This window comes from Oncorhynchus clarkii, chromosome 3 (assembly GCF_045791955.1).
Source record: "Oncorhynchus clarkii lewisi isolate Uvic-CL-2024 chromosome 3, UVic_Ocla_1.0, whole genome shotgun sequence".
NCBI lineage: Eukaryota > Metazoa > Chordata > Actinopteri > Salmoniformes > Salmonidae > Oncorhynchus > Oncorhynchus clarkii.
The window spans coordinates 73,136,005-73,275,323 of NC_092149.1; the positions used below are offsets into that span (position 1 = coordinate 73,136,005).

At 42.8% G+C, this 139,319-nt stretch overlaps 3 protein-coding genes and 2 pseudogenes across 4 annotated transcripts; 2 read left to right on the forward strand and 3 right to left on the reverse strand.

Annotated features, from left to right (window-relative positions):
* Window positions 1-3,669: 3,669 nt before the first annotated feature.
* LOC139403739 (nectin-3-like) lies at window positions 3,670-18,599 on the reverse strand. Of its 2 annotated transcripts, XM_071146979.1 has the most exons (10): window positions 18,511-18,570; window positions 18,131-18,212; window positions 17,135-17,482; window positions 11,723-12,028; window positions 9,377-9,479; window positions 9,021-9,175; window positions 8,394-8,499; window positions 8,236-8,266; window positions 7,704-7,824; window positions 3,670-6,931 (listed from the first exon to the last, which is right to left on the reverse strand). In XM_071146979.1, the coding sequence occupies exons 2-9, from the start codon at window positions 18,183-18,185 to the stop codon at window positions 7,705-7,707; spliced, it is 1,224 nt and encodes a 407-aa protein (XP_071003080.1). In that variant the 5' UTR covers window positions 18,186-18,212; window positions 18,511-18,570; the 3' UTR covers window positions 3,670-6,931; window position 7,704. The 2 variants fall into 2 exon arrangements, with proteins under 2 accessions (XP_071003080.1, XP_071003079.1); XM_071146978.1 differs by having other exon boundaries at window positions 3,670-7,824; window positions 18,511-18,599.
* Window positions 18,600-18,705: 106 nt separating this feature from the next.
* On the forward strand, window positions 18,706-20,410 carry LOC139406132 (uncharacterized; annotated as a pseudogene).
* A 23,745-nt stretch (window positions 20,411-44,155) lies between these two features.
* Window positions 44,156-65,985, reverse strand: LOC139403779 (nectin-3-like). The gene is made up of 9 exons (XM_071146983.1): window positions 65,871-65,985; window positions 65,491-65,572; window positions 63,392-63,730; window positions 59,414-59,719; window positions 51,107-51,209; window positions 50,764-50,918; window positions 49,523-49,625; window positions 49,358-49,395; window positions 44,156-46,981 (listed from the first exon to the last, which is right to left on the reverse strand). Exons 2-9 carry the CDS (start codon window positions 65,543-65,545, stop codon window positions 46,947-46,949), a joined length of 1,134 nt encoding a protein of 377 aa, XP_071003084.1. The 5' UTR covers window positions 65,546-65,572; window positions 65,871-65,985; the 3' UTR covers window positions 44,156-46,946.
* Window positions 65,986-66,062: 77 nt separating this feature from the next.
* Window positions 66,063-67,680, forward strand: LOC139386019 (uncharacterized; annotated as a pseudogene).
* Window positions 67,681-89,933: 22,253 nt separating this feature from the next.
* LOC139406133 (uncharacterized) lies at window positions 89,934-106,607 on the reverse strand. Its single transcript, XM_071148617.1, has 5 exons — window positions 106,443-106,607; window positions 105,928-106,242; window positions 105,550-105,655; window positions 105,358-105,403; window positions 89,934-90,662 (listed from the first exon to the last, which is right to left on the reverse strand). The coding sequence occupies exons 1-5, from the start codon at window positions 106,519-106,521 to the stop codon at window positions 90,564-90,566; spliced, it is 645 nt and encodes a 214-aa protein (XP_071004718.1). The 5' UTR covers window positions 106,522-106,607; the 3' UTR covers window positions 89,934-90,563.
* Window positions 106,608-139,319: the final 32,712 nt, after the last annotated feature.

Genomic DNA, 139,319 nt, shown 5'->3' on the forward strand with positions numbered 1-139,319 from the left:
TATACTTTCAACATCAGTTGAAGGACCAATTGACTAAACTAATCTGTAGAAAAAGTTTCCATATACAGTAGGTTATAACCACACAAATTATCATTTCAGATGACAGCAAACCACATCAGGCTCAAGCTATTCCTCCATGCAGGGAATGAAAATGACGGGAATGATGAAGGTTAAATCAAATTTAAAAAACAATACCAAAGAAATTGTTGACTGTTCTTAACACCTATGTGGTAAGAAGAGGGGAGGGGCGTATGCTTTATGGTTAACGAGACGTGGTGTGGTCAAAACAGCTAATATGAAAACAAGACTCCCTAAATTGTATCAGCATATCGATTGCGCAACCAGGGCTGGTAAAACCTTGGATCATTGCTATTCTAACTTCCGCGATGCATATAAGGCCCTCCCCCGCCCTCCTTTCGGAAAATCTGACCACGACTCCATTTTGTTGCTCCCTGCCTACAGACAGAAGCTAAAACAAGAAACTCCCGCGCTGAGGTCTGTTCAACGCTGGTCCGACCAATCTGATGCCACGCTCCAAGACTGGGATATGGACTGGGATATGTTTCGTATTGCGCCAAACAACAACATTGACGAATACGCTGATTCGGTGAGCAAGTTCATTAGAACGTTGAAGATGTCGTTCCCATAGCAACGATTAAAACATTCCCAAACCTGAAACCATGGATTGATGGCAGCATTCGCGTGACACTGAAAGCGCGAACCACTGCTTTTAATCAGGGCAAGGTGACCGGAAACATGACCGAATACAAACAGTATAGCTATTCCCTCCGCAAGGCAATCAAACAAGCTAAGCGTCAGTATAGAGACAAAGCAGAATCGCAATTCAATGGCTCAGACACAAGAGGTATGTGGCAGGGTCTGCAGTCAATCACGGATTACAAAAAGAAAACCAGCCCAGTCACGGACCAGGATGTCTTGCTCCCAGGCAGACTAAATAACTTTTTTGCCCGCTTTGAGGACAATACAGTGCCACTGACACAGCCCGCAACCAAAACATGCGGACTCTCCTTCACTGCAGCCGAGGTGAGTAAAACATTTAAACGTGTTAACCCTCGCAAGGCTGCAGGCCCAGACGGCATCCCCAGCCACGCCCTCAGAGCATGCGCAGACCAGCTGGCTGGTGTGTTTAAGGACATATTCAATCAATCCTTATCCCAGTCTGCTGTTCCCACATGCTTCAAGAGGGCCAACATTGTTCCTGTTCCCAAGAAAGCTAAGGTAACTGAGCTAAACGACTACCGCCCCGTAGCACTCACTTCCGTCATCATGAAGTGCTTTGAGAGACTAGTCAAGGACCATATCACCTCCACCCTACCTGACACACTAGACCCACTCCAATTTGCTTACCGCCCAAATAGGTCCACAGACGATGCAATCTCAACCACACTGCACACTGCCCTAACCCATCTGGACAAGAGGAATACCTATGTGAGAATGCTGTTCATCGACTACAGCTCAGCGTTTAACACCATAGTGCCCTCCAAACTCGTCATCAAGCTCGAGACCCTGGGTCTCAACCCCGCCCTGTGGAACTGGGTACTGGACCTCCTGACGGGCCGCCCCCAGGTGGTGAGGGTAGGTAACAACATCTCCACCCCGCTGATCCTCAACACTGGGGCCCCACAAGGGTGCGTTCTGAGCCCTCTCCTGTACTCCCTGTTCACCCACGACTGCGTGGCCACGCACGCCTCCAACTCAATCATCAAGTTTGCGGACGACACAACAGTGGTAGGCTTGATTCCCAACAACAACGAGACGGCCTACAGGGAGGAGGTGAGGGCCCTCGGAGTGTGGTGTCAGGAAAATAACCTCACACTCAACGTCAACAAAACTAAGAAGATGATTGTGGACTTCAGGAAACAGCAGAGGGAACACCCCCTATCCACATCGATGGAACAGTAGTGGAGAGGGTAGTAAGTTAAGTTCCTCGGCGTACACATCACAGACAAACTGAATTGGTCCACCCACACAGAGAGCATCGTGAAGAAGGCGCAACAGTGCCTCTTCAACCTCAGGAGGCTGAAGAAATTTGGCTTGTCACCAAAAGCACTCACAAACTTCTACAGATGCACAATCGAAAGCATCCTGTCGGGCTGTATCACCGCCTGGTACGGCAACTGCTCCGCCCACAACCGTAAGGCTCTCCAGAGGTAGTGAGGTCTGCACAACGCATCACCTGCCCTCCAGGACACCTACACCACCCGATGTCACAGAAAGGCCATAAAGATCATCAAGGACAACAGCCACCTGAGCCACTGCCTGTTCACCCCGCTATCATCCAGAAGGTGAGGTCAGTACAGGTGCATCAAAGCTGGGACCGAGAGACTGAAAAACAGCTTCTATCTCAAGGCCATCAGACTGTTAAACAGCCACCACTAACATTGAGTGGCTGCTGCCAACACACTGACTCAACTCCAGCCACTTTAATAATGGGAATTGATGGGAATTGATGTAAAATATATCACTAGCCACTTTAAACAATGCTACTTAATATGTTTACATACCCTACATTATTTCTCATATGTATACGTATATACTGTACTCTATATCATCTACTGCATCTTTATGTAATACATGAATCACTAGCCACTTTAAACTATGCCACTTTGTTTACATACTCATCTCATATGTATATACTGTACTCGATACCATCTACTGCATCTTGCCTATGCCGCTCTGTACCATCACTCATTCATATATCTTTATGTACATATTCTTTATCCCTTTACACTTGTGTGTATAAGGTAGTAGTTTTGGAATTGTTAGTTAGATTACTCGTTGGTTATTACTGCATTGTGGAACTAGAAGCACAAGCATTTCACTACACTCGCATTAACATCTGCTAACCATGTGTATGTGACAAATACATTTGATTTGATTTAGAAAGTTATTTGATTCTGGCCATTTTGAGCCTGTAATCGAACCTATAAACGCTGATGCTCCAGATACTGAACTTGTCTAAAGAAGGCAATTTTTATTGTTTCTTTAATCAGCACCACAGTTTTCAGCTGTGCTAATATAATTTCAAAATGGGTTTCTAATGATCAATTAGCCTTTTAAAATGATTAACTTGGATTAGCTAACACAACATGCCAATGGAACACAGGAGTGATGGTTGCTGATAATGGGCCTCTGTATGCCTATGTAGATATTCCATTAAAAAAAATCTGCCGTTTCCAGCTGCAATAGTCATTTACAACATTAACAATGTCTACACTGTATTTCTGATCACTTTCATGTTATTTTAATGAACAAAAAAATGTGACAAGGATATTTCTAAGTGACCCCAAACTTTTGAACGGTAGTGTATGTTTAATTAGCAACCAAACAATTAACAAAGACATGTACAGACTAGTACTGTACACACACACACACCACCCACCACCCCTAAACCCACACTCCTGTCTCTCATTGTTGATTAAAAAAAGGCACTCGTTATTGTTTTCAGAAAAGGAAGGTGTGCAGACTACGTTCCTCTTTAAGCATGTTTCAACTTAATAAGAGGCCAACTCCAAGCAACAGCTTGTCCTCGTGTGTTCCTATTTCCAAGGCTGAAAAACAAGGACATTACAGTGCACTAACCAAAGCAAGGCCTTGATGTAACGATTCTCGTTGGTGGAAGGAGAGGAGGACCAAAATGCAGCGTGGTAAGTGTTCGTCATATTTTAATTGAAAAACTGAACACTACACAAAATAACAACAAAAAGAAAATGAAACAGTTCTGCCAGGTGAACAGACACTGAACAGAAATTAAACACCCACAACCAAAATGGGGAAAACAGGCTACCTAAGTATGATTCTCAATCAGAGACAACGATCGACACCTGCCTCTGATTGAGAACCATACTAGGCCAAACACATAGAAATATAACATAGAAAAAAGAATAATATAAAGGAATTAATTTTGGAGCCGCCGCAAGAAGTACCATTAGCCAAAGCTGTGTTTATATTAGCTGTAACTGACAAGGTTCTCCATTTTATACATATGCCATTTAGCTTATACCAGGGCTCCCTTTAGTTGGCTTCAACACTTACAGTACAGTTCATTCAGAAAGTATTCACACCCCTTGACATTTTCTACATTTAGTTGTGTTACAGTCTGAATGTAATATGTATTACATTTAGATGTTGTGTCACTAGAATACACATAATACCCCATAATGTCAAAGTGGATATATGATTTTTAAAAATACATGAAAAGCTGAAATCTCTTGAGTCAATAATTATTCAACTCCTTTGTTTTGGCAAGCCTAAATAAGTTCAGGAGAAGAAAAGTTACTTAACAAGTCACATAAGTTACATGGACTCACTCTGTGTCCAATAATAGTGTTTCAAATGATTGATGATATTTTTAGATTTCAGTGCAGCATTTGATTTAGTGGATCATGAAATTATTTTGACAAAATTAATGCATTATGGTTTTAAGGAGGTAGCATTGAATTGGGTACAGTCATATCTAACTGACAGGAAACAGTCCACCTATATCAATGGTTCATTTTCTTCCCCTAATGTGTTAAACTGTGGAATACCGCAGGGCAGCTGCCTTGGGCCACTCTACTTAATATACACCAACGACCTCCCTATGCCTTGGTTGAAACTCAAGCTACTATATTTGCAGATGATACTACAATTTATGCAGCAAGACAATCGGTTCAACAGGTACAGCAAGCTTTGCAAGGAGATTTGGAGATTATCTGGAAATGGGTTTGCCAACAAACTTGCTTTAAACACCAAGAAAACCAAAGTTATGTTGGTCTGTTCAACTAGGAAAAGGCCAAAACAGCATGGGATACAATTAAGTATGGGAGGAGTACAAATGGAAGAAGTGGCAGAAACCAAACTACTGGGAGTGCAGCTAGACAACTGCTTATCATGGTTGTCTCAAATAACTAATCCATGTAAAAAAAAATATTAAAACAGCATGCATAATCAGAAGGATAGCTAAATATTTACCAGGGGAAATCCTTCAGCAAATAACACAGGCATTGATTGGTTGAGAGTCAAGTGAACTATTGTTCGGTGGTCTGGGGAAATGCATCATCTAGTGAAGTTAGGAGGCTGCAGAATGCACAGAATAAAGCAGCAAGGATTGTTTTAAGGCAGATATATGGTTCTTCTGTTGCAGTCATGCGCAGTGTTCTTGGTTGGTCATCAATCGACAAGATAATTGAAAAAAACATGCTTATCTTATTTGATAATATACATCATTTAAAACGGCCAAGTTCTATTCACAATGGTATTCAGTTGGTAAGAGACCGACATTCCGTAAATACTAGGAATAGATTGTCCACCGTCTATGCGTTATCCAGACAGAAAAAAGAAATGGGCAAAAGAACATTTCGATTTAGAGCAATAAAGAAATGGAATAAATTAACTGAGCAAACTAGAAACCTTTCAATATATAAGTTTAAACATTATTTAAAAACAATTTAAATATAGTATATAGAAATGTTGTGGGACTATAAGTAGATGAAGAATCAATATTTTTTTAGATTGAGTATTTATTGGGTCATTATGCTAGTGTATTATGTATGTTTGTAATAGTGTGTTATATGTGAACGTGTGTTTGTATTATAAATTGTATTTTAATGTTAAGGACTTGGAAGATTAGTCCAAATGGGGACTAAAAGAGATCCTAATAAAATAAATAAAATCAAATGACTACCTCATCTCTGTACTCCACAAATACAGTTACTATAAGGTCCCTCAGTCTAGCAGTGCATTTCAAACACAGATTGAACCACAAAGACCAAGGAGGTTTTCCAATGCCTTGCAAAGAAGGGCACCTATTGGTGGACGGGTAAAAAAAGCAGACACATTGAATATCCCTTTGAGCATGGTGAAGTTATTCATTACACTTTGGATGGTGTACACAGTCACTACAAAGATACAGGCGTCCTTCCTAACTCAGTTGCCGTAGTCGAGGAAGGAAACCGCTCAGGGATTTCATCATTAGACCAATTGTGTTTTTGAAACAGTTACAGAGTTTAGTGGTGTGATAAGAGAAAACTGAGGATGGATCAACAACATTGCAGTTACTCCACAATTCTAACCTAAATGACAGAGTGAAAAGGAGGAAACTTTCTACAGAAAAAAATATTCCAAAACGTGCATCCTAAAGTGAAAAGAACCACTCTTCATACTGTATTTTCAAGCATGGTGGTGGCTTCATCATGTTATGGGTATGCTTGTCATCGGCAAGGAGTTTTTTTTGTATAAAAATACATGGAATAGAGCTATGCACAGGCAGTGTCCTAGAGAAAAACCTGGTTCAGTCTGATTTCCAGATACTGGGAGACAAATTCCCATTACAGCAGAACAATAACCTAAAACACAAGACCAAATATACATTGGAGTTACGTACCAAGACGACACTACATGTTCAGGAGTGGCCTACTTTTTACTTAAATTGGCTTGAAAATCTATGGTAAGACTTGAAAATGGCTGTCTATCAATGATCAACAACCAACTTGACAGAGCTTAAAAAATTGTAATAATGTCCAAATATTGTACAATCCAGGTGTGCAAAGCTTTTAGAGACTTACCCAGAAAGACTTACTGCTAAAGGTGATTCTAGCATGTATTGACTTATGTGTGTGATTACTTATGTAAATTAGATATTTAGGTATTTCATTTTCAATAAATGTGCAAACATTTCAAAAAATATGTTTTCACTTTGTCATTATGGGTTATTATGTGTAGATGAGTGTGGAAAAATATTTTTTATCCATTTGAAATTCAGGCTGCAACACATCAAAATATGGAATAAGTCCAGGGGTATGAATACTTTCTGAAAGCACTGTACATACATACTGTACATTCATACTGTACAGGAGAGTTGTTGTTCCCGCTGAAGCAGCAAAGCCCCTCAACCACGGCAAGGCGGAGTCCACGAGAGGGGATCAAAAATCTGAAACGAGGACCAGCACTGGGTGAAGAGGTGATGGAGTCGAGGTTTCCAATGTTCTAGAAGATATTGTTCATTAAATGGTTGGAGAATGTGCTTATTGTGTTTAATATGCTTATTGTGAGAATGTGCTTTATTTTTGTATAATTAAAAAAAACTTTTGACCCCTTTTTCTCCACAATTCCGTGGTATCCAATTGGTAGTTACAGTCTTGTCTCATCGCTGCAACTCCCGTACGGACTCGGGAGAGGCAAAGGCCAAGAGCCATGCATCCTCTGAAGCACGACAAAACCAAGCCACACTGCTTCTTGACACAATGCCTGCTTTACCCGGAAGCCAGCCACACCAATGTGTCAGAGGAAACACTGTACACCTGGCGACCGTGTCAGCGTGCATGCTCCCAGCCCGCCACAGGAGTCATTGAAGCACGATGGGAGAAGGACATCCCTGCCAGCCAAACCCTCCCCTAACCCGGCCAATTGTGCGCCACCCAATGGGTCTCCCGGTCGTGACAGAGCCTGTACTCGAACCAGGATCTCTAGTGCCTTAGACCACTGCGCCACTCGGGATAATGGGCCTATTCTTTGCAGATGGTTAGAACATTGGAGAATGAGATTTCTGGAATTCACTTAAAACCTGTCCGGCGATTTCTTCGAGCTAACACAATAAATATAAATAATGAACAGACAATCTATCAAACATGAAAAACATTTGGAATAATACAAATTAAAAATAAAATGTTTCCAAAAAACAAATAAGGTATATTGTTCCATACATCATGATACTTCTTCCTCTTCCTCAGGCTCCTTCCTGGTTTGGACAGTTGCAGTCAATGAGACATCTTCACCTTCCTCAACCTTGTCATGTCTCCTCGTCTTGGAAGATACTGATACAGTCTGGAATCAAACAGACATTATTACAGTATCATTACATAGAAACCAGTGGCTAATGAGAAACCTAATTCGTAAGTTTAGTCACAAAACAATGGAGGACAGTGAAATACATATGTAGCAACTTAATTTGATCACCCAGTTGAGGGAACTGGAGAACTTCCCTGCAATGTAGGACATTTAACACTTGTAGTGTATTTGAGGTTTAAAAAATCTTCAAAAGTTTGCAGTTTCCACTTTGAAATTCCAGATTAGATTTTCCTCATGAAAAATGTATCAACCCTTACAAAAATGTCTATGAATTATAGTTTTCATAATAATTCACATTTCCTGTTACTGAACGATTATTTTCCTGCTGTAGCAAACTGACTCAAATTAAGATCCTACATCTGTAACTACTCACTACTCACAGCATACCTGTTCTGGTGCCTTGGCCACGAATGAACTCCTGGAAAATATAATCCAGGAAAAGAAAATATATTAACTTGAGCAAAATCAATATATGATCATCTAATGCAAATGCATTCTTTTCACAATGCAAAATCAGTTCATAATATTACAATAGTTGATATTACCAAGGAAACTGTCCGTATTTGCACCGGTACCATATGAGTGCAGCCGCAGCAACAATCAGACAGAGAATGACTAGAATGAGTAGAACCCAACAGGCAGCAGAGGTCTCTGTGAGGAGAGAGGAGATACAGTTAATATAAGAAACAGTCTTCATTTACAATGACATGTAATCATGTTGCCCAAGCAACCATCATGGCTCCAATGCAAAAACTTTCCTGCAGAAAACAAAGAGATAATACCAGGTTATAAGACATGTACATATACAGTAAGAAATAAGTGTGTATTATGACCATCTTAGTAATGGTTATACAGTACCTTTCTGTAGAAAGGGGAATAAGGCCATACATATGATATTAACACATGAAGTGAAAGATAAGTGAACATCTGGCTCAACTTTGTTATCCATGCTACAACACATTTCTCAACCTCATATATGTGTTTTATATGTATGCCAGGAATGCCAATATTGTTGCCAGGCAAAATTCCCTATGGGACAATAAAGTATTCAATATATCAATCAATCAATCATATAACAATTATAAGCATCTTATAAAACAGCATAAGCAACTAGTTAAGCAACCAGCATGAATAGTGTGTGTGTGTGTCTCACTCTCTCAGGTGCTTCTCACCAGAGGATGTGTGTACATAGAGGGAGCCAGTGGCTCGTCCGTAGGGGTTGGAGGCCAGACAGACATAGAGACCATTCAGCTCAGAGCTGAGACTGAGGAGGTGCAGTTTGTCTCCCTCAGCTCTCACTGAAGACCCAGGCCATGGCTGGACCACTCTGGAGAGAGAGAGAGAGAGAGAGAGAGGAGGAGAAGGGCTTTGTGTGAGTGTGTGTGAGATAGGCAAAGGCATAATTTGACTACCAGCATAATATATGAACATACTGAAGCTGCAAGATAATCTGTTTCATATGTTTAAACAAGTGTACCTAACAATTACATTTAAACTGGTTTGAACTAGTTTACATAGGAGTCAGTACCTGCTCCAGGTGTAGTTGGGGTGTGGGTTGCTGTCTGCTACACATAGGAAGACTATGGCTTTAGAGGCCTCACTAAGGGTAATGTTCACTGACTGAGGTGGATCTGAGAGAGAGAGAAATGGTTACAGATACTGCAGATATAGAATGTAAATAGACCTACACACTCATACCAAGACAGACCCATAACAATGGCACTACAGGCTCTGAGGAGCAGTGGGCAGGGGTGAAACTTTAATCCACAGATGAGGCAACACTAAGAATTTTGTTTGTGAACCTGGTCTTCCTTCATTTCAGTTTGATAGATTACTTACAGTAGAGCAGTACAATGAAAGCGGGTTAAGGTCAATACCATTTGTGTGCCTCAGTGTAGGATAGTGGTAGTGTAGGACAGTGGTAGTAGAATATATTTACAGTGGATGTCTATAGTGTAGGACAGTGGTAGTAGAATATATTTACAGTGAATGTCTATAGTCTAGGCCAGTGGTAGTAGAATATACTTACAGTGGATGTCTATAGTCTAGGACAGTGGTAGTAGAATATATTTACAGTGAATGTCTATAGTCTAGGCCAGTGGTAGTAGAATATACTTACAGTGAATGTCTATAGTCTAGGACAGTGGTAGTAGAATATACTTACAATGGATGTCTATAGTGTAGGACAGTGGTAGTAGAATATATTTACAGTGGATGTCTATAGTGTAGGACAGTGGTAGTAGAATATACTTACAGTGAATGTCTATAGTCTAGGACAGTGGTAGTAGAATATATTTACAGTGGATGTCTATAGTCTAGGACAGTGGTAGTAGAATATATTTACAGTGGATGTCTATAGTCTAGGACAGTGGTAGTAGAATATATTTACAGTGGATGTCTATAGTGTAGGCCAGTGGTAGTAGAATATACTTACAGTGAATGTCTATAGTCTAGGACAGTGGTAGTAGAATATATTTACAGTGGATGTCTATAGTCTAGGACAGTGGTAGTAGAATATATTTACAGTGGATGTCTATAGTGTAGGACAGTGGTAGTAGAATATATTTACAGTGGATGTCTATAGTGTAGGACAGTGGTAGTAGAATATATTTACAGTGGATGTCTATAGTGTAGGACAGTGGTAGTATAATATATTTACAGTGGATGTCTATAGTGTAGGACAGTGGTAGTAGAATATATTTACAGTGGATGTCTATAGTGTAGGACAGTGGTAGTAGAATATATTTACAGTGGATGTCTATAGTGTAGGACAGTGGTAGTAGAATATATTTACAGTGGATGTCTATAGTCTAGGACAGTGGTAGTAGAATATACTCACAGTGGATGTTTATAGTGTAGGACAGTGGTAGTAGAATATATTTACAGTGGATGTCTATAGTGTAGGACAGTGGTAGTAGAATATATTTACAGTGGATGTCTATAGTCTAGGCCAGTGGTAGTAGAATATACTCACAGTGGATGTTTATAGTGTAGGACAGTGGTAGTAGAATATATTTACAGTGGATGTCTATAGTGTAGGACAGTGGTAGTAGAATATATTTACAGTGGATGTCTATAGTCTAGGCCAGTGGTAGTAGAATATACTCACAGTGGATGTTTATAGTGTAGGACAGTGGTAGTAGAATATATTTACAGTGGATGTCTATAGTGTAGGACAGTGGTAGTAGAATATATTTACAGTGGATGTCTATAGTCTAGGCCAGTGGTAGTAGAATATATTTACAGTGGATGTCTATAGTCTAGGCCAGTGGTAGTAGAATATATTTACAGTGGATGTCTATAGTGTAGGACAGTGGTAGTATAATATATTTACAGTGGATGTCTATAGTGTAGGACAGTGGTAGTAGAATATATTTACAGTGGATGTCTATAGTCTAGGCCAGTGGTAGTAGAATATATTTACAGTGGATGTCTATAGTCTAGGCCAGTGGTAGTAGAATATATTTACAGTGGATGTCTATAGTCTAGGCCAGTGGTAGTAGAATATATTTACAGTGGATGTCTATAGTCTAGGCCAGTGGTAGTAGAATATATTTACAGTGGATGTCTATAGTGTAGGCCAGTGGTAGTAGAATATATTTACAGTGGATGTCTATAGTGTAGGACAGTGGTAGTAGAATATATTTACAGTGGATGTCTATAGTGTAGGACAGTGGTAGTAGAATATATTTACAGTGGATGTCTATGGTCTAGGCCAGTGGTAGTAAAATATACTCACAGTGGATGTCTATGGTCTAGGCCAGTGGTAGTAAAATATACTCACAGTGGATGTCTATGGTCTAGGACAGTGGTAGTAGAATATACTGACAGTGGATGTCTATGGTCTAGGACAGTGGTAGTAGAATATATTTACAGTGGATGTTTATGCTGTAGTTGTAGGTCTTCTCTGTTGCCAGGGCAGACTGGTTGACCACACACTGGACCTGCTGCTGATTGGCTGCCTTGGTTGGTACCCCGAGCAGGTGGCTGAGTACTGTGGTGGTGCCATTGGTGTGCTGGGTGGAGTTGGTCACCGTCCTCAACAAACTGCCAAATTCACCTGTCTTCCATGTCACTTCTGCCTGTGGCTTGGCACCAGCAGCAACACAGGTTGACAAGACAACCTCATTCTCCCCAATGACAGGAGCAACATCAGCTGTCACACTCACTACTGGAGGAACTATGACCAGAACACAAACCAACAGAGAACAGAAAACATGAACAAGTCAATTATAAATGTGGAATTATACATGATAAAACTACCAAACACACACGCACAGCCCGTCATGTGAAACTTGTTCAAATGCTCATGTCACATGACCAACACACTTTAAATAAACCCTTTCATGTTCTCTATCTGGCCAAATGCAATATACATCATTAGTAGCTATACATTTACTGTATTGTAGGTTTGGTCAAATCCAGTTAATAGGTTTTTAGCTCACCCTGATGAGGTATTAAGTTTCACACATCACTAAAGCTGTTACTCATTTTCAGCAGTTCCACTGAAAAGCAATCACTGCCCAGTGATTATGCCGTTAAGGGATGCTGTATATAGTGGTGTATATATTCCAACATCTGTTCCACCATTAGGTAAACTATTAATGCCTGTGCTCTCCTGGTTACAGCTTGAGTAAGAGGATACACTCTTAGGAAAAAGGCACTAAATACAACAATATAGTGTTTTTTGGTTTGTCCCCATATGGGAACCCTTCTTGGTGCTAGGTAGAACCCTTGGAAGAGGGTTACAACCCTCTATGTAGACTGCTTCCATAGAAGGCTGCTTCCATGTACTGTCACATACACCAGATGTGCAGTGAAATGTGTTTTTTATAGGGTCAGCCATAGTAGTACAGCACCACTGGAAATTAGGGTTAAGTGTCTTGCTCAAGCACACATCAACAGATTTTTCACCTTGTTGGCTCAGGTATTCAAACCAGCTACCTTTTCGGTTACAGGCCCAATGCTCTAACCGCTAGGCTACCTGCCGCCCAAGAAACCTTATATCTTTGAAGGAATCCTTCTAGAACCCTCTATGAACGGTTCCACCAACCTTATTAGCCTTTAAAATTAAACTCTTTATGCCAATGCCTTACATACAGTATATATCATAAAGCCTTTCTTTGAGTGCCTAGTTAAACCCTAAAAAGGAAACTCATGCTTTACAGGCCACATCAGGCCTGCAAGTCACATTATGCTGGCTTGGAAAGTAATGTGTAATTGCTATTGGAGTCCAGCCACTGAGGATGTAAAACAATTGCAACTTTTAATCACCCGCAACTTGCATTCAGAATGACTGCCAGGGTAGACTGATAAATAAGACTACCTAAATCATCTGAACTGGAATAACTTTCTCAGTAATGGGTGCAATAAATCCAACTTGTAACAGATTGGATTCGTTTTGAAAAATACATGTTATTTATCTTAGTGTAGCATAATATTAATATACTAATCACTGGACTTGCAAAAACACAGATATTGAAATAAACAATAAAAAAATCCACCTCCAATAGAGCACGCTGAGAAATATGATAATGATGGGCGTGGTTGAGTGTTTTACTCTACACCAGAAATAATATATATATATATATATACAGTGCCTTCAGAAAGTGTTAACAAATATAAATATATTTCCTGAGCTTTCTTAAATCTTCCAGATATTCTTTGACTATGTATTTTTTACCATTAGTGAATGTGTTTCTATGGGCTATAGTAGTAAAGGCACAGATTGTATGTACAAATATTGCCATATACTGTACGTACAGTTTAAAACATGTTTTGAAATTCATCAGATTACTGGAACTCCATGTTAAAGTTTTTAAAAAATTATAATAATAATAATACAATGAAAGTCTTATAAAAATTCAGTAGGGTTCCATGTCCTTTCTTGCCTTCCAAAGAGTCCTTATTGACTCCCAAGGAATCATTAAAGAACCCTTTCTTCCAAAAACTGTTAAGATAAGGTTAAATGTAGAACCATATCCCTCTGGAAAGAACCCCTTTGGAACTATTATTTCTAAGTGTAGGGAAGATGGATTTTCCATGGCAAGGTAAAACCTGTAGATGAGGTCTCTGACTCTTGTTTCACTTGAATAATGAACCTACCTCTTTAGAATGAAATGGCTGCCATTTTTGTATTTATTTATGTAAAAAGTATACTTGGTAATACCAGACTTTATACAGTGCCTTGCGAAAGTATTCGGCCCCCTTGAACTTTGCGACCTTTTGCCACATTTCAGGCTTCAAACATAAAGATATAAAACTGTATTTTTTTGTGAAGAATCAACAACAAGTGGGACACAATCATGAAGTGGAACGACATTTATTGGATATTTCAAACTTTTTTAACAAATCAAAAACTGAAAAATTGGGCGTGCAAAATTATTCAGCCCCTTTACTTTCAGGGCAGCAAACTCTCTCCAGAAGTTCAGTGAGGATCTCTGAATGATCCAATGTTGACCTAAATGACTAATGATGATAAATACAATCCACCTGTGTGTAATCAAGTCTCCGTATAAATGCACCTGCACTGTGATAGTCTCAGAGGACCGTTAAAAGCGCAGAGAGCATCATGAAGAACAAGGAACACACCAGGCAGGTCCGAGATACTGTTGTGAAGAAGTTTAAAGCCGGATTTGGATACAAAAAGATTTCCCAAGCTTTAAACATCCCAAGGAGCACTGTGCAAGCGATAATATTGAAATGGAAGGAGTTTCAGACCACTGCAAATCTACCAAGACCTGGCCGTCCCTCTAAACTTTCAGCTCATACAAGGAGAAGACTGATCAGAGATGCAGCCAAGAGGTCCATGATCACTCTGGATGAACTGCAGAGATCTACAGCTGAGGTGGGAGACTCTGTCCATAGGACAACAATCAGTCGTATATTGCACAAATCTGGCCTTTATGGAAGAGTGGCATGAAGAAAGCCATTTCTTAAAGATATCCATAAAAGTGTAGTTTAAAGTTTGCCACAAGCCACCTGGGAGACACACCAAACATGTGGAAGAAGGTGCTCTGGTCAGATGAAACCAAAATTGAACTTTTTGGCAACAATGCAAAACGTTATGTTTGGCGTAAAAGCAACACAGCTGAACACACCATCCCCACTGTCAAACATGGTGGTGGCAGCATCATGGTTTGGGCCTGCTTTTCTTCAGCAGGGACAGGGAAGATGGTTAAAATTGATGGGAAGATGGATGGAGCCAAATACAGGACCATTCTGGAAGAAAACCTGATGGAGTCTGCAAAAGACCTGAGACTGGGACGGAGATTTGTCTTCCAACAAGACAATGATCCAAAACATAAAGCAAAATCTACAATGGAATGGTTCAAAAATAAACATATCCAGGTGTTAGAATGGCCAAGTCAAAGTCCAGACCTGAATCCAATCGAGAATCTGTGGAAAGAACTGAAAACTGCTGTTCACAAATGCTCTCCATCCAACCTCACTGAGCTCGAGCTGTTTTGCAATGAGGAATGGGAAAAAATGTCAGTCTCTCGATGTGAAAAACTGATAGAGACATACCCCAAGCGACTTACAGCTGTAATCGCAGCAAAAGGTGGCGCTACAAAGTATTAACTTAAGGGGGCTGAATAATTTTGCACGCCCAATTTTTCAGTGTTTGATTTGTTAAAAAAGTTTGAAATATCCAATAAATGTCGTTCCACTTCATGATTGTGTCCCACTTGTTGTTGATTCTTCACAAAAAATACAGTTTTATATCTTTATGTTTGAAGCCTGAAATGTGGCAAAAGGTCGCAAAGTTCAAGGGGGCCGAATACTTTCGCAAGGCACTGTATGGGCAAATAACATTGAAGAATAGAAAGGAAAGTTTTACATCTTCCTAAGTCTGAGGGTTGCTTTAACCTTCCAGACTTGGAATTGTATCAGCACGCTAGACAAGGCTTTTACTTGCGACATATAAATGCACTAAAGAGGAACAATGGGTTGACTACATATTGAAGATGCACATGTTCATCAACAGAATCGTTTCATGGGTCTATTTGCAAAGGCTAAAGCTAAGAACATTAACAACTTCATAGTTAAGAATATGAAAAAAATGAAACATTTTACAAGAACCAATATCACTTCCTAAAAACAAACTTATGGAACAATGCTGGATACTGTAAGGGTTTTCCTCCTCCTCTTCATCAAGAACTAGGGTCAGAACGTGACAGATACCTTTTCAGAAACACAATCTTATGGAACAATCCTTGGATAGCTTTTCAGAATTCATCGATAAATAGCCCCACATGGAAAACTAAAGGCATAGAAACCATAAATGACTTGGTAATAGGAAATACATTCATTTCCATGACCGCATTAAAAAGCAATTTTGGGTTGACCAATGTCGATATTTAAAAATAAATGCAACTTAAAAGTTCTATTTCACAACATTTCAATTGGACATCAGAGCTATTTTGAGGGAATCAATCCTATGAGTCAGAAAATGATGTTCATATGATTGGTAAGCTTTACAAAACCTTGCAGAGAGCCTTTTCAACAGACAATATAAACTTTTGGAAGATTTAAAATAACGGATATCGGCACAAGATGGAGGGAAGGTTGGAACATAACTAACGAGATTACAGTTAACAAAAATCTATGCTTAATCCAGTATAAATACATTTTTTGAATTTAAATACAGGTCACAAAATTCACAAATTCTACCGCACAACGGCAGTCATGTCTGAAGTGTAAAATTAATAATGACTCAATAATTCATGCTTTCTGGGAATGTTACAAAATTAAAAAGTAATGGGCAGAGTTGGAAAGATGCAGAGGTACTGCAATGTAAAGATACCATTAATTTGTCCATCTGTATATTTCAAGACATGACATATGAGGGTGCAATGAGATACCCGATGGGTTAGGACAATACTCTTCTCATCAATAATCTTAAAAATAAAAAAAACATACACACAAAAGCTGTAAAAAAGACAATCCTCCGTTTTTCACGAAATGGAAAGTTCAAATGCTTTATTAATTTAAAATAATTGAAAGAGCCTGGTTGACGAAAAAACAAAATGGTGCAGTTTGAAGCCATGTGGCAGAAGGTGTTACGTGTGCTGAAAATAGGGGTGGAGGCTAGTGGGTCTGGCGGGTGTGCTGTAGATGTTTGTATGTTTTGTATTGTTGATAAAAGATCAAATAAAATCTTGTAAAAAAAAATAAAAAATATACCAACCAACTTTTTAGCTGTCGAGTGTTGGTTATCACACGCAGTCTTTCTAGACTTCAAAAGTAGAAACAGTGATGCAAAGAGTGAAGGAAGAGTACTTACCTAGAACAGTCAGAGGTATCTCTGTAGTGTATGCTCCACTGGGGAAAACACTGAAGATACATGTGAAGATGCCTTCATCCAACAGTCTGACAGCAGTTATTCTAATAGATCCAAGGTTTTCTGATGGGTTCCCAATAAACTGGACTCTACCTGTCAATCCATTCTGTGAAATAAATTTAGTAACCCCATTGGGATCAATCAGCATAAAATTATGGTTCTGTGTTTCTTCCCAAGTACTTTTCTGCCATGTTATCTGTTCGAGGTCCTCAGTTGTCTCTATCAGTCTGCAGGATAAGTCCACATCCTCTCCCTGTACCACAGTCCTCCATCCTCCAATCACATGTGTACCTGAAGAGAAAACACAAGCCAAAAATACAGTCCAAAAGATACCTGTAGAATAGATGTTTATGAACTCTAATAAACAGAGATGTTACCTAAACACACAGACAAGACCAATATTAGTATTTAGCTGTGCTATGAACTATGATATCCTATTGATGCTGAAATGTGGCTATTGCAACAACAAATGTGCCAATTACTCAATCTTTGACCCTAACCCCATTTGGACAGCCATAGTCAGAGGAGATGGCTAAAGCACGCACTGATCTGGGTTCAGTCTAGGCTGAAACTACTTAGTGAATATGTTATTAGAATAATAAGCCAAAAGCCCTGACTCTATTCTTACACTTAATCAAGAGTAAGATATTCAAGACATTCCTAGATACTTGTGCATGCTCAGCATGTCTCAAAACATACTGGGTTAAAAACATCGTAAACATAATGAGGTAAAAACAGTAAACATAATGATTTAAAAACATAGTAAACATACTGAGCTAATGTGTGTGCCTTATCGTACCCTAAAAGTACCAGGACTGCAATTTAATGGTGGGGCTTTGTGGTTGTTATTGTCCTTGCATTGTGTCAACATTAAAAGAGAGAAAAAAACATGCACTCAAAAGTATGGCATTTTATGACATCAATCGGACATCAACCTACTTTCTGTATTCCTCTGGACGATGAGTAGAATCACACAGCACAGCTTCCGTAACATGCTTTGCTCTTCTCATTGCTAGGGTCACTACGTAAAATGTGATAATAGCATTACATTACATTTTGAGATTGGCGTTTTGTAATGAGGACCAATTAATTATTTTATGTACGACAGTTATGTAGGCTAAGCTACATCGAATGTTAAAGTATGTTGAATACAATGCTAATTATTTGAGCAATGGTCTGCAATCATTACTCCTTGATGGAGACTATTCACGTCTTGCAAAGTATCCTACACTTTATTACAAAAATCAACAAACAGTCCTACATTGGTCAGTAATAATGGAAGTAAACAGATGCAACAGTAAATGTAATAGGCCACAAACCTTTGTTGAATGTAAGTTCTTCTGCTGAAGCAGCCGACACCGTTTGTGCTGCCAGAAAACGCTCCAGTAGGAAAACGCTTATTCGCTTCGAATCGACTGCGTCATTGCATCACTGCTGCATCACATTTTGCGCAGCTAGGCAACTATACTGATGCAGGAGGTACCTTTTGCAAATGGTCACATGCAGTTGGGCACATGGAGGAGAGAATCATTTTTCGCAGTATCCTCAAAACCGTGTCTTTTTGACACAACTGCTGACAGCTACAGGGACATAAACACAAAAATGCTGCTTGGAGACAAGTGTCCACGATAGTAGGATTGCCAGGTCAGTTTAGTAGTGATGTTGTGCTAGATGTGGCTAGTTAGCGTTAGCTAGCTAGCTAACCTAGCCAATGAGGTGTGTGTGAAATAAATAGTCAAATAAATTATGCTAGTTACTACCCCTGATAACTTTACCAAATAATCATGTTTGAAAGAGTGAGAGTGTGTATTCTAGATAAATAGCAATAGAAATGGTAGATACTACTGTACCCCTGATAATTTGGTCAGATAACCGTGTGTGTGTGTCTATGTGTACAGTAGGTGACATGTCCATGATATATATCTAATAACTATAGTTATGCTAGGTAATGGTTTGGCTTATCATGTTCATGTCTATGTAGAAGAAGACTGTAGGAGGAAGTGGAGAGGACTCAGGGACAGGTATCAGAGAGAGAGAAGGGCAGAGAAAGAGAAGAAGAGGTCTGGGTCAGCAGCTTCAGGCCAGCAGCCTTGGCGCTTCTGCCACATTCTTTTCTGGATCCATTTATTGTGCCTAGGACAACGAGTGGCAATTTTACAGCTAGAACCTCAACTACGTCATCCACAAGTGTTGTTGCCACCGGTGCATCAAGACCCTCAACGTCACCTACAAATGCGACCATCGCCTCCACCGGTGGAGTGAGACCCTCTACAACATCTACATCATCCACGAGTATGACCACCACTGGTGCAGCCATGGAAGATGATGAAATGGAGGAATCACCTCTGGATCTAGGACCACCTGAGATTATTATGAACCTCACGGAAGTGACCACTGAGGACCTTGTTGAACAGGATGTGGCCGTGGAGAGAAACGAATAGGAACATCACACCAGGCGTCATCGGAGGTACCAGATCCACTCAACTCATTTCAGCAGAGGCTCCTCCAAGCCGTCGAGAGGGATGCAGCCCAACCTGATGCTCACAGGAAGGAGGATGAAGAGACCCTCTTTGCCATGAGCCTGGTGCCAACACTGAAGAGGCTGCCTCAGCCAAGAAAAGCAGCAGTCAAGGTTAAAATGTATCAGCTGATTTTCGAAGCCGAGTTCAATGGTACGTTTTTTTTCTCTCCACATCACAGGTAGTGTCATAAGTGTGCGACAGTGAAGTAAAGTAGGTTATTTTTACAGTATAGTCATGTAGGTTAATTGGTATTTCAGATCAAAGTATTAATATGAGGCAAATGTATAGCTGTTGTTTCTGGGTTAGAAAATCTCCTAAAACAGTTTGCTGTCGAAATATCTGCCTGTCATATTCATCTTTTGATCTGAAATACAAATTCCATGAGTAAACAGCAAGTATTACCAACTTTACCACACTGTTCCTATATTTATGCCACTAACTACACTATGCAAGCAGTATTTAATTAACATAAATCTCACCTTTTATGGTGTCATATTATGTTAAGCTTGTATGTGTTGTTTTTCTCTTCCCTTTCAGAAATGGAGTCAATTTAGCCGACCAGCTCACAGGAAGGACAGGAAGAGGACAGGAGTTGTCTGGCTGTTGTTTTGACCTCCCTCGTTGTACCTTTCTTTTCACACACACGTCAGTTCTGTTTAAATTCAGTCAATTCATAAAGTCATTTGTTTATAAAGTCTTAGGACAGCATTCATTATTAGTGTTACATACATTTCTGAATTGAAACTCATACAGAGTTTTCACAGATGCTCTTGGTCTCTTACGAGACTAAAGGTGAATATTTCTAAACCATATTTAAAACCACTTGAAAACCAGGGTGTTGAAACTGTTTGTGAAGTTATGTTCCATCGACTGGTCCATGACGTCCAGAGGCCACGTGTTTGTTTAGCTGTGTTATGGCTACATATTATTCCCTTTTTCCCAGAGAATGAGACACACACACACCTCTTCGTAGCTCAGATCTCCAGTGCCCTGCCCTCTCTCTCTTTATGGCCATGTCTGAAGTTCCCCTACTACGTCTAGGCTTTATGAGTAGTCCCTGTATCGGTCTGCAGTTGTGCCAAAAATACATGCTCTTGCTGTTCTCTTACAGATTACAGGCTACACATTCATAAAAAATAAAAATAAAAATGTACACGCACGCACACACCTCTTTCAATAGTTTTATTTTTTTAAACATTTTTACAACACACATACCTGTCATGTTCCTTCCTGTACTTGAATACTTATTAAATTATAATGTTTTCATAGTCAGTTGTTTATTAATATCTAATTTAGACTTAATCTGCTTATTTCTTCCCTACACCTTTGCTGATCTAAGACAATATGAAAGTAAAAACATCCAGCATAGGGCCTCATGAGGTTGGGTCTTAAAGGGAAGGCCTCATCGCCGACGAAGACGTGGGGAACAGGTCCCAGGTCTTCAGCCCCAGGGAGTGATGCAGGTGGTGGAATATCCAGGGTGCCATCCTGAAGTGCCTGGCCAAAGGCAGAGTCTCGGAGGGTCCCGCCATCACTTCCCTTGCCGTAAGCACCAACATCGACAACACGGAAACAGTAGATGGCATCTACCACAGCCAAGAGTACAACTGAATATGTACCCTTGTAGTTGTAGAATTGCGAACCTGAGCACGGTGGAGCCTGGATTACTACATGTTTCCCGTCAATGGAGCCAAGACAGTTGGGGAAATTCCACCTCTCCAGGAACTCGGCAGCGATGGCCCTCCAGTCTTCCTCCTTAAGGACAGGCATGTATTCACCAGCCAGACACTCCCAAATGGCTTGCGCCACAGAGGGGACAATGCCTGCCACCGTGGACCGTCCAACTCAGAAGCTGAATCCTATGGTCCTGTAGGAGTCCCCTGTTGCCAAGAATCTAAAATATAATTAAAAATAATGATCAATATTGTGTATAACTTGAATTCCACCCACATATTATATCTACTCATATAGCTACCTCATTAATGTTTAGTATGCTTTACTAATTAGATTGTAATACTCATCAACCATCATTAACAATGCCTTGAAACAGTACAATTCAGTCTATGACTATATCAATAAACTGTAGTCCAGGCCAACTCTACTCTTAGAAAGAATGGTACTATCTACTTACAGGGTTCTCTGGCTGTCCCAATAGGAGATCCCTTTTAGGTTCTAGGTACTACCCCTTTTGGTTCCGAGTAGAACCCTATTGGGTTCCATGTATTAAGTGTTATACCTGGAACCAAAAATGGTTATCATATGGGGAAAGCAGAAGGACACTTTTGGAACCTTTTTCTCTAAGAGTGTATGTGAGTCCAATAAGAATGTAATGAATGACTGTAACTGTCTTGAACAACAATGGGTCCTGGAGAAGACTAGCCTACCTTCATCAGGGCAGAAGGTGTTATGGGTGTAAGATGGCACAGTGATGCCATCTGTTGGTAAATGTTCATTACTGCAACTCTTGTGTTTTACCGGGGTGCTTGAGATACCCGGATGTGTTGTGATGTACTGAACAAGACTGGTTACTCGCATCAATGCCTCTGTCTCGTCATTTAACATTCAAACATGGTGTCAGAGTCGGATAACTAACCATGCTTTCCGCAAATTAGAGTCACCTGCTCTGGTTTACAAACAAATGCTTATTTGTGTAAAATTTCGCCCGGAATTGGCCTTAAGCTAGAGTGAGTTTGCTAGTTAGCTTCAGTGTTGTTAGCACCGGTTAGACATGGCAGCGAACATTCCCCCTCCCGCCGTTATGAAGCTCATGCTTTGTTTATGCTTATGTTTTCGGTCGTTGCAAACAGGAGGACGGGGAGTCCATTGACAGCTTTGTCACTAGGTTAAGGGAAAAGGCAGCTACATATGACTATGGTGCTTTAAGAGATGAACTGATCAGAGATACGATTGTGCTTGGCATAACGGATGAGGGCACCCGCAGACGTTTGCTGAGAGAACGTGACCTGAACTGTCTTGAACAACAATGGGTCCTGGAGAAGACTAGCCTACCTTCATCAGGGCAGAAGGCACCTTTCTTTTCATTTGGTAACATTACATAATTGAAAAAGGATTATAAACCAACTTTGGGAAAAGTTATAGTCCCAATGAACATTCTGTAAAAGTACATCTGATGTCAAATAGGGACTATTAACTAGAGCCCTTTAGCTAGCTAGGTTGCACATAAAAACAATGTGTCAAATATCAATCAATTATGGTATCAAAGGCTTTAAAAATGTACTAGAATGTAGCTTACCGAAGACAAATCGGCAGGCGTTCAACTGGGCTGATGGACTCCCGGTAGTTGGTATCCATCCAGTGATCCTGGCTCCAACCATCTGGAGCAGGTGATCGAACTGGCTTCGGTCCAGACGAAAGTAACTTCGGAATTCCTCTCAAAACAGTCGAAGCTCTTGAATTAGACAGTAGAATTCCCCTGCCTGCTTTCGGGACTTTAACCATCTCTGGATCCACACAGACCTGCGCTTTCGGCGGGGCTGGTCCCGGTCCAACAGTGCGATCAAGACCACCTTCCTCAACGTTGATCTCATTGTTGAAAGAGCCTATCTTGACTATTTATTATTGCATTTCGCTCGAAAATTGCATTTTGGAGGGAAATTATATTATAGGCTCTCACAATTAATTTATGGATGTCATCGAATAAATAATATACTTGGTAAATAAAATAATAATACATTTGAAGAAATTATGCAATCAAATTTTTTATGTAATCGCACATTTTACTGAATATGTGTGCAAAAAAATAATAATCTACATTCATAATTTGCTACGTTCTGTCAAGTCTACGCATACAATTTGACGCATACAATTTTATTCCTGTTCCCCCTTGGGTTGTGCCGTGGGTTATACTCGGCCTTGTCTCAGGATGGTAAATTGGTGGTTAAAGATATCCCTCTAGTGGTGTGGGGGCTGTGCTTGGCAAAGTGGGTGAGGTTATATCCTTCCTGTTTGGCCCTGTCTGGGGGTATCATCGGATAGGGCCACAGTGTCTCCTGACCCCTCCTGTCTCAGCCTCCAGTATTTATGCTCCAGTAGTTCATGTGTCGGGGGGCTAGGGTCAGTTTGTCATATCTGGAGAACTTCTCCTGTCTTATCCGGTGTCCTGTGTGAATTTAAGCATGCTCTCTCTAATTCTCTCTTTCTCTTGGAGGACCTGAGCCCTAGGACCATGACTCAGGACAACCTGGCATGATGACTCCTTGCCGACCCCAGTCCACCTGGCCGTGCTTCTGCTCCAGTTTCAACGGTTCTGCCTGCAGCTATGGAATCCAAGCCTGTTCACCGGACGTGCTACCTGTCCCAGACCTGCTGTTTTCAACTCTCTAGAGACAGCAGGAGTGGTAGAGATACTCTTAATGATCAGCTATGAAAATCCAACTGACATTTACTCCTGAGGTGCTGACTTGCTGCACCCTCAACAACTACTGTGATTATTATTGTTTGACCATGCTGGACATAAATGAACATTTAAAATCTTGGCCATGTCCTGTTATAATCTCCACCCGGCACAGCCAGAAGAGGACTGGCCACCCCTCATAGCCTGGTTCCTCTCTAGGTTTCTTCCTAGGTTTTGGCCTTTCTAGGGAGTTTTTCCTAGCCACCGTGCTTCTACACTTGCATTGCTTGCTGTTTGGGGTTTTAGGCTGGGTTTCTGTACAGCACTACTACAGCTGATGTACGAAGGGCTATATAAATACATTTGATTTGATTTGATTTTGATTTACTTACAGGCTCTAACCAATAGTGTAAAAAAAGGTATGTGTGTGTGTGTGTGTGTAGGTAAGTAAAGAAATAAAACAACAGTAAAAAGACATTTGAAAATAACAGTAGCAAGGCTATATACAGACACCGGTTAGATAAACAAAGAGTAGCAGCAGCGTAAAAGAGGGGTTGGGGAGCGGCGCACACAATGCAAATAGTCTGGGTAACCATTTGGTTACCTGTTCAGGAGTCTTATGGCTTGGGGGTAAAAACTGTTGAGAAGTCTTTTTGTCCTAGACTTGGCACTCCGGTACTGCTTGCCATGCGGTAGTAGAGAGAAGAATCAATGACTGGGATGGCTGGAGTCTTTGACAATTTTTAGGGACACAGCCTGGTGTAGAGGTCCTGGATGGCAGGCAGCTTTGCCCCAGTGATGTACTGGGCTGTACACACTACCCTCTGAAGTGCCTTGCGGTTGGAGGCCGAGCAATTGCCGTACCAGGCAGTGATGCAACTGGTCAGGATATGCTCAATGTTGCAGCTGTAGAACCTTTTGAGGATCTCAGGACCCATGCCAAATCTTTTTAGTTTCCTGAGGGGGAATAGGCTTTGTTGTGCCCTCTTCACGACTGTGTTGGTGTGTTTGGACCAATCTAGTTTGTTGTTGATGTGGACACCAAGGAATTTGAAGCTCTCAACCTGCTCCACTACAGCCTCGTCGATGAGAATGGGGGCTTGCTCGGTGCTCCTTTCCTGTAGTCCACAATCATCTCCTTAGTCTTGTGTGGAGTAAACAGCTGATGCTCTCATGCAAGCTTCAGTGTTGCTTGCCTCGAAGCATAGTTGTCATTTAGCTCATCTGGTAGGCTCGTGTCACTCAGCAGCTCGCGGCTGTGCTTCCCTTTGTAGTCCGTAATAGTTTGCAAGCCCTGCCACATCTGACGAGCATCAGAGCCAGTGTAGTATGATTCAATCTTAGTCCTGTTTTGACGCTTTTTTGTGTTTGACTGTTCGTCGGAGGGTATAGTGTTTTTTCTTATAAGCATCCATGTGCACGGCAGCTGTGCTAGCAAAACAGTCCTGTAGCTTAGCGTCTGCGGCATCTGACCATGTCCTTATTTAGCGAGTCACTGGTGCTTCCTGCTTTAGTTTTTGCTTGAAAGCAGGAATCAGGGGGATAGAGTTATGGTCATATTTGCAAAATGGAGGGAGATCAAGAGATTTGTACACGTCTCTGTGTGTGGAGTAAAGGTGGTCCAGAGTTTTTTTTCTCCTCTGGTTGCACATGTAACATGCTAGTAGGAATGAGGTAAAACGGATTGAAGTTTCCCTGCATTAAAGTCCCCGGCCACTAGGAACGCCGCCTCTGGACGAGCATTTTCCTGTTTGCTTACTGCTCGTTGAGTGCGGTCTTAGTGCCAGCATTGGTTTGTGTTGGTAAATAGACAGCTACGAAAAATATAGATGAAAACTCTCTTGGGAAATAGTGTGGTCTACAGCTTATCATGAGATACTCTGTCTCAGGTAAGCAAAACCTAGAGTGTTCCTTAATATTTTATATATGTAGTGCACCAGCTGTTATTTACAAATAGACACAGACCGCCACCCCATATCTTACCGGAGGCAGCTGTTCTATGTTGCCGATGGACCGAAAACCCAGCCAACTGTATGTTATCCATGTCGTCGTTTAGCCACAACTCGGTGAAACATAAGATATTACAGTTTTTAATGTCCCGTTGTTAGGATAGTCTCATCCATTTTATTATCCAGTGATTGCACATTGGCTAATAGGACTGATGGTAAAGGCGGTTTACTCAGTTGCCGTCGGATCCTTACAAGGCACCCTGAACTACGTCCCGATATCTCTGTCTCTTCTTCATGCGAATAACAAGGATTTGGGCCTTGTTGGGTGTTTGAAGGAAATCCTTCATGTTCGACTCATTAAAGAATCAATATTTTTCCAGTACGAGTTGAGTCATCGCTGTCCTGATATCTAGAATCTCTTTTCGGTCACAAGAGACGGTGGCAGAAACATTATGTACAAAATAAGTTACGAATAACGCAACAACAAAAAACACACAGTAGCACAATTGGTTAGGAGCCCATAAAACGGCAGCCATCTTCTCTGGCTTCATCACACCCTGTAGTCTTGCAATCCCAAATTCCTCTCTGCAGCTGCCACCACAACATCAATTTTATGCGACTTATGTTCCATCCTTGCAGTACAGGTAATAACTATTGCTATAAATGAAAAAAATCCAATATTACTGAAACAAATCATCTATCCCTCTGTACTAGTACTGCTATTCACACCACTCCATTCTCAGGATCCCTACCCCTTGACCCATCTTCCTCTACTTTTTCACTGCCTCAGCATATGACAACTTCTGCACTACTCTAACCCTGGAAACTTCAACCTGCCTCTCTTACACTGGACATTTCTGATCCCCAGCCCCATGGGCACCCCTACAATTAACACATACCATTACTTAATCCAATGCTACACATTCCTTTTCCTCATGCCCTTCTGCACATTTCTCATACCTGGCTCCATACACCCAGTAGCCGGTTGTGTAATGTAAAATTATAGGGCATTTTTAACAGTGCATTTACCTGTAAGGTACTGTAAAACAACATGGGTAAGACAACAGTACCAAAGATTACTGTAAAAAACGGAGTAGCTGCAGTTATGGATGTCTGGAGCCCAGAAGTTTTGGACTAAAGACTTCTGCGCATGTGCAGGATCTGCTGCGCCCTCCCCCTCCGAGTCCTACTCAGTGCGTACTCACTCTGTGACTCCGCTGTCGAATGTTTGAAACTTAATTATTTGTCTAGTGTAACGGCAATCAAAGCAAACATAAATTGCAGTCTAATGATTTTCTGTTCTTTTTTCAGGAGGGGATTTAGCCTACATGCAGCTATTTACTCTAGGTAAGCTATACGTAGCCTATACAGCATATCAACAAGCAAGAAAGACAGGCAGCAAAGAGCGGTTTAATGTGCAAATATTGGCTATTGGGAGGCAGAGTTATTTTTTCAGCAACTCAGCATCACACAGTGCAGTTAGCTGATAGTTTTGCCCCAATGCAATGGGTAGACTGCACCTTGCTTGTGTTAAGGCAATATCCATTACAACAGACAGATAGCCTTCATATACACTGAGTGTACAAAACATTAGGAACACCTTCCTAATATTGATTTGGACCCACTTTTGCCCTCAGAACAGCCTCAATTTGTCAGGGCATGGACTCTACAAAGTGTGGAAAGCGTTCCAGTGGGATGCTGGCCCACGTTGTCTCCAATGCTTCCCACAGTTGTGTCAAGTTGGTTGGATGTCCTTTGGGTGGTGAACCATTCTTGGTACACATGGGAAACTGTTGAGCATGAAAAACCCAGCAGCTTTGAAGTTCTTGACACACTCAAACCGGTGCGCCTGGTACCTACTACCATACCCTGTTCAAAGGCACTTTAACCTGTTTCCTCCCCTTCATCTACACTCATTGAAGTTTATTTAAGCCCACCTAGAAACACCTGATTTATCCCACAGCATTAATGAATAAGACGGGTAGAAAATGAATCTGTTCATGTCATAAGTAAAGGCCTTTCAAAAAGAGGCTGTCATGATTGACTGTGGCACATATTTAACACGTATTGCTTGTTACAGAAGACTACTGTTGTACATTGAATATCCACTAGCAGATTTTTGTTGCATCTCCACTATATCTGTCATGTTACTGTGGTCTTTTTAAAAGTCAATAAACATGTGTGTAGATTATACACTTTCGATCCCCCCGGTGTACATGCCGGTGTCCATGCCCCTGAACATCCATAGGCTGGAGTCACCTGACATATGTGTTAGGCAGAGAAACATTATTTAGATGGTTGTTTTATTGTTGTTGAAAGCTTGAAATGTACACAATGCAAAGGGACCTTGTTTCTAACACCCCAGGCAGAGACATGAGGTCTCCCTCCTCATCGCCCTGGGACTGTGCCATGAAACTGCTTGCAGGCACTGTGTCTCCGCGCAGCTTCATCTACCCTCTGTCGGATGCTGAAACCAAGGCTATGGAGGAGTACATCCAGGAGGCTCTCCAACAAGATTTCATCCACACATTCACCTCCGATGCGTCGGCAGCATTTTTCTTCATAGCCAAATGGACGGAGGTATCCACTACAGAGGCCTCAATTCCATCACCACCAAGTACCAAGAAAACCTACCCTCTCCTGTTGGTGCCGGCCAGTACAGTTCCATGGTGCTCATTTTTATACAACATCGGACCTGCAGAGTGCCTACAATCTCCTCCGCATCTGGGAGGGGGATGAATGGAAAACGGCATTCAGCACAATGTTCCAACACTAGTCTCAACGTCAACAGTGAAGAGGCGACTCCGGGATGCTGGCCTTGCAGAGTTGCAAAGAAAAAGACAAATCTCAGAATGGCCAATAAATATAAAAGATTAAGATGGGCAAAAGAACAGACACTGGACAGAGGAACACTGCCTAGAAGGCCAGCATCCCAGAGTTGCCTCTTCACTGTTGACGTTGAGACTGGTGTTTTGCGGGTACTATTTCATGAAGCAGCCAGTTGAGGGCTTGAGGTGTTTGTTTCTCCAACTAGGCACTCTAATGTACTTGTCCTCTTGCTCAGTTGTGCACTGGGGCCTCCCACCCCTCTTTCTATTCTGGTTATAGCCAGTTTGCGCTATTCTGTGAAGGGAGTAGTACACAGCGTTGTACGAGATCTTCCGTTTCTTGGCAATTTCTCGCAAGGAATAGCCTTCATTTCTCAGAGCAAGAATAGCCTGACGAGTTCAGAAAAAAGGTATTTGTTGCTGGCCATTTTGAGCCTGTAATCGAACCCACAAATGCTGATGCTCCAGATACCCAACTAGTCTAAAGAAGGCTAGTTTTATTGGTTCTTTATTCAGCAAAACAGTTTTCAGCTGTGTTAACATAATTAGAAAATTGGTTTTCCAATGATCAATTAGCCTTTTAAAATTATAAACTTGGATTAGCTAACAGAACATGCCATTGGAACACAGGAGTGATGGTTGCTGATAATGGGCCTGTGTACACCTATGTAGATATTCCATTAAAGAATCTGCCATTTCCAACTACAATAGTAATTCAACATTAACAATGTCTACACTATATTTCTGATTAATTTTATGCTATTTTTGTCAGGCTGTGTATGAAGGCGAAGTCAGGTGCAGGAGAGCAGAGTATGATTAAATAAAGCGCACTTTATTATAGTTCCAAACCGGGAGCACAACAAAACAAACGCGCTCAAAAAACAGGCATTTTTCAGCCTTGACATACAGGTCATGCTCCAACAGTCATCCAAGTACCTTGCTCACCAAGGACACATGCTCGGGGCGTGTAGCGGAGTATATCTGAATGTCATCGATATACACCACAACACCCTGCCCGTGCCGGTCCCAGAAAATCTAATCTACAAAGGATTGGAAAACTGATGGAGCATTCTTCAACCCGTACGGCATGACGAGGTACTCATAAAATACCCTGTGGTGGTACTGAACGCTGTCTTCCACTTGTCTGCCTCTCGGATACGCACCAGGTTGTACACACTCCTGAGATCCAGTCAATGCACCGGCGTAAACCTCCATCCTTCTTCACAATAAAGAAACTTGAGGAGGCAGGTGAAGTAGAGGGCCGAATGTACCCCTGATGCAGGGATCCAGAGACATATGTATCCATAGCCACCGTCTCTGCTTGTGACAGGGGATACAATTGACTCCTGGGAAGCGCAGCGTCTGCCAGGAGATTTATCGCACAATCCCCCCCGTCGATGAGGTGGTAATTGAGTCGCCTTCTTTTTACAGAAGGCGAGAGCCAAATCAGCATATTCTGGGGGGATGTGCACGGTGGAGACCTGATCTGGACTTTCCACCATGGTAGTGTAACAGTATAACTTTAGACCGTCCCCTCGCCCATACTCGGGCGCGAACCAGGGACCCTCTGCACACATCAACAACAGTCACCCACGAAGCATCGTTACCCATCGCTCCACAAAAGCCACGGCCCTTGCAGAGCAAGGGGAACCACTACTTCAAGGTCTCAGAGCAAGTGACGTCACCGATTGAAACGCTATTTAGCACGAACCACCGCTAACTAAGCTAGCCGTTTCACATCCGTTACAGTAGCACCAACGGAAACCCCTACACACCTCCCTGAGCACTCTCGGGACCACCCCTTGAGAGCCCTCTGTTGCCAGGAAATAGTTGGGTTATGCAGAGCCAACCAAGGAAGGCCTAGTACCACAGGAAATGCAGGTGAGTCAATGAGAAAGAGACTGATTCTCTCTTCATGATTCCCCTGCATAACCATGGCCAAGGAGATGGTGGCCTCCCTAATTAGCTCAGACCGTAATGGTCAACTATCTAGAGCGTGTACCGGGAAGGGTCTAACTAGAGGAAAAATGTGGATCCCAAACCTAATGGCTAATGCTCTGTCGATAAAATTCCCAGCTGCGCCTGAATCGATGAGCGCCTTAAGCTGGGAATGTGGGGAAAACTCAGGGAAACAAACAGGCACAAACAGTTGATCAACAGAGGACTCTGGATGAGTGTGGTGCAAACTCACCTGTGTTGATGCCAGAGTGCCCTGCCTGTTGCCTCGATTCCCAGAACCAACACGGCACCGACCGGCAGTGTGTCCTCTGCGGCCACAGATGGAGCACGTGATGGTTCCTCCTCCCGTCTCCCTATGAGCAGCCCCTCCTAACTCCATGGGCACCGGAGCGGGGGTGCTGGACGATGGAACCGACAGAGGCCCCTCTGGACATCCGCGGGTGAACAGCAGGTTATCCAACCGGATGGAAAAATCCACCAGTTGGTCAAAGGTAATGGTGGCATCCCTGCAGGCCAGCTCACGTCGTAAGTCCTCTCGTAGGCTGCATCTACAGTGGTGGATGAGGGCCATGTCTTTCCAGCCTGCTCCAGCGGCCAAGGTTCGGAATTCAAGGGCAAAGTCCTGGGCGCTCCTCATCCCCTGCCTCAAATGGAAGAGCCTCTCCCCGCCGCTCTGCCCTCACGTGGATGGTCGAAGATGGCCCCGAAGCGACGGGTGAAATCCTCGAAGTGGTCTGGAGCTGTGTCTCCTTCTCTCCACACGGCGTTTGCACACTCCAGAGCTCTTCCTGTGAGGCAGGAGACGGCCACTCTCTCCCCTCCCGAGGGAGCTGGGTGCACAGTGGCCAGGTAGAGGTCCAGTTGTAGCAAGAATCCCTGGAACTGTGCTGCAATTCCATCATACTCCCTCAGAAGGGAGAGACGCATTCCCCCCGAATCTCCTCCGTTGGCCTGGAGAGCACGATCCATCATGGCACCAAGATGACGTAGCATGGCCGAATGTTCCTGGCCGCGCTCCTCGACTCTTCTAACCGGGGTACCTGATCCTGCTGACTCCATGTCAATCGGTGTGTAATTCTGTCAGGCTGTGTATGAAGGCGAAGTCAGGTGCAGGAGAGCAGAGTATGATTAAATAAAGCACACTTTATTATAGTTCCAAACCGGGAGCACAACAAAACAAACACACTCAAAATAATGGAACAATAAAGTAAAGCGCTTAACAACCACAACATAATATGAAAATAATTACACACAAAACATTATGGGAAACAGAGGGTTAAATACAAGTAGATTGATTGGGGAAATGAAAACCAGGTAAGTATGAAAACAAGACAAGACAAATGGATCAATGAAAAATGGAGCGGCGATGGCTAGAAAGCCGGTGACGTCGATCGCCGAACAAACAAGGAGAGGAGCCGACTTCGGGGGAAGTCGTGACAATTTTAATGGACAAAAAAATGCTTTCCTTTCAAAACAAGAACATTTCTAAGTGACCCCAAACTTTTGAACGGTAGTGTATATAAAAACATTTTTGGTGCTTGCTTGTTTTGCATGTTATTTTGGCATTAATACGTGTCACATATCAGTTTGAAAACAATGTGTCATTCAGTTAATAAAGCTGCAGACTCAAATGGTCTATTTTTGGTTTTCTTTATCCATTATTTTACCAGGTAAGTTGACTGAGAACACGTTCTCATTTGCAGCAACGACCTGGGGAATAGTTACAGGGGAGAGGAGGGGATGAATGAGCCAATTGTAAACTGGGGATTATTAGGTGACCTTGATGGTTTGAGGGCCAGATTGGGAATTTAGCCAGGACACCAGGGTTAGTACCCCTACTCTTACGATAAGTGCCATGGCATCTTTAATGACCTCAGAGAGTCGGGACACCTGTTTAACGTCCCATCCGTAGTTGTCTTTCACCCATATTGTTACACATAATAGACACGTCTCTCATGATAAATTAACTTTTCCTGTTATTAAGGCTGTGATTTTAACTATACCTATCGCCTTATGTCTATTTCTGTTCTCTGCTACTGCACGGCAAGCGGTACCGATGCACCAAGTCAGGAACCAACAGGACATTGAACAGCTTCTACCCACAAGCCATAAGACTGCTAAAGAGTTAGTTAAATATTTTACCAAACAGCTACAGACTAACTTTTTCAAATCAAACTGTACTTTTCACATGCACCGAATACAACAAGTGTAGACTTACCGTGAATTGCTTACTTACATGCCCTTAACCAACAGTGCAATTCAAGAAGAGTTAAGAAAATATTTATCAAATAGACTAAAATAAAAAGTAATAATAAAAAGCAACACAATAAGAATAACAATAACGAGGCTATATAAAGGAGGCACCGGTACCGAGTCAGTGTGCGGGGGTACAGGTTAGAGGTCATTTGTACATATACTGTAGGTGGGGGTGAAGTGACTAGATAATAAACAGCGAGTAGCAGCAGTGTACAAAAGGCTGTTGAGGAGCCTTTTGGTCCTAGACTTGGCGCTTCGGTACCGCTTGCCGTGCGATAGCAGAGAAAACAGTCTATACCTTGGGTGACTGGAGTCTCTGTCAATTTTAAGGGCTTTCCTCTGACACCGCCTATTACATAGGTCCTGGCTGGCTGGAAGCTTGGCCTCAGTGATGTACTGGGCCGTTCGCACATACGCTGATGTTTACTATCTGTCACTTTATTCCTAGTTAAATGTACATATCTAACTAAATGACCTCGTACCCCTACACATCGAGACTGTACTGATACCCTCATTATCTGTCTATTATTACTTGTTTTTACTTTTCTATTATTTCTCTATTTTCTTTCTCTCTGCATTGCTGGGAAGGACCTGTCAGTAACATTTCACTGTTAACCTGTTGTTTACGAAGCATGTGACTAATAACATTTTATTTCGATTGTGTTTCATTTCAGGTCCTGGATTCACAGCTTGTTGATGAGAAAGGTCGAAGGAGAATGAAGAGAACAAGAACCGTGCCAGCTAACAGGCGGGCCGCAAACAGGCAAATAACGGTACAGTAGAACAGTGGTGTGCAGAACAGCATCACGCAACATACAACTTGCTGGTTCCATCTATCAATCAAAAACTACAAGTGGCTTCAGTGTGCATGCGATCACCAACACTGGACAACTGAGGGTGGAGAAACATTGCCTAGCGTACACTGCGCCCAGCCCGCCACAGGTGCGCGATGAGACAAGGACACCCCTACCGACCTCCCTAACCCGGGCGACGCTAGGCCAATTGTGCGTCGCCCCACGGACCTCCCGGTCGCGGCCGGTTACGACAGAGCCTGGGCGCGAACCCAGGACTCTGATGGCACAGCTGGCGCTGCAGTACAGCGCCCTTAACCACTGCGCCACCCGGGAGGCCCATCAAGTAACTTTTTAAGACCAAGATAAAGCAGCGATTTAGATTCATTGCCCTTGTATCTTGTATAAAACTGGTAGAGTTATAGAAATGTATGTCACTTTTTCCCTCCATTGACCTTCAACACATCGTGTAAGTGTTATTCTAACTGGTTGACTTCATACTGGGTCAGGGTTGAGGGTTTCACCTCACTCCCAATGGCCATTCTCTAAAATATATTTTTGACACTTCTGCTTCAAGTACTGTATATCCTTTTGCCACTCAGCAACAAAGGTGTTGTTTTCAGTGATTTATGGTGTTGGGGAACAAACTGTATTAGTTTGAGCCTTGCAAGTCGACACAAGTTCATATTTTCCAGGAATTGACATTGCACCGGAGCCAGCAGTGTTGAAGGCAGAGGTAGGTCACAGACATGGAAAGCCCCAGGAGCGCTCTCTCCTCAAGCTGCCACGGCTCAGCATGGGTCAAGTCAGAGGAACTACAGACAGTGGATAGATTTATAGAAGCCCTGGTATTAATGTGGATGCCTCTCTCTCTCCTTACCTGCCATCTTTCAATGAAGAGGTGTATTTTTCCACATGTCCCCCTCCAAACAGTGCCCTGAGGAATGCAGTGTTTTCAGAGATCTGTCTGTCTTTGCCCTCTGATTGTAAAACACACAGAGAAAAATAATGAAGGCCCACCACTGTAAGTGGATATATGTCATGAGGCTGACAGTCATTTCTTTGGATAAATCAGACCAATAGGAGTCCTCCTGGGGTAGCGTCTGGTTATCGTAAGGGCAATGAGGTGGTCTAGTCACTGAGCCTAGTGGTTATCATTAAAGGTGCATAGTCTTTAGATACTAGAACCTTTGTCCCTAATGGCACCCTGTTCCCTATCTAGTGCACTACTTCTGAACAGGACCCATATGGCTCTGGTTAAAAGTAGTGAGTGCACTAAATAGGGAATAGGGTGTCATTTGGGAAGTATGTTTGTCACAGAGAGTAGCTGTTAACATGAAATCATCTCAAAGCCTGTTAAAATGACTTAAATGTGAATCTCTTGTTTGCTCCTTTAATCAGGGAGATCTTTCTCTGCTGTCAGGCAGCTTGAATCGTTGCTAAGAACAAAGGAGTAGAGTGAGAACTAGAGTAACTGTTACAACATAACACCATAATGTTCTGTGAACTTTTGTCTATTTCTCTTGATCTTCACTGAGATGCTATCGACTATAAATCTACTCAAACGTTGTGTGAGATTTGATCTAATCATAATCAATCTAATTATAACCACAGAGTGTAAACCTCTGTTCTAGCAGTGTGTGAGCGCTGTGTTTGGATGAAACAATGATATTCACGAACAAGACATCCCACTGGAGCTGGAAGTTCAGCTGTTGTCTGCCTGGTGGACTGACTGAGAGGAGCCCATCAAGGTCCAAGGCAATATACTATGTGAGTAACACAATTAGGTACAGTGTATCATTACTTTGGCTTGATGAACATACAATTGAGCACTCTTTGTTTAGTAAAAGTAGACCTCCTTGTTATCCTTTGCAGTGAAAACATTGCTGTTTGGTCGGGGGTTGATTGAAGAACCTGCTGTTTTAGGTTGACTTGACAATGCCTGTTCAAAAGAAAACAGGCTTCAGGACAGTCACTCCAGGACTGTGTCAATTTATTTTACCTTTATTTAACTAGGCAAGTCAGTTAAGAACAAATTCTTATTTTCAATGACAGCCTAGGAACAGTGGGTTAACTGCCTGTTCAGGGGCAGAACGACAGATTTGTACCTTGTCAGCTCGGGGGTTTAGAGCTTGCAACCTTCCGGTTACTAGTCCAACGCTTTAACCATTAGGCTACCCTACCGCCCCATAAACAATAAACAATGTTGAGGACACTATGATCTTTTGACACAAGAAAGCGCTGCTGGAACAGGGTGTTTTTTTTCTTTCCCCTCTGAGCAATGCTTCAAAGCCAACACCTCGTGAAATAGCTGGATAATTGCGATGGATGACTTGCAACACCAATACACATGGGTTTTGAGCTTTTTGTTGACTGTTGTGTGGCATTCAAATCCCCCACTCAGTATAATTCTCTGTTCCAGGCCACTGGCCAGCCATAGTAATCTGTAGTTTATTTTTTTGCCTGGTCAGCTCAGTGCACGAGCCATTTGGGATGAAGACATTAGTGCACTGAGATGACCAGACCTAGTGGGCCAGGTGCTTTCTCATCCATCTCTGTCACCTGCTTCTCTTCATCTAAAATCTGGGTAAAAGATTGAGTCATGTGAGTCATATTCAGTATATTGTGTAATTGCTTGCTTTTATAAAGTCTGCCAACCTTGCCAGAAGTATTGCCAGCTAAGATAGTTAGACAGGCTAGCTAATTGTTGTTTGGCTGATACCTGATCCTCCTTGATATTTAATACTGAATAAAAAATGTAACATCACACTTGGTGTAAACCTTTTTAGTAAGCATTCACCATCACATTGAAATTATACTGTGAAATACATTTTAATTAAAGCTATTGAAATTTGGAAATTATTCTGTCTCAAGTACTCAACTTAAGTCAACTTTGAATAAGACCATCATTTAAACTATACAGCCAACAGACTATTATTGACATCAGTCTTCATTGAAGACTACCTGTTCTGGAGGACATCTGCAATTTATTATTTTCATTAGGATCCCCAGGGGCGTTGCCAGAAATGAAAGAAAAAAAAACAACCGGACATAGATTAGATTGTTTGGGATAGGGGGCAGCATTTTCACTTTTGGATGAATAGCGTGCCCAGAGTGAACTGCCTCCTACTCAGTCCCAGATGCTAATATATGCATATTATTATTTGTTTTGGATAGAAAACACTCTGAAGTTTCTAAAAAACAGTTTGAATGATGTCTGTGAGTATAACAAAATTCATATGGCAGGCGAAAACCTGAGGTAAATCCAATCCCTTTAAAGTTTAACTCAGTAATTGGCCCGCCTCCATGAGCACCGACATGATCTAGCTCATGGGACAGCCCTTTTCTACTGTTCCGACTAAAAACTAAAAACCCCACCTGAAGAAATCCTCTTCAGACCATGCGTTCCTCGATCACCGAGGGGGTGAAGGTTTGAGTAGAGACCACAAAAACCTCAGTATAAGCTAAGGTTCTAATGGTTGTTGAATTCCTAACCAAACCACGTGGAGCATTGGCTACACGGGTGGAAATGGTTAAACTCCAAGACTATCGATCCCGACAGAATAAGAGCAAATCTTAGATACTAATTTCTAGTCTGCAGCTAGAAATTATGTACCATTGGATGCGAAGGCAGACAAAACATCTATTCTATAACAACATTTCTGAATGGTACTCTGAAGTATCTATTCTAACCACAAGAGACTTCACGGAAGCAGAGAGCCGATCAGATGAACTTTCCAACGGAAAGACGGACGATTCCAACAGAGATCACGACGACACACTGATCACAGGGCAGCTGTTAGTAGAGCTTCTGTTCCCAGTGGATCACTTGGTTTCATGGTTCCTTTTACAGTATAACTGCTCCCTGTACCAAAACTGCATAAGCGCATAACATGAAGGAATTCATTTTGGAGCCGCTGCAAGAAGTACCATCAGCCAAAGGTGTGTGTACAGTACTTGTTACTGACAAGGTTCTCCATTTCATACATATGTCATTTAGCTTATACCAGGGCTCACTTTAGTTGGCTTCAACACTTACAGTACAGTTCATTCAGAAAATATTCACACCCCTTGACATTTTCTACATTTTGTTGTGTTACAGTCTGAATGTAATATGTATTACATGTGTCACTGGCCTACACATAATACCCCACAATGTCAAAGTGGAATTATGATTTTAGAAATGTGTACAAAAAAAAAAAACATGAAAAGATGAAATGTCTTGTGTCAATAATTATTCAACTCCTTTGTTATGGCAAGCCTAAATAAGTTCAGGAGAAAAATGTTAGTTAACAAGTCACATAATAAGTTACATGGTCTCACTCTGTGTGTCACAAATATTACCGAAGGTGGCTCCCCTTCTTGTTCGGGTGGCACTCGGCGGTCGTCGTCGCCGGTCTACTAGCTGCCACCGATCCTTTGTTCCGTGTTCCCAGGTTTTGTCTAATTGGTTTCACCTGTTCATTGTTTGGTTGTTAGGGTGGGGTTATTTAAGTTTGTTTAGCCCGCTTCTGTTTGTGCGGGCTTGTTCTTCTGTATTTGTGAGAGGTGTTAGTGTTTTGTTGGGTTTTCTCGCTGTCCTGGTATTTTACCTAAGGGCACTATTTGTTTTTATAGTTACGCCTGTGTTGGGTAATACTATTTTGTTCTTTTGATTTTGGACATTAAAGCGTGTTTTTTCCCACATCCTTTGCTCTCTGCGCCTGACTCCACACCCATTCACTCATTGAGCGTTACAGAATCCGGCACCTACCTTATGGAGTCAGCAGGAGCAGCGACCACCCCTCTCCCCACGATGGAGGAGAGAGTCCTTCATCACACGTCCATCCTCCATCACATCGGATCAGCGATGGATGAAATGATGGAGAGGATGGACCGTTGGGAGAGGAGTGGTCTCCCTACTACCCCACCTACCCTCCCACCAGCAACTCTACCATCTCCTCCAGCGGGATCCGGTGCCAGCGCTCTGCGCATTAGAGAGGCATGAGAGGTTGTTCCATCTCTGGCAGGGGACGAGGAGCGCGCAGGACTTTGCGCTGGATTTCCGAACCTTGGCCGGACAGGGCCCTGATAGACCATTACAGGTGTAGCTTGAGAGGACGTCCGCAGGGAGCTGGCTTGTCGGGACACTACGCTCAGCCTGGATGAACTGATAGACCTGTCGATCCGGTTAGACCATCTGCTAGCTGCTCGCGGACGTTCTGAAAGGGTCCTGTTAGTTCCACCTCCTGACCCTCCCGCTCCTATCCAGATGGAGCTAGGAGGGGCCGCATCTAGGGAGATCAGAGGAGGAGGCTCCTCCTGTACCAGTTGTGGCCGGAGAGGGCACACTTCAGGTCGGTGCTGGAGGAGTTAATCTGGGAGTCGAGAGGGCAGGCAGAACACTCCTCGGTTACCCCAGGTGAGTCAGCACCACACTCTCCCAGAGTTTCCTGTTGGTCACATGTTTTTATTAATTTGTTTCCTTAAATTTGTTCCCTCTCTCCAGCATAAGGCGCTAGTCGATTCAGGCGCAGCTGGGAACTTTATAGATTGCGGACTCGCTCAGAGGTTGAGGATTCCGTTAGTTAAGGTAGAACCCCCTTTTCCCGTGCACTCTTTAGATAGTCGACCGTTAGGGTCAGGGCTGGTCAGGGAGGCCACAATTCCTTTGGAGATGATTACGCAGGGGAATCATAAGGAGCGGATTAGTCTGTTCCTTATCGATTCACCTGCGTTTCCGGTGGTGCTGGGGATTCCCTGGCTGGCTATTCACAATCCGACGATTTCGTGGAAACAGGGAACTCTCCAGAGGTGGTCTGATGAGTGTTCAGGCAGGTGTGTAGGAGTTTCCATCGGTGCGACAACGGTGGAGAGTCCAGACCAGGTTTCCACCGTGCGCATTCCCGCTGAGTATGCCGATTTGGCTATCGCGTTCAGTAAAAAGAAAGTGACCCAATTACCACCCCATCGACAGGGGGATTGCGTGATAAACCTCCAGGTAAATGCTGCACTCCCCAGGAGTCATGTGTATCCTTTATCCCAGGAGGAGACGTTGGCTATGAAGACATATGTCACGCTCTGGGACAGGGGTACATTCGGCCCTCCATGTCACCCGTCTCCTCAAGTTTCTTTTTTGTGAAGAAAAAGGATGGTGGTTTGCGTCCGTGTATTGATTATCGAGGTCTCAATTCCATCTCGGTGGGTTTTAGTTGCCCACTACCTCTCATCGCTACGGCAGTGGAATCATTTCACGGAGCGCAGTTCTTCACGAAACTGGATCTCAGGAGCGCATATAATCTGGTGCGTATTCGGGAGGGAGATGAGTCGAAAACCGCGTTTAGTACCACATCTGGCCATTATGAGTACCTCGTCATGCCGTACGGGTTAAAGAATGCTCCAGCTATCTTTCAATCCTTCGTTGACGAGATTCTCAGAGACCTGCACGGACAGGGTGTGGTGGTGTATATTGACGATATTTTGATCTACTCCGCTACACGCACCGCGCATGTGTCTCTGGTGCGCAAGGTTCTTGGGCGACTGCTGGAGCATGACCTGTACGTGAAGGCGGAAAAATGTGAGTTTTCCAAACGAGTAGTTTCCTTCCTGGGTTATCGCATTTCCAGCTCGGGGGTGGTAATGGAGGGTGACCGTGTCAAGGCCGTGCGTAATTGGCCGACTCCAACCACGGTAAAGGAGGTGCAGCGGTTCTTAGGGTTTGCCAATTACTACCGGAGGTTTATCCGGGGTTTTGGTCAGGTAGCAGCTCCTATTACCTCACTGCTGAAGGGGGGTCCGGTGCGTTTGCAGTAGTCAGCAGAGGCGAACGGAGCTTTCCTTAGGTTGAAGGCGCTGTTCACCGAGGCGCTGGTGTTGGCGCATCCGGACCCTTCTTTGGCGTTCATAGTAGAGGTGGACGCAGCCGAGGCTGGGGTTGGAGCGGTGCTCTCACAGTGCTCGGGTGCGCCCCTGTGCCCCTGTGCTTTTCTTTCAAAGAAGCTCGGGCCAGCGGAGCGGAATTATGATGTGGGGGACAGGGAGTTGTTGGCTATGGTTAAGGCCCTGAAGGTGTGGAAACACTGGCTTGAGGGGGCTAAGCACCCTTTCGTCATCTGGACTGACCACCATAACCTGGAGTATATCCGATCAGCTAGCAGACTGAATCCTCGTCAGGCAAGGTGGGCCATGTATTTCACCAGATTTCGTTTTACGATCTCGTATCGACCAGGTTCCCTCAACACTAAGGCCGACGCGCTGTCCCGCCTCTATGACACTGAGGACTGGTCCATCGATCCTACTCCCATCATTCCGGCGGCTAAGCTGGTGGCACCAGTAGTATGGGAGGTGGACGCGGACATCGAGCGGGCGCTAAGGGAGGAACCTGCGCCTCCACAGTGTGGAGGGCATTTATGGAACGTCTGGGGGTCTCGGTCAGCCTGACCTCAGGGTATCACCCGAAGAGTAATGGGCAAGTGGAGAGTGTGAACCAGGAGGTGGGTAGGTTTCTGCGGTCGTATTGCCAGGACCGGCCAGGGGAGTGGGCGAGATACATCCCCTGGGCTGAAATGGCCCAGAATTCACTAAGCCACTCCTCTACCAACATGTCACCGTTTCAGTGCGTGTTGGGGAACCAGCTGGTCCTGGCACCATGGCATCAGAGCCAGACTGAGGCTCCTGCGGTGGAGGAGTGGGTGCAGCACTCTAAGGAGACCTGGAGGGCCGTCCAGGAGTCATTATGTCAGGCGAGTGGACGGCAGAAGAAGAGCGCTGACCGTCACCGCAGTGAGGCCCCCGTGTTTGTTTGCACTGGGGGACAGGGTCTGGCTCTCGACCTGAAACCTGCCCCTCCGCTTGCCCTGCCGGAAGCTGGGTCCGCAGTGTGTAGGGCCATTTAAAGTCCTGAGGAGAATAAACAAGGTTTGTTATCGATTATTACTTCCTTCGTATTATCGCATTAACCCCTCATTTCATGTGTCTCTCCTCAGGCCGGTGGTAGCTGGTCCCATGCAGGAAGGTGAGGTTCCGGAGGTCCCTTCGACCCCTCTGGACATCGAGGGGTCCCCGGCGTACACGATACGAGCTATTCTGGACTCAAGACGCCGGGTGAGGGGCCTGCAGTACCTCGTTGACTGGGAGGGGTACGGTCCGGAGGAGAGGTGCTGGGTCCCGGTGGGGGATATTCTGGATCCATCCATGTTGAGAGAGTTCCATCGCCTCCATCCAGATCGCCCTGCGCCTCGGCCACCGGGTCGTCCCCGAGGCCGGCGTCGGCACGCTGCGGGAGCTGCGCGTCGGGGGGGGTACTGTCACGAATAGTACCGAAGGTGGCTCCCCTTCTTGTTCGGGTGGCGCTCGGCGGTCGTCGTCGCCGGTCTACTAGCTGCCACCGATCCTTTGTTCCGTGTTCGTTTGGTTTTGTCTAATTAGTTTCACCTGTTCATTGTTTGGTTGTTAGAGTGGGGTTATTTAAGTTCGTTTAGCCCGCTTCTGTTTGTGCGGGCTTGTTCTTCTGTATTTGTGAGAGGTGTCAGTGTTTTGTTGGGTTTTCTCGCTGTCCTGGTATTTTACCTAAGGGCACTATTTGTTTTTATAGTTACGCCTGTGTTGGGTAATACTATTTTGTTCTTTTGATTTTGGACATTAAAGTGTGTTTTTTCCCCACATCCTTTGCTCTCTGCGCCTGACTCCACACCCATTCACTCATTGAGCGTTACACTGTGTCCAATAATAGTGTTCAAATGATTTTTTAAATGACTACATGATCTCTGTACTCCACACATACAGTTACTACACTGCTCAAAAAAATAAAGGGAACACTTAAACAACACAATGTAACTCCAAGTCAATCACACTTCTGTGAAATCAAACTGTCCACTTAGGAAGCAACACTGATTGACAAATTTCACATGCTGTTGTGCAAATGGAATAGACAACAGGTGGAAATTATAGGCAATTAGCAAGACACCCCCAATAAAGGAGTGGTTCTGTAGGTGGTGACCACAGACCACTTCTCAGTTCCTATGCTTCCTGGCTGATGTTTTGGTCACTTTTGAATGCTGGCGGTGCTTTCACTCTAGTGGTAGCATGAGACAGAGTCTACAACCCACACAAGTAGCTCAGGTAGTGCAGCTCATCCATGATGGCACATCAATGCGAGCTGTGGCAAGAAGGTTTGCTGTGTCTGTCAGCGTAGTGTCCAGAGCATGGAGGCGCTACCAGGAGACAGGCCAGTACACCAGGAGACGTGGAGGAGGCCGTAGGAGGGCAACAACCCAGCAGCAGGACCGCTACCTCCGCCTTTGTTCAAGGAGGAGCAGGAGGAGCACTGCCAGAGCCCTGCAAAATGACCTCCAGCAGGCCAAAAATGTGCATGTGTCTGCTCAAACGGTCAGAAACAGACTCCATGAGGGTGGTATGAGGGCCCGACGTCCACAGGTGGGGGTTGTGCTTACAGCCCAAAACCGTGCAGGACGTTTGGCATTTGCCAGAGAACACCAAGATTGGCAAATTCGCCACTGGCGCCTGTGCTCTTCACAGATGAAAGCAGGTTCACACTGAGCACATGTGACAGACGTGACAGAGTCTGGAGACGCCGTGGAGAACGTTCTGCTGGCTGCAACATCCTCCAGCATGACCGGTTTGGCGGTGGGTCAGTCATGGTGTGGGGTGGCATTTCTTTAGGGGGCCGCACAGCCCTCCATGTGCTCGCCAGAGGTAGCCTGACTGCCATTAGGTACCGAGATGAGATCCTCAGACCCCTTGTGAGACCATATGCTGGTGCGGTTGGCCCTGGGTTCCTCCTAATGCAAGACAATGCTAGACCTCTTGTGGCTGGAGTGTGTCAGCAGTTCCTGCAAGAAGAAGGCATTGATGCTATGGACTGGCCCGCCCGTTCCCCAGACCTGAATCCAATTGAGCACATCTGGGACATCATGTCTCGCTCCATCCACCAACGCCACGTTGCACCACAGACTGTCCAGGAGTTGGCGGATGCTTTAGTCCAGGTCTGGGAGGAGATCCCTCAGGAGACCATCCGCCACCTCATCAGGAGCATGCACAGGCGTTGTAGGGAGGTCATACAGGCACGTGGAGGCCACACACACTACTGAGACTCATTTTGACTTGTTTTAAGGACATTACATCAAAGTTGGATCAGCCTGTAGTGTGGTTTTCCACTTTAATTTTGAGTGTGACTTCAAATCCAGACCTCCATGGGTTGATAAATTTGATTTCCATTGATAATTTGTGTGATTTTGATGTCAGCACATTCAACTATGTAAAGAAAAAAGTATTTAATAAGAATATTTCATTCATTCAGATCAAGGATGTGTTATTTTAGTGTTTCCTTTATTTTTTTGAGCAGTGTATAAGGTCCCTCAGTCTAGCAGTGAATTTCAAACACAGATTGAACCATAAAGACCATGGAGATTTTCCAATGCCTTGCAAAGAAGGGCACCTATTGGTGGACGGGTAAAAAAAGCAGACACATTGAATATCCCTTTGAGCATGGTGAAGTTATTCATTACACTTTGGATGGTGTATCAATACACAGTCACTACAAATATACAGGCGTCCTTCCTAACTCAGTTGCCGTAGTAGAGGAAGGAAACCGCTCAGGAATTTCACCATTAGTCCAATTGTGTTTTTGAAACAGTTAGAGTTTAGTGGTGTGATAGGAGAAAACTGAAGATGGATCAACAACATTGTAGTTACTCCACAATACTAACCTAAATGACAGAGTGAAAAGGAGAAAGCTTGTACAGAAAAAAATATTCCAAAAAATATTCCAAAATATGCATCATGTGCATCCTAAAGTGAAAAGAAATGTACTTTATGTCCTGAATACAAAGTATTATGTTATGGGCAAATCCAACACAAAACATCGCTGAGAACCACTCTTCATACTGTATTTCCAAGCATGGTGGTGGCTGCATCATGTTATGGGTATGCTTGTCATCGGCAAGGACTAGGGAGTTTTTTTTAAATAAAAATAAATGGAATAGAGCTAAGCACAGGCAGTGTCCTAGAGGAAAACCTCTTTCAGTCTGATTTCCAACAGATACTGGGAGACAAATTCCCATTACAGCAAAACAATAACCTAAAACACAAGACAAAATATACATTAGAGTTACTTACCAAGACGACATTACATGTTTGGGAGTGGCCTAGTTACAGTTTTTAGTTAAATTGCCTTGAAAATTGATGGTAAGACTTGAAAATGGCTGTCTAGCAATGATCAACAACCAACTTGACAGAGCTTAAAGAATTTTAATAATGTCCAAATATTGTACAATCCAGGTGTGCAATGCTCTTAGAGACTTACCCAGAAAGACACTGCTAAAGGTGATTATAGCATGTATTGACTTATGGGTGTGAATCCTGTCGTGGAAAATTGCAAGATTATGTTTTAATGCTTGTAGGATTGTTATAATGCTTGTATTACATTATAATAGTTGTTACATTCGACAGAATAGAGTATTGTGTGTGTGTTCCACTGAAGATGGGCCCTTATGAGATTACACTGACAGAGGAGATTTACGATGTCTTTGGGTAATAAAACCTAAAGAGCATTCCAGATAGTAAAGGTAATGTTTTTGTGCTATACCGTACCAGGGTGAGACGGGTTCCAGTTTGGAGTAGGAGGGGGCCAGACACTGGTCTTTACAATAAGAAATGTTGACACAGCAGTAACTGTCTGCTATGTTTTATAGATATCTTTCATACAAATCTTAACCTTTGTGAACTGTTCCTAAGATCTGTGGTTTGTCATGTAAGTTGAGAGGGGTGTATCTTGGCTATAAAAGATCTTTGTACTTTTCTGGTGGTACTTTTCAGTGGTTCATTAGAGATAGCGCATCATTGAAAGTCAACAAGAGCTATTGCAAAGCTTAATTATTAAAAAATATGTAGTTTAAGTATAACTCTGACTGGTGTGTAGTTTAACTCTCCTCATTTGGTAAAGCAGAAAAATGCCACAACAATCCTTATGTAAATGAGATATTTCTGTATGTCATTTTCAATAAATATGCAAACATTTCAAGAAATATGTTTTCACTTTGTCATTTTGGGTTATTATGTGTAGATGAGTGAGAATTTTTTTTTTTTTTAATCCATTTGAAATTCAGGCTGTAACACAACAAAATATGGAATAAGTCAAGGGGTATGAATACTTCTGAAAGCACCGTACATACATACTGTACATACATACTGTACATACATACAGGAGAGTTGTTATTCCCACTGAAGCAACAAAGACCCTTCACCATGACAAGGTGGAGTCCACGAGAGGGGAACAAAACTCTGAAACAAGGACCAGTACTGGGTAAAGTTGTGGTGGAGTCGAGGTTTCCAATGTCCTAGAAGATATTGTTCATTAGATGGTTGGAGAATGTGCAAATTCTAATTCAAATTTTATTTTTGTATATTTTTCTCCACAATTTCGTGGTCTCCAATTGGTAGTTACAGTCTTGTCTCATCGCTGCAACTCCCGTACAGACTCAGGAGAGGCAAAGGCCAAGAGCCATGCGTCCTCTGAAACACAACAAAACCAAGCCACACTGCTTCTTGACACAATGCCTGCTTTACCCGGAAGCCAGCCACACCAATGTGTCAGAGGAAACACTGTACACCTGGCGACCGTGTCAGCGTGCATGCTCCCAGCCCGCCACAGGAGTCATTCTAGCACGATGGGAGAAGGACTTCCCTGCCAGCCAAACCCTCCCCTAACCCGGCCAATTGTGCGCCACCCCATGGGTCTCCCGGTCGTGACAGAGCCTGTACTCGAACCAGGATCTCTAGTGCCTTAGACCACTGCGCCACTCGGGATAATGGGCCTATTCTTTGCAGATGGTTAGAACATTGGAGAATGAGATTTTTCTGGAATTCACTTAAAACCTGTCCGGCGATTTCTTCGAGCTAACACAAATATACTTAATGAACAGACAATCTATCAAACATGAAAAACATTTGGAATAATACAAATTAAAAATAAAATGTTTCCAAAAAAACAAATAAGGTATATTGTTCCATACATCATGATACTTCTTCCTCTTCCTCAGGCTCCTTCCTGGTTTGGACAGTTGCAGCCAATGAGTCATCTTCACCTTCCTCAACCTTATCATGTCTCCTCATCTTGGAAGATACTGATATAGTCTGGAATCAAACAGACATTATTACAGTATGATTCCATAGAAACCAGTGGCTAATGAGAAACCTGATTCGTAAGTTTAGTCACAAAACAATGGAGGACAGTGAAATACATATGTAGCAACTTAATTTGATCACCCAGTTGCGGAACCTGGAGAACTTCCCTGCAATGTAGGACATTTAACACTTGTAGTGTATTTGAGGTTTAACCTATTTAATCCCATTAGTCACAATAGTGACCGTAAAAAAACGTTTTCAGTTATAAGTTTTGAGAACAAGAGATTAAAAAAGTATGTTAACCTAATGAGAGGACAAAGATTTTTGGTACACACCCTCTTTAAGGTGTCGAGTATTGATATATGCATTTGCAATTACTCTGTACTTTGTTCAGTGTGGTCACAGAATGAGTAAACATGTTGACGGCAACAATAGTGACCGGCAGGATAACACAGTGCATCTAGGTATAAACATACATAGTTCTTGTTCTATCTAACTTGTGTGGGAGCAAGATGTACATATAGGAAGAAACATAATAATGTACCACAAGAGAAAGATACACTTAGAGTGCATTTGCCATTCTGGTAAAATGCATTGTCTATTGTATAGGACAGGAAGCCAAAGTAAGGCCATGAGAGCATAGGACAGCTGGACATACCAAGGTCAGAGGGACATACAAAGGAGGGGGTCAGCCAAATGACCAACTGATGGACTATAGACATAGGGCATATATTTTTAGGACATGAACAGAAGAGACACAGTCTACTAGTCCTAATAAGGACAAGCCAAACATAAGGGGCCCATAGGATAAGATGGGCATGTATTATTTTTGGGACATGAAGAGGTCCTGTCACCATTATAACTTGACTGAAAGCAGATATGGGCGTTGTTGGGCGTGAACAAGCAGGATGCACAGATTGGGATATAATGGTGGCAGATGGACTGAGGGAAGTAACTTCATTTGCATGTGGGATGGACTCATATGTTGTATGTGTATAAAAACAGAGCCAGTGCTCTGGACAAGGGTGTGTTCCGCGGACCATCTAGGCTTCTGATATGTTTGTATTAAAAGCCTATATTGAATTCACAAGTTCTTGTAAGTGTTATATTTTGTAACGATCCTCCTCGACACTTGCTACTCTGTTCTTGCTTTTAGTCAAGTTCTGGATATGTTGGATCTAGGTGACTGCCCAGACAAGGCATGCAACATTGCAGTTATCCCTCAAAATGAGAAAGATGCTGTACTCAGTGATTGTGATAGCGCTGGGTCAGATATGGACTATGAGGGGGAAACAGGCCATTTGCCAGCCAGGCTGTTGAATGCATATGCTGAACCTATGCAAACAGATCATGTGACAGGGACAACATTATCATTGATGATGACCAAACCCTCGCCATCCCCCCTCTCCCACCCACCACCCGCCTCCACTGTTGATAATGAAGAGCCAACTAATCGGGCCTCTACCCGCTAGAGGGTCCAGTCAGAAGAGCCAAGGGCAAAGCTGCAGGTGGTCAAAAATAAAGATGGAGTGTTCAAACGATCGAAGAGGCCAGCCACCGCTGTGATTCCAAAACACATAGTATACAGTCCAAATGCTGCAGAATGTGTCAATCAAAGCTGCCCCAACCCAATGGATGTTTTCCTACTAATGTATCCATCCACCTTAAGAGATATCACCATTGAAATGTCCAACATCTACTCCACCCAGACCAAGAACAAGCAACTGTATGATAACAGGTCTGACTGATTGTAGTTCAAAGTAGTGATGCACAAACTAATCGTGCGCTTGGTTCTGAAGCCTACCTCTATATATGTTCAGTGTAGGCCTCCACTTGAATGCATATTCTACAGGCTACCACTATCCAAAATGTTACCTTTCTGTTCAGTGAATGAATCACACGACTGCTATTCAGTTGTTAGTGAATGTTGCACTAAAATGTCACAATGACAATGCTACAATGAATATTAGAATAAGGTAAAATGTTACAATATTAATGTTTCAATGCATGTTGCAATAAAGTAACAATGTATGTTACAATAAAGTTATTATTATTATTATCCAACCAGTTACAATTGTGACCGAACATAAAACACACGTTTTCACGTACTTTTCCATTAAAATGTAAAAAAATATATGATTTGATTTCTAATGACACATGATTTGGATATTTTCACGTTCAGGATTAAATGGGTTAAAAAGGCTTCTAAAGTTTGCAGTTTCCACAGAAATGTCAGATTAGATTTTCCTCATGAAAAATGTGTCAACCCTTACAAAAATGTCTATAATAATTTTCATAATAATTCACATTTCCTGTTGCTGCACGATTATTTTCCTGCTGTAGCAAACTGACTCAAATTAAGATCCTACATCTGTAACTACTCACAGCGTATCTGTTCTGGTGCCTTGGCCACAAATGAACTCCTGGAAAATATAGTCCAGGAAAAGAAAATATATTAACTAGAGCAAAATCAATATATGATCATCTAATGCAAATGCATTCTTTTCACAATGCAAAATCAGTTCATGATATTACAGTAGTTGGTATTACCAAGGAAACTGTCCGTATATGCACCGGTACCATATGAGTGCAGCCGCAGCAACAATCAGACAGAGAATGACAACGAGTAGAACCCAACAGGCAGCAGAGGTCTCTGTGAGGAGAGAGGAGATACAGTTAATATAAGAAACAGTCTGTATTTATAATTACATGTAATCATGTTGCCCAAGCAACCATCATGGCTCCAATGCAAAAACTTTCCTGCAGAAAACAAAGAGATAATACCAGGTTATAAGACATGTACATATACAGTAAGAGATAAGTGTGTATTATGACCATCTTAGTAATGGCTATACAGTACCTTCCCATAGAAAGGGTAATGAGGCCATACATATGATTACCTCAGCTCGCTGGTCACCATTGCATCTCCCACCTGTAGCACACGCTCCAGCAGGTATATCTCTCTAGTCACCCCCAAAACCAATTCTTTCTTTGGCCGCCTCTCCTTCCAGTTCTCTGCTGCCAATGACTGGAACGAACTACAAAAATCTCTGAAACTGGAAACACTTATCTCCCTCACTAGCTTTAAGCACCAACTGTCAGAGCAGCTCACAGATTACTGCACCTGTACATATCCCACCTATAATTTAGCCCAAACAACTACCTCTTTCCCTACTGTATTTTATTTATTTATTTATTTTGCTCCTTTGCACCCCATTATTTTTATTTCTACTTTGCACATTCTCCCATTGCAAATCTACCATTCCAGTGTTTTACTTGCTATATTGTATTTACTTTGCCACCATGGTCTTTTTGCCTTTACCTCCCTTATCTCACCTCATTTGCTCACATCGTATATAGACTTGTTTATACTGTATTATTGACTGTATGTTTGTTTTACTCCATGTGTAACTCTGTGTCGTTGTATGTGTCGAACTGCTTTGCTTTATCTTGGCCAGGTCGCAATTGTAAATGAGAACTTGTTCTCAACTTGCCTACCTGGTTAAATAAAGGTGAAATAAAAAATAAATAAATAAAAATGATATTAACACATGCAGTGAAAGATAAGTGAACATCTGGCTCAACTTTGTTATCCATGCTACATCATATATGTGTATGCCAGGAATGCCAATATTGTTGCAGACAAATTTCCCTATGGGACAATAAAGTATTCAAACAATCAATCAATCATATAACAATTATAAGCATCTTATAAACCAGCATGAGCAACGAGTTAAGCAACCAGCATGAATAGTGTGTGTGTGTGTCTCACTCTCTCAGGTGCTTCTCACCAGAGGATGTGTGTACATAGAGGGAGCCAGTTGCTCGTCCGTAGGGGTTGGAGGCCTCACAGACATAGAGACCATTCAGCTCAGAGTTGAGACTGAAGAGGTGCAGTATGTCTCCCTCTGCTCTCACTGAAGACCCAGGCCGTGGCTGGACCACCCTGGGGGAGAGAGAGAGGAGAAGGGCTTTGTGTGAGTTTGTGTGTGAGATAGGCAAAGGCATCATTTGACTACCAGCATAATATATGAACATACTGAAGCTTCAAGCTAATCTGTTTCATATGTTTAAACAAGTATACCTAACATTTACATTTAACTGAATTTAACTAGTTTACATAGGAGTCAGTACCTGCTCCAGGTGTAGTTGGGGTGTGGGTTGCTGTCTGCTACACAAAGGAAGACTATGGCTTTAGAGTCCTCACTAAGGGTAATGTTCACTGACTGAGGTGGATCTGAGAGAGAGAGAAATGGTTGCAGTTACTGCAGATATAGAATGTAAATAGACCTACACACTCATACCAAGACAGACCCATAACAATGACACTACAGGCTCTGAGCAGTGGGCAGGGGTGACACTTTAATGCACAGATGAGGCAACACTAAATCAAATCAAAATCAAATCAAAATGATTTATATAGCCCTTCTTACATCAGCTGATATATCATAGTGCTGTACAGAAATCCAGCCTAAAACCCCAAACAGCAAGCAATGCAGGTGTAGAAGCACGGTGGCTAGGAAAAACTCCCTAGAAAGGCCAAAACCTAGGAAGAAACCTAGAGAGGAACCAGGCTATGAGGGGTGGCCAGTCCTCTTCTGGCTCTGCCGGGTGGAGATTTATAACAGAACATGGCCAAGATGTTCAAACGTTCATAAATGACCAGCATGGTCAAATAATAATAATCACAGTAGTTGTTGGCTTTTCATAGCCGATCATTAAGAGTATCTCTACCACTCCTGCTGTCTCTAGAGAGTTGAAAACAGCAGGTCTGGGACAGGTAGCACGTCCGGGGGAACAGGTCAGGATTCCATAGCCACAGGCAGAACAGTTGAAACTGGAGCAGCAGCACGGTCAGGTGGGGACAGCAAGGAGTCAGTCATCATGACAGGTAGTCCTGAGGCATGGTACTAGGGCTGGTCCTAGGGCTCAGGTCCTCCGAGAGAAAGAGAGAATTAGAGAGAGCATACTTAAATTCACACAGGACACCGGATAAGACAGGATAAGTACTCCAGATATAACAGACTGACCCTAGCCCCCCGACACAAACTACTGCAGCATAAATACTGGAGGCTGAGACAGGAGGGGTCAGGAGACACTGTGGCCCCATCCGATGATACCCCTGGACAGGGCCAAACAGGAAGGATATAACCCCACCCACTTTGCCAAAGCACAGCCCCCACACCACAAGAGGAATATCTTCAACCACCAACTTACCATCCTGAGACAAGTATCCTGAGACGAGTATAGCCCACAAAGATCTCCGCCACGGCACAATCCAAGGGGGGACACCAAACCAGACAGGAAGATCACATCAGTGACTCAACCCACTCAAGTGACGCACCCCTCCTAGGGACGGCATGAAAGAGCACCAGTAAGCCAGTGACTGACATGTTGACCCGGTAATAGGGTTAGAGGCAGAGAATCCCAGTGGAGAGAGGGGAACCGGCCAGGCAGAGACAGCAAGGGCGGTTCATTGCTCCAGAGCCTTTCCGTTCACCTTCACACTACTGGGCCAAACTACACTCAATTATATGACCCACTGATGAGATGAGTCTTCAATAAAGACTTAATGAGGAAAAACGTTTGAAAGTTTCTGTCGGCTGAATGAGCGACACCGGTTGAGCATTCCTACAGCATTTTCCTCCAGAAACCGTGAGAAAGTTGTCCGGCTGCGGGGACCATGCGAGGGGATTTATACTAACGTTACCATCTGTACTTACTGGTGGCACAGACGCTGTTTCATCCTTTCCTACACTTAAATTACCCTTGCATAACAATTGTGTCTGAAGCTGGGCTTGCAGTTCAGCTATCCTCACCGTAAGGCGATTGTTCTCCTGTATATTATGAGGACAGCGACTGCAATTAGAAAGCATCATGTTAATGTTTCTACTTAACTTCGGCTGGTGGAGGTCCTGACGAACCATGTCCAGATAAAGCGTCCGGAGTGAAAAAGTTAATGAAAAAAATTTGAGTGAGGGAAAAACCGAAAATATAAACGGTAATTAAAAAGTAAAAACCGTAAAGTTGTCAGGTAGGTAGCAAAATAAGGTTAAAAACACCTCTCTCTAAGAATTGTTTGTTTGTGAACCTGGTCTTCCTTCATTTCAGTTTGATAGATTAGTTACAGTAGAGCAGTACAATGAAAGCGTGTAAAGGTCCATACCACTTGTGTGCCTCAGTGTAGGATAGTGGTAGTAGAATATATTTACAGTGAATGTCTATAGTGTAGGACAGTGGTAGTAGAATATATTTACAGTGGATGTTTATGGTCTAGGCCAGTGGTAGTAGAATATATTTACAGTGGATGTCTATGGTCTAGGCCAGTGGTAGTAGAATATATTTACAGTGGATGTAAAAAGTGTAGGACAGTGGTAGTAGAATATATTTACAGTGGATGTCTATGGTCTAGGCCAGTGGTAGTATAATATATTTACAGTGGATGTCTATGGTCTAGGCCAGTGGAGGTAGAATATACTGACAGTGGATGTCTATAGTGTAGGCCAGTGGTAGTAGAATATATTTACAGTGGATGTCTATGGTCTAGGACAGTGGTAGTAGAATATATTTACAGTGGATGTCTATGGTCTAGGCCAGTGGTAGTATAATATATTTACAGTGGATGTCTATGGTCTAGGACAGTGGTAGTAGAATATATTTACAGTGGATGTAAAAAGTGTAGGACAGTGGTAGTAGAATATATTTACAGTGGATGTAAAAAGTGTAGGACAGTGGTAGTAGAATATATTTACAGTGGATGTCTATAGTGTAGGACAGTGGTAGTAGAATATACTCACAGTGGATGTCTATAGTGTAGGCCAGTGGTAGTAGAATATATTTACAGTGGATGTCTATAGTGTAGGACAGTGGTAGTAGAATATATTTACAGTGGATGTCTATGGTCTAGGCCAGTGGTAGTAGAATATACTGACAGTGGATGTCTATAGTGTAGGCCAGTGGTAGTAGAATATATTTACAGTGGATGTCTATGGTGTAGGCCAGTGGTAGTAGAATATATTTACAGTGGATGTCTATGGTCTAGGCCAGTGGTAGTAGAATATATTTACAGTGGATGTCTATGGTCTAGGCCAGTGGTAGTAGAATATATTTACAGTGGATGTCTATAGTGTAGGACAGTGGTAGTAGAATATATTTACAGTGGATGTCTATAGTGTAGGACAGTGGTAGTAGAATATATTTACAAGGAATGTCTATAGTGTAGGCCAGTGGTAGAATATATTTACAGTGGATGTCTATAGTGTACGACAGTGGTAGTAGAACATATTTACAGTGGATGTCTATAGTGTAGAATATACTCACAGTGGATGTCTATGGTCTAGGCCAGTGGTAGTAGAATATATTTACAGTGGATGTCTATGGTCTAGGACAGTGGTAGTAGAATACATTAACAGTGGATGTCTATGGTCTAGGCCAGTGGTAGTAGAATATATTTACAGTGGATGTCTATGGTCTAGGACAGTGGTAGTAGAATATATTTACAGTGGATGTAAAAAGTGTAGGACAGTGGTAGTAGAATATATTTACAGTGGATGTCTATAGTGTAGGACAGTGGTAGTAGAATATACTCACAGTGGATGTCTATAGTGTAGGCCAGTGGTAGTAGAATATATTTACAGTGGATGTCTATAGTGTAGGACAGTGGTAGTAGAATATATTTACAGTGGATGTCTATGGTCTAGGCCAGTGGTAGTAGAATATATTTACAGTGGATGTCTATGGTCTAGGCCAGTGGTAGTAGAATATACTGACAGTGGATGTCTATGGTGTAGGCCAGTGGTAGTAGAATATACTTACAGTGGATGTCTATGGTCTAGGCCAGTGTTAGTAGAATATATTTACAGTGGATGTCTATAGTGTAGGCCAGTGGTAGTAGAATATACTTACAGTGGATGTCTATGGTCTAGGCCAGTGGTAGTAGAATATATTTACAGTGGATGTAAAAAGTGTAGGACAGTGGTAGTAGAATATATTTACAGTGGATGTCTATAGTGTAGGACAGTGGTAGTAGAATATACTCACAGTGGATGTCTATAGTGTAGGCCAGTGGTAGTAGAATATATTTACAGTGGATGTCTATAGTGTAGGCCAGTGGTAGTAGAATATATTTACAGTGGATGTCTATGGTCTAGGACAGTGGTAGTAGAATATATTTACAGTGGATGTCTATGGTCTAGGCCAGTGGTAGTAGAATATATTTACAGTGGATGTCTATAGTGTAGGACAGTGGTAGTAGAATATATTTACAGTGGATGTCTATAGTGTAGGACAGTGGTAGTAGAATATATTTACAGTGGATGTAGTGTAGAATATATTTACAGTGGATGTCTATAGTGTAGGACAGTGTAGAATATATTTACAGTATGGTCTAGGCAGTGGTAGTAGAATATATTTACAGTGGATGTCTATGGTCTAGGCCAGTGGTAGTAATATATTTACAGTGGATGTCTATAGTGTAGGAATATATTTACAGTGGATGTCTATAGTGTAGGACAGTGGTAGTATATTTACAGTGGATGTCTATAGTGTAGGACAGTGGTAGTAGAATATATTTACAGGACAGTGTGACAGTAGTAGAATATACTCACAGTGGATGTCTATAGTGTAGGACAGTGGTAGTAGGATGTCTATAGTGTAGGACAGTGGTAGTAGTCTATGGTCTAGGCCAGTGGTAGTAGAATATAATAGGCCAGTGGTAGTAGAATATATTTACAGTGGATGTCTAGGACAGTGGTAGTAGAATATATTTACAGTGGATGTCTATAGTGTAGGACAGTGGTAGTAGAATATACTCACAGTGGATGTCTATAGTGTAGGACAGTGGTAGTAGAATATATTTACAGTGGATGTCTATAGTGTAGGACAGTGGTAGTAGAATATACTCACAGTGGATGTCTATAGTGTAGGACAGTGGTAGTAGAATATATTTACAGTGGAAGTGTAGGACAGTGGTAGTATTTACAGTGGATGTCTATAGTGTAGGACAGTGGTAGTAGAATATATTTACAGTGGATGTCTATAGTGTAGGACAGTAGTAGTAGAATATATTTACAGTGGATGTCAGTGGTAGTAGAATATATTTACAGTGGATGTCTATAGTGTAGGCCAGTGGTAGTAGAATATATTTACAGTGGATGTCTATGGTCTAGGACAGTGGTAGTAGAATATATTTACAGTGGATGTCTATAGTGTAGGCCAGTGGTAGTAGAATATATTTACAGTGAATGTCTATAGTGTAGGCCAGTGGTAGTAGAATATATTTACAGTGGATGTCTATGGTCTAGGCCAGTGGTAGTAGAATATATTTACAGTGGATGTCTATGGTCTAGGCCAGTGGTAGTAGAATATATTTACAGTGGATGTCTATGGTCTAGGCCAGTGGTAGTAGAATATATTTACAGTGGATGTCTATAGTGTAGGACAGTGGTAGTAGAATATATTTACAGTGGATGTCTATAGTGTAGGCCAGTGGTAGTAGAATATATTTACAGTGGATGTCTATAGTGTACGACAGTGGTAGTAGAACATATTTACAGTGTATGTCTATAGTGTAGAATATACTCACAGTGGATGTCTATGGTCTAGGCCAGTGGTAGTAGAATATATTTACAGTGGATGTCTATGGTCTAGGACAGTGGTAGTAGAATATATTTACAGTGGATGTTTATGGTCTAGGCCAGTGGTAGTAGAATATATTTACAGTGGATGTCTATGTTCTAGGCCAGTGGTAGTAGAATATATTTACAGTGGATGTCTATGGTCTAGGACAGTGGTAGTAGAATATATTTACAGTGGATGTGAAAAGTGTAGGACAGTGGTAGTAGAATATATTTACAGTGGATGTCTATAGTGTAGGACAGTGGTAGTAGAATATACTCACAGTGGATGTCTATAGTGTAGGCCAGTGGTAGTAGAATATATTTACAGTGGATGTCTATAGTGTAGGACAGTGGTAGTAGAATATATTTACAGTGGATGTCTATGGTCTAGGCCAGTGGTAGTAGAATATATTTACAGTGGATGTCTATGGTCTAGGCCAGTGGTAGTAGAATATACTGACAGTGGATGTCTATAGTGTAGGCCAGTGGTAGTAGAATATATTTACAGTGGATGTCTATGGTCTAGGACAGTGGTAGTAGAATATATTTACAGTGGATGTCTATAGTGTAGGCCAGTGGTAGTAGAATATATTTACAGTGAATGTCTATAGTGTAGGCCAGTGGTAGTAGAATATATTTACAGTGGATGTCTATAGTGTAGGCCAGTGGTAGTAGAATATACTTACAGTGGATGTCTATGGTCTAGGCCAGTGGTAGTAGAATATATTTACAGTGGATGTCTATGGTCTAGGCCAGTGGTAGTAGAATATATTTACAGTGGATGTATATAGTGTAGGCCAGTGGTAGTAGAATATATTTACAGTGGATGTCTATAGTGTAGGACAGTGGTAGTAGAATATACTACAGTGGTAGGACAGTAGAATATATTTACAGTGGATGTCTATGGTCTAGGCCAGTGGTAGTAGAATATATTTACAGTGGATGTCTATGGTCTAGGCCAGTGGTAGTAGAATATACTGACAGTGGATGTCTATAGTGTAGGCCAGTGGTAGTAGAATATATTTACAGTGGATGTCTATAGTGTAGGCCAGTGGTAGTAGAATATACTTACAGTGGATGTCTATGGTCTAGGCCAGTGTTAGTAGAATATATTTACAGTGGATGTCTATAGTGTAGGACAGTGGTAGTAGAATATATTTACAGTGAATGTCTATAGTGTAGGACAGTGGTAGTAGAATATATTTACAGTGGATGTCTATAGTGTAGGACAGTGGTAGTAGAATATATTTACAGTGAATGTCTATAGTGTAGGCCAGTGGTAGTAGAATATATTTACAGTGGATGTCTATAGTGTAGGACAGTGGTAGTAGAATATATTTACAGTGGATTTCTATAGTGTAGGACAGTGGTAGTAGAATATATTTACAGTGGATGTCTATGGTCTAGGCCAGTGTTAGTATAATATATTTACAGTGGATGTCTATAGTGTAGGACAGTGGTAGTAGAATATACTCACAGTGGATGTCTATAGTGTAGGACAGTGGTAGTAGAATATATTTACAGTGGATGTCTATAGTGTAGGACAGTGGTAGTAGAATATACTCACAGTGGATGTCTATAGTGTAGGACAGTGGTAGTAGAATATATTTACAGTGGATGTCTATAGTGTAGGACAGTGGTAGTAGAATATACTCACAGTGGATGTCTATAGTGTAGGACAGTGGTAGTAGAATATATTTACAGTGGATGTCTATAGTGTAGGACAGTGGTAGTAGAATATATTTACAGTGGATGTCTATAGTGTAGGACAGTAGTAGTAGAATATACTCACAGTGGATGTCTATAGTGTAGGACAGTGGTAGTATAATATATTTACAGTGGATGTCTATGGTCTAGGCCAGTGGTAGTAGAATATATTTACAGTGGATGTCTATAGTGTAGGACAGTGGTAGTAGAATATATTTACAGTGGATGTCTATAGTGTAGGCCAGTGGTAGTAGAATATATTTACAGTGGATGTCTATAGTCTAGGCCAGTGGTAGTAGAATATATTTACAGTGGATGTCTATGGTCTAGGACAGTGGTAGTAGAATATATTTACAGTGGATGTCTATGGTGTAGGACAGTGGTAGTAGAATATACCCACAGTGGATGTCTATAGTGTAGGACAGTGGTAGTATAATATATTTACAGTGGATGTCTATAGTGTAGGCCAGTGGTAGTAGAATATACTTACAGTGAATGTCAGAGGACCTGAGCCCTAGGACCATGCCCCAGGAATACCTGACATGATGACTCCTTGCTGTCCACAGTCCACCTGACCGTGCTGCTGCTCCAGTTTAAACTGTTCTGCCTTATTATTATTCGACCATGCTGGTCATTTATGAACATTTGAACATCTTGGCCATGTTCTGTTATAATCTCCACCCGGCACAGCCAGAAGAGGACTGGCCACCCCACATAGCCTGGTTCCTCTCTAGGTTTTTTCCTAGGTTTTGGCCTTTCTAGGGAGTTTTTCCTAGCCACTGTGCTTCTACACCTGCATTGCTTGCTGTTTGGGGTTTTAGGCTGGGTTTCTGTACAGCACTTTGAGATATCAGCTGAAGTACGAAGGGCTATATAAATAAATTTGATTTGATTTGAATGTCTATGGTCTAGGCCAGTGGTAGTAGAATATACTCACAGTGGATGTCTATGGTCTAGGCCAGTGGTAGTAGAATATATTTACAGTGGATGTCTATGGTCTAGGCCAGTGGTAGTAGAATATACTCACAGTGGATGTCTATGGTCTAGGACAGTGGTAGTAGAATATACTGACAGTGGATGTCTATAGTGTAGGACAGTGGTAGTAGAAAATATTTACAGTGGATGTTTATGCTGAAGTTGTAGGTCTTCTCTGTTGCCAGGGCAGACTGGTTGACCACACACTGGACCCACTGATGATTGGCTGCCTTGGTTGGTACCCCGAGCAGGTGGCTGAGTACTGTGGTGGTTCCGTTGGCGTGCTGGGTGAAGTTAGTCACTGTCCTCAACAAACTGCCAAATGCACCCGTCTTCCACCTCACTTCTGCCTGTGGCTTGGCACCAGCAGCCACGCAGGTTGCCAAGACAACCTCATTCTCCCCAATGACAGGAGCAACATCAACTGTCACACTCACTACTGGAGGAACTATGACCAGAAAACAAACCAACAGAAAACATGAACAAGTCAATTATAAATGTGGAATTATACATGATAAAACTACCAAACACACACGCAGAGCCCGTCATGTGAAACTTGTTCAAATGCTCATGTCACATAACCAACACACTTTAAATGAACCCTTTCATGTCCTGTATCTGGAAAATATCAATATACATCATTAGTAGCTATACATTTACTGTATTGCAGGTTTGGTCAAATCCAGTTAATAGGTTTTAGCTCACCCTGATGAGGTATTAAGTTTCACACATCACTAAAGCGGTTACTCATTTTCAGCAGTTCCACTGAAAAGCAATCACTGCCCAGTGATTATGCCGTTAAGGGATGCTGTATATAGTGGTGTATATATTCCAACATCTGTTCCACCATTAGGTAAACTATTAATGTCTGTGCTCTCCTGGTTACAGCTTGAGTAAGAGGATACACTCTTAGGAAAAAGGCACTAAATGCAACAATATAGTGTTCTTTGGTTTGTCCCCATATGGGAACCCTTCTTGGTGCTAGGTAGAACCCTTGGAAGAGGGTTTACAAAGGCTGCTTTCATGTACTGTCATACACCAGATGCGCAGTGAAATTTGTTTTTTATAGGGTCAGCCATAGTAGTACAGCACTACTGGAAATTAGGGTTAAGTGTTTTGCTCAAGCGCACATCAGATTTTTCACCTTGTTGGCTCAGGTATTCAAACCAGCTACCTTTTCGGTTACAGGCCCAATGCTCTAACTGCTAGGCTACCTGCCGCCCAAGAAACCTTATATCTTTGAAGGAATCCTCCTAGAACCCTCTGAACGCTTCCACCCTCTGAAAATAAGAATGTGTTCTTAAATTGACTTGCCTAATTAAAAGACTAAGGAGTAAAAAAATAAAAAAATCGGCGCCCAAAAATACCGATTTCTGATTGTTATGAAAACTTTAACTCGGCCCAAATGAAAATCGGCCATTCCGATTAATCGGTCGACCTCTAAAATGTACTACTAATTTGTCCGTCTGTATATTTCCAGACATGACATACAGTTGAAGTCGGAAGTTTACATACACCATAGCCAAATACTTTTTAACTCAGTTTTTCACAATTCCTGACATTTAATTATAGTAACAATTCCCTATCTAAACTCAGCTAGGATCACCACGTTATTTTAAGGATGTGAAATGTCAGAATAATAGTAGAGAGAATCATTTATATCTGCTTTTTTTCTTTCATCACATTCCCAGTGGGTCAGAAGTTTACATAATCTCAATTAGTATTTGGTAGCATTGCCTTTAAATTGTTTCACTTGGGTCAAACGTGTTGGGGAGCCTTCCACAATAAGTTGTTTGAATTTTGGCCCATTCCTCCTGACAGAGCTGGTGTAACTGAGTCAGGTTTGTAGGCCTCCTTGCACGCACCCGCTTTTTCAGTTCCACCCACAGATTTTCTATGGAATTGAGGTCAGGGCTTTGTGTTGGTCACTCCAATACCTTTACTTTGTTGTCCTTATTAAGCCATTTTGCCACAACTTTGGAAGTATGCTTGGGGTCATTGTCCATTTAGAAGACCCATTTGTGACCAAGCTTTAACTTATGTCTTGAGATGTTGCCTCAATATATCCACATAATTTTCCTACCTCATGATGCCATCTATTCCCTCCTGCAGCAAAGCACCCCCACAACATGATGCTGCCACCCCCGTGCTTCACGGTTGGGATGGTGTTCTTCGGCTTGCAAGCCTCCCCCTTATCCTCCAAACATAACAATTGTCTTTATGGCCAAACAGTTCGTTTTTTGTTTCATCAGACCAGAGGACATTTCTCCAAAAAGTACGATCTTTGTTCCCATGTGCAGTTGCAAACCGTAGTCTGGCTTTTTTATGGCGGTTCTGGAGCAGTGGCTTCTTCCTTGCTGAGCGGCCACAGGTTATTTCGATATAGGACTCGTTTTACTGTGGATATAGATACTTTGTACCCGTTTCCTCCAGCATCTTCACAAGGTCCTTTGCTGTTGTTCTGGGATTGATTTGCACTTTTCCCACCAAAGTACGTTCATCTCTAGGAGACAGAACGTGTCTCCTTCCAGAGCGGTATGACGGCTGCGTGGTCCCATGGTGTTTATACTTGTTCATCTGTACAAACAATTGTTCACGTGGTACCTTCAGGCGTTTGGAAATTGCTCCAAAGGATGAACCAGACTTGTTGATGTCTACATTTTCTTTCTGAGGTCTTGGCTGATTTCTTTTGATTTTCCCATGATGTCAATCAAAGAGGCACTGAGTTTGAAGGTAGGCCTTGAAATACATCCAAAGGTACACCTCCAATTGACTCAAATTATGTAATTTAGCCTGAAGCTACTAAAGCCATGACATAATTTTCTGGAATTTTCCAAGCTGTTTAAATGCAGTCAACTTAGTGTATGTAAACTTCTGACCCACTGTTGTGAATTTTATGAATAATGACTAAATGATGTATACATTTAACGTAGAACTATAACTAACAGAATACTACCCTGTCACTGTATGATTGTATGCAACTTAATAGAATCATAAAACTAAATCTAATGTGTGTAGTTTTAGTCAAGAATTAGAACATTAGAATTCTGTTCCTTTTTAGTATGTAAGCAGGGTGCAAGTGTGAAATGGAGCTATCATCAGACAAGCTGGACTACTGTGTTCCTTACAGGACATTCTGTCCCCACCCAGGGAGGGGAGAGACCTTGGGCTTGTAGTAGATTGTTTAACAGGTGGCAGACAATGTATGAGTAGGAGAAGACTTGTGAACTATGTTGCCATTGTATCTGAGAGGAGGGACATTTATGATGAAATGTGAGGTATAGACCAATGTACCGGAAATTATAAGGAGAGGTCTCTAAATAAACATTCCTGACAATTGTAGCTGGGCCTCCGCCTGATTCATTCCAACCAGTTTCCTACAAATTCTGGGTATCAGGCTGAGTAATCAATTCAAATGGGTTTGTGAACACTGAGAACATAATTCTCGTGACACCCACTGGAATGGTGATACTGTGAATTATAAGCGAAATAAATCGGTCTGTAAACAATTGTTGGAAAAATTACTTGTGTCGTGCACAAAGTAGATGTCCTAACCGACTTGCCAAATCTATAGTTTGTTAACAAGAAATTTGTGGAATAGTTGAAAAACGATTTTTAATGACTCCAACCTAAGTGTATGTAAATATCTGACGTCAACTGTATGAGGGTGCAATGAGATACCCGGTGGGTTGGACAGTACTCTTCTCATCAATAATCTTTAAACAGAACTTTTACTCAAAAGCTGGAAATAAGCCAATCCTCCATCTTTCACGAAATGGAAAGTTCAAATGCTTTATACATTTTTTAAAATTGAAAGCGTGGTTGACGGAGAAACAAAATCGTGCAGTTTCAAGCCATGTGGCAGAAAGTGTGTGCTGAAAATAGGGGTTGGTCAATAGTGGGTCTGGCGGGTGTGCTGTAGATGTTTGTATGTATGATGTAGTTGTTTGTATGTGTCAGTTTTGTTATGTTGATAAAAGATTAAATCAAATCTTGTAAAAAATAAATAAAAAAATGTACCAACCATCTTTTTAGCTGTCGAGTGTTGGTTATCACACGCAGTCTTTCTAGACTTCAAAAGTAGAAACAGTGATGCAAAGAGTGAAGGAAGAGTACTTACCTAGCACAGTCAGAGGTATCTCTGTAGTGTATGCTCCACTGGGGAAAACACTGAAGATACATGTGAAGATGCCTTCATCCAACAGTCTGACAGCTGTTATTCTAATAGATCCAAGGTTTTCTGATGGGTTCCCAATAAACTGGACTCTACCACTCAATCCAGTCGGTGCAATAACCCCATTGTGATAGATCAGCAGCAAATGAATTTTCTGTGTTTCTTCCAAAGTACTTTTCTGCCATGTTATCTGTTCAAGCTCCCCGTCTGTCTCTATCAGTCTGCAGGATAAGTCCACATCCTCCCCCTGTACCACAGTCCTCCATCCTCCAATCACATGTGTACCTGAAGAGAAAACACAAGCCAAAAATACATTCCAAAAGATACCTGTAGAATAGATGTTTGTGAACTCTAATAAACATAGACAAGACCATTATCAGTATTTAGCTGTGCTTATGAACTATGAAATCCTATTGATGCTGAAATGTGGCTATTGCAAAAACATTTGTCCATTTGGACAGCCATAGTCAGAGGAGATGGCTAAAGCACGCACTGATCTGGGTCCAGTCTAGGCTGAAACTATTTAGTGAATATGTTATTAGAATAATAAGCCAAAAGCCCTGACTCTATTCTAACTGTCACGGCTTTCTTCCTGCGAAGGAGTGGCGGACCAAAACGCAGCGTGGTTGAAGTTCATGGTTCTTTAATAAGAGACACTTAACATGAACAAACTACAAAACAATAAACGTGAAAACCGAAACAGTCCTAACTGGTGCATAAAACACAAAGACAGGAAACAATCACCCACAAAATACCCAAAGAATATGGCTGCCTAAATATGGTTCCCAATCAGAGACAACAATAAACACCTGCCTCTGATTGAGAACCAATCCAGGCAACCATAGACTTACCTAGACACCTAAAAGAACACAACCCCATGTTGGATTCTGTATTTTACATTATAGCCATTAGCATATATATGATTAAATATTATCTGATGTTGGTTGTGTGAGGTGTCTGCATTTGTGCACTGGAGCATCATTATGAGATTAAACAACTGCTTGCAACTTGCTTGTTTGTATGTGACAAGAACTGAGTAACATGGTGTGACCTGCATGTTGCAAAACTGTAGATAACAGCCCAGCAGATGCTTTGTCCTTGTGTTTGTATGTAACAATATTGAGCACATGGTGTGACTTGCTGTATCTTACAAAGTTGTGATAGCGAGGGGTGGTCATCACGAGGTTTAACTGAGATGGAAAAATACTGAACAACACAATAGCAGAAACTGAGCAACTGTTATAACTAGGGGGTGATACCAGAACAGTAAGGATCTATCTATACATCGACGGAGGGAGGACCCCAAGAAGCGCCAAGAGGCGGGAACCCGCCTGAGCGCCTGCAATAAGGGGAACAAGTTTAAACCACAACCAGCCTCTACTGTGATAGGCCAACAGACGGGTTGGAACTATGTGTATCACAGTATAAAGAATACTGTTTACATACATCCTATCAGTTCTCTGTTCTGCCCTGCGTGGTATTACAGTGAGCCCGTATATACGAAAGTTGCATTTGCCATTTATTACTTAGCTAATTAAAAATACATAGTATAAAATCGGTGACTCATTGTTATATTTATCTTGATACCAGATTCGAATTTACGCAACTCTAACACCCATAAATCTACAAAAAACCCTAGACAAGAAAAAACACATAAATCACCGATGTCACACCCTGGCCTAACAAAAATAATAAAGAAAACAAAGATAACTAAGGCCAGGGCGTGACACTAACACTTAATCAAGAGTAAGATATTCAAGACATTCCTAGATACTTGTGCATGCTCAGCATGTCTCAAAACATACTGAGTTAAAAACATCGTAAACATAATGAGGTAAAAACAGTAAACATAATGATTTAAAAACATAGTAAACATACTGAGCTAATGTGTGTGCCTTATCGTACCCTAAAAGTACCAGGACTGCAATTTAATGGTGGGGCTTTGTGGTTGTTATTGTCCTTGCATTGTGTCAACATTAAAAGAGAGAAAAAAACATGCACTCAAAAGTATGGCATTTTATGACATCAATCGGACATCAACCTACTTTCTGTATTCCTCTGGACGATGAGTAGAATCACACAGCACAGCTTCCGTAACATGCTTTGCTCTTCTCATTGCTAGGGTCACTACGTAAAATGTGATAATAGCATTACATTACATTTTGAGATTGGCGTTTTGTAATGAGGACCTATTAATTGTTTTATGTACGACAGTTATGTAGGCTAAGCTACATCGAATGTTAAAGTATGTTGAATACAATGCTAATTATTCGAGCAATGGTCTGCAATCATTACTCCTTGATGGAGACTATTCACATCTTGCAAAGTAGCCTACACCGTATTACAAAAATCAACAAACAGTCCTACATTGGTCAGTAATAATGGAAGTAAACAGATGCAACAGTAAATGTAATAGGCCACAAACCTTTGTTGAATGTAAGTTCTTCTGCTGAAGCAGCCGACACCGTTTGTGCTGCCAGAAAACGCTCCAGTAGGAAAACGCTTTTTCGCTTCGAATCGACTGCGTCATTGCATCTCTGCTGCATAACATTTTGCGCAGCTAGGCAACTATACTGATGCCGGTACCTTTTGCAAATGGTCGCATGCAGTTGGGCACATGGAGGAGAGAATCATTTTTCGCAGTATCCTCAAAACCGTGTATTTTTGACAGAGCTGCTGACAGCTACAAAAAAACCAAAATGCTGCTTGGAGACAATTGTCCACGATAGTAGGATTGCCGGGTCAGTTTAGTAGTGATGTTGTGCTAGATGTGGCTAGTTAGCGTTAGCTAGCTAGCTAACCTAGCCAATGAGGTGTGTGTGAAATAAATAGTCAAATACATTATGCTAGTTACTACCCATGATACCTTTACCAAATAATCATGTTTGAAAGAGTGTGAGTGTGTATGCTAGATTAATAGAAATGGTAGATACTACTGTACCCCTGATAATTTGGTCAGATAACCGTGTGTGTCTGTGTATAGTAGGTGACATGTCCATGATAGCTATCTAATAACTATAGTTATGCTAGGTAATGGTTTGGCTTATCATGTTCATGTCTATGTAGAAGAAGACTGTAGGAGGAAGTGGAGAGGACTCAGGGACAGGTATCAGAGAGAGAGAAGGGCAGAGAAAGAGAAGAAGAGGTCTGGGTCAGCAGCTTCAGGTCAGCAGCCTTGGCGCTTCTGCCACATTCTTTTCTGGATCCATTTATTGTGCCTATGGCAACGAGTGGCAATTTTACAGCTAGACCCTCTACTACGTCATCCACAAGTGTTGTTGCCACCGGTGCATCAAGACCCTCAACGTCACCTACAAATGCGACCATCGCCTCCACCGGTGCAGTGAGACCCTCTACAACATCATCCACGAGTATGACCACCACCGGTGCAGCCATGGAAGATGATGAAATGGAGGAAGCACCTCTGGATCTAGGACCACCTGAGATTATTATGAACCTCACGGAAGTGACCACTGAGGACCTCGTTGAACAGGATGTGGCCGTGGAGAGAAACGAATAGGAACATCACACCAGGCGTCATCGGAGGTACCAGCCCCCAGATCCACTCAACTCATTTCAGCAGAGGCTCCTCCAAGCCGTCGAGAGGGATGCAGCCCAACCTGATGCTCACTGGAAGGAGGATGAAGAGACCCTCTTTGCCATGAGCCTGGTGCCAACACTGAAGAGGCTGCCTCAGCCAAGAAAAGCAGCAGTCAAGGTTAAAATGTATCAGCTGATTTTCGAAGCTGAGTTCAATGGTACGTTTTCTTTCTCTCCACATCACAGGTAGTGTCATAAGTGTGCGACAGTGAAGTAAAGTAGGTCATTTTTACAGTATAGTCATGTAGGTTAATTGGTATTTCAGATCAAAGTATTAATATGAGGCAAATGTATATCAAATCTCAAAGTGCTGTACAGAAACCCAGCCTAAAACCCCAAACAGCAAGCAATGCAGGTGTAGAAGTATAGCTGTTGTTTCTGGGTTAGAAAATATCCTAAAACAGTTTGCTGTCGAAATATCTGCCTGTCATATTCATCTTTTGATCTGAAATACAAATTCCATGAGTAAACAGCAAGTATTACCAACTTTACCACACTGTTCCTATATTTATGCGACTAACTACACTATGCAAGCAGTATTTAGTTAACATAAATCTCACCTTTTATGGTGTAATATTATGTTAAGCTTGTATGTGTTGTTTTTCTCTTCCCTTTCAGAAATGGAGTCAATTTAGCCGACCAGCTCACAGGAAGGACAGGAAGAGGACAGGAGTTGTCAGGCTGTTGTTTTGACCTCCCTCGTTGTACCTTTCTTTTCACACACGTCAGTTCTGTTTAAATTCAGTCAATTCATAAAGTCATTTGTTTATAAAGTCTTAGGATAGCATTCATTATTAGTGTTACATACATTTCTGAATTGAAACTCATACGGAGTTTTCACAGGTGCTCGTGTTGGTCTCTTACGAGACTAAAGGTGAATATTTCTTTCATTTAAAACCACTTGAAAACCAGGGTGTTGAAACTGTTTGTGAAGTTATGTTCCATCGACTGGTCCATGACGTCCAGAGGCCATTTGTTTGTTTAGCTGTGTTATGGCTACATATTATTCCCTTTTTCCCAGAGAATGAGACACACACACACTCTCCTCTCTGTACCTCGGATCTCCAGTGCCCTGCCCTCTCTCTCTTTATGGCCATGTCTGAAGTTCCCCTACTACGTCTAGGCTTTATGAGTAGTCCCTGTATCGGTCTGCAGTTGTGCCAAAATACATGCTCTTGCTGTTCTCTTACAGATTACAGGCTACACATTCATAAAAAATAAAAAATAAAATGTACACGCACGCACACACCTCTTTCAATAGTTTTATTTTTTTAAACATTTTTACAACACACATACCTGTCATGTTCTTTCCTGTACTTGAATACTTATTAAATTATAATGTTTTCATAGTCAGTTGTTTATTAATATCTAATTTAGACTTAATCTGCTTATTTCTTCCCTACACCTTTGCTGATCTAAGACAAGATGAAAGTAAAAACATCCAGCGTAGGGCCTCATGAGGTTGGGTCTTAAAGGGAAGGCCTCATCGCCGACGAAGACGTGGGGAACAGGTCAAGGGTCTTCAGCCCCAGGGAGTGATGCAGGTAATGGAATATCCAGGGTGCCATCCTGAAGTGCCTGGCCAAAGGCAGAGTCTCGGAGGGTCCCGCCATCACTTCCCTTGCCGTAAGCACCAACATCGACAACACGGAAACAGTAGATGGCATCTACTACAGCCAAGAGTACAACTGAATATGTACCCTTGTAGTTGTAGAATTGTGAACCTGAGCACGGTGGAGCCTGGATTACTACATGTTTCCCGTCAATGGAGCCAAGACAGTTGGGGAAATTCCTCCTCTCCAGGAACTCGGCAGCGATGGCCCTCCAGTCTTCCTCCTTGGGGACAGGCATGTATTCACCAGCCAGACAGTCCCAAATGGCTTGCGCCACAGAGGGGACAATGCCTGCCACCGTGGACCGTCCAACTCGGAAGCTGAATCCTATGGTCCTGTAGGAGTCCCCTGTCGCCAAGAATCTAAAATATAATTAAAAATAATGATCAATAATGTGTATAACCTGAATTCCACCCACATATTATATCTACTCATATAGCTACCTCATTACTGTTTATTATGCTTTACTAATTAGATTGTAATACTCATCAACCATCATTAACAATGCCTTGAAACAGTACAATTCAGTCTATGACTATATCAATAAACTGTAGTCCAGGCCAACTCTACTCTTAGAAAGAATGGTACTATCTACTTAAAAGGGTTCTCTGGCTGTCCCCATAGGAGATCCCTTTTAGGTTCCAGGTAGTACCCCTTTTGGTTCCAAGTAGAACCCTATTGGGGTCCATGTATTAAGTATTATACCTGGAACCAAAAATGGTTATCATATGGGGAAAGCAGAAGGACACTTTTGGAACCTTTTTCTCTAAGAGTGTATGTGAGTCCAATAAGAATGTAATGAATGACTGTAACTGTCTTGAACAACAATGGGTCCTGGAGAAGACTAGCCTACCTTCATCAGGGCAGAAGGCACCTTTCTTTTCATTTGGGAACATTGCATAATTAAAAAAAGGATTATAAACCAACTTTGGGAAAAGTTATAGTCCCAATGAACATTCTGTAAAAGTGCATCTGATGTCAAATAGGGACTATTAACTAGAGCCCTTTAGCTAGCTAGGTTGCACATAAAAACAATGTGTCAAATATCAATCAATTATGGTATCAAAGGCTTTAAAAATGTACTAGAATGTAGCTTACCGAAGACAAATCGGCAGGCGTTCAACTGGGCTGATGGACTCCCGGTAGTTGGTATCCATCCGGGCGATCCTGGCTCCAACCATCTGGAGCAGGTGATCGAACTGGCTTCGGTCCAGACGAAAGTAACTTCGGAATTCCTCTCAAAACAGTCGAAGCTCTTGAATTAGACAGTGGAATTCCCCTGCCTGCTTTCGGGACTTTAACCATCTCTGGATCCACACAGACCTGCGCTTTCGGCGGGGCTGGTCCCGGTCCAACAGTGCGATCAAGACCACCTTCCTCAACGTTGATCTCATTGTTGAAAGAGCCTACTCTGCTATCTTGACTATTTATTATTGCATTTCGCTCGAAAACTGCATTTTGGAAGGAAATTATATTATAGGCTCTCACAATTAATGGTAAATAAATTAATCATAAATGTGAAGAAATTATGCAATCAAACTTTTTATGTAATCGCACATTTTACTGAATATGTGTGCAAAATAATAATAATCTACATTCAGAATTTGCTACTTTCTGTCAAGTCTACGCATACAATTTGACGCATAGAATTTGATTCCTGTCCCCCCTTGGGTTGTGCCGTGGCGGAGATCTTTGTGGGTTATACTCGTCCATGTCTCAGGATGGTACATTGGTGGCTAAAGATATCCCTCTAGTGGTGTGGGGGCTGTGCTTGGCAAAGTGGGTGGGATTATATCCTTCCTGTTTGGCCCTGTCCGGGGGTATCATCAGATAGGGCCACAGTGTCTCCTGACCCCTCCTGTCTCAGCCTCCAGTATTTATGCTGCAGTAGTTAATGTGTCGGGGGGCTAGGGTCAGTTTGTCATATCTGGAGAACTTCTCATGTCTTATCCGGTGTCCTGTGTGAATTTAAGCATGCTCTCTCTAATTCCCTCTTTCTCTCGGAGGACCTGAGCCCTAGGACCATGACTCAGGACAACCTGGCATGATGACTCCTTGCCGACCCCAGTCCACCTGGCCGTGCTTCTGCTCCAGTTTCAAAGGTTCTGCCTGCAGCTATGGAATCCAAGCCTGTTCACCGGACGTGCTACCTGTTTTCAACTCTCTAGAGACAGCAGGAGTGCTAGAGATACTCTTAATGATCAGCTATGAAAATCCAACTGACATTTACTCCTGAGGTGCTGACTTGCTGCACCCTCAACAACTGAAAATGAACATTTGAACATCTTGGCCATGTCCTGTTATAATCTCCACCCGGCACAGCCAGAAGAGGACTGGCCACCCCTCATAGCCTGGTTCCTCTCTAGGTTTCTTCCTAGGTTTTGGCCTTTCTAGGGAGTTTTTCCTAGCAACCGTGCTTCTACACTTGCATTGCTTGCTGTTTGGGGTTTTAGGCTGGGTTTCTGTACAGCACTTTGATATATCAGCTGATGTAAGAAGGGCTATATAAATACATTTGATTTGATTTTGATTTACTTACAGGCTCTAACCAATAGTGTAAAACAAGGTATGTGTGTGTGTGTAGGTAGGTAAGTAAAGAAATAAAACAACAGTAAAAAGACATTTGAAAATAACAGTAGCAAGGCTATATACAGACACCGGTTAGATAAACAAAGAGTAGCAGCAGCGTAAAAGAGGGGTTGGGGAGCGGCGCACACAATGCAAATAGTCTGGGTAACCATTTGGTTACCTGTTCAGGAGTCTTATGGCTTGGGGGTAAAAACTGTTGAGAAGTCTTTTTGTCCTAGACTTGGCACTCCGGTACTGCTTGCCATGCGGTAGTAGAGAGAAGAATCAATGACTGGGATGGCTGGAGTCTTTGACAATTTTTAGGGACACAGCCTGGTGTAGAGGTCCTGGATGGCAGGCAGCTTTGCCCCAGTGATGTACTGGACACACTACCCTCTGAAGTGCCTTGCGGTTGCGGTTGGAGGCCGAGCAATTGCCGTACCAGGCAGTGATGGCTTGGGGGTAAAAACTGTTTTTTTGTCCTAGACTGATGGTAAAGGCGGTTTACTCAGTTGCCGTCGGATCCTTACAAGGCACACCGAACTACGTCCAGATATCTCTGTCTCTTCTTCATGCAAATAACAAGGATTTGGGCACTGTTGGGTGTTTGAAGGAAATCCTTCATGTTCGACTCATGAAAGGAATAATATTTTTCCAGTACGAGTTTAGTCATCGCTGTCCTGATATCTAGAATCTCTTTTCGGTCACAAGAGACGGTGGCAGAAACATTATGTACAAAATAAGTTACGAATAACGCAACAACAGAAAACACACAGTAGCACAATTGGTTAGGAGCCCATAAAACGGCAGCCATCTCCTCTGGCGTCATCACACCCTGTAGTCTCGCAATCCCAAATTCCTCTCTGCAGCTGCCACCACAACATCAATTTTATGCGACTTATGTTCCATCCTTGCAGTACAGATAATAACTATTGCTATAAATGAAACAAATCCAATATTACTGAAACAAATCATCTATCCCTCTGTACTAGTACTGCTATTCACACCACTCTTCTCAGGATCCATACCCCTTGACCCATCTTCCTCTACTTTTTCACTGCCTCAGCATATGACAACTTCTGCACTACTCTAACCCTGGAAACTTCAACCTGCCTCTCTTACACTGGACATTTCTGATCCCCAGCCCCATGGGCACCCCTACAATTAACACATACCATTACTTAATCCAATGCTACACATTCCTTTTCCTCGTGCCCTCTGCACATTTCTCATACCTTGGAACCTCCCTCTTACAAACTGCAGCCACATGCGCATAAGCTTAACACCTGTATCAACATAATGTATTTGGCACAAAATCTTCTACTGGATAACTTATACTGTATATCCTACCATCACTTTGTTGGGCAAAGACTCAACATCAAAACTCAAAAGAACAGACAATGACTCTTCTGTTTCACTACTCACTCCACCCTGTCTACGTCGCACCAAGCGACGAGCATCACAAACACCTGGAATCTTCCCCTTCAGTCACATTTACCGCTTCCCCAGAAATCAATCCTTTCAATGGTGCCCTTTTCTTGAGAGCAAAACAATTTATATCTCTTGTCCACCTTTGTGTAACACAGAGCACCTGCCTCCTCTGACCAGCAGAAACACAAACAATAATTTAGAGACCACTTTTGGTTACTACCTTCACTGATTTCACAGCACCCAACTCTGTTTTCACCCACCCTGAAACCGCAAATGGATCAATCAAAAGGCAAGGGTCCCCTTTTTCAAAAAATGCACTCCTACCATCAGACTCATCTATATCCTGACCCACGGCGCAAGCCTCAAGCTCTGAGAACTTCAGCACACCTACCAACTCCGACACCTAACCCTCATTCACTTCCATTTCTCCTCCTGTCTTTGATCCAGCTTACCGCTCACTCTGCTTACACAATGGCAATATTATCTTCATGAATGCAGCTGCCACTGTATTGAAGCCATTGGATGCAGTTTATCATAGCACCTGGCACTATATCACGGGTGATAGGCTCAGTACATATCATTGCCTTTTGTATTAGAAAATACAATGTATTGTCCATCTTTAAAGTTTCGTAGATCGTTGCATTGTGCTCTTTTTGTCTACAAATTCCCTTTGCAAAAACTTCCCACATACCTTACCTCATTGATAAATGAAAATTCCACCCAAAAACGATATGTTGGTATTTGTTTCATTAGTTAATTGTTGATATAGTCCAAAAATGTTTGCATGTCAGCAGTCAAGGGTTCAAGATATGTAACTTCAAAATAGAGAAATACAGCTGGTATGATGCTAAATGGATTTCTTTATTTTGAAAGTTATATATCTTTAAAACTTGATTGCTGACATGCAAAACATTTTGGGAGAAAGTGCAGAAATGTATTCTTGTCAATAAATCTTTTGGCAATCTCTCTCACGTCCACAAATGTATTAGAAGGGAGTCATAACTAGACCTTTTGCAGATGAGTCCTGAATGAAATCATTGATAAACAACAATTACACTATACATTTCTACAGCACACATTAATCACACAGTACATAAAAAGCAAAACACAGTCATATGAAACAAACACATTCTTCAGTAAAAAGGACCTCTAACATCCGTCTGAATTGCCCTAGAGGCACCAAATCCACTAACTTTAAGGATTTTTGGAGATCATTCCATGAGAGGCACAGACAAATTAAAAGCAAATGTACCAAACTCAGTGGAGTTTGAAGGGATCTCCAGGATTAGCCTTTCCTAAGTCTGGGTCTTGTAACTTAAAGTATTTACAGAGAAAAGAGTCGGCCCGACAATTGAACCCTGTGGTACCCCATAGAGACTGCCAGAGGTCCAGACAACAAGCCCTCCGATTTGACACACTGAACTCTATCTGAGTAGTTGGTAGTTGGTGAACCAGGCGAGACATTCATTTGAGACACCAAGGCTGTTGAGTCTGCCGATACGAATACGGAGACTGACAGAGTCGAAAGCCTTGGCCAGGTCGATGAAGACGGCTGCACAGTACTGTCTTTTATTGATGGCGGTTATGATATCACTTAGTACCTTGAGCGTGGCTGAGGTGCACCTGTGACCAGCTCGGAAACCGGATTGCACAGCGGAGAAGGTATGGTGGGATTCTTAATGGTCAGTGATATGTTTGTTAACTTGGCTTTCGAAGACTTTAGAAAGGCACGGCAGGATGGATATAGGTCTGTAACAGTTTGGGTCTAGGGTGTCACCCCCTTTAAAGAGGGGGATGACCGAGGCAGCATTCCAATCTTTAGGAATCTCGGACGATACAAAGAGAGGTTGAACAGACTGGTAATAGGAATTGCAACAATGGCGGCAGATCATTTTAGAAAGAGAGGGTCCAGATTGTCTAGCCCAGCTGATTTATACGGCTCCAGGTTTTACAGCTCTTTCAGAAAATCTGCTCTTTGGATTTCGGTGAAGGAGGAGCTGGGGAGGCTTGGGCAAGTAGCTGCAGGGGGTGTGGAGCTGTTGGCCGGGGGTTGTGGTAGCCAAAAAATGGTCAAAGGTACACACATAAGAACTCACATGGAACTGGTTGTGCGGATAATCTATTTTCATGGTAAAATGTTGGACCCAACATTTTGAATATAAGGTACAATCACCACTGTGCTCTGAAATGTAGGTAGGGACAATGTACTGGTGAGGAACATTAGCATATTTGGGTGTGTGGTCTAATATGTGTGTATTTGTGCCAACAGTCAGCAGCATACAGCAAAAACACCTTGATTTAGCAGTAAAAACACAGTAACACCCAGTAGCGTAAAATTATAGGGCATTTTTAACAGTGCATTTACCTGTAAGGTACTGTAAAAAAACATGGATAAAACAACAGTACCAAAGATTACTGTAAAAAACGGAGAGGCTGCAGTTACGGATGGATGTCTGGAGCCCAGAAGTTTTGGACTAAAGACTTCTGCACATGTGCAGGATCTGCTGAGCCCTCCCCCTCCGAGTCCTTTCAGTTCCTACTCAGTGCTCACTCACTCTGTGACTCCGCTGTCGAATGTTTATCGCAATCAATGCAAACATAACTTCGACATAACTTGCAGTCTAATGATTTCATGTTCTTTTTTCAGGAGGGGATTTAGCCTACATGCAGCTATTTACTCTAGGTAAGCTATACGTAGCCTATACAGCATATCAACAAGCAAGACAGACAGGGAGCAAAGAGCGGTTTAATGTGCAAATATTGGCTATTGGGAGGCAGAGTTATTTTTTCAGTAACTCATCATCACACAGGGCAGTTAGTTAGTTTTGCCCCAATGCAATGGGTAGATTGCACCTTGCTTGTGCTACGGCAATATCCATTACAACAGACAGATAGCCTTCATACACACTGAGTGTACAAAACATTAGGAACACCTTCCTAATATTGATTTGGACCCACTTTTGCCCTCAGAACAGCCTCAATTTGTCAGGGCATGGACTCTACAAAGTGTGGAAAGCGTTTCAGTGGGATGCTGGCCCACGTTATCTCCAATACTTCCCACAGTTGTGTCAAGTTGGTTGGATGTCCTTTGGGTGGTAAACTATTCTTGGTACACATGGGAAACTGTTGAGCATGAAAAACCCAGCAGCTTTGAAGTTCTTGACACACTCAAACCGGTGTGCCTGGCACCTACTACCATACCCTGTTCAAAGGCACTTAAATCCTTCTTTAACCTGTCTCCTCCCCATCATCTATACTTATTGAACTGTATTTAACCACTATAGGATCTGTGTGTCCCCCGCGCGACGGTTGAGCTGACGTACGCTAATGTGATTAGCATGAGGTTGTAAGTAACAAGAAAAGTTCCCTGGACATAGACATATTTGATATGGGCAGAAAGCTTAAATTGTTCTTAATCTAATTTAAATTCTTGTTAATCTAACTGCGCTGTCCAATTTACAGTAGCTATTATAGTGAAAGAACACCATGATATTGTTTGAGGAGAGTGCACAGTTATGAACTTGAAAATGTATTAATAAACCAATTAGGCACATTTGGGCAGTCTTGATACAACATTTTGAATAGAAATGCAATGGTTCATTGGATCTGTCTAAAACTTTGCACATACACTGCTGCCATCTAGCAGCCAATATCGAAATTGCACCTAACCTGGAATGATGCATTGTGACCTTTCTCTTGCATATCAAAGATGATGAAAATATAAAATGCATGTTTTTTCTTTGTATTATCTTTTACCAGATCTAATGTGTTATATTCTCCTACATGCATTTCACATTTCCACAACCTTCAATGTGTTTCCTTTCAAATGGTATTAAGAATATGCATATCCTTGCTTCAGGTTCTGAGTTACAGGCAGTTAGATTTGGGTATGTCATTTTAGGGGAACATTTTTAAAAGGGTCCGATCCTTAGTGACATCAATACGGGATCATATAGCTTTCACCTGGATTCAACTTGTCAGTCTATGTCATGGAAAGAGCAGGTGTTCCTAATTTTTGTACACTCAGCATACGTCAAAACTGTAACTAGGCCGCTCAGGAACATTACATTTCGTCTTGGTAAGTAACTCCATTATATATTTTGCCTTGAGTTTTAGGTTATTCATGCTGTAAGGTGAATTTGTCTCCCAGTATCTGTTGGAAAGCAGATTTTACCAGGATTTCCTCAAGTATTGTGCCTGTGCTTAGCTCTATTCTGTTAATTTTTATCCCCCTGAAAAATACCCTTGTCCTTACCGATAACAAGCATACCCATAAAATGATGCATCCACCACTATGCTTGAAAATATGAATAGTGGTACTCAGTGATGTGCTAGATGTGCCCCAAACATAACGCTGTGTTTTCAGAACATAAAGTTAATTTATTTGCCACATTTTTTTGCAGTTTTACTTAAGTGCCTTGTTGCAAACAGGATACATATTTTGGAATATTTTTATTCCGTACAGGCTTCCTTCTTTTCACACTGTCATTTAGGTTAGCATTGTGGAGTTACTACAATGTTATTAATCCATCCTCACTTTTTTCCTATTACAGTCATTAATCTCTGTAACTGATTTAAAGTTATCATTGGCCTCATGGCCTCATGAGCAGTTTCCTTCCTCTCCGGCAACTGAGCTAGGAAAGACTCCTGAATCTTTGCAGTGACTGGGTGTATTGATACACCATCCAAAGTGTAATTAATAACTTCACCATGCTCAAAGGGATATTCAATGTCTGTATTTTTTAAAACCCATCTAACAGTAGGTGCCGTGCCCTTCTTTGTGAGTCATTGGAAAACCTCAGTGATCTTTGTGGTTCAATCTGTGCTTAAAATTCACTGCCTAACTGAGACAGATACAGTGCCTTCAGAAAGTATTCACACCCCTTGACTTTTTTCACATTTTGCTGTGTTAGAATGTGGGATTAATTTAACTGTCATTTTTGGTCAAAGATCTCCACCAAATGTTCTGTAATGTCAAAGTGGTAGAAAAATTTGTCAACACATATAGCAATAATGCATAATATATTTTTTTATGAATAATGAAAATAATAAGCCATAGAAACTAATGTACACACAGCCACAGCCACAACTGTCTCTCCTTGTTGATAAAAAAAAAAGGCAGGTGTGCAGACAAGTTTCATCTTTAAGCATGTTTCAGCTTGATAAGAGTTAATATATTTTGGGGGAGGGGGTTGGGAGGAAGTTGAGGCTGGAACTGTTCTGGAGGGAATCATTCTACAATCAAACCCCCATGTGGTCTATAAGAGCCCCTCCCATAACATCAGTCAGGACAGAGCATAACCACAAAGAGCTTTTCCCTGTGTGTTCCTAGTTCCAAGGCTGAAATACAAGGACTTTCGTCTATCTATAGTGCACTAAACCAAAGCAAGGCCTTTCGTTAACTTTGAACAAGGCATGACAGAACAATGCATTATACCACAGCATTGTTGAATACTTGTTTCTGATGGGCTAGAAGGGCATTCTTGTCACGACTTCTTCCGAAGTCGATGACTCTCCCTGTTCGGGCGGTGTTTGCTCTGGAGTTTAGGACCCTGGCTGCCGGCGCGGGATATCTTTATATACATATTCTTTGGACCTGTCCATCCGGCTGGACAACATGCTGGCTACTCGCAGACGTCCAGATCGGGGTCTAGTGGTTCTATCCTCCTGCAACCCCTCTCCGATACCCATGGAGCTGGGAGGGACGGTGCGCAGGGAGACCGGAGGGGGTTCCCGCTAGTGCACCATCTGTGGTTGTAGAGGGCGCACTGCTGGTCGGTGCCGGGTTGGTTCCTCTGGGAATCGAGGCAGCAGGCAGGGCGCTCTTGCATCACCCCAGGTGAGTCAGCACCATTCTCACCCAGAGCCCTCTGCCGCACATATATTTGTGTCTGTCACTTTTCCTGAATTGTCCCCTCATTCCCAGCATAAGGCGCTAGTAGATTTAGGCGCGGCTGGGAATTTCATTGATAAAGTGTTAGCTCATAGATTAGGGATCCCTATTGTTCCCGTGGATGTGCCTTTCCCCGTTCACGCCTTAGAAAGTCGACCATTAGGGTCAGGGCTTATCAGGGAGGCCACCGCTCCTTTGAGTATGGTGACGCAGGGGGGTCACACAGAAAAGATGAGTCTTTTCCTTATTGACTCTCCTGCGTATTCATTGGTGCTAGGCCTACCCTGGTAAGATTATCATAACCCCACTGTTTCTTTGCCACAGAGGGCTCTCACGGGGTGGTCGCAGGAGTGCTCAGGTAGGTGTTTAGGGGTTTCCGTTGGTGCTACTAAGGTGGAAAGTCCAGACCAGGTGGAGACCTGGTCTGGACTGGACTGGTGCGCATTCCCCCTGAATATGCCGATTTGGCTCTCACCTTCTGTAAAAAGAAGGCGACTCAATTACCACCCCATCGAAGGGGGGAGTGTGCGATAGATCTCCTGGTAGACACTGCACTTCCCAGAAGTCACGTGTATCCTCTGTTGCGAGCGGAGATGGTTGCTATAGAGACATATGTCGCTGAATCCCTGCATCAGGGGTACATTCGGTCCTCCACTTCATCCGAAGAAGGATGGAGGTCTGCGCTCGTGCATTGATTATCGAGGTCTCAATCAAATCACGGTGAGGTACAGTTACCCGCTACCTCTTATCGCCACGGCAATTGAGTCAATGCATGGGGCGTGCTTCTTCACTAAACTGGATCTCAGGAGTGCGTACAACCTGGTGCGTATCCGAGAGGCAGACAAATGGAAGACGGCATTTAGTACCACCTCAGGGCGTTATGAGTACCTCGTCATGCCGTACGGGTTGATGAATGCTCCATCAGTCTTCCAATCCTTTGTAGACAAGATTTTCAGGGACCTGCATGGGCAGGGTGGAGTGGTGTATATCGATGACATTCTGATATACTCCGCTACACGCGCCGAGCATGTGTCCCTGGTGCGCAGAGTGCTTGGTCGCCTGTTGAAGCATGACCTGTATATCAAGGCTTAAAAATTATTGTTCTTTCAACAGTCTCCTTCCTAGGGCATCGCATTTCCACGTTAGAAGTGGACATGGAGAGTGACCGCATTGCAGCCGTGCTTAATTGGCCTACTCCCACCAAGGTGAAGGAGGTGCAGCGATTCTTAGGGTTTGCCAACTACTACCGGAGATTGGAGATTTATCCGGGTTTTGGTCAGGTAGCTAGCTAGCTGTACATGAGTGTCATAGACAGCTGCTTGACAACACCTTTTACAAGAAACTTAGAAGTGACCCCACTTCCCAATTTCAGAATACTATCTTGTCTGTCCTAGATGGGTATTTAAGTTCTGGTCAGATAACCAAAAAATAACATGATTTTTTGGCTATTCAACACCCTAAAATTGCCGAAATTACACAAGAATGTTACACAACCTCCAGGGCGCCCTATTGTAGCGGGCATTGATGCAGTAATGGCCCCTCTATCTACTTTTGTTGATTTTTTTATTAGACCACTCGCAGAACAGCTCCCCTCCTTTGTAAAGGACACCAGCAGTATGATCTCTATCATTGAATCTCTTGATCCTCTCCATGAGAATACCTTGTTAGTTACTTTTGATGTTGAGTTGTTATACACAAATATTCCACACGAGGGCGGTATTGAAGCTATGGAACATTTTCTTCTGCAACGTGACCCTAATGAACTACCTTCCAGTGCATACATGCATTATAACATTGGCTGAAATAGTACTCACGCATAACTATTTAATGTTTCTAAATTATTTGTTTATTTAGACGAAAGGTACTGCTATGGGATCCCCCATGGCTCCTAACTATGCTAATTTGTATGTCTATTTTCAAGCCTCTCAAAAATGTTTTCTTGCCTCACATCATTATTTGGAAACGGTATATTGATGATATTTTTGTTCTATGGAGGAGTGATGCAAAACAGCTCCAGGCGTTCCATGCTTTTATTAACTACTGTTCTGAGCATCTGAGATTACTATGCAATGTAATTGTAAATGTAATGGCTGTGCTCAATGCAATGGCACATAAATGTAGATCCTTCAAACACCCACAAACAGAGAAATCAATCCCAATAAAAGGTGTTATTACGTGCTCCACTAAGGCAGTTATTTATCTTATAACTAGTCCTTGTGGTAAAAATGATGTAGGTAAAACAAAGCGCGAATTAAAAGTACGTATCTCAGAGCATCGTAGCACCATTAGGTGTAAAAACTTTACTTATCCAGTTGCGGACCACTTCTTGGAGACAGGCCACTCGATTTCGTCTCTCCGTTATATTGGCATCGAACATGTCACCCTCCCTAGGAGAGGGGGTGACCTTGATAATTTATTGTTAAAACGAGAGGCTGCCTGGATCTTTAATTTAAAGACCCTTGCGCCCTTCAGTCTCAACGTAGACTTTGATCTGAAGCCATTCTTGTGATTATTGTGACTTTGCCATTGTAATTGTTTGTAAGCTTGTGTAGTCAAATTAATCTATGATCGTATGCTATCCATTTGTTGTTTGTATGCTGTTCTTTGTATGACATTTTAATATTTGAGAATTAACCAATGATATTTGGCCACTCTTGGCCATGATTACAGACACCTGTGTCTTTTGACACTACATAAACGAGTCATCCCGCAGTGTTTGTGATTATACCCTGATGAAGACAGCTTGGCTGTCGACATGTTGGGAATTACATTTTTGCATATGAGCTCCTAGAGTGTGCGGCTCTCTTTTATTTTCAAGCTGCTCCCATTACCTCACTGCTGAAGGGTGGCCCGGTGCGCTTGCAGTTGTCGGGTGAGGTGGACGGGGCTTTGAGGCACCTGAAGGTTCTATTTACCTCGGCTCCTGTGTTGGCCCATCCGGATCCCTCTTTGGCGTTCATAGTGGAGGTGGACGCCTCCGAGGCTGGGATAGGAGCTGTGCTCTCTCAGGGCTCGGGTACGCCACCGAAATTCCGCACCTGTGCCTTTTTCTCTCAGAAGCTCAGCCCGGCAGAGCGAAACTATGATGTTGGGGGACTGGGAGCTGTTGGCTGTCGTAAAAACTTTGAAGGTGTGGAAACATTGGCTTGAGGGGGCTAAACACCCCTTTCTCATCTGGACTGACCACCGCAATCTGGAGTACATCCGGGTGGCGAGGAGAATGAATCCTCATCAGGCAAGGTTGGGCCATGTTTTTCACCCGTTTTGTGTTTACCCTCTCTTACAGACCAGGCTCCCAGAACATTAAGGCAGACAAACTTTCCCGGCTGTATGACACAGGCTCGCGGTCCATGGATCCCACTCCCATACACCCAGCCTCTTGCTTGGTGGCGCCGGTAGTGTGGGAGCTGGACACGGACATTGAGCGGGCATCACATGCAGAGCCCGTTCCCCCCCAGTGTCCAGCTGTACGCTCCGTCTGCTGTCCACAATCGGCTGATCTATTGGGCCCACACGTCACCATCTGGTCATCCTGGGATCGGTCGGACAGTGCGCTGTCTTAGTGGGGTTTTAGTAGGGTTTATGTTTCCTGCTCAGTGTGCGCCCAGTGCAAGGCTCCTAGACACCTGCCCAGAGGTAAGTTACAACCCTTACCCGTTCCACAACGGCCGTGGTCGCACCTGTCAGTGGATTTTATTACCAATCTTCCACTCTCACAGGGTAACACCACGATCCTGGTCGATGTGGATCATTTTTCTAAGTCCTGCCTTCTCCTCCCTTTGCCCGGTCTCCTGATGGCCCTACAAACCGCGGTGGCCCTGTTTACACATGTCTTCCTGCACTACGGGGTGCCTGAGGATATAGTGTCTGATCGGGGTCCCCAATTCACGTCAAGAGTCTGGAAGGCGTTCATGGAACGCCTGGGGGTCTCGGCGGTTGACGTCACCAGTCTTCTAGCCATCATTGATCTATGTTAAATTTTCCATTGGTTTTGTCTTGTGTTCCTACACATCTGGTTCCTACAAACCCTCTGTTTCCCCTCATGTCCTTGTCAGAGATTGTTTATTGTTATGTTCATGTTTTATGGATTGGTATGTGACGGGTTCTTGTACCTACATTTATTTTTATTATGGACTTTGGTTTTGGAGTTCATATTTGAAGTTATTAAAATACTCAATTTATACCAAGTTTAATTCTCCTGTGCTTGACTTCCCTGCCACCTACATACACGACGTGACAATTCTAGAATGGACATTAAAATCAGATGTTGTGGCACCTTGCAATCATGATGCAATATGCGCCTACACATGCACCGTACTTGCTATAAAGTAAAACAGAAAGCTCGCTTCGAGACTAGTGTTTGGTATGCAATGTGATCTCCTCGTAATTAGTCAGTGATGACGAGTGTCTTGACGAGAAGGCAAACTTTTCTAGCTATACCAGGCAAAATCGTGCATTTTCAGCTCATTGTTATGGATGTATCCAAATTAATATAAATTGAAAACAGATACTTTGCTGTTATTCTGGCTGCAGAAGTTATGACAGTGTTAGCCATAGCTAATTGGCTAGCTAGCAAGCAAGGGATAAGAATGTTGCCAGTGAGTATGGCAATGGAACATACAGAACGAACGACTAGGTCGCATCCATAAATTTCGAACTACTCGAATGAACAACTGAGTCGAGTCTCCAACAACCAAAAGATGAGAGTTTTGTTTTGTATAAAAAATAAAATATCAACACAAATAATTTAGACCGGTAAATGTGAGTTTTCATACTGTTTTCTTTGACAACTGTGGTATAACTTCTTGGCGCACCCATCCCTTTAGCGGGATCATTTTCGTCAACTTCCGTTTAATTGCAGAGCGCCAAATTCAAATTGAATTACTAAAAATATTGAATTTTCATGAAACCACAAGTGTAATATAGCAAAACACAGTTTAGCTTGTTGTTAATCCACCTGGCGTGTCAGATTTCAAAAAAGCTTTACAGCAAGCTATCCAAGCGTTTATGTTAGGACATCTCTCTCAGCCGAAATTGACCATATTAAATTATCATTGTAGTTGCGCACAAATTGATGTCAGACATGCACCTACAGTAGTACCCTTATACTCTGTGGCTGATGACTGGGATGAATGCAGGAGCAGATTTCAGGAGCACACTCTTTTTGACTGATGACTGAAATGACTGAAATAAGGTATTACTGAAAAAATATATAAACACAACCTGCAACAATGTCAACGATTTTACTGGGTTACAATTCATATAAGAAAATCAATCAATTTAAATAAATTAATGATGCCCTAATCTATGGATTTCACATTACTTTGCAGGGGCGCAGTCATGGGTGGGCCTGGGAGGGAAATCACCCACTAGCGAGCCAGGCCTAGGCAAACATAATTAGTTTTTTCCCTCAAAATGGCTTTATTTCAGATGGAAATACTCCTCAGTTTCATCAGCTGTCCGGATGGCTGGTCTTAGACGATCCTGCAGGTGAAGAAGTTGAATGTGGAGATCCTGGGCTGGCTTGGTTACACCTGGTTAGCGGGTTGAGAGGCCAGTTGTGCATACTGTCATATTCTTTAAAACGACTTTGGAGGTGGATTATGGTAGAGAAATGAACATTACATTCCCCGGCAACAGCTCTGGTGGATATTCCTTCATTCAGCATGCCAATTGCACGCTCCCTCAAAACTTGAGGCATCTGTGGCATTGTGTTGTGTGGCAAAACTGCACATTTCAGTGTGACCTTTTATTGTCCCCAGCACAAGGTACACCTGTATAATGATCATGCTGTTTAATCAGCTTCTTGATATGCCACACCTGTCAGGTGGATGGATTATCTTGACAAAGGAGAAATGCTCACTAACAGGGATGTAAACAAATTTGTGCCGAATATTTTTAGACAAATATGCTTTTTGCGTGTATGGAACATTTCAGGGATATTTTATTTCAGCTCATGAAACATGGGACCAACATTTTACATGTTGCGTTTATATTTTTGTTCAGTACATGACAGGCCTATCTGGCTTATATGATTCTGATGGTCATAATGCTTCTTAACAGTGTCATAAAGTCTATTTTCTTAGTCCAAGTAAAGTGACACAGGATGGTCATAATGCCTCTTGACAGTGTCATAAAGTCTATTTTCTTAGTCCAGGTAAAGTGACACAGGATGGTCATAATGCTTCTTAACAGTGTCATAAAGTGTATTTTCTTAGTCCAAGTAAAGTGACACAAGATGGTCATAATGCCTCTTGACAGTGTCATAAAGTCTATTTTCTTAGTCCAAGTAAAGTGACACAGGATGGTCATAATGCCTCTTGACAGTGTCATAAAGTCTATTTTCTTAGTCCAAGTAAAGTGACACAGGATGGTCATAATGCCTCTTGACAGTGTCATAAAGTCTATTTTCTTAGTCCAAGTAAAGTGACACAGGATGGTCATAATGCCTCTTGACAGTGTCATAAAGTCTATTTTCTTAGTCCAAGTAAAGTGACACAGGATGGTCATAATGCCTCTTGACAGTGTCATAAAGTCTATTTTCTTAGTCCAAGTAAAGTGACACAGGATGGTCATAATGCCTCTTGACAGTGTCATAAAGTCTATTTTCTTAGTCCAAGTAAAGTGACACAGGATGGTCATAATGCCTCTTGACAGTGTCATAAAGTCTATTTTCTTAGTCCAAGTAAAGTGACACAGGATGGTCATAATGCCTCTTGACAGTGTCATAAAGTCTATTTTCTTAGTCCAAGTAAAGTGACACAGGATGGTCATAATGCCTCTTGACAGTGTCATAAAGTCTATTTTCTTAGTCCAAGTAAAGTGACACAGGATGGTCATAATGCCTCTTGACAGTGTCATAAAGTCTATTTTCTTAGTCCAAGTAAAGTGACACAGGATGGTCATAATGCCTCTTGACAGTGTCATAAAGTCTATTTTCTTAGTCCAAGTAAAGTGACACAGGATGGTCATAATGCCTCTTGACAGTGTCATAAAGTCTATTTTCTTAGTCCAAGTAAAGTGACACAGGATGGTCATAATGCTTCTTAACAGTGTCATAAAGTCTATTTTCTTAGTCCAAGTAAAGTGACACAGGATGGTCATAATGCCTCTTGACAGTGTCATAAAGTCTATTTTCTTAGTCCAAGTAAAGTGACACTGGATGGTCATAATGCCTCTTGACAGTGTCATAAAGTCTATTTTCTTAGTCCAAGAAAAGTGACACAGGATGGTCATAATGCCTCTTGACAGTGTCATAAAGTCTATTTTCTTAGTCCAAGTAAAGTGACACAGGATGGTCATAATGCCTCTTGACAGTGTCATAAAGTCTATTTTCTTAGTCCAAGTAAAGTGACACAGGATGGTCATAATGCCTCTTGACAGTGTCATAAAGTCTATTTTCTTAGTCCAGGTAAAGTGACACAGGATGGTCATAATGCTTCTTAACAGTGTCATAAAGTGTATTTTCTTAGTCCAAGTAAAGTGACACAAGATGGTCATAATGCCTCTTGACAGTGTCATAAAGTCTATTTTCTTAGTCCAAGTAAAGTGACACAGGATGGTCATAATGCCTCTTGACAGTGTCATAAAGTCTATTTTCTTAGTCCAAGTAAAGTGACACAGGATGGTCATAATGCCTCTTGACAGTGTCATAAAGTCTATTTTCTTAGTCCAAGTAAAGTGACACAGGATGGTCATAATGCCTCTTGACAGTGTCATAAAGTCTATTTTCTTAGTCCAAGTAAAGTGACACAGGATGGTCATAATGCCTCTTGACAGTGTCATAAAGTCTATTTTCTTAGTCCAAGTAAAGTGACACAGGATGGTCATAATGCCTCTTGACAGTGTCATAAAGTCTATTTTCTTAGTCCAAGTAAAGTGACACAGGATGGTCATAATGCCTCTTGACAGTGTCATAAAGTCTATTTTCTTAGTCCAAGTAAAGTGACACAGGATGGTCATAATGCCTCTTGACAGTGTCATAAAGTCTATTTTCTTAGTCCAAGTAAAGTGACACAGGATGGTCATAATGCCTCTTGACAGTGTCATAAAGTCTATTTTCTTAGTCCAAGTAAAGTGACACAGGATGGTCATAATGCCTCTTGACAGTGTCATAAAGTCTATTTTCATAGTCCAAGTAAAGTGACACAGGATGGTCATAATGCCTCTTGACAGTGTCATAAAGTCTATTTTCTTAGTCCAAGTAAAGTGACACTGGATGGTCATAATGCCTCTTGACAGTGTCATAAAGTCTATTTTCTTAGTCCAAGTAAAGTGACACAGGATGGTCATAATGCTTCTTAACAGTGTCATAAAGTCTATTTTCTTAGTCCAAGTAAAGTGACACAGGATGGTCATAATGCCTCTTGACAGTGTCATAAAGTCTATTTTCTTAGTCCAAGTAAAGTGACACTGGATGGTCATAATGCCTCTTGACAGTGTCATAAAGTCTATTTTCTTAGTCCAAGTAAAGTGACACAGGATGGTCATAATGCCTCTTGACAGTGTCATAAAGTCTATTTTCTTAGTCCAAGTAAAGTGACACAGAATGGATGGTCATAATGTCCAAGTAAAGTCTTAATGCCTCTTGACAGTGTCATAAAGTCTATTTTCTTAGTCCAAGTAAAGTGACACAGGATGGTCATAATGCCTCTTGACAGTGTCATAAAGTCTATTTTCTTAGTCCAAGTAAAGTGACACAGGATGGTCATAATGCCTCTTGACAGTGTCATAAAGTCTATTTTCTTAGTCCAAGTAAAGTGACACAGGATGGTCATAATGCCTCTTGACAGTGTCATAAAGTCTATTTTCTTAGTCCAAGTAAAGTGACACAGGATGGTCATAATGCCTCTTGACAGTGTCATAAAGTCTATTTTCTTAGTCCAAGTAAAGTGACACAGGATGGTCATAATGCCTCTTGACAGTGTCATAAAGTCTATTTTCTTAGTCCAAGTAAAGTGACACAGGATGGTCATAATGCCTCTTGACAGTGTCATAAAGTCTATTTTCTTAGTCCAAGTAAAGTGACACAGGATGGTCATAATGCCTCTTGACAGTGTCATAAAGTCTATTTTCTTAGTCCAAGTAAAGTGACACAGGATGGTCATAATGCCTCTTGACAGTGTCATAAAGTCTATTTTCATAGTCCAAGTAAAGTGACACAGGATGGTCATAATGCCTCTTGACAGTGTCATAAAGTCTATTTTCTTAGTCCAAGTAAAGTGACACAGGATGGTCATAATGCTTCTTAACAGTGTCATAAAGTCTATTTTCTTAGTCCAAGTAAAGTGACACAGGATGGTCATAATGCCTCTTGACAGTGTCATAAAGTCTATTTTCTTAGTCCAAGTAAAGTGACACTGGATGGTCATAATGCCTCTTGACAGTGTCATAAAGTCTATTTTCTTAGTCCAAGTAAAGTGACACAGGATGGTCATAATGCCTCTTGACAGTGTCATAAAGTCTATTTTCTTAGTCCAAGTAAAGTGACACAGGATGGTCATAATGCCTCTTGACAGTGTCATAAAGTCTATTTTCTTAGTCCAAGTAAAGTGACACAGGATGGTCATAATGCCTCTTGACAGTGTCATAAAGTCTATTTTCTTAGTCCAAGTAAAGTGACACTGGATGGTCATAATGCTTCTTAACAGTGTCATAAAGTCTATTTTCTTAGTCCAAGTAAAGTGACACAGGATGGTCATAATGCCTCTTGACAGTGTCATAAAGTCTATTTTCTTAGTCCAAGTAAAGTGACACAGGATGGTCATAATGCCTCTTGACAGTGTCATAAAGTCTATTTTCTTAGTCCAAGTAAAGTGACACAGGATGGTCATAATGCCTCTTCACAGTGTCATAAAGTCTATTTTCTTAGTCCAAGTAAAGTGACACAGGATGGTCATAATGCCTCTTGACAGTGTCATAAAGTCTATTTTCTTAGTCCAAGTAAAGTGACACAGGATGGTCATAATGCCTCTTGACAGTGTCATAAAGTCTATTTTCTTAGTCCAAGTAAAGTGACACAGGATGGTCATAATGCCTCTTGACAGTGTCATAAAGTCTATTTTCTTAGTCCAAGTAAAGTGACACAGGATGGTCATAATGCCTCTTGACAGTGTCATAAAGTGTCTTTTCTTAGTCCAAGTAAAGTGACACAGGATGGTCATAATGCCTCTTAACAGTGTCATAAAGTCTATTTTCTTAGTCCAAGTAAAGTGACACAGGATGGTCATAATGCCTCTTGACAGTGTCATAAAGTCTATTTTCTTAGTCCAAGTAAAGTGACACAGGATGGTCATAATGCCTCTTGACAGTGACATAAAGTCTATTTTCTTAGTCCAAGTAAAGTGACACAGGATGGTCATAATGCCTCTTGACAGTGTCATAAAGTCTATTTTCTTAGTCCAAGTAAAGTGACACAGGATGGTCATAATGCCTCTTGACAGTGTCATAAAGTCTATTTTCTTAGTCCAAGTAAAGTGACACAGGATGGTCATAATGCCTCTTGACAGTGTCATAAAGTCTATTTTCTTAGTCCAAGTAAAGTGACACAGGATGGTCATAATGCTTCTTAACAGTGTCATAAAGTCTATTTTCTTAGTCCAAGTAAAGTGACACAGGATGGTCATAATGCTTCTTAACAGTGTCATAAAGTCTATTTTCTTAGTCCAAGTAAAGTGACACAGGATGGTCATAATGCCTCTTGACAGTGTCATAAAGTCTATTTTCTTAGTCCAAGTAAAGTGACACAGGATGGTCATAATGCTTCTTAACAGTGTCATAAAGTCTATTTTCTTAGTCCAAGTAAAGTGACACAGGATGGTCATAATGCTTCATGACAGCGTCTTGAAGTGTATTTTTTGCAAATGATTTAAAATATGATGAAAAAAAACATGAGTGTAAATTATTATTTACAATAACAACAAAGGACAATAATAACCTTTAAAACGAAAGGAAACTTCTTGGCAGGGAAAAAATACATTTGAATAAATGTGGGTTTTGACGCTCTTATGTAAATCTCATAACCAACCAGCCATAAAATAATGCAATATATGTCACAACAGGTGTACATATATGTGTCATGACAGTGTTATGACCATATAATGACAGGATATGACACGTTATGTCAGTTGTTCTGACATATTATGATATGGTTATGAGGGTGTCATAACGTGGTATGCCGCTGGGTGTCAAGTAAAGTGTTACCATTGTAAACATAAATACATTTGCACATTGAGCACTTGTTGTCTCTCAATTACGCTGTTACAGTTGTTGTTTAGCTAGCTAGCACATTTTTGCCATATTAGCTAGATGTGACATCAGTCAAAACACTTCAAAACAAGATATGGCATTGTCATGGAAATTCTACACAGGGACACTTGAAGTCATTCTTAAATGAATCATTGTTTATTTACAGCATGCTGAAGACGTCCCAGTCAAACGGAGATGCATAAAGTGTCGGTCTGAAGTGAGCTTCACCGGGCCAGTCCCGTTAGTTCTCTTATATACTGCTCACACAGACAAGTTATATTTGCATGGTTTGGCTTATTCATTATTCATCATTAATTCATCATTAATGTTTGGTTCATGCATGTGACTGACCAATACCTTAAGAGGCTTCCTCTCTCCAAGCTGAGACCTTGAAACTAAGATATCCCTTTAGTTCTCAAAACACGGTTCTGGGTGTACTGCCAAATTGCATACTGATAGTGAGGATTCCTCCTCTGCATGTTCAATCAGTCACTTGCATGAGCACAGAAATTGGTTATTAGAAAAACACAAACAGAAAATGTTCCATCACAGTATCACTAACTAGACACAACAAGCTGAAACGAACCACCTAAGATTCCCACATAGCAGCTTCTTGTCAATGTTGCTAGTTATCTGGTCATCCAGAACCACAACTACACATGGACTTCTTCCTCATTGAAGCATGTGCTTTGTTGTCGTGACCTTGTCAGCTAACCCGTCTATGATACTTGACTCTTTTTTGGCATGTTAAGTAACTGCTGTGTGATTACAACAGTCCATAGACTGAGTTGAGTCTTTCAAAGTATTGACTGCACTGGTGTTGTTCTCTTCTGGCAGTGTGACCATCAGACTGTGCATTGCTCTCCTGTAGGGGAGAGAAGAGAGGAGTGGAGAGAGAAGAGATCAATGATGGCAGCAGGTAGCTTAGTGGTTAGAGCGTTGGGCTGGTAACCGAAAGGTTGCTAGATCGAATCCCCGAGCTGACAAGGTAAAAATCTGTCATTCTGCCCCTGAACAAGGCAGTTAACCCACTGTTCCCAGGCCATCATTTTAAATAAGAATTTGTTCTTAACTGACTTGCCTAGGTAAATAAAAATTAAATAAAGAATAAATAAATAAATAAATAAAAATGAGAGAAGAGGTGAAAACAGGAGAGACATCAGGGAGCAAAAAAGATGTGAGACAAAAGGAGAGTAGAGATGAGAGTGGAGACAGTACTGATTAACCTCTCTGGGATATGTGGGACGGTAAGCGTCCCTCGCCAACAGCCAGTGAAAGTGCAGGGCGCCAAATTCAAAACAACAATCTCATAATGAAAATTCCTCAAGCATAGAAGTATTTTACACCATTTTAAAGATACACTTGTTGTAAATCCAGCCACAATGTCTGTCCTGTACAGTGCATTCAGAAAGTATTCAGACCCATTGACTTTTTCCACATTTTGTTATGCCGCAGCCTTCCTTATTCTAAAATTGATTCAATTCAATGTTTTTCTCATCAATCTACACACAATACCTCATAATGACAAAGCGAAAACAGCTTTTAGAAATTTTTGCAAATGTATTGGGGAAAAAATATTGAAATACCTCATTTACACAGGTATTCAGACCCTTTTCTATGAGATTTGAAAGTAAGCTCAGGTGCATCCTGTTCCAATTGATCATTCTTAAGATGTTTCTACAACTTGATTGGGGTCCACCTGTGGTAAATTCAACTGATTGGACATGATTTGGAGAGGCACACACCTGTCTATATAAGGTCCCACAGTTGACAGTGCATTTCAGAGCAAAAACCAAGCCTTGAGGTCGAAGGAATTGTCCTCAGAGCTCTGAGACGGGTTTGTGTCAAGGCACAGATCTGGGGAAGGGTACAAAAGCATTTCTGCAGCATTGCAGGTCCCCAAGAACACAATGGCCTCCCTCATTCTTGAATGGATGAAGTTTTGAACCACCAAGACTCTTCCTAGAGCTGGCCGCTCAGCCAAACTGAGAAATCGAGGGAGAAGGCCATTGGTCAGGGAGATGACCAAGAACCCGATGGTCACTGAGTTCCTCTGTAGAGATGGGAGAACCTTCCAGAAGTACAACCATCTCTGCAGCACTCCACCAATAAGGCCTTCATGGTAGAGTGGCCAGGCGGGAGCCACTCCTCAGTATAAGGCACATGACTGCCCATTTGGAGTTTGCCAAAAGGCACCTAATGGACTCAGACCATGAGGAACAAGATTCTCTGGTACGATGAAACCAAGATTGAACTCTTTGACCTGAATGCCAAATGTCATCTCTATGGTGAAGCATGGTGGTGGCAACATCATGCTTTGGGGATGTTTTTCAGCGGCAGGGACTGGGAGACTAGTGTCAGGATCGATGGAAAGATGAACGGAGCAAAATCCTTGATGAAAACCTGCTCCAGAGCGCTCAGGACCTCAGAGTGGGTCAAAGGTTCACCTTCCAACAGGACAATGACCCTAAGCACACAGTCAAGACAACGCAAGAGGGGCTTCTGGACAAGTATCTGAATGTCCATGAGTGGTCCAGCCAGAGCTCGGACTTGAACCCGATCTAACATCTCTGGAAAGATGAAAATAGCTGTGCAGTGGCACTCCCTATCCAACCTGTCAGAGCTTGAGAGGATCTGCAGAGAAGAATAGGAGAAACTCCCCAAAAACAGGTGTGCCAAATTTGTAGGGTCATACTCAAGAAGACTCGAGGCTGTAACCACTTCCAAAAGTGCTTCAACAAAATACTGAGTAAAGCGTCTGAATACTTGTAAATGTGATATTTCAGCTTTTTTAATACATTTGCAAAATTTTCTAAACAGCTATTTTTGCTTTGTCATTATGGGGTATTGTGTGTAGATTGATGAGGGGAAAAAAGCACTTTATTCAATTTTAAAATAAGCTTGTTTTACGTAACAAAATGTGGTGAAGGAAAAAGGAAACCGCACACTGCTCTTGATAGTATCACTGATCTTTAATAAGCTTACGTGTCGGCCTCACGGCCTTCGTCAGAGCTTTTGTGAATGAAAAAAATAATTGCACCCTTACGTAGACCTAGCCCCACCCACATGCATTCATGTTCAAATTCAGAACATAACATACATAGGCATTTCATCATTAAATCCTTTTGGAAATAATGTCTGGAGGGTGAAAATCCCAAAACATTCTCTTTTACTCAGAGTATTATTAATATCACCTCCCCTGTCTGATATCTTAACTTTCTCTATGCCACAAAATCTAAAAGGTAGAAAGGTCATGTTTAGGTCATTCAAATGTACTGCGACTGGATAATCCCTGTTGTTTCTCCTGATTGAACTTTTATGTTCACTAATTCTCTGTTTGAGAGAGCGGGTGGTTTTACCGACATAGCAGAGCCCTCATGGACATTTAATAATGTAAATAACATGGGCGGTGGAACACGTAATAATGTCATTTATTCTGAACCATTTTCCTGTGTTTGGGTGGCAGAAATATTCACACTTTATCATGTTGTTGCACTGTGCACATCCTCTGCATTTATAGCTGCCATTTGGAAGAGGGCGTAAAAGCCTGGCTGATTTTCTTTTGTTGTTGGCAGTTGGCATGAACCAATTTATCTCGTAAATTTCGAGCTCTCCTATACACAGTAAGTGGTGGACTTTTAAATTCAGCCGGCAAAGCCAGTGTTTCTTGACCACGTCTCCCACTTTTTTAGCTTTAGCGGGTCTTTTTTGTAGCAGTTCATCTCGTGTTTTTCCCAATGCCAAATTAAGAGCTTCAGCCACACATTGTGGTGAATAGCCTCTCCTTAGAAACCTAATGTGCATCTCCACTGCTTTTTCTAGATAATCCTCTGTGGAGAGGCATATACCGTGCAGTCTGAAAAACGGGCTTCTTGGAAGTCCTCTTTTTAATGGCTCAGGGTGGAAGCTGTCCCCCTGTAATAGAGTATTTCTGTCTGTTTCTTTTCTATGCAGAGTTGTAAACAGGGTTCCATTTGATTTCTCAATCCACATATCAAGGTAAGGAACACGTTGTGTGTCACATTCAATAGTGAATTTGAGATTGGGGTCAATGCCATTGAGTAGTGCCATAAAATCTGACAGCTCTTTTTCCGTTCCTTCCCTTATGCAACAAAATGTCGTCAATATATCAATAACACATTATTCAAAAATTGATTTTCGTTTGAATTATTAACAAAACGTTCTTCAAAAAGACCCACATAGTGGTTAGCATAACTCGGAGCGAATGTGGAGCCCATCGATGTTCCATTCGTTTGTAGGTAGTATTCATCATCAAACCTGAAATAGTTATACGTCAAAACATATTCAGCCAGCTCTAGAATAAAGTTTGTTGGTGGATATCCGTTAGTATCTCTGTCTCCCAAATAGTGAGCTAGGGCTGCCAGCCCCCCCACATGGGGAATGCTGGTACATAGACTCTCGACATCTAATGTGACCAAAATACTCTGTTAAACCAGTTATTGGTGAGATCTTGTTTATGAAGTCTATAGAGTGTTTTACATATGATGGCAATGCTTGCACATGAGTTTTAATAAGATAGTCTACAAAGTTCGACAATGGCTCTAGCGTTGAGCCTATTCCTGCAACCACTGGTCTGCCTGGATAATTGCCTTGTTGTGTTTTATGTTTGTGTAATTTCGACAAAATGTACGGGCATGGACGTATGGCACATTTGCAGCAAGGATATTCATATTCAGGTTTTGAGATAAGGTTATTTAATAGGGCTCCAGATTAGAGCATATATCCCTTTGGAACACCTGTGTGGGATCAACACTCAGTTTTTATAGAAAAGTTCATTACTGAGTTGTCTCTGCATTTCTTCTTTATATTTTTCACAGTCTAAAACAACCACAGCACCCTCTTATCTGCAGGTTTAATAACCAAAGATGAATATTTCATTAACGAATTAAGTGCCTGTTCTTCTGTTCTAGTGAGGTTCTTCTGAATGTGGTTTGTTTGTCTCGTATATACTGACGTGGCTTCTTGTTCGACTAACCTACAATAGGTATCAATCGAGGAGTTGTTAACCATGGGACAGAATTAGCTTTTGGGCTGAAAATGGGTACCCGTTCTTTGATGTGTTTCTAGGCCCGAAACAGTGTTTTGCAAAAACACATGCTTAAATTTATCTTGCGAAAGAATTTAAACAGATCTGCTTTCCCATCGAATTGTTTATTTGTACATGTAGGTACAAAAGAGAGGCCCTTAGATAAGACTGAAACTTGAGCGTCAGTAAGGTCTTTTTTGGAGAGGTCCTGCTGTAGCTCCATGTCCACGACCTGTGTTCCTGGTCTCAACTTCAACCGATTGCCTCTCCTACATCGTTTATTTTCTTTCGTGGAGCCTTGTGTTGCTTCCGGGCTAAAAGAAAACGACTGTGTGCCATGGTAGCTGGAGTCACTGTCTGTAGGGAATTCGCTCTCAGTGGATGCCTCTGTGTCCAAGTTTCCATGTCCTCCCGATGCTGCGTTTCTGCGTCACCCGATCAGTGGTGCATCCCTACGACGGCCTCTCCGTGCTCCTGTCCTTGAGCCTTTCCATGCGTACACCTGGTTGAGCTGGTAGTCCTCTGTATCTCATTGATATTTCTTGATCTTTGTTGCTTGTAGAAAGTCTCTTTATTTCCCAATGGACTGGTTGATCGTGTCGTCTATGGCTGTAAAATTAGGGCCTAGAATCTCCTTCATTATAACCTCATGTTCGCTAATCTTAACTTCAACTTCTTTCACTTCCTTCGACACATGTTCAACGATTAATAACATTAATTCTAAAGAACATTTGTTGAGTATTTCACCCCATTGCTGAACAAAAGTTTTGTTTTTCCCTATTGTAGGCTCCTACTGTATTCTCAGTCTTCTTGGAAAGCTCTTGTTGTGCCAAACTCACTAAGAGTGGTGCCATGCAGGAACAAACTAGTTTCTTTCTCTCCGAGTCTCTGGAGTTGGATTTTAAGTTCGACAGTCGAGTGCGGAACTGGATTGTCCATTCAGACACCTTTTGTGCCGTCCATTACTGTATTGTCAGTGCTTGACTTGGGCCGGAGCTGACCAGAGTGCCATACAGGCACTTCTAATTTTGGGGGAATTGTGTACCAGCTTCTCTATTAACAAAGTAGCCTATTGCCGACCTAGATTCACACACTGGGGCAAAAAAAGATTGATCAAAGCGGAATGAAGGCGGGATCTGCATTGAATTACGAGGAGGGTGGGCATGGAGGGTGGGCATTCATTTCCTGATTCTGCTTTCTTCAAGTTTATTTGCTGATAGTCTGTGAATTTGTGTGTGACAGTAGGCTGAATGCGTATGATGCGCTGTGTAAAATTAGGTCAAATTAGGGTTTGTAAGGACATGAAAAGTCATTGAAATTAGTTTTTTAATTTTTGCTAATTTAATTAATGGAGGCACACTTTTAAATATGATCAATGACTTAAAAATCGACATCAGCCATTATCGGAATGACCCTTCAGTACCTGTCTGTGTGTCTTGTGTGTGTGCCAGCTCGAATGGGCCGTTGCCCAAGGAGAAAGAGCACAACATCTTAGCAGCAGGTATAAAATAATGAAGAACAACATACTAACTATATAGCCAATTCAAAACAATGTGTAGCAGTTATCTCCCCAGTTAACTAAAGCCAACTAAGCATACATGTAATTGTCGCCTTTCCACTGGCACTATAGCCTAAATAAATCTGTACAGATGGAAAGCTGGTATTCCCCTCTATTAAACCGTAGCCAAGCAATTGCGACAACAAATATATTCTATAAATATCTTAACTGACAAATAACTTGCTGTGCATAGATCTCCCCTGAAATATGAATATTTGAGCCTAAACAGTTAGACACCTTGCTTTGAAGTAGCGTACCTTCTCCATTTGATCCCTGATTCATTGAATGAGGGAATCATTTTATAAAGACAAGAGTATTTGGTTATAATGTTGCAATATTTTATATCAAGGGTGGCAACCCTCTTCCAGGACAGCTACTGGGTGTAGAGGCCCTGGTCCAATCACATGGTAGCCTAAACATCAGATTGAACTTGGGTGTTTCAGGGCTGCATCAAAATCCAAGTCTGCACACCCCGGAGCTCTCCAGGTGGTGGGTTGACCACATGTTGACAATATGTGACTAACAGTGCAGTTCTACTTTGTGAGGGGTTAAGTGCCTTGATCAAGGGCACAACGGCAGGAGATGGTAGGCCTACATGGGATCAGACACTGCAGCCTTCTTAAGCATCTTAAGGCTCGGGCGGAGTGTTCGGAAGTTCGGATAAATGACGTACCCAAAGTAAACTGCCTGTTACTCAGGCCCAGAAACTAGGATATACATATAGCATTGGATAGAAAACACTATGAAGTTTCTAAAACTGTTAAAATAATGTATGTGAGTATTACAGAACTGATATTGCAGGCGAAAACAAGAGGAAAATCCATCCATCACATTTCAATTAAATTCCTATGCAGTTCCTATGTCTTCCACTAGATGTCAAGTTTTTAGAAAGGGTTTCAGGCTTATTTCTTTTTTTAAATGAGCAAGTAGTTGTAGTTTTTCCAAGGTGTCTCTCATTAGAAAACTAGTCTTGTTGCGCGCGTGACTGAAGTGCGCGCTCTTCGTTATTTATCTTCCCTATTGAAAATACTATTCTCCGTCTTCAATTTTATAGTTTATTTAGATATTAGAGTACCTGAGGATTAATTAGAAACATCGTTTGACTTGTTTGGATGAACTTTACCGGTAACCTTTTGGATTTGTTTGTATACATGTTGAACGAGTGGATTACTGAAATTGATGGCGCCTACTAAACTGACCTTTTGGGATATAAAGAAGGACTTTATCGAACAAAACGACCATTCATTGTGTAGCTGGGACCCTTGGTATTGCAAACAGACGAAGATCTTCAAAAGTAAGTGATTTATTTTATCGCTATTTGGGAATTTGTGACACCTGGTCTGGTTTGAAAAAGTATTTTGATGTGGGGCGCTGTCCCCAGATAATCACATGGTATGCTTTCACAGTAAAGCCTTTTTGAAATCTGACAACGCGGTTGGATTAACAAGAAGTTAAGCGTTTAAATGATATAAGACACTTGTATTTTAATATTACGATTTTTGTATTTTGAATTTCATGCTCTGCAATTTCACCGGATGTTGTCAAAGTGGAACGCTATCGGTACACCGATCCCAAAGAGGGGTTACTTTTTCATGTAGGCTATAATAATGGTCATGAAAATGTGGTAGAAGTCATGAAAAATGTGTATGAACCCTTAACAGTGAATAATCAGAGGTCTTTATTGCATAATGTAATTTGTGTATTTTGGTGAACAAAGTCTCTAATGGACCGACTTGGACAAAGACAGCTCTAGCACTTCTTTAATCCTAAATTAAGCATTGTGGATAGTAGGTTGGTCATCTAGGTTTGTACCTATTGTAAAGGCATTCTTCCTCCTCTTCTGAGGAGGAGTAGTGAGAAGGATCGGAGGACCAATGCGCAGCGTGGTAAGTGTCCATAATGTTTATTTAAAGACATAAACTGAACACTACAAAACAATAAACGTGAAACGAACAAAACCGAAACAGTACCGTGTGGCAACACTCACACGGAAACAAACACCCACAACTCAAAAGTGAAACCCAGGCTACCTAAGTATGATTCTCAATCAGAAACAACTAACGACACCTGCCTCTGATTGAGAACCATACTAGGCTGAACTCAAAACCCCAACATAGAAAAACACACATAGACTGCCCACCCAAAGTCACGCCCTGACCATACTAAATAAAGATAAAACAAAGGAAATAAAAGGTCAGAATGTGACACCTATAGACTTTCCATCACCATGAAGACATCAAGTGGTTTGTGATGATGTTATGTTAGGATGTTATGTTGTGGCTCAGTTGGTAGAGCATGTCGCTTGCAATTCTACTGTTGTGGGCTTATTCCCATGGGGTACCAATACGAAGACGTATGCACATGTATGCACTCGCTATTGTAAGTTTCTCTGGATAAGACCGTCTACTAAAATGGAAAAGGAATGAATAGATTGTTTCAGTTTTCACATAGAAACAAGTTGCCTTTGCAAAGTACTTCAAGAAACTAGAAAACATACAGTATATCAGAGCAAGTATTTCTATATTCCACAAAGTATTATCAGATTAACTGTCGTAAAGATAATTAGCAGACTCAAGTTACAAATTCTGGTAAACACTCAAATACATTTAGTAAAAAAAATATCACAAAAGTATTGCACTGGGTCTTTACTTGTCCTGTTTTAGTGGACCAATAAACATCTTCAGAGTGGGCAAAAACAAAATATCTGCATACCCTCCTCCCTCCCACCCCGTCGGTAAAAACATTGCATCACCCCCACCCCAAACTACGTCCCGTGGCTATGGGTACCAGGGGACCTTCAGGTGAGTCTTGTGATGCCTGTGTGCGTAATAAAAAAACAACCGACATGTTCATAAGAGTCTCAACTTCCCACAGAGGGGTCATATTAGTGTGTATCCCAAACTGCTACAGACAGACAGAAGTTGGCAGATAGGCTGTTCAGACGAGACCCTGGACGCTTGTTGGGGTCATAGAACGCCATCGTTATAGGCATTTTACGGTAACAAATACTCTTATTGTAATCTTTCTTACCGTGGTTTCCTCTTAACAATAATAGCACTTACAGTTGACCAGGGCAGCATGGCAGAAATGTGATAAACGGACTTGTTGGAAAGGTGGCATCCTATGATGGTGCCACGTTGAAAGTCACTGAGCTCTTCAGTAAGGCCATTCAACTGCCAATATGTTTTTTGCACTCCCAGGAATCCCAGTTCCACAATAAATGATTGTTTTGTTCAATAAAGTCCATAATGTATGTCCAAATACCTCCTTTTTGTTTGCGCGTTTAGTTCACAAATCAATTTTCACGACTTGCAGGCCAGACGAAAAGTCAAAAATGTCCATTACAGTCCTTTAGAAACATGTCAAACGATGTATGGAATCAATCTTTAGGATGTTTTTAACATCAATCTTCAATAATGTTTCAACCGGAGAATTCCTTTGTCTTCAGAAATGCAATGGAACGCAGCTACACCTCACGGGAGCGCGGCTGAATGAGATCATGGCACTCTGGCAGACCTCTTTGTCAAAAAGCTCCCTTTCTCCCCCACTTTACAGTAGAAGCCTCACAAGGTTCTAAAGACTGTTGACATCTAGTGGAAGCCTTAGGAAGTGCAATCGGACCAAATTTCCACTGTGTCTTGGATAGGCAAAGAGTTGAAAAACTACAAACCTCAGATTTCCCACTTCCTGGTTGGATTTCTTCTCAGGTTTTTGCCTGCCATATGAGTTCTGTTATACTCACAGACATCATTCAAACAGTTTTAGAAACTTCGGAGTGTTTTCCATTCAGATCTACTAACAATATGCATATCTTAGCTTCTGAGCCTGAGTAGCAGGCAGTTTACTCTGGGCACCTTATTCATCCAAGCTACTCAATACTGCCACCTAGCCATAAGAAGTTTTAACCTGTCTCCTCCCCTTCATCTACATTGAAGTGGATTTAACCTGGATTAATCTGGTCAGTTTATGTCATGGAAAGAGCAGGCGTTCCTAATGTTTTGTACACTCAGTGTATATGTTTTTGGAATGTTCTTTCAGCTGTTCATAGGCTAAATCATCATGATCAAAATTGGTTGACAGTTCAGAAGAGGGTGAGTAGCCTCTTCTGACTCCTCTAGCTCCACATGATGGTGCAGGCCAATCAGCAAGCTGTTAGCCAGCCTTGCTGCTTTGTGGAGTCCACCACTAGCATAGTCACTGTAGTTAGCTCAGCTTTCCCCATTGAAACCGTGTCTGTCTGGGCCGGTCCTTGCCGTTCTGCCACCATAGGCCAGACCAAAAAATAACTGCACCAAAAAAAGACATCCAAAAGGCGTTGTTCCGTGCTCAATGAGGTGTAGCCTAAAACAGGCCATTTCATTGGCTTTATTAGTCCTGATTTCTGTGACTAATCAATTTGCCTATTTAAACTCTGAATATCAGCTACCCAGCTTTATGAGGAGTTATCGCGAGCCAAGGAAATGCATAAGTATTTTCATTTTCGCTATGATCAAAAATTGGAGGATACAAACTTGAAACCACTGATCATGACAACGGTGTGAAACTCCTAGACAGCAGTTGTGATTGTCCGTTCAATTTAGTCCATTTTAGTTTGACATGTCCTGTTTTTAGGATATGTTGTTTGTTAACATGACAGCAAATGTTTTAGTTGACTGAGTGCCGTTTAGAGAAACCTGATTTTGGCAAAAGTGTCGGTGTCATTACATTGTCATACATTTTATCTCCAGCCTGTAGGCTACAGAATTAATTAATTTTTAAAATGTATTTAACCTTTATTTAACTAGGCAAGTCAGTTAAGAACAAATTCTAATTTACAATGACGGCCTAGGAACTGCCTCGTTCAGGGGCAGAACCCAGACGTTTACCTTGTCAGCTCGGTGATTCAATCTAGCAACCTTTCGGTTACTGGCCCAAAGCTCTAACCACTAGGCTACCTGCCGCCCCAGAAAAGGCCACATACTCTTTCTACCATATCCTAGGGCTGCTACATGATTTATATTGGATAATTTTTTTTGACAGAACGTTGGTGGAGCGCTGTAGAGAGGGATCTCTCCAACAGCACCCTGGAGAGGAGAGCTGGGAATGGACAAGCAAAATACAGTGCCTTGCGAAAGTATTCGGCCCCCTTGAACTTTGCGACCTTTTGCCACATTTCAGGCTTCAAACATAAAGATATAAAACTGTATTTTTTTGTGAAGAATCAACAACAAGTGGGACACAATCATGAAGTGGAATGACATTTATTGGATATTTCAAACTTTTTGAACAAATCAAAAACTGAAAAATTGGGCGTGCAAAATTATTCAGCCCCCTTAAGTTAATACTTTGAAGCGCCACCTTTTGCTGCGATTACAGCTGTAAGTCGCTTGGGGTATGTCTTAATCAGTTTTGCACATCGAGAGACTGACATTTTTTCCCATTCCTCCTTGCAAAACAGCTCGAGCTCAGTGAGGTTGGATGGAGAGCATTTGTGAACAGCAGTTTTCAGTTCTTTCCACAGATTCTCGATTGGATTCAGGTCTGGACTTTGACTTGGCCATTCTAACACCTGGATATGTTTATTTTTGAACCATTCCATTGTAGATTTTGCTTTATGTTTTGGATCATTGTCTTGTTGGAAGACAAATCTCCGTCCCAGTCTCAGGTCTTTTGCAGACTCCATCAGGTTTTCTTCCAGAATGGTCCTGTATTTGGCTCCATCCATCTTCCCATCAATTTTAACCATCTTCCCTGTCCCTGCTGAAGAAAAGCAGGCCCAAACCATGATGCTGTCACCACCATGTTTGACAGTGGGGATGGTGTGTTCAAGCTGTGTTGCTTTTACGCCAAACATAACGTTTTGCATTGTTGCCAAAAAGTTCAATTTTGGATTCATCTGACCAGAGCACCTTCTTCCACATGTTTGGTGTGTCTCCCAGGTGGCTTGTGGCAAACTTTAAACAACACTTTTATGGATATCTTTAAGAAATGGCTTTCTTCTTGCCACTCTTCCATAAAGGCCAGATTTGTTCAATATACGACTGATTGTTGTCCTATGGACAGAGTCTCCCACCTCAGCTGTAGATCTCTGCAGTTCATCCAGAGTGATCATGGGCCTCTTGGCTGCATCTCTGATCAGTCTTCTCCTTGTATGAGCTGAAAGTTTAGAGGGACGGCCAGGTCTTGGTAGATTTGCAGTGGTCTGATACTCCTTCCATTTCAATATTATCGCTTGCACAGTGCTCCTTGGGATGTTTAAAGCTTTGGGAAATCTTTTTGTATCCAAATACGGCTTTAAACTTCTTCACAACAGTATCTCGGACCTGCCTGGTGTGTTCCTTGTTCTTCATAATGCTCTCTGCGCTTTTAACGGACCTCTGAGACTATCACAGTGCAGGTGCATTTATACGGAGACTTGATTACACACAGGTGGATTGTATTTATCATCATTAGTCATTTAGGTCAACATTGGATCATTCAGAGATCCTCACTGAACTTCTGGAGAGAGTTTGCTGCACTGAAAGTAAAGGGGCTGAATAATTTTGCACGCCCAATTTTTCAGTTTTTGATTTGTTAAAAAAGTTTGAAATATCCAATAAATGTCGTTCCACTTCATGATTGTGTCCCACTTGTTGTTGATTCTTCACAAAAAAATACAGTTTTATATCTTTATGTTTGAAGCCTGAAATGTGGCAAAAGGTCGCAAAGTTCAAGGGGGCCGAATACTTTCGCAAGGCACTGTATGTTGCACCCCCTGCTTTTAACAAATTGGGCACTGCTCACCTAAAAAGCCCATACACCACTGGTTGAGAGAAATTGTCATTATTTTGGGGCAGAATTATGAGGTTTAATGTGTTGTTGTTGGACGTGCGTCTTGATCAGTTTAGCTCAGAAAATGCAGCCCTGGTCAATCTGCCACCATAAACACCTGCCTAATCCTGCCTAATTAGCGGGCTGGTCGTGGTGTCTGTGCCTCGATCTAGGTCAGGCAAAACTAAACATGGTGGTGTTCACTTTCGCAATCTCACTGTAATAAAGACCTCCATTCCTGTCATTATTGAAAGACTGCTAGTTCTAGGTCCCAAGAAACAGAGAGATCTGCTGTTTCATCTGACAGTTAATGTTGATGATTGTACAGTAGTCTCAAATAATACTGTGATGGACCTCGGCCTTACTCTGGATTCTGATCTCTCTTTTGGCGAACAAATCAAGAAAATTTCAAGGGGAGCTTTTTTCCATCTTCGTAACATAGCAACAATCTAAAACTTGTTGTCCAAAAATGGTGCATAAAATCTAATGCTTTGTCACTTCTAGATTAGTCTACTGCAATGCTCTACTCTCTGGCTACCTGGATACTTTACTAAATAAACTTCAGTTAGTGCTAAATATGGCTGCTAGAATCTTGACTGGAACCCCAAAATTGTATCATATTACTCCAGTGTTAGCCTCTTTAAACTGGCTTCCTGTTAAAAGGCAAGGGCTGATGTCAAGGTTTTACTTCTAACTTACAAAGCATTACATGGGCTTGCTCCTACCTATCTCTCCGATTTGGTCCTGCCATACATACATATGCTATGGTCACATGACGCAGGCCTCCTTATTGTCCCTAGAATTTGTAAACAAATCATTGTGGGCTGTACTCAGCCTTGTCTCAGGTTAGTAACTTGTTGGTCTGTTGATATCCACTTTGTAAAAGTGGGTGGGGTTACATCCTGACTGCTTCGCCCTGTTCGGGGGCATCGCCGTCTCCGCCTCCAGTATCTATGCTGCAGTAGTCTATGTGCCGGGGGGATAGGGTCAGTTTGTCCTATCAAGTGAAATTCTCCAGTCTTATCTGGTGTCCTGTGTGAACTTAAATATGTTCTCTCCAATTCTCCTCTCAAACTCTCCCCCCTCCAGGAGGACCTGAGCCCTAGGACCATGCCTCAGGACTACCTGGCATGATGACTCTTGGCTGTCCCTAGTCCACCTGGTCATGATACTGATCCAGTTTCTGTTGTTTTGCCTGTGGCTATGGAACACTGACCTGTTCACCGGACATGCTAACTTGTCCTGGACATGGTGTTTTCGACGCTCTCTCTCTCTCTCTCTACCACACCTGCTATTTCGACCTCTGAATGCTCAGCCAACTGACATTTACTCCTGAGGTGCTGACCTGTTGCATGCTCTACAACTACTGCAATTATTATTTGACCCTGCTGGTCATCTATGAACGTTTGAACATCTTGACGAACTATCTGGCCTTAATGGCTTGTACACTTATAATCTCCACTCGGCACAGCCACAAAAGGACTGGACACCCCTCGGAGCCTGGTTCCTTTCTAGGTTACTTCCTAGGTTCCTGCATTTATGGGGAGTTTTTCCTAGACACCGTGCTTCTACATCTGCATTGCTTGCTGTTAGGGGTTTTAGGCTGGGTTTCTGTCTAAGCACTTTCTGACATCTGATGTAAAAAGGGCTTTTTAAATACATTTGATTTGATAGAGTAAAGTGAGAAACTTGAAATTACGTGTAAAATAACACATGGGTAGAATGTGAATCGGATCCTAAGTTTGGTTTCCACTAGTTACCACAGCCACAAATTTGGCAATATCAAAAATATTCATTAAAACTGTATTCGTAGCCTGACCTTTCAGAAAAGGCATGTTCGCTCCTCCCTCAGGAAGTCATTTCCCGTTTTCTAAAACCTTACATTGTGCACATTTTCAAAACAACATAAACATAAGCAGGAGGGCTCATAAAGTGTTTAGTGTGTAAAAGAAACACATGAGCAGAACATTGGGAGTTTTAGAAAACAGGAAAAGGCATCCGGCTGGTGGGACAAACACAAGTCACACAGCCACTTCGTTTAGTAATGATCAAGTGTTGAATGGAAAGGGGAAGGGGATACCTAGTCAGTTAGTTGCACAACTGAATGCATTCAACCAAAATGTGTCTTCCTCATTTAACCCAACCCCTCTGAGTTAAGCTACTGACCTCTCCGTGCTTATCACAATGACTTTTCTGTTCCTGTTTTCGTTTCCTGTAGAAACAAAGTAACTTGAATTACGTATTTTATTGAACATTTTACTCCTACTCAACAATAGATACAAAATGAGACCACAGTGCTTTAGGCAATGCAGATTTGATTGAATTGAGCTCGTAGGTACACTACTTTGAGTTACTCACCTACACAGCCAGACCATACAACAGATGTTAATGCAGAGAACCACTCCTCCAATAGCAGATGGAATTGTGAAGAGCAATAACCTCCGTAGGTTATATTCAGCATGACCTGTGTTAAGACAGAAACAATTGGGATTTTCAGGAGAGTTGACAAGCCTAAAACAAGTGTTGTATTCCTTTGCTTTATAACAATATAGTAAACAATTGTGAGATAATAACCAAATAATAGGATTATAACATTCAGTATTCATGGTTTGCAATAATTATCACAATAATTTATATTTTTGTTAAAGTCAAAATTCTGGATATTTATATCTGGCATTACAGAATACAGTTTCTTCTCCACATGTTACAGTATAAACAGAACATTACTTCCATTACCTGTGAGGTTATTAGTGATGGTCAAATTCCACTCCATTGTCCGTACACCACGTTGATCATCTGTTATTTGACAGCTGTAGCTCCCGGTGTCATTTAACTCTACATTAAAGATAGTCAGCTTTGTAGGTGGATCAACACTCATCCTGTCAGAGGTGATGTTTCTTTCAGTTTTATTCAGTTTGTCACTATGAGAGAAAATAAGAACTGTGTCCTTCTTCCAGATATATGATGCATTCGTCTCTGAGTTATTGCAAACCAAAGTAACAATTTCTCCCAAAGAAGCTGATTTATTTTTCTGATATTTTGTTGAGTCACCTGGGACAGAAAACAACAAAGACAAAGTTTTAAGTACTTTACTTTAAAGGACAGTGTGAGATTTTTAAAATCCTTTTAAGAAGTCATAAGAATGCAAACCGAACACAGGTAGGTAGGCAGGCAGGTACACACAGACACACACACACACACACACACACGCACTCAAACACACTGTACTGTGGTCATCAACTGTAGCTTACCTGTAGAGACAAGGAACAGCATGATGACCACAGACACCAGGTCCCAGGACAGGAGAGTTTCCATGACGATATTAGACATAGCTGATTGACAGAGAGAGAAATGGACAGAGTGGAGTGGAACGTCAGAGTCTGAGATCAGTGTCACAGCTAGCTAACCAGGAAACACTCAGAGAGAGCGGGACATGAACATTTCGGTAGTCTGAGGAGGATGGAGAACAGAGGAAGTGGTTGTGTGAGAGAGAGGCACGGAAGTGAGTTTCTCTGAAACATCACAGCCATTGAACTCAGAGACATCACACATACCCACTCAGCATTTTATTACTGAGTGATTTACTGTGAGCTCAGAGTTGGATTTCAAGGTGAATTTCATATCCAAAAGCCCCATCCCCCATCGATGATCCCATCCCCCAAAACTGTCAGACTGGCCAATAGCTTCTTCCCCTAGACCATCAGGCTGCTGAATAGCCACTAAGCAGCTATCTGCTTCCCCTGTCCGACACCTGCCACCTGAACTTACCCACACACCAGGGTGTCACCAGTGTTTTATGTTGATGTTAGCTCTAGTGTTATTGTGTTCCATCAGGAGTCTAACACCAAATACTTGTGGTGAGCAGAATCAACAACCTCTGCATCATTCAAGACTTTTGCTTTGTGAGAAGGTGGTAAAATTCACAGTTAGCCATTGATATGTAAATGCCAGCTGAAATGTACACCGGGCCTTGCCTTGACTCCAAGTCTGAGCAGGTCTGCCGAAGCCATGGCCCAGTGAGACACGGGTGCCAGCCCAGGCAGTTGGAAACAGAAAAGTTTGAGCCTTTTGGGTAAAACACTGGGGTAAATCCTCAGTGCAGGAGTCTGGCCTAGTGGTAACGGGGATTTGAGCCCTGTCTTGGCCACTCTGTCTGAGCCATAGAAATAGATTATATTAAATTATGTATTATCTAAGGCCCTTCTATCTAACCTCTGTATTTCTCAGTCATTTCATAAAAGAAACCACATAAAGTAGTGCAAATCTAAGAGGTCCGACACCCCAGAACATACTACATTCTGAACTACCTCAGTGTAGAATGTAGTACATGACATTAAGATCAGTTTCACATTGACTCAATCACATTAAATCACTTGGTGTTTTTCAATGCTTTTGACCATTTAGATTCTGTTTTTGATCTTTACATGTCACGCCCTGACCGTAGAGAGCGTTTTCTGTCTCTATTTTGGTTTGGTCAGGGTGTGATTTGGGTGGGCAATCTATGTTCTATGATTTTCTATTTCTAAGTGTTTGGCCAGGTGTGGTTCTCAGAGGGAGCTGTCTATCTTTGTCTCTGATTGAGAACCATACTTAGGTACCCTTTTCCCTTTTTTGTTCTTCGTTTTGTCGGCGTGATTTTTGAATAAAGAGAAAATGTATGCTTACCATGCTGCACCTTGGTCCAGTCCTTCAGCCAGCCGTGACATTACATTTGGGAAGAAATGATCAAGAGTGTCACGATTCTTCAAAATCGAACCCAGAAGCAGACCAGGACAAGGAGAGTAGGAAAAGTGAGTATTTATTTACAAGTGAATGGGTAGATATATCCAGGTGGTGTAGCGGGTAGCGGTGATGAGTTGATGGGAGTAAATAGGTGGATCCAATGGGGAAGCGGAATCCTCTGACGACCAGGCGGGAATGGGGTAAATGATCCGGGTGAGTAACTGAAGACAGAACAAACAGAGGTAAGTTCAAGGCAAGCAATACGTAACAAACAACAAAACAAATTATATCCAACTTGAGGCTGATACTCTGGCACAACATACTGTTCATGGCTAACGATCCGGCAGGGAATGGATGTCAGGTCAGAGCTTTTGAAGGGGAGAGGTGATGATCAGGACAGGTGTGCAGATTACTGATGGGATACAGGTGCGGGTGAACATCGATCTCCCAACAAGCTAATTCGCCCGGCAACCAGACAGGGTGCGTTCCAGGACATCGGAAACACACTCCAGGACAGAAACACAGGCAAACACAGACTCAGGAAACGGGATTTGTGACAGTACCCCCCCTCCGACGAACGCCACCGGGCGGACTACCTGGAGCGCCAGGGTGCAGGCGGTAAAAGTCACGAAGCAGGTCGTCATCAAGGATCTGACGCCGAGGAATCCAACTCCTCTCCTCTGGACCATATCCTTCCCAATCCACGAGATATTGGAACCCTCGACCCCGCCGTCTGGAGTCCATGATGCGGCGCACCGTGTAGACAGGACCACCTCCGATCATCCGAGGAGGAGGAGGACGAGGAGGAGGGGGCAACAGAGGACTGAGGTGAACCGGCTTGAGGCAGGAGACATGAAAGGTGGGGTGTACTCGAAGCGTTGCCGGCAATTTGAGTCGGACCACAGCAGGGTTAATGATTCTCTCCACCACAAACGGACCAATGAACTTTGGTGACAGTTTCCTCGACTCAGTCCGTAGAGGAAGATCCCGTGTAGCCAACCACACCTTATCTCCGATGGTATAAGCGGGAGCAGGAATACGGCGACGATTCGCTTGGATCTGATACCGGTCAGAAATTCTAAGGAGGACCTTCCTGGCCCGATGCCAGGTCCGGTGGCAACGACGAATGTGGGCCTGGACAGAAGGGACCGAAAGATCCCTCTCCTGAGAAGGAAACAAGGGAGGTTGGTATCCGTACAGGCATTGGAAGGGAGACATCCCAGTGGCAGATGAAGGAAGGGTATTATGAGCATACTCGACCCAGGGTAATTGAGATGACCAAGAGGTGGGATCAGAGGAGACAAGACAACGCAGCGTGGACTCCATCTTCTGGTTGGCTCTCTCCGCCTGACCATTAGATTGGGGGTGAAATCCAGATGTGAGACTGACTGTAGCTCCAATGGCCAAACAGAAGGATTTCCAGACAGCAGAGGTAAACTGAGGACCACGGTCAGAAACAATGTCACAGGGCAACCCGTGGACCCTGAACACCTCCCTAACCAGGATCTCGGACGTCTCAGTGGCAGAAGGCAGCTTGGAGAGGGGAACAAAGTGAGCAAACTTGCTGAATCTATCCACAATGGTCAGAATAACCGTGTTACCAACAGAAGAGGGCAACCCCGTGACAAAATCCAGGGCCAGATGCGACCAAGGTCGCCGGGGAATAGGTAGGGGGTGAAGAAGCCCAGAGCTGGCCCGATTGGTACTCTTATTATGCGCACAAACAGGACAAGCGGCAACAAACCTCCGGGTATCTTCTCCCATGGCAGGCCACCAAAATCGTCTGCGCAGTAGCGCCATAGTCCGAGCAACACCAGGGTGACAAGCTATCTTGCTGGCGTGGGACCACTGAAGGACAGCAGAACGAACCGACTCAGGCACGAACAACCGACCGGGTGGACCGTTACCGGGCCCGGGCTGTGTCCGAAGAGCCGCCATCACCTCCTCCTCAATCCTCCATGTAACGGCTCCCACGACAACGTTCTGGGGAAGAATCGTCTCAGTCTTGGCCTCACTCTCCTCCGTCTTGGAGAACATCCGGGACAGGGCGTCCGCCTTCCCGTTCTTCGACCCAGGTCGGAACGTCAGGGAAAAATTGAAGCGTCCAAAAAACAAAGCCCACCGGGCCTGACGAGAGTTGAGACGTTTAGCCGATTGCACGTAAGCCAGATTCTTGTGGTCAGTCCAGACCACAAACGGTTGCTCCGCTCCCTCCAACCAGTGACGCCACTCCTCCAAGGCAAGCTTCACAGCGAGAAGCTCCCGGTTACCCACATCATAGTTTCTTTCAGCTGGAGAAAGACGACAAGAGTAGAAGGCGCAGGGATGGAGTTTACCGTCAGTGGAGCTACGCTGGGACTGGATGGCTCCCACCCCCACATCAGACGCATCCACCTCCACAACGAACTGACGGGAAGTGTCAGGTTGAGAGAGAATCGGGGTGTTGGTGAATCGGCTCTTCAAATCTAGAAATGCTCGGTCTGCCTCAGGAGACCAACAGAACTTTCTGGTGCAAGACGTCAATACAGTTAAAGGGGCGGCCACCCGGCTGTAATCACAGATAAACCTCCGATAAAAATTTGCAAACCCCAGGAATCTCTGGAGCTGCAATCTCGTACCGGGCTGGACCCAATCCCGAATCGCCCGAACCTTCTCTTGGTCCATCTTGATCTCGCCCCTGGAGATGATGTACCCGAGGAAGGACGTCGTGTGGGCGTGAAAATCGCACTTCTCAGCCTTCACAAACAGACGGTTCTCCAATAACCGTTGCAGGACCTGCTTGACATGCTGAACGTGGCTAGAAAGCTCCTTCGAGAAGATGAGGATATCATCCAGGTAAACAAACACAAAAATACCAATCATATCTCTCAGAACGTCATTCACCATACTTTGGAACACAGCAGGAGCGTTGGTCAGTCCAAACGTCATCACCTGGTACTCGAAATGTCCCATCGGAGTATTGAACCCAGTCAACCACTCGTCCCCCTCTTTGATCCGAACCAAATGATAAGCATTACGTAAATCAAGCTTTGTAAAAACCGTAGCACCCTGTAAAGAATCGAAAGCCGAGCTCATCAAGGGCAGGGGATACTTGTTCTTGACCGTAATATCATTCAAACCCCGATAATCAATACACGGTCGAAGAGAGCCATCCTTCTTGCTCACAAAAAAAAATCCTGCTCCCAGAGGTGATGACGAGGGCCGAATGAGACTTGCAGCTAGAGACTCCTTGATGTAGGTCTCCAAGGCCTCACGTTCAGGTCGAGAGATACTGTATAACCGTCCCTTGGGAAAGGAGGCTCCAGGAAACAGATTAATCGCACAGTCATAAGGTCGGTGGGGAGGAAGGGACTGAGCCTTCTGTTTACTGAATACTTCACCCAACTCGTGATATGTTTCTGGAACCAGGGACAAATCAGGAGGAACAGAGTCACTGACCTGACTGGAAATGGCAGGAGAACAGGCAGTCCTAAGACAGTTAGCATGACAATCAATGCTCCAACTAGTTACCTTACCCGTCACCCAATCAAACGAGGGATTGTGTTCCTTCAGCCAGGGGTAACCAAGAACCAGAGGAACATGGGGCGAGGACAGAATGATGAAGGAAAGAAACTCTGAATGAGTCCCCGACAACAACATCTTAACCGGTTCAGTCCTCATAGTGATCCGTGCCAGACTACTACCGTTCAGAGTGGTTGCTTCAATGGCTTCAGCCACTGCTCCTTAGAAAGCCCCAGCTGTTCCACCAAGTCGGCATCAATAAAGCTGCCATCGGCACCTGAATTGATAAAAGCGTTCATCTCTAAGCTCTGATCCTTATTCATAAGGGTCGCAGGAAAACGGGGTCTGACAGGATTCTTGAGAGGTTGAATCTGGCTCGCTAAAATTCCTCCCAAAACTAGCGAGCCGGGCAGTTTAACGAGCGCTGTGGACAAGTGGAGATGTAATGTCCTGAGCTACCACAGTAGAGACAGCTGTTGGTCTCACGTCTACGTTGGCGCTCCTCCTTAGTTAGCCCGTGTCGCCCCACTTGCATTGGTTCAGGATCTGGTGGCAAGACCCCTCCACTAATCCCGTGTGGGGAACAACGATCAATACGTTCTGGTTCACTTCCTGAACCGAATGGTAACCGAGTTGCTGATTGATTGGATGGGCCCCACTGCTTATCCCTCCTTCTCTCTCAGACTCTATTATCTACCCGAATAGATAAAGTGACCAAGCTGTCTAGGTCACTAGGCTCTGGATAGGATATCAGCTCGTCCTCGAGTTGCTCCGACAACCCCTGGTAAAAAGCCGCTTGTAGTGACTCCTCATTCCAACCACTCTCCACAGACTCGATCATAAAGTCGGCCACACTGCGAGATCCTTGGCGAAGAGTGAACAAACGTTTAGCTGCGTCCTTACCTCGGACTGGATGGTCAAAAAGCCTTCTCATCTCTCCCGTGAATTCCTGGTATGAAGCCATGCAGGTCCCCTGTCGTTCCCAAACGGCTGAAGCCCATTCCAGAGCTCTTCCACGCAGCAGTTCAATAACAAAAGCTATCCTAGCCTTGTCAGTGGCGTAAGAATGGGGCTGCAGATCAAACACTAACCCACACTGCATAAGAAACTAACGGCATCCTCCCAAATCACCTTCATATTTATCAGGCGTCGGTACCTTGGGTTCACGGAAGGAAACCGCATCAGGCACGGCAGGTGAGATGGGTGAAACAGGTGGTGAATGAATCGCCAGCAAACTGAGCTGATCCTGGATCTGTGTCAAGCTAGCAGATAAGTTCTGGATTGCAACCGCTATCTCCTGTAGAGCCGTCTTGTGTTGTCCCAATGTCTTCCCCTGCTGGGTAATGGAATGGCAAACGGAATCCAGGTCCGCTGGGTTCATTCTTGGCAGGATCGTTCTGTCACGATTCTTCAAAATCGAACCCAGAAGCAGACCAGGACAAGGAGAGTAGGAAAAAGGTGAGTATTTATTTACAAGTGAATGGGTAGATATATCCAGGTGGTGTAGCGGGTAGCGGTGATGAGTTGATGGGAGTAAATAGGTGGATCCAATGGGGAAGCGGAATCCTCTGACGACCAGGCGGGAATGGGGTAAATGATCCGGGTGAGTAACTGAAGACAGAACGAACAGAGGTAAGTTCAAGGCAAGCAATACGTAATAAACAACAAAACAAATTCTATCCAACTTGAGGCTGATACTCTGGCACAACATACTGTTCATGGCTAACGATCCGGCAGGGAATGGATATCAGGTCAGAGCTTTTGAAGGGGAGAGATGATGATCAGGACAGGTGTGCAGATTACTGATGGGATACAGGTGCGGGTGAACATCGATCTCCCAACAAGCTAATTCGCCCGGCAACCAGACAGGGTGCGTTCCAGGACATCGGAAACACACTCCAGGACAAAAACACAGGCAAACACAGACTCAGGAAACGGGATTCGTGACAAAGATTCTGTCTATATACTCACACGATACATGGGGAACTATTTGTTTTGCTATTTTGTTAGTTTGTGTGTACTGTCCCATATAACTGTTGACAATTTTATGTTAGTCTAACGTACAGAGGTGTGAGACAATCATGCATAAGAGCGGCTGGGGTAGTCAAACTCATACAGGATGTGTTTGTGTGGTCTTAGAGAGAGAGGGGGGTAGAGCGAGAGTGTAAGACAGAGAGGGAGAGAGAGAATGTTTTTCTGTGTGCATTGACTTTGACAATGCATCTGTGGCATCTGTGGAGAGCTAATGGGTTCAGGTCAGAGGAAGTAACTGTTTGTCACTTCCTGAAAACCCTGAGGGTTCGCCAGTAAGCTGGGCAGCAGGTAATGCATACTTCATGCACATGGAACAAACAGTAAACGTGTGCACTTAAGTACACCATTCACACAACCACAGAAACACACACACAATTATAACGTTGAAGTAAACTATAAAAGTTGAGTTATGTAAACTTTCTGTGATTCAAATCAAATTCTCCACCTATGCATTATAGTTCTATCGTCACATACAGATAGTGGTTTTGACTCTTGCATCAACCATGTTTAACATGCTTTAAACAGGTCTCTATTACAAGAAAAAGAGGGGGTAGAAAGGAGACAGAGCAAGAGAGTGTGGGGGAAGAGGGGGATAAAGAGGGGAAGATCAAGATAATGGTGGAGGTATCAAATCAAATTTATTTATATAGCCCTTCGTACATCAGCTGATATCTCAAAGTGCTGTACAGAAACCCAGCCTAAAACCCCAAACAGCAAGCAATGCAGGTGTAGAAGCACGGTGGCTAGGAAAAACTCCCTAGAAAGGCCAAAACCTAGGAAGAAACCTAGAGAGGAACCAGGCTATGTGGGGTGGCCAGTCCTCTTCTGGCTGTGCCGGGTGGAGATTATAACAAAACATGGTCAAGATGTTCAAATGTTCATAAATGACCAGCATGGTCGAATAATAATAAGGCAGAATAGTTGAAACTGGAGCAGCAGCACAGTCAGGTGGACTGTGGACAGCAAGGATTCATCATGTCAGGTATTCCTGGGGCATGGTCCTAGGGCTCAGGTCCTCCGAGAGAGAGAAAGAGAGAAGGAGAGAATTAGAGAACGCACACTTAGATTCACACAGGACACCGAATAGGACAGGAGAAGTACTCCAGATATAACAAACTGACCCTAGCCCCCCGACACAAACTACTGCAGCATAAATACTGGAGGCTGAGACAGGAGGGGTCAGGAGACACTGTGGCCCACTCCGAGGACACCCCCGGACAGGGCCAAACAGGAAGGATATAACCCCACCCACTTTGCCAAAGCACAGCCCCCACACCACTAGAGGGATATCTTCAACCACCAACTTACCATCCTGAGACAAGGCTGAGTATAGCCCACAAAGACCTCCGCCACGGCACAACCCAAGGGGGGGGGGGGGGGGGGGGGCGCCAACCCAGACAGGATGACCACATCAGTGACTCAACCCACTCAGGTGACGCACCCCCTCCAGGGACGGCATGAGAGAGCCCCAGTAAAGCCAGTGACTCTGCCCCTGTAATAGGGTTAGAGGCAGAGAATCCCAGTGGAAATGTAGTATGACAGTGCTACAAGTGAGATGATACAGTGTATTCAGACCCCTTGACTTTTCCACTTTGTTACATTACAGACTTATTCTAAAATGGATTAAATATTTTTTCCCCTCATCATTCTACACACAATACCCCACAATGAAAAAGCAAAAGCATTTTTTTTGTCTTTCTTTTGCAAAAATATAAAAATTAAAAACGTGAATATCACATTTAGACAAGTCTTCAGACCCTTTACTCAGTACTTTGTTGAAGAACCTTTGGCAGCGATTACAGCCTCGAGTGTTATTGGGCATGACACTACAAGCTTGGCACACCTGTATTTGGGGAGTTTCTCTCATTCTTCCCTGCAGACCCTCTCAAGCTCTGTCAGGTTGGATGGGGAGCATCGCTGCACAGCTATTTCCAGGTCTCTCCAGAGATCTGATCGGGTTCACGTCCAGAAACTGTCTGGGCCACTCAAGGACATTCAGAGACTTGTCCCGAAGCCACTCCTGCGTTGCCTTGGCTGTGTGCTTAGGGTCGTTGTCCAGTTGGAAGACGAACCATCGCTCCAGTCTGCGGTCCTGAGTGCTCTGGAGGCCACTGTGTTCTTGGGGACCTTGTTTCCCCAGATCTGTGCCTCGACACAATCCTGTCATGGAGCTCTACGGACAATTCCTTCGACATCATGGCTTGTTTTTTTCTCTGACAGGCACTGTCATCTGTGGGACTTTATATAGACAGGTGTGTGCCTTTCCAAATCAGGTCCAATCAATTGAATTTACCACAGGTGGACTCCAATCAAGTTGTAGAAACATCTCAAGAATGATCAATGGGAACAGGATGCACCTGAGCAAAATGTTGAGTCTCATAGCAAAGGGTCTGAAAACTCATGTAAATAAGGTTTTTATATATATATATATTATTTATTTTATACATTTGCAAACATTTCTGAAAACCTGTTTTCATTTTCTCATTATGAGGTATTGTGAGGTATTGTTGGGTTGAGTGTGCATAGATGGACAGAGCCTGGAAGGTTCTAGTCAGAAAACACGACTTTACTAGGCAACAAAATAAACACAACAACAAAATAACTTAGGGTTGGCTTCACTCCTTGCCTCTCTCTTTGTCTCCCTCGCGGTGTGCCACGGTGCTCCCTTTATGTAGCCTGCACGGCTGGTTGGCACTCTCCCCTAATTATTTCTACTTGGGGCAATCAGTGTCGGGCTGCCCAGCCCGTGTACTCCTAGCAGAGGGAGCCAACATCGCAGCACGTCCCTCCCCTCTATCACCAACCCCCGGGGTAGACCTCCCGGCACACCTGTCCCTCAACGTGATGAAGACAAAGGAGATGATTGGGGACTACAGAAAAAAGAGGGCCGAGCACGCCCCCGTTCTCATCGACGGGGCTGTAGTGGAGCAGGTTGAGAGCTTCAAGTTCCTTGGTATCCACATCACCAACAAACTAACATGGTCCAAGCCCACCAAGTCAGTCGTGAAGAGGGCACAACAAAACCTATTCTCCCAGCCACCCTAGTCATAGACTCTCTGCTACCGCACGGCAAGCGGTACCGGAGCACCAAGTCTAGGTCCAAGAGGCTGCTAAACAGCTTCTACTCCCAAGCCATAAGACTCCTGAAGATCTAATCAAATGGCTACCCAGACTATTTGCATTGCTCCCCCTCTCTGTTGCACCGCTTCTACTCTCTGTTGTTATCATCTATGCATAGTCACTTTAATAACTCTACATACATGTACATATTACCTCAATTACCTAGACTAACCAGTGCCCACCCACATTGACTCTGTACCGGTAAACCCCTGTATATTGTCTCGCTATTGTTATTTTACTGCTGCTTTTGAATTACTTGTTACTTTTATTTCGTATTCTTATTATATATTTTTAACTGCATTGTAAGCATTTCACTGTAATTGGAACTACACCTGTTGTATTCGGCGCATGTGACTAATAACATTTGATTTGATTTTGATTTTGTCAAGTTTTTATTTTAGCCTGCCCTTCCCTTATCTACACTGAAATAATATCATTTCAGCAGTCCTTTGTTATAATACTTTTTTTAATATCTCGCATAGCTCATATGTATCTTTTGTAGGTCCTAGGATACAACAATGAATAATGTGGAACAATTAAATGCCAACAAAGGATACCTTACAACTTACAAAAATTAACACCTCGTGAAACAGCTGTGAAAACCAACCTGGCAATATTTAAGATTTTAATACAAAAAATGTGATAGTTTTTGGTACAGTTGTGTCATTCATTTATTTTCACAGATTTTTTTGTGCACTCACATGGCAATCATAGACTAAATTACTGAATTAAGGTGTGTGGAATTCTGCCTGTCACTTGTTTTCAACAGGCAGCCAGTCTCAGAAGGGGAACTTGAAGAAGAGGGAGACTGCAAAGGCTAGGCACTGCTGTTCTCTTTGTTCTGAATGTTTGCAGTGCTAGTGTTTTTAGTTAATCTGTGTATCTCACATATTATGTGCCCAGTATGATAGAGCAAGAAACTTTTCTTAGCAGATAATGACAACATGACAACAACAGTAGCTGTAGATGATGTAACAAAAAGTTGGAGGGTGGTTGGTAATGGAGGACATCTGGTGGATCCACTTCTGGGTGTTGGGCAGAACTCCTAACTCCTGGAGAGAACCACATGGAAACCACGTGTTTGATACCATTCTATTTACTTCATTCCAGACATTTTTATGAGCCATCCTCCCCTCAGCAGCCTCCATTTAACTATATGTATAGCTAGCAACCAGCAAACGTTAATGAAAAATGGTTGTTGAAAAATGGTTGTACATAGGTAAATCCGCCCAGTTATCTAATTTAAGTTAACTGCTTAACGTTACCCTGAATTGTGAATTTCTCTGAATGCTGTGCCTCTTGTCGAGATCAGGGGTGTCTTCATAGTACTTCGCCTGGAAAGAGAAAAATAAAATCTTCTCGAGGGATGCCATTGAAGTGCTAACTACATAAAAACTAAAAGCTGTAATAACAGTTACAGTAGCTTGCTTGCTTGCTAACGTTGGCTAAATACAACTGTCTGGCTAGCTGGCTAGCTGACTAGGCAGGCTGAAGAATATAAGTACAGTAGCTAGCAACGTCAATCTGTAAAACAGCTTAAATTATTAATTCCTATTTAACAATATGTATTTAAGACAAACACATGGTAAAGAAAGTGTTCTCTTTCCAGTCTTTTCGGTGCTCTGAAGCAGCAGGTTGTCACTGTAAAAAACACCGTCCTTGGAGAGAAATTCTGAGGTAATAATTTTGTGCGGACTGAGCAAGCGTTTATGTGGTGAAATAGAACTCGAACTGCCCGCATCCTCCTACGAGGTAAATTAGAGCCAAGCAACAGCCATGCAACCAGCATATCAACGGACTCTTTGGTTCATTACATAATCTGGTCAGAATGTTGCAACAGAAGCTAGAACTCATCGAATCCCATTGTGAAGTAGAGGGGGACACTATTCGGCAGGAGGACACTATTTGGCATGACAGCACCCCAACATGTGGCTCACAGAGAAAAACAATTGCAGGAACGAGTGTGTGACGCGGTCACACAAGGTGGGCATGGTCAGTAATCAGGGTGAACTTATTCCCGAGGAGATAATACTTGAGGGTGTCCAGGGCAAATTTCATGGTGAGGCACTCCTTCTCGACAATCAAGTACTTCTTCTCCCTCAGGAGGAGCTTCGTGATGACATACATGATGGGGTGCTCCTCGCGTTCCTGCTCTTAGGACAAAGGGCTCTTACCCTTGTGTCAGATGTGTCAGTCTGGACCAGGAGGTTTTTTGAAAAGTCTGGGGTGACGAGTACGGGGTGCGAACATAGCGTGTCCTTCAGGGCCTGGAAGAATGGGAGAAGCTATAGCGACAAAGTTAGGTGCAGGAAGTCGTTCCTGCTAACCCCAGGAACGACTTCACCTGCCTCTTGGTTTTTCACATTTCCCCGTCCGGTTTGACGGACCAATCACTACACCTCAGCATAGCCAAGCTTGAACTTGTGGGGGTTTGCGGTCAGCTCTGCATCCCTTAGCGCATCTGCCACCGCCTGTAACCTACAGAGATGGGACTCCCAACTGTCACTGTGCACGATTATATTGTCCAAATAAGCAGCAGCGTACTCATGTTGCGGGTGCAGGACGCGGTCCATCAGTTCGTCCACCCTCAGCATGAAGTAGGTGTCAAATTTACTGACCGTGTTCAGGCCCCGGAAGTCGTTACAGAAGCGGACGGTTCCTAGACCACACACTGTTGGACTCCTCCAGTACCCCCATCTCTAGCATTGTCGTCACTTCCCGTTGGACTGCCGCCCTCTGGGCTTCTGGTATCCGGTATGGCTGTTTACTGACTTTTTCTCAGTTCCTCCCGTCTCTCTCGATTACCTTCTTCATCATCTGCTTTGGGGTCTTATTGAAGTGTTGGACTAGCCCGTCCATTTGTGGATGGTACACACTGGTCCTCACCTGTTTGATTCATAAAATATTGCAGACATCTTTCATCACACTAGACATGAAATAGTTGTAGTCTTATCTGGCTATGCTGCAGACTACCTATTCTCTGATACACACATGCACAAACACACACACAGAGTACATATAAACACACACACAAACACACACACATTCAATCACAAAAAGATTGGGGCTGCTCTGCTCAGTTTGTCTATCTTTGAATCTGCCTCCCACTCCGCTCGCTGTTTACTGTCTATGCATAGTCACTTCACCCCTAGCTACAGGTACAAATTACCTCAACTAACCTGTACCCCTGCACACTGACTCTGTACCGGTACCCCCCTGTATATAGCCTCGTTATTGTTATGTTATTGTGTTACTTTTTATTATTTGTAGTTTTTTACTTTAGTTTATTTGATAAATATTTTCTTAACTCTTTTTGAACTGCACTGCACTGCACTACGGCTTGTAAGTAAGCATTTCACTGTAAGGTTTACACTTGTTGTATTCGGCGCGTGTGATAAATAACGTTTATGATTTGATTAAAAACTTTTTACGGCTGAGATCCCGTTAACGGGATAGATATGACAACAGCCAGTGAAAGTGCAGAGAGCCAAATTCAAACAACAGAAATCTCATAATTAAAATTCCTCAAACATACAAGTATTTTACACAATTTTAAAGATACACTTGTTGTTAACCCCACCACAGTGTCCGATTTCAAAAAGGCTTTACAATGAAAGTATACCAAGCGATTATATTAGGTCAGCACCTGGTCACAGAAAAATTCAATTTTTCCAGCCAAAGAGAGGAGTCACAAAAAGCAGAAATAGAGATCAAATTAAACACTAACCTTTGATGATCTTCATCAGATGACACTCATAGGACTTTATGTTACACAATACATGTGTGTTTTGTTCAATAAAATTCATATTTATATCCACAAATCTCATTTTACATTTGCGCGTTATGTTCAGTAATGTTTTGCTTCCAAAACATCCAGTGATTTTGCAGAGAGCCACATCAATTTACAAAAATACTCATAATAAACATTGATAAAAGATACAAGTGTTATGCATGGAACTTTAGATAAACTTCTCCTTAATGCAACCGCTGTGCCAGATTTCAAAAAAGGTTCTAAAGACTGTTGACATCTAGTGGAAGCCTTAGGAAGTGCAATATGACCCCATAGAAACTGTATATTGGACAGGCAAAGACTTGAAAACCTACAAACCTCAGATTTCCCACTTCCTGGTTGGATTTTTTCTCAGGTTTTTGCCTGCCATATGAGTTCTGTTATACTCACAGGCATCATTCAAACAGTTTTAGAAACCTCCGAGTGGGGTCCCTTACCTATCCAATACTACTAATAATATGCATATCTTAGCTTCTGGGCATGAGTAGCAGGCAGTTTACTCTGGGCATACTCAATACTGCCCCCAGCCATAAGAAGTTAATGGAGGCCTGCGAAGAAAACAGAGACAAAACAAATCCTTGATCAGATAGAACAACAATAGCAGTGAGAAGACATGAGTTGAATTTATATGTGTATGTATGGCAAGGGGATGTGGAGTGTGTGTGTGGCTGTGTGTATTTGTGCGAGTGATTCAATGCTGCTCACATCATGGCTCGTCTGTGACCCTGTCAGACACTGATGGATGTTTGTGAATATTTGAGATATTGTATTTTCCTAGTGAGCCCCTGGCTCAACACAACACAATACGAGAAAACACTAATATTGCTCCTGCTGTCCTCTTCAATCTGGACATTATTCTCCTGTACGATCTGAATACTGCATGGGCTCCAAACAATAGCAGAACAGATTACTTCACATGGAAAGCTTGTATTCCACATGTTCTCATACATCAAGCCAAGCAGAGAAAGCCTTTATGTTGCACTAACCTCAAAAGAGATGACACACAGAGATGTGGTAAAGTATTTTGCTCCTGTTAGAATCTATTTTAATGCTTGGATAGAAAGTGGTTTAAAAAAGACTTGAGATATCTTTGTTTTCTTCTAACACACATAACACATACTGTACGTGCACATCATTTTCTATTTTCACATTGGAGAGACATTTTTCATATTTCTCTGCAGAATAGCAGGCCACAGCCCTGTATATCTAATCTGATTTTCCTGGTAGCAGGTAATATCTGCCCGACAGACACACACTGTGGGAGCAGATAGGAACAGTGTTGATGAGGATTCTGTATCATATCAACCCTATAGAGATGGGTTCTTACACACACCTCATGGGAGAAAAGCTGACAACCTGTCAAACACAAACTCTCTTCCTCCCTCTTGTCTCCCTAGGGACAGATCGAAAATAGGGGAGGGTTGTCAAATGTATTTTTTTTGCTTTGGAGAGAGTAGTCTGTTTTTTTACTGGGGCATTTTATCCCTGGTTTACATGAACTATTTTGCAGGTTGTGGTGGAATATTCTATTCAAGTGAGAGAGACTTTGTTATTTCTTCAAACAATCATCTTTATTCAACATTGATTTATTATTGCAATAATGAAACCGTCGACTCAACAGCATTGACTGTTGAGCTGAGTTCCTAAAATCATACGTAGTATACAGGGTCTTTATATAGCAGACCTCAAAATGCTTTAACCAGGGCTGGCTCCCATCCATGCAGATTGGGAGGATAAACCACCCTAGGTTCATCATGTCGTTTATCTGCACGGGTGTTATTTTCACTCGTCCAGGCTAAGTTTCCCAGATGCAAGGATGAGAACAAAAACTGAAATGTTCGTTTTATTCCTTCAGGCTATATCTATCTCAGTGACACACACAATCACACCTATAGAATGCAGGCCCAGTTAGACCCGAGACTTATTTCTCACATATTGAACACCATTTCTTCAGCCGGTTAGAGGGGTTTTGAGGTCCACACCGTTTGCTCAAATTATCCCGGACTGGGCACCCTCGCTGCGGGCCCCGGACTGGGCACCCTCGTTGCGGGCCCCGGACTGGGCACCCTCGTTGCAGGCCCTGGACTGGAGCCCGTCGCTGGAGACTCCAGACTGGGGACCGTCGCTGGAGACTCCGGACTGGGGACCGTCGCTGGAGACTCCGGATAGTGGACCCTCACTGATGGGAGGAGACATACAGGAGGCCTGGTCCTTAGAGGAGGCACAGGATGAACCTGGCTGTGGTGGAGCACTGGAGATCTGGTGTGTAGCCTTGGCACCACTCCTCCAGGCTGAATGCCCACTTTAGCCCATCACCACCGAGCGCAGGCACAGGTCGAACCGGGCTGTGGGGGAGCACTGGAGATCTGGTGCTTACAACGTCCACCTCTCCTTTTGGCTGCATGCCCACCTTAGCCCGGCACGTGCGGGAAGCTGGAACAGGCCGCACTGGGTTCTACTGGTGAACTGGGGATACCGTGCGTAGAGCTGGCGCAGGATAACCCGGGCCGAAGAGTTGCACCAGAGACCAGGAGCGCTGAGCCGGCACAATCCCTCCTGGCTGAATGCCAACTCTAGCACGGCAACTGCGGGGAGCTTGCAGAGAGCACACCGGGCTATGAGAGCACACTAGAGACTTGCGGCGCAGAGCCGCATAACCTGGAGCCTGACTAGTCACTCTCTCCCCACGGTAAGCATAGGGAGTTGGCTCAGGTCTATAACCTGACTCCGCCAATCTCCCCGTGTGCCCCTCCCAAACATTTTTTGGGGCTGCCTCTTGTGCCTGCTTTGCTGACTTGCCTCCTCATAACGCCGCCACTCTGCTTTAGCTGCCTCCAGTTCATCCCTTGGACGGCGATACTCCGCAGCCTGCCTCCAGGGTCCCTTACCGTCCAGGATCTCCTCCCATGTTGAGGAGTCCCTTTCACCACGCTGCTTGGTCCTTTGGTGGTGGGAAGTTCTGTCACGGCCATCGAATGAAGAGGACCAAAGCGCAGCGTAATGAGCGTACATATTCCCTTTATTAGAAATGACGCAGACAAAAACAATAAACAATACAAAACAACCGTGAAGCTTAAGGGCTGTGTGCCACAAACAAAGTTAACTTCCCTGTAACGGCTGTCGTAGGTGGAAGAAGGAGAGGACCAAGGTGCAGCGTGGTACGTGTCCATGATCTTTTAATTACACTGAACACTAGAACAAAAATAACAAAACGGAACAAACTAAACAGTCCTGTCTGGTACAGAGACAGAAAACAACTACCCACCACTTAAGGGCGAAACCAGGCGGCCTAAGTATGGTTCTCAATCAGAGACAACGATTGACAGTTGCTTCTGATTGGGAACCATACCAGGCCAAACGCATAGAAAAAGTCACCACCAACTCACAGAAAAACACAGCCATTTTTCCAGCCACAGATAGGAGTCACAAAAAGCAGAAATATAGATAAAATTAATCACTAACCTTTGATGATCTTCATCAGATGACACTCATAGGACATCATGTTACACAATACATGTATGTTTTGTTCGGTAAAGTTCATATTTATATATCCAAAAATCGTATTTTACATTGGCGTGTTACCTTCAGTAGTTCCAAAATATGCAGTGATATTGCAGAGAGCAACATGAATTCACATAAATACTCATAATAAATGTTGATGAAAATACAACTATTTTACATGGAACTTTAGATAAACTTCTCCTTTATGCAACCGCTGTGTCAGATTTCAAAAAAACTTCACGGAAAAAGCATAATCTGAGAACGCTGCTCAGAGCTCAAATCAGCCAGAGAAATATCCGCTGTGTTGGGTAGTCAACATTATTCATAAATAGCATTATAAATATTCACTTACCTTTGATCTTCATCAGAATGCACTCCCAGGAATCGCAGGTACACAATAATGACTTGTTTTGTTCGATAATGTCCATTATTTATGTCCATTTATGTCCAATAGCTTCTTTCGGACCAAACGTTCAAAAAGTTATAGTACAGGTCGAAGAGACTTGTCAAACTAAGTATAGAATCAATCTTTAGGATGTTTTTATCATAAAAGTTCAATAATGTTCCAACCAGAGAATTCCATTGTCTGTAGAAAAGCCATGGAACGCAGGTCGCTCTCATGTGAAAGCGAGTGACTGAGAACGAGGCTGTAGGCAGACCCCTTAGTCAAACAGCTCCCCTCTGGCTCCCCTTCACATGAGAAGCCTGAAACACAGTTCTAAACACGTTTGACATCTAGTGGAAGCCTTAGGAAGTGCAAAATAACCCATATCCCACTGTGTATTTGATAAGGGTGAGTTCAAAAACTATAAACCTAAGATTTCCCAGTTCCTGTTTGGATTTTTTCTCAGGCTTTTGCCTGCCATATGAGTTCTGTTATACTCACAGACATCATTCAAACAGTTTTAGAAACTTCAGAGTATTCTATATAAAATATTAATAATAATATGCCTATATTAGCATCTGGGACTGACTAGGAGGCAGTTCACTCTGGGCACGATATTCATTCAAAAGAGAAAATGCTGCCCCCATTCCATGTGTTTGCGTCTTTAAAATACACATCTCCAACCCCTGAAAGCCCTACTAAAACCATATGAAATAGATCACTCACAATACATCAGACATAGCATTTTAAAAACACCAACAAATACTATTTACAAGTGTGTTGTGTGGGGGTACCTGCAAACCATGTGGCAAAACAAACAGAAATGGCCAGGCCGTATATAATTTGGTAGTTGACGGCCTAATCCAGATACATTTACACTAACTACACTGCAGAATTTCACTCACTGGTCACCCAAGACTATAATACTTTTCTTGCTTCACATCCAAGCTACCTGGCTAAAGCTGGCTAGCTTGCTAGCTAATGCTACTTCCAGGCACAAACAGGAAACACCTCTTCACTCTCCATTCTACTCACCTTGCAGAGATGGTTAGGCTTTTTACATGTTTATTCAAAACATTGGTGACTAACTGTGCTGCTGGCAATAAATCAAATTACGTTATTTCCCTAACGTTTACTGAATTCATCAGCTATTCTACATTCTGGTACATTCAAACCAGTGCTCTAAAATCCGAACAAAATAACCTTAGCGAATTTACCCCATTTAACGATGTCCATACTCAAATTACTTCAAATAGTACGATTAGTGAGATTACTCTGATAGACCGCTATCATCAATACGCTGGCGTATTGAGCTAATGATTGTTAATTTATATCATTGTGCTAAGTCACAATTACATCTCTGAATTCTCTAAGATTGGAATTTTCCTTTCATCAGGTTTGTTTAGTTTTTTTATCACTGAGACATCACTTAATCAATTGCCAGCCCAAGCTCCATAAACACTCCTCTCAGTTATCAAATCAAACTTTATTTTCCACATGCACCGAATATAACAAGTGTAAACTATACCGTGAAATGCTTACTTACAAACCCTTAACCAACAATGCAGTTCAAGAAGAAGAAAGTATTTACCAAAAAGACTAAAACAAAAAGTAACACAATAAGAATAACAATAACGAGGCTATATACAGGGGGCACCGGTACCGAGTCAGTGTGTGGGGGTACAGGCTAGTTGAGGTAATCTGTACATGTAGGTGGGGTGAAGTGACTATGCATAGGTAACAAACAAACAGTGAGTAGCAGCAGTGTACACGAGGGGGGGTGTCTGGTAAATTGTCCGGTGGTGATTTTTATGAATTGTTCAGCAGTCTAATGGCTTGGGGGTAGAAGCTGTTGAGGAGCCTTTTGGTCCTAGACTTGGCGCTCCGGTACCACTTGCCATGCGGTAGCTTTTCTCTGACACCGCCTATTATATAGGTCCTGGATGGCTGGAGCTTGGCCCCAGTGATGTCCTGGGCCATTCGCACTACCCTCTGTAGCGCCTTACGGTCAGATGCCGAGCAGTTGCCATACCAGGAGGTTAAAATAAATTGAAATCTGACACAGCGGTTGCATTAAGAACAGGTATATCTATAATTCCATGCGTATAACTTGTATTATCATGTACATTTATGATGAGTATTTCTGTTGAATCGATGTGGCTATGCAAAATCACTGGATGTTTTTGGAACTAGTGAATATAACGTAACAATGTAAACTCAGATTTTTTTATAAAAATATGAACTTTATCAAACAAAACATACATGTATTGTGTAACATGAAGTCCTACGAGTGTCATCTGATGAAGATCATCAAAGGTTAGTGATTCATTTTATCTCTATTTGTGCATTTTGTGACTCCTCTCTTTGGCTGGGAAAATGGCTGTGTTTTTCTGTGGCTTGGTGGTGACCTAACATAATCGTTTGTGGTGCTTTCGCCGTAAATCCTATTTGAAATTGGACACTGTGGTGGGATTAACAACAAGAATAGCTTTAAAACGGTATAAGATACATGTATGTTTGAGGAATTACTGTTGATCACTATTATTATGATGTATGTCTGACTGGACAAGCATCAACAAACCTATTATAGCCATGCTACAAACAAAATTATAAACTGGGTGGTTCGAGCCCTGGATGCTGATTGGCTGGGTATGACAAAACCCTTTTTTTACTGCTCTAATTATGTTTGTAATAGCATTTCTATTTTGTAATAGATTTCTATTGTTTTGAATTTGGCGCCCTGCACTTTCACTGGCTGTTGTCATATCATCCCGTTAACGGGATTGCAGCCGGGAGAGGTTGTTGTCCTGGCACCACACTGCCAGTTCTCTGACCTCCTCCCTGTAGGCCGTCTCATCGTTGTCGGTGATCAGGCCTACCACTGTGTGTCATCAGCAAACTTAATGATGGTGTTGGAGTCATGTTTGGCCACGCAGTCGTGGGTGAACAGGGAATGCAGGAGGGGACTAAGTACACACACCTGAGGGGCCCCAGTGTTAAGGATCAGCGTGCCAGACGTATTGTTGCCTACTCTTAACACCTGTGGCAGCCCGTCAGGAAGTCCAGGATCCAGTTGCATAGGGAGGTGTTTAGTCAAAAGTTAACTCAGAAAAGAGAGAGTGTCCTAAGAACCTTACTCTATTAAATAAAACAACCATTTGTAACATAATCTTGTAATCCTGCTACCACAAGGCTTACTAGATAATTTCTTCCATCCTACCCAAATTTCCTCATCTGTTTTGGTACTTCCCTTTTGCACTACACTTTTACTATACCACAGGTCAATATAGTCTACCTGTAACGGTCGTCGTTGTATGAAGGATCGGACCAAAGCTCAGCGTGGTAAGGGTTCATGATTTTATTTAAAACAGAACACTAGAATAAAATAACAAACAAAACCGAAATAGTCCTGTCAGGTGCAGAACACTAAACAGAAAAAAACTATCCATAAAACCCAGGTCGGAAAAGGATACCTAAGTATGGTTCCCAATCAGAGACAACGATAGACAGCTGTCCCTGATTGAGAACCATACCCGGCCAAAACAAAGAAATACAAAACCAAGAAATAAAGAAACTAGAATGCCCACCTTAGTCAAACCCTGGCCTAACCAAAATAGAGAATAAAAACCTCTCTATGGCCAGGGCGTGACACAACCAGTCTAACTGTCTATCCTGACCTCTATCCACCATTCATAGTGACAATAGTGGTGGGTGGATTGTGTGTCCATGAAAAATTGAATGAAAGAACAGTGAAGACATGAGACACACAGCTCAAAAAGCTCCCCTATTAATAACGTAGACCAGCCTACAACACCACAATGCAATGAATATATGCGTTTATTGTTTTCAAGTGAGTACAACATTCAACTCTAGGCTGCAGTGAAAATGTCATTTGAATAACGGTGCAGAAATCCCTGTGATGTGAATGTTTCTATACATTTGGATAAGTAGTGTGTCTACTCTGGACAGTATATAGCGTCTAGAAAGGCACAGTAGCAGGCCAGTCTGGCTGTATTTTTACTTCTGGTACTGAGATGCGCTGCCTATTGCAGATCATCAAGCCATCCTGAAATAACGTGGCCACATATGCCCCCTGCAGTCAGAGTTATTCATGAAAGCTTAAAGATGCAATATGTAACTTTTTGGGCACCCTAACCAAATTCACATAGAAATGTGAGTTATAGATCTGTCATTCTCATTGAAAATCAGTTGAAGAAGCAGTAGATCTGTTCTAAGTGCACTATTTCTATGTGTCCCGTTCTTAACTTTAGTTTTTGCATCTTTTACAGCATGAACCAGCTGAAAACACAATATTTTTGGTTATGTGTAAAATTATTTAACAGCGGTTTATATGGTACAATGATTATCTACACTATACTTACTTATTTTGTCACATAAACTTAAATTAGGCAAACTATTACAAATTCTGCAATAAAGCAATGGCAGAGCAATTTCAGCATAGGGCACCGTTAACGGCCGCTCTGCCTCCTCTCCAATCCGAGCAGCTATTCATTGTGCACCTAGAACCAAATGCTTCAAAAATAGCGTAAATATTTAACTAAATTAAATTAAATCCCATTTTATTGGTCACATACACATGGTTAGCAGATGTTAATGCGAGTGTTGCGAAATGCTTGTGCTTCTAGTTCCGAACGTGCAGTAATATCTAACAAGTATGATGCGGTGATGCGTTGTGCAGACCTCACTACCCTCTGGAGAGCCTTACGGTTGTGGACGGAGCAGTTGCCGGGATGCTCTCGATTGTGCATCTGTAAAAGTTTGTGTGTTTTTGGTGACAAGCCAAATTTCTTGAGCCTCCTGAGGTTGAAGAGGCGCTGTTGCGCCTTCTTCACCATGCTGTCTGTGTGGGTGGACCATTTCAGTTTGTCCGTGATGAGTACACAGAGGAACTTAAAACTTTCCACCTTCTCCACTACTGTCCCTTCGATGTGGATAGGGGGGTGCTCCCTCTGCTGTTTCCTGAAATCCACGATCATTTCCTTTGTTTTATGGACGTTGAGTGTGAGGTTATTTTCCTGACACCACACTCCGAGGACCCTCACCTCCTCCCTGTAGGCCGTCTCGTTGTTGTTGGTAATCAAGCCTACCACTGTAGTGTCGTCTGCAAACTTGATGATTGAGTTGGAGGCGTGCATGGCCAAGCAGTCATGGGTGAACAGGGAGTACAGGAGAGGGCTGGGAAAGCACCCTTGTGGGGCCCCAGTGTTGAGGATCAGTGGGGTGGAGATGTTGTTTCCTACCCTTACCACCTGGGGCCGGCCATTAGAAAGTCTAGGACCCAGGTGCACAGGGCGGGTTCGAGACCCAGGGTCTTGAGCTTAATGACGAGATTTGAGGGTACTATGGAGTTAAATGTTGAGCTGTAATCGATGAACAGCATTCTTGCATAGGTATTCCTCTTGTCCAGATGGGTTAAGGCAGTGTGATTGAGATTGCGTCGTCTGTGGACCTATTGGGACAGTAAGCACATTGGAGTGGGTCTAGACTGTCAGGTAGGGTGGAGGTGATATGGTCCTTGACTAGTCTCTCAAAGCCCTTTATAGGGACAGAAGTGAGTGCTATGGGGCGATAGTCGTTTAGTTCAGTTACCTTAGCTTTCTTGGGAACAGGAACAATGTTGGCCCTCTTGAAGCATGTGAGAACAGCAGACTGGGATAGGGATTTATTGAATATGTCAGTAAACACACCAGCCAGCTGGTCTGCGCATGCTCTGAGGCCGGCTAGGCCGGCAGCCTTGCAAGGGTTAACACGTTTAAATGTTTTACTCACATTGGCTGTGGTGAAGGAGAGCCCACTGGTTTTGGTAGCGTGCCGTGTCAGTGGCATTGTATTGTCCTCAAAGTTAGCAAATAAGTTGTTTAGTTTGTCTGGGAGCAAGATGTCGGTGTCCGCGATGGGGCTGGTTTTCTTTTTATAACCCGTGATTGACTGTAGACCCCGCCACATACGTCTCGTGTCTGAGCCGTTGAATTGCGACTTTACTTTGTCTCTATACTGACGCTTAGCTTGTTTGATTGCCTTGCGGAGGGAATAGCTACACTATTTGTACTCGGTCATGTTTCCGGTTGCCTTGCCATGATTAAAAGCAGTGGTTCACGCTTTCAGTGTTGCGCTAATGCTGCCATCAGTCCACAGTTTCTGGTTGGAGAAGGTTTTAATAGTCACTGTGGGTACAACATCACCTATGCACTTGCTAATAAACTTGCTCACCGAATCAGTGTATAAATCAATGTTGTTGGCAGAGGCTATCCGGAACATATCCCAGTCCACGTGACCGAAGCAATCTTGAAGCGTGGAATCAGATTGGTCGGACCAGCGTTGAACAGACTTGAGCATGGGCGTTTCCTGTTTAAGTTTCTGTCTATAGACTGGGAGCAACAAAATGGAGTCGTGGTCAGATTTGCCGAAAGGAGGGCGAGGGAGGGGTTTGTATGCATCGCGGAAGTTAGAGTCGCAATGATCCAGAATTTTTCCAGCCCGGCTCGCGCATTCGATATGCTGATAAAATTTAGGGAGCTTTGTTTTCAGATTAGCCTGGTTAAAATCCCCAGCTACAATAAATACAGCCTCAGGATATGTGGTTTCCAGTTTGCATAGAGTCCAATGAAGTCCTTTCAGGGCCGTCTGCTTAGGGGGGGGGTATAAATGGCTGTGAATATAATCAAAGAGAATTCTCTTGGTGGATAATGCGGTCGGCATTTGATTGTAAGGAATTCTAAGTCAGGGAAACAAAAAGGACTTGAGTTCCTTTATGTTGTTATGATCACACTACGACTCGTTAATCATAAGGCAAACACCCCCGCCCTTCTTCTTACGTGAAGAAACTGGGTGGCTGTACCGACTCTGATAAGGTATCCTAAGTGAGCCATGTTTCCGTGAAACAGAGAATGTTACAATCTCTGATGTCTCTCTGGAAGGCAACCCTTGCTCGAATTTTGTCTTCCTTGTTGTCAAGAGACTGGACATTGGCGAGTAGTATACTCGGGAACGGTGAGCGATGTGCCCGTCTACGGAGCCTGACCAGAAGACCACTCCTTCTGTGCCGTTGTTTTGGGTCGCCTACTGGGATCGGATCCATTGTCCTGGGTGGTGGTCCAAACATAGGATCCGCTTCGGGAAAGTCGTATTCCTGGTCGTAATGTTGGTAAGTAGATGTTGCTCTTATACCCAATAGTTCTTCCCAGATGTATGTAATAAGACTTAAGATTTCCTGGGTAACAGTGTAAGAAATAATCCTTAAAAAAAACAAAAAACTGCATAGTTTCCTAAGAACGCGAAGCGAGGCGAACATCTCTGTCAGAGCCATCATTCAAGGTTTTTCTTTTAGAAAAAAGTAACTTTTAAAATGTATTACATTTTATATGTGGTCAAACAGTCACAATGTTTTAATCTGATAGGCTACTTCAAAAGTATCCTGTAGGTATGTGCAAGTTTGTCCAAAATCTAATTCCAGCATCCTCAAAACACTTGACACTAACCAGGTTCCCATTCAACCTTTTTATGAACGTAAAGTACATGTCGGATGAATAATGACAGGCCTGATGGAAACAGCATTTGTGTCTGTAAACTTTCCAAATGTTGACAAAACGAAATACCATGTGAGATCTTTTTGTGACGGTAAAATTCATTATACCAGAATTGGCGGTGGAAATGCTTTTATGCATGTAGTTTTATGCATGAAAGCATGTAGTTTATTAGGCTACAGATTAAATCTCTTATCCTACCTCATTTGCACATGATGTATATAGATTTTTCTACTGTATTATTGATTGTATGTTTGTTTATTCCATGTGTAACTCTGTGTTGTTGCATGTGTCGAACTGCTTTGCTTTATCTTGATCAGGTCGCAGTTGCAAATGAGAACGTGTTCTCAACTAGCCTACCTGGTTAAATAAAGGTGAAATACATTTTTTTTTTAAATAAATAAATTATGATGAACTTCACAGGGTGGTAGAAGTTCAGGGTGATGAGCTTGATTCTCTTTTTCAATAAATATTGAGGGTCTTGATGTCTTGATCGATGCTTGGCTGCGGTAAAGACAAATACAAATAATATTGCTCTTTTGTCCATAATAATCTCATGTAGTCTATACTCGCACTCTATCTGTGAGCCGTTGGCTAGAGCACTTGTGCCAGGACCAGAGTGGGTACATTCGCTATACAGTGCATTCGGGCAGTATTCAGACCCCTTGACTTTTCCAGACTTGTTACGCTAGAGCCTTAATCTAAAACTGATTAAATAGTTGTTTTCCATCATAAATCTACACACAATACCCATAATGACAAAATAAAAACAGGTTTTTAGACATTTTTGCAAATTTATGAAAAGTAAAAAACTGAGTATTCAGACCCTTTTCTCAGTACTTTGTTGAGTCACCTTTGGCAGCGAGTATGACGCTACAAACTTGGCACACCTGTATTTGGGGAGTTTCTTCCATTCTTCTCTGCATATCCTCTCAAGCTCTGTCAAGTTGGATGGGGAGCATCGCTGCACAGCTATTTTCAGGTCTCTCCAGAGAAGTTGGATCAGGTTCAAGTCTGGGCCCTGGCTGGGCCACTCAAGGACATTTAGAGACTTGTCCCGAAGCCACTCCTGTGTTGTCTTGGCTATGTTGCTTAGAGTCGTTGTCCTCTTTGCCTCAATCCTGACTAGTCTCCCAGTCCCTGCCGCTGAAAATCTTCCCCACAGCATGATGCTGCCACCACCATGTCCTTCAGACGTGACACTTGGCATTCAGGCCAAAGAGTTCAATTTTGGTTTCATCAGAACAGAGAATCTTGTTTCTCATGGTCTGAGAGTCCTTTAGGTTCCTTTTGGCAAACTCCAAGCGGGCTGTCATGTGCCTTTTACTGAGGAGTGGCTTCCGTCTGGCCACTCTACCATAAAGGCCTGATTGGGGGCGTGCTGCAGAGATGGTTGTCCTTCTAGAAGGTTCTCCCATCTCCGCAGAGGAACTCTGGAGCTCTGTCAGAGTGACCACAGAGTGATCACCTCTGTGATCAAGGCCCTTCTCCCCCAATTGCTCAGTTTGGCCTGGCAGCCAGCTCTAGAAAGAGTTTTGTTGGTTCCAAACATCTTCCATTTAAGAATGATGGAGACTACTGTGTTCCTGGGGACCTTCAATGCCCCAGAACATTTTTGGGCACCCTTCCACAGATCTGTGCCTCAACACAATCCTGTCTCGGAGTTCTTACGGGCAATACCTTCGACCTCATGGCTTAGTTTTTGCTCTAACATGCACTGTCAACAAAAAATAAAAAATAAATACCTTATTTACATAAATATTCAGACCCTTTGCTATGAGACTCAAAATTCAGCTCAGGTGCATCCTGTTTCCATTGATCATCCTTGAGATGTTTCTACAAGTTAATTGGAGTCCACATGTGGCAAATTCAATTGATTGGACATATTGGAAAGGCACACACCTGTCTATATAAGGTCCCACAGTTGACAGTGCATGTCAGAGAAAGAACCAAGCCATGAGGTTGAAGGAATTGTCCATAGAGCTCCGATACAAGACTGTGTCGAGGCACAGATCTGGGGAAGGGTGCCCCAAAATTTCTGCTGCATTGAAGGTCCCTAAGAACACAGTAGCCAGAGGCATGAAGACTCTGGCAGTGTGCTAGGCCAGTGTCACTTTGATTATGCCTGCTCGTCATGGTTCACCAGCAGCCACAAACATCTAAAGAATAAGCTACAGACCAGCCAAAACAAGCTTGGAACAATTGGACTCAAACTCCCCCCTCATGCTCATCTGGAAGTTAAGCCTTTTTTTGTCTATATATGTGGAATCTGTCTGTATGTATCTATGTAATTGTATATCTATTTATGTCAGAAAATAGGGACCACAATGGAATTAAGTCCTCGACTTTGTTGTGCTTTTAAAAAAAAAAGAGTGTATACGTGGATTTTTTTTCTTCTGACAAATAAAACCAATAAATCAATCTAAACTGTACATCTGTCTTTTGATGAATGCAAAGAGACATCTGTTACAAAACACCAAAAAGTTTAATTTAATTCTGAGATTGTCAAGCCAAGCCCTCGATACTGGGTAGGGCTACAAGGTAGAGAGGAATGCATTTTCTGTCCCCTACCTTTCTCTTTTCTCTCTCTCCCTCTTGCACACACAAACACACACAAACTCACTCACGCTCTCTCTGTTTCTACATTTCTCAAGGGCATAAAAACAAACAGGCATGTTTGTTTAACATTTCTGGGAGCCCTTTTATTTTTATTGTCTGGATAGTCCATCTGTACATGGTCATACTATCAACAAACTATCTGTTGATAAGCAACTGCTTGCTAAGGTTACTGTTAGGCTAGGGTTCAGTTTAGGGTTAGGATAAGGGTTAAGGTTAGGGCTAAGGTCAGGGCTAGGAGATACAGCAGTTAGTTGAAATGTTACTGATGTAGATAGTCTGTTGCAGTCTGTAGATAGTCTGTAGCACATACACAGACGGACCACCCAAATAAAGTTTTACCAATTTCTGTCCATGGCTGATAAGTGTTTGGTTCAGGTACTGTGTAAACAATGATGAAGGGGAATGAGATGACTTCTGCCCATTTGTCCTGCTCCTCTACCTCTGGTCCCTCGCCCCTTATGGGGTAGGGAGAGGACCACCTTCCCTATGGTGAATATGAATGTAGGATCCTTTTTGTGTGTGTAAGGGACTGTGTGTGTAAGGGACTGTGTGTGTGTGTGTGTGTGTGCATCATTACTGCTCTCTCCCCCGCTGTAGCTCGAGCGGGGGCTTCACATTGTGTCAGGCTCAATGGAGTGGAGCAACGATCAATTGCTGAATTGCATTCTGGATCAGTTCTGTTTGCCACCATTTTACAGTTGTTTCTTTTCACACTGTTCATTAAGATGATATCTCACCCTCAGCCCCTGATGAATAAAAGGCTTACAGAAAGGCAAGGTCAGTGTTTATTACTACAAGCCAGTCACTTAGACCTATCCAACAAAACAAGCCTTGTTGTAGGCAAGCTAGCAGTGTACATTGTGGCTTCATTTCAGTTACATTTTCCAATGCTTTGTCACTGTTTGTCTATCCCCGTTGGATACCAAGACCTTCTAAGCCATTATGAGCTGTAGGTCTCCAACGGTTTCTGATCTCACATCCATTTGGAGTGAAAAGCCCTCCCTTGTTTTGGTTTCATATCCCTGCATGCCAGTGAAAGGTCACCCTCTGAATACAGGAGATGGGAAGAAAATGAAAAACAAATACAGACATCCCTTTGGGGGAGAGATTTACATCAGTAATGGAAACACATGGAAATGTGATTTTGTCTGATCATATGAAGGTGCTTGTTGTCATGAGGATGTGCACAAGGGGCTTCTTTGACATAAACCTTAGCGCCTGGCACCTTCTACCATACCTTGTTCAAAGGCATTTACATTTCTTGTATTGCCCATTCACCCTCTGAATGGCACACATATGGTCCATGTCTCAATTGTCTCAAGGCTTAAAAATCTTTCTTCATCCTCCCGGGTGGCGGAGTGGTCTAAGGCACTGCATTGCAGTGCCACCAGAGACTCTGGGTTCGAGCCCAGGCTCTGTTGCAGCAGGCCGCGACCAGGAGGTCCATGGGGCGACACACAATTGGCCTAACGCAGTGCACGCTAACCAGGTCACCAGGTGCATGGTGTTTCATCTGACACATTGGTGCGGCTGGCTTCCGGGTTGGATGCGCGCTGTGTTAAGAAGCAGTGTGGCTTAGTTGGGTTGTGTTTCGGAGGACGCATGGCTTTCGACCTTCGTCTCTCCCGAGCCCATACGGGAGTTGTAGCGATGAGACAAGATAGTAACTACTAACAATTGGATACCACGGGAATTGGGGAGAAAAGTGGGTCAAATTTAAAAAATCCTTCTTTACCGTCTCCTCTCCTTCATCTATACTGATTGAAGTGGATTTAGAGTAGGTGTTCTTAATGTTTTGTATACTCAGTGTATATCCTTAGAGGGATAGGATCATCTAAAATGTATGACCGATTCATCCTTCATCATATTTAAACTCTGATTTTAAGGGTGTGTAATCTTTTGTTGTTAATTAAACCAGACGGAGAAGACCGTCCTTTCTAATCACTATTTCATTTGTTTAAGCTTGAAGGACGCACTGAGGCTTCGTTATCTTGGATTATTTTAAAAACATGTAGGCATACATTTCTGAACACTTCCATTTCAGCAAGGGGTCCAATCTCATCCTAAGGGTGGAGGAAGGATGGAAAGCGAGAGAGTAGATTAGAAAGAACGCCACAGATAAAACCACTTTTTTGAAAATCACTGGTTATGAAAGTGATGTTTGTAGCTTCTTCTGGTAAAGACACACTTCTGGTAAAGACAACCTATGCAGAAATCGCTCCACCATTTCCTGGGTGCAAAAATGTGAATAGTTGGAAAAACAAGCAAGTATAGCGTAGATAATCATTGTAACATCTAAACCACTGTGAAATATGTTTTACATAAGCAACATTATTGTATTTTCAGCTGTTTGAAGTTGGTGTACAAAACTGAAAGTAAAAATGAAACTTAAGACTGGGAAGCATAGAAATAGCACATATTGAACAGATCTACCACTTCTTAGATTTGCTTTTTTTATTTTTATTTTATTTCACCTTGAACAAGTTCTCATTTACAACTGTGACCTGGCCAAGATAAAGCAAAGCAGTGCGACAAAAACAACACAGAGTTACACATAAACAAATGTACAGTCAATAACACAATAGAAAAATATATGTATAGTGTGTGTAAATGTAGTAAGATTAGGGAGGTAAGGCAATAAATAGGCCACAGTGAAATAATTACAATTTAGCATTTACACTGGAGTGATAGATGTGCAGATGATGATGTGCAGGTAGAGATACTGGGGTGCTGTCACGCCCTGGCCATAGCGAGGCTTTTATTCTCTATTTTGAGTAGGCCAGGGTGTGACTAGGGTGGGCATTCTAGTTTCTTTATTTCTATGTTTTCTGTTTTTATGTTTTGGCCGGGTATGGTTCTCAATCAGGGACAGCTGTCTATCGTTGTCTCTGATTGGGAATCATACAGCCTTTTTTCCTTTGTATTTTGTGGGTAGTTATCTTTGTTAGTGGCACTATAGCCCTAGTAAGCTTCACGGCCGTTTCTGTGTTTCTTGTTTTGTTGACGACATTTATATAAATAAAGGAAAATGTACACTCACCACGCCGCACCTTGGTCCAGTCATTTCCACGACGACGCCCGTGACAGAACTACCCACCACCAAAGGATCAAGCAGCGTGGCCAGAAGAGGCAGCCTCAAAAATTGTTAGGGAGGGGCCCACGGGACGGTCGGCGGAGCTGAGGTTGGAACCAGAGCCAGTCGGGGAGAAAAAGGTGAACTTGGAGGGGAGTGAAGGGAATGAAGCAGAGACAGTTAAGGAGTTGATTGGGAGATTGGAGGAGAGAGTTAGAAGAGAGCTGTTGTGTTGGTGCATGAGGCACGACATTCGCCCTACGGAGTGTGTCCTCAGTTTAATGTCACCTGAGTCAGCTCTCCATACTCGTCCTGAGGTGCGTGCTAGCCGTCTGGTGAAGACTGCGCCAGCCCCACGCACCACGCCTCCTGTGCGCCTCCCCAGCCCTGCACGTCTTGTGCCAGCTCTACGCTCCAGACCTCCAGTGCTCCTCCACAGACCGGTGAGTCCTGCGCCGGCTCTGCGCACTGTGTCTCTGGTGCGCTGTGACAGCCCGGTTCGTCCTATGCCTGCGCTCCGTACGTGCCGGGCTAAAGTGGGCATTCAGCCAAGAGGAACTGTGCAAGGTCTAAGCACCAGATCTCCAGTGCTCCCCCACAGCCCGGTTCGACCTGTGCCTGCACTCTGGAGGTGCCAGGCTAAAGTGGGCATTCAGCCTGGAAGAGTGGTGTAAAGGATACGCACCAGATCTCCAGTGCTCCCCCACAGCCTGGTTCGTCCTGTGCCTCCTCCAAGGACCCCATAAGCAGTCCGGGGCCCGCAACGAGGGTCCCCAGTCCGGGGCCGGCAGCGATGGTCCCCAGTCCGGGGCCGGCAGAGAGGGTCCCCAGTCCGGCAGCGAGGGCCTCCAGTCCGGGGCCGGCAGCGAGGGCCTCCAGTCCGGGGCCGGCAGCGAGGGCCTCCAGTCCGGGGCCGGCAGCGAGGGTCCCCAGTCTGGGGCCGGCAGAGAGGGTCCCCAGTCTGGGGCCGGCAGAGAGGGTCCCCAGTCCGGGGCCGCCTGCTAGGGCCTCCAGTCCGGGGCCGGCAGCGAGGGTCCCCAGTCCGGGGCCGGCAGCGAGGGTCCCCAGTCCGGGGCCGGCAGAGCGGGTCCCCAGTCCGGGGCCGGCAGAGCGGGTCCCCAGTCCGGGGCCGGCAGAGAGGGTCCCCAGTCCGGGGCCGGCAGCGAGGGTCCCCAGTCCGGGGCCGGCAGCGAGGGTCCCCAGTCCGGGGCCGGCAGAGAGGGTCCCCAGTCCGGGGCCGGCAGCAAGGGTCCCCAGTCCGGGGCCGGCAGCGAGGGTCCCCAGTCCGGGGCCCACCAAAGTGGGGGGAGCCAGAGGCGGAGGGGGACCTACGTCCCGCACCAGAGCCACCGCCATAAGGGATGCCCACCCGGACCCTCCCCTTTACAGTCCTGTTTTGTGGCCGGAGTACGCACCTTTGGGGGGGGGGGGGGGGTCTCTTCCCAGTACTGTCACGCCCTGGCCATAGAGAGGCTTTAATTCTCTATTTTAGGTAGGCCAGGGTGTGACTAGGGTGGGCATTCTAGTTTCTTTATTTCTATATTTTCTGTTTCTATGTTTTGGCCGGGTATGGTTCTCAATCAGGGACAGCTGTCTATCGTTGTCTCTGATTGGGAATCATACTTAGGCAGCCTTTTTTCCTTTGTATTTTGTGGGTAGTTATCTTTGTTAGTGGCACTATAGCCCTAGTAAGCTTCACGGTCTTTTCTGTGTTTCTTGTTTTGTTGGCTACATTTACATAAATAAAGGAAAATGTACGCTCACCACGCTGCACCTTGGTCCGGTCATTTCCACGACGGCGACCCTGACAGGTGCAAAAGAGCAAAAAAATCAATAACA

Bases quoted from the DNA above. Each gene is read 5' to 3' on its own strand.
- LOC139403739 (XM_071146978.1), bottom strand. From the start codon at position 18,185: ATGTTACGGAAGCTGTGCTGTGTGATTCTACTCATCGTCCAGAGGAAT. The intron at 12,029-17,134 runs GTAAGTACTCTT...TTCTGGTCATAG, and splicing joins GATACCTCTGACTGTTCTAG to TTCCTCCAGTAGTGAGTGTG. The intron at 8,500-9,020 runs GTGAGAAGCACC...CTCTCCTCACAG, and splicing joins CTATGTACACACATCCTCTG to AGACCTCTGCTGCCTGTTGG.
- LOC139403779 (XM_071146983.1), bottom strand. From the start codon at position 65,545: ATGTTACGGAAGCTGTGCTGTGTGATTCTACTCATCGTCCAGAGGAAT. The intron at 51,210-59,413 runs GTAAATATTTTC...TCTCTCTCTCAG, and splicing joins CTTCAGCATAAACATCCACT to ATCCACCTCAGTCAGTGAAC. The intron at 49,396-49,522 runs GTAATACCAACT...TATATTTTCCAG, and splicing joins ATATACGGACAGTTTCCTTG to GAGTTCATTTGTGGCCAAGG.
- LOC139406133 (XM_071148617.1), bottom strand. From the start codon at position 106,521: ATGTCTAATATCGTCATGGAAACTCTCCTGTCCTGGGACCTGGTGTCT. The intron at 106,243-106,442 runs GTAAGCTACAGT...TTTCTGTCCCAG, and splicing joins GCTGTTCCTTGTCTCTACAG to GTGACTCAACAAAATATCAG. The intron at 105,404-105,549 runs GTGAGTAACTCA...TTGTTTCTACAG, and splicing joins TGTATGGTCTGGCTGTGTAG to GAAACGAAAACAGGAACAGA.